General features: G+C 50.4%; 1 protein-coding gene across 1 annotated transcript; it reads left to right on the top strand.

The window, feature by feature from the left end:
- The first annotated feature begins 28,041 nt into the window (after window positions 1-28,041).
- XYLT1 (xylosyltransferase 1) lies at window positions 28,042-105,345 on the top strand. The gene is made up of 8 exons (XM_034670320.1): window positions 28,042-28,274; window positions 60,633-60,713; window positions 75,080-75,296; window positions 78,198-78,374; window positions 82,712-82,974; window positions 88,823-89,018; window positions 93,461-93,794; window positions 100,196-105,345. The coding sequence occupies exons 1-8, from the start codon at window positions 28,045-28,047 to the stop codon at window positions 100,516-100,518; spliced, it is 1,821 nt and encodes a 606-aa protein (XP_034526211.1). The 5' UTR covers window positions 28,042-28,044; the 3' UTR covers window positions 100,519-105,345.
- Window positions 105,346-123,572: the final 18,227 nt, after the last annotated feature.

Below are 123,572 nucleotides of genomic sequence, written 5' to 3'. Positions count from 1 at the left end.
AGAGAGCTTCAGATCACACAACTAACAGGTCCTGGCCCCAGACCTTTCCACCTTCGCAGTCCAAATGTACAGTCAGCGTATGAGGGGAACATCAGCTACTTGACCAAACAGACGGGGTCGTGGAGAATGCCCCACACAGGAAGGAGGCTTATTATTTCTCTGTCCTACACCAAATGGATGATCCTCATTGGCTCCCCCTCCAAGGAGTGAATCGGGGACCCAGGCCCCTTCCTTCTCCACCCTCTCCAGCACGCGGCAGCCAAGGTGGCCATGTTCTTCTGTACCCAGACAGCGGAAGAAGAAAAAGCATGGAGGAGTGAGAGCAGGAAATATCCGTGGGTCCACCCTAGAGCTTGTGCTCATGACGTACACTTCTGTTTTCATGGCCAAAGCCCAGCCATTTGGCAAGATGCCACTGCAGGGGATGCTGGGAAGCAGGTGCCAGGGAAAAACCAGGAGTGGGTGTGACAAAGAACCTCCACCCTCCACCCCTGCACCCAGAGCTCGCTGTGCTGCCCTGGTCTTGATTCCCTCACCTTCCAGTTATTTCTAGGCAAGCCCGAGTCCCGTGGCCCCTCTGAAGTGCACGTGACCACATGGCTCTTTTCCGATGGAAGGGTCACCTTCCCTGATGCTGGGAATGCATCTCCAAGAAGCATTCCTCTGTTAATGTGGCTGCGTGTCTGACAGGGATATGGGGCACGGGGGAAGGCAAGGTTAGTAATTTAGTTGTCATTGGCTGACAGGTTAGTCTTAGAATATGTTCCCTGCAATTCAAGGCTTGCAAGAGAGTCAGAGAGAGGCACTTAACAAACGTCAGCTTTTTTTTTTTTTTTCCTGGCACAGCTGCCTCACGCTGACCCTGACACACTTGGGGAGGGTCTCAGCACAATTCCATCAGCGCGTTTCCCACTCACCCCTGGCATTCTTGCCGCTCCATCCTGGCGAGGTTTCCCTGGGTGTGGCCACAAGTAGCGGCCATCACAATCACCAGAGGAGCCCGGGAATCTGCATTTTTAATTGGACTTTTTTGAGAATCGCCAGTTCCAAGTGGTTCCTCAACCTTGGCGCTTGACATCTTGAGTCCGAGAAGTCCCCTGTTGTGGGGTTCTCACTAGGTTTCTCCCCAGGACCCTCGACCCCCTAGAGGAGTAGCGCCCTCTCCCCCAGTGCTGGTAACCAAAACGTCTTTAGACATTGCTAAATGTTCTCTGAGGGGGACCGTAATTGCCCCTGGGTGGGGAACAGTGGTTAAGAGTGTTACTCACTGTGTTTCTGTGTCATAAACTGAATGCTTCCCCAGGGACCCATGTTCCCTTTTCTGTTACCCACTCCTACGCTTCGGGGTGAGGTCCTGTGTCTGGGTCTCCCTGTTAGTGGAAGTGATGGTTCGCTTCCCGGCTGAGACAGTGAAGAGTGGGTATGAATTCTTCACACGACCCCTTTTTCCTCTGTGTGCCCTAAGAGGCCTCTGAGTGAGATGGTGACATTGAAGTGGAAACGGCTTGGGTCCTCAAGTCACCCCCTTGGAGGAAAGCCATTCAGGAGAGCCGCCAGAGCAGCATGGGGGCGAGAAGTGAGCTTTTGTTGGGTCCAGCCGGCCGGCATGCTGAGGAGTACGTGTTACTGCCACAGAGCCTTGCCTAGCCCTGACTCACAGAGGTTCTGGTGCTCTGAGGCTCCCCCGTGAGATGCAGTCACCTCGCCTTCCCTTCCTTGTCTGCCATCTCATACGCGTTCATAATACATTTAAGGCACAATGGGGTAGCAGCTCTGAGGTCAGATTAGCCTGGGTTCAAATCCCAGCTCTGCCATCAGCTGTGTGATCTTGATGGTATTACTTGACCTCTGTCCGTCTCAGTCTCTTCCTCCTCTGTGAGATGAGGGTAGCGATGTACTATGGAGGGTGTGAGGGTGGAATGAAAAACAATACAACAGAACAAACAAAAACAGAGACACGCTTGACACAGCACCTGGCGTGTTGTTAAGTGCTCAACAAAATGTTAGCCTTTATCAGTGTTATATTTCTGGCAGGCTCAATGGACACATTGTTTCTCGGGTCAGCATCTTGAGCAGAGTCCTTTTTCTTTCCAGTCGATCAATCTTCTGTAGCTTCATTGACCAAGGGATGAGCTTCTGTTAATATTGAAAAGGAATGACGGCAAGCGGACAGGACAAGGACAGGGACCTCCAAACCAGTATGTCAGAGGCATCGTGTGGCTTGGAGGTGACTGTTGCTGAAACCATCACAGACCCATGATTGAGGCTCACGTGAGGCTGTGTTGTTGGAAGACAGGGCAGAGGGATGTCCGTATTATTCACATACTTCTGACGGCCTATTATGTATGTGCCAGGACACAAGGGTAAAAGGGAAAGCCGTCTTTGCCCATTTTCACATGCCTTAACTTTTGAGGCAACCTTTGCTTNTCACTGGCCCAAGTCCCCTAAATTCATCCATGCTGCCTCCATCCCCTGCAGCCCCTGCCCCTCCCAAGCACGGTGCATTCAGAAGGCTTTGGTGACCTAGCCCGGGTGACAGCTTGCTCAACGTTGAGTTGTGCTTGTTGTTGTTTGGTTTTTTGTTTTTTTTTAAAATGGCAGTTTCAACAAATTCTACCCACTGATGCATTATTTAACCAAATGTCATTTCTCTGCCTTTCTCATTTAAGTATCATCTGTTAGGTTTACACATTGGTACACCCATGAAATTAACATTACACATGTTTCCTTTTGGAGCTGACTGAACTTAATTTAATTTAAATTATTGTCACTGTCGGTGGCCTTCCGAAGCCGAGGCAGTGCCGGTCCTGTCTCCTCCAAGGCTTATCTGAACCCCGTCCTGTCACAGAAGTGGCGACTGCCTTTCCCCTGGAGCTCTCTGGTCCAATGTCTGCTTCATGTTTAAGAGGAGCTTCGTCTGCCAGTTCATCTGGAAGGGTTTTTATTGAGGAAACGGTATTCTCAGAAGCCCCATAACTTTGACGAAGCTTCCAAGCCATGGTCGAGAAATCGGGGTCCTTTTGGTCTTCCAGGCTAATCAAGGAGCAGTGGAAGGTTCACAGGGACGGGAGCTCTAAACCAGCAGGTTGGGGGACTTGATTGTACAGATTCCGTGACAGGGGGTGGTTATCCCCACCACGAAGCTGGATGGTGAGAGGCAAGACATAGCATTCATTCATTCCATGTTCAGAATTTACAGACTCTGTGGGAGAGGTACTGTGTCCATCTGGTCCAGCCCCGGACACCCCAGCAAGTCCCCTGCAGCAGATACTCGATAATTATTTCTCAGATAAGTGGCACATCTTTCCGGTTAAGTGCTGTTGGCCCCAGGGTGTAGTGCTATCAGAGACATTCACGATTATTTATTGAATGAATGAATGAATGAATTCATGCTGTCACATGCCCAAGAGGCTTAGTTTTTCTAATGCAGTGATTGTAGGGTGTGTTAGAGCCCTAATTAAGAGTGCTGTTCGCTGTGGACTGACAGCTCCTAGTCACTCTCAGGAAGGACCATGACAAGCGGAGCGGCCTTCCTCAGTGGAGTAGGAGCAAACTGAAATGAGCTGGGCGCGCGCACTTGGCCTGGATTTGGAGGGTGGTGTGGGGCGGAGTAATTGTAGAATAACCATTTTCATATGTTGGAGAGGTTGGTCCACAGCAAAAGCAGGGGTGCTGCCTTCAAAGGCAGCTTGAGGAGCTAAAGATCAAACCTCCTGGTGGGCATATTTTGGAAAAAACCAGCTCACGATCAGCGCTGTCCGCAAGCGTGGCTGGCTGCTTTATAAAGCACTGAGGCTCCCATCTTTGGAGGTATTCAAGAAAGAACTGAATGGCCCTTCATTATGTATTCCATTTCAAAAATACAGAAAAGGAACGTTAAAAACGCAGAGCTGCTTCTCCCTCTTTTTCATTCTTTAGAGTCAGGTTTTTACCTCTGGAGACCATGACCCACGGCCTGGAATGACACCCTCTTTGCCTGGCTCCCTCTTCCTCATGTTTCAGCTCTTGGCTTCACTGTTGCCTCTTCCAAAAAGCGTAAAGACCTAGTCTGCATTAGATCCCCTGGCCCCATCTTCCTCCTCCTAAGCATTAAACCTGTCCTTCATTACATTAAGCACCTTTTGTAAAAGATGTTTGTCTGTCCTTTCCACCCCTGCCCCCACTAGATGGTAAGCTCCTTGAAGGCAAATTCAACATCTGTTTGGTTCTTCCGCACATCCCTAGTGCCCAGCAGGGTAACTGATCATAGTATATGCTCCGAGAATATTTGTGAAGGAAAGAGGGAATATCTGTTCATTGACACAGAACAGATGTCAGGGGTGTATTATTAAAAATAGAATGCAGGGACGTCTGGGTGGCTCAGTCGGTTAAGTGTCCACCCTTGGCTCAGGTCATGATCCCAGGGTTCTGGGATCAAGTCCCACATCGGGCTCCCTGCTTAGTGAGGAGTCTGTTCCTCCCTCTGCCTGCCCCTCCCCCTGCTTGTGTGCACTCTCTCTCTCTCAAATAAATACATAAAATCTTTTAAAAAAGTAAAAAATAAAAATAGAATGCATATGACAAAACAGAATGTATATGATTATATATAGTGTGTGTGCAGATAAGAATATTTGGAAAATCTTTACCAAAATGTTAAAAGTGGTGATATCTGGATGCTTTAATGTATGAGGGCTCCCCCCCGCCCCGCCTTCTTCATATTGTTCTGCATGCTGGAATTTTCTACAATGAGTAGGTATTATCTACATAGAGAAATCCAAGAAGCACCCAGAGCAGGCAAAGAAGTGAAGCCAGACGGTTAAAAAATGAGCTCCTTCCCTGAATCCTAGCAGCCGCAACTCCCAAGTGCCTGACCCCAGTGTGGATGTGGCAGCCCCACACCCAGGTCTCACTCCCCCTTGCAAGGAAACAGGTCTGTCAAGATCCCAAGTGCACTTGAGAGGCTCCCTCTCCCCCTGTTGCTGTGAGCCTTCTGGTATGTGTGTTTCGATAGCTAGGTCTTCCTTCCGCAGGAATGTATCCAGTGTGTCTCGGATGCTCCTGGCACTGTCGCCAGGCATTCTTCTGTCCCTAGAGAGGCGGAAGTAAAGCAATCACAGTTCCTGCCCTCTAGGAGCAAAGCCTAATGTTGTGTTGGATTGACCGTTGCTGCTGTTAACTGTTGAAATGAACTGGAGAGCCCATTAGCGGTGGGGTTGGTTGGCCAAGAGGACTTCTGTGCTCCGAGATCTGTCCTGTTTCTCACGCAGGTGGCAGAGCATTCTGCAGTCAGGTTCCCTGGATTCAAATCCCAGTCCATTACTTCCTAGCTTTTGGCCCACGGGCAGTTTACCCACTCCCTCTGTGCCTCAGTTTCCCCATCTGTAAAATGGAGGTGGGAGAGGCACTTACCCAGTAAGTTCGCTGCGAGGACTGAACAAAGCGGTGCATGGACAAGCTTGACCGAGTGGCCAGTGCGGAGGGAACCCTGCACGAACGCGAGCCTGTGTAATTACTCCTGTCTGCGCCCTGTGACGTGACAGCATTAACATGACAAATGGGCAACAATTTGGGGGAAATGTCCCTTTTTAAAGAGAAGGCACCTGCAGAACATATTTATGGTTTATGATCAGGAGGCAGCATTAATGGCCCATAATGTGATTACTGTGAGGATTTTTATTAGGAAAATTCCAACCAATTCGGCATTAATTAATGTACTGCTAACTTCAGGGTGTTACTCTTCTAGTCCTTGGTGAGTTGGAGAAAATAAACCTGTTGTCAAAACCCTTACCCTGAGAAGTAAATAAGAGTTATCCTCTCTTCCAGTGGCTCCATTTGTAATAAAAATAGATGAGTCGCTGCGTTTTTCCACGGCAGTATTTATTGAGCCTGAGAATATCTTCAGGAGAGGAGAAGGAAGGACAGAGATGAAAATGTCAAGCGACAGGCAGGCTCTTAGGAGAACTTGCGAACGGCAACCCCGGGGTCCAAAAGGCAGGGAGCGTGGATGAAGCCGTGTTCTTGACACCCCGAACCGGAGACCGTAGCAGAGTGGGGTGCTCCTTGCCCCCACCTGCCCTCCGCTCTGCACCATGCAGTCCAGCCCCTTGCGCCATCCCGCCTACACCTTCCACTCCCTAATCATCCCTAACAAGCCTGCTGTGATGACTCATCCCTCTTTCCCATTACAGTCCTTCAGACGGTGCCCAGGACCCTGTGTGATGACCCTATTGTCTCTCCATCCCGACCTCACCGTGTGCTTCAGCTTGGCCTCTCTGGAGCAGCCACCCTGGCCCTCCCTCCCTCCCCTGTCATTGACTGCACTGTCTTTCCTTACGGGCCTTTGCATATGCTGTTCCCTCTATGCGGGTACACCCACCCCTCCCCTCCTGCCTCGTCAACTCCTTATTCAACCCGGAGGTCTTTGATCTAAGCCCAAGAAATGGATCCCTTGACCTCCTTGAGTAGTGTATTAGTCAGCTCTAGAGACCTTCAACACCAGAAATTTGTTTCCTCATTGTTCTGGAGGCTGGAAGTCCAAGATGAGGGTGCCGGCTGGCCGGGTGCTGGTGAGAGCCCTCTTTCTGACCTGGAGACAGCCATTTCTTGCTGCGCCCTTGCATGGCAGAGGGAAACCAGGCTCTCTGCTGTCTCTTCTTAAAAGAGCACCTATCCTATCTGACTGGGCCTCTGCCCCATGACCACATGTAACCTGCCTCACCCCCTTAAAGGCCCCTCTCCAAGATGATCACATGAGGGTTAGGGCTTCAGTCTGTGATTTCAGCTGGGGGACACAATTCAGTTCATAGCAAGCTGGTGTCTTAGGAAAAGGGAAGAGCACTGTTAGGAACAGAAGCAGGGGGTTGATGGCATTAAACTAGGCCGCAGCTTCGTGGAAATAGCCAGGCGAGGGTGGGGGGAGAAAAGGAGAAGAGAACTAGAATTTGGTCACTCACATGTCATTATTTAAAGTGATATGACTATGGCCGCCATTCAGTTTTCTTCCTATCCTATAAGTGGTCTGGGGAATATTTATGTGTTAGTTGTCTGCCTTGTCTTCAGGGGAGCCTGCCCCTCATGAGCCAAGGCTCTGTGTGGCACACATGTTCCTCTGTTACTCACTCCAGGACGATGCCTGCCTGGCGTGTCACAGGTGCTGAGTATCAAACCACCCCATGGAGAACGCTGCATTTTTTTATGCCAGTGGAGTCTGTGGATCGGGAATTTGAGAAGAGCACACAGAAGATAGGGGGCAAGGGCCCTGGGGGGCACAGTCGGCTAAGTGTCCAACTCTTGGTTTCGGCTCAGGTCATGATCTCAGGGTTGTAGGATCGAGCCCCATGTCAGTCTCCACAATGGGTACAGAGTCTGCTTGGGATTCTCTCCCTCTCCCTCTGCCCTTCCTACCTCCATGCACACTTGCTCGCTTGCTCTCTCCCTCCCCCACTCTAAAATAAATAAACAAAATCTTAAAAAAAAAAAAAAAAAGACGACAGGCGTCAGGAGGGACGAAATTGCCCCAGGTTCAGAATCCCTGCTCTGCGGTGGGCACTTTTCTGAGTGATTCCGTAGATTTTGCCCTTCAAGGTAGGAGTCAGTATTTGCCCTCATCTCACTGATGAGCCGCTAGCCTGTTTGAAAGGTGATAAAACTTGCCCGGATTCACAGAGTTGCAGTGAGTCAAGAGCTACGATTTGAACCCAGATCTCGGATTTCAGAGCCAAACTTCATTCCAGTTGCCATGCTGCCTTTCCAGAGTGACTGCCCTTGTCGCCAAGAAGGAAGGAGGCCATCATGGCTGAGAATCTCCTGCCTCCCAATGGGACAAGCGCTTCTCAAGCCACAATCATACTGATTCCTTAGGAGGCGCTGAGAAATGCTGAGGGGAAGGGGCAGTTGGTGGGACTGTGTTAAATGTCCGGTAATCCACGGGACAACCCTGCCCAACAGGGAATGGCCTCTCCTCAGATACCAGTAGTCCTTGTTGAGAAACACTGCTTAAGAAGGGGGAAAATACGTGAAACATTCATCCGTGCTGAAGCCATCTGAAAGATTGCTCAAGTACGATAGGCTGTCGTTTCTTAGCACTGTGTAGCTTAGGGGCTGCCCTCGTCCTTTGTGCCGTAACAAAGGTCCACAGACGAGGTGGCTTATAAAGAACAGAAATTTATTTTTTATACTCCTGGAGGTTGAGAAGTCTAAGATCGAGGTGCCCACAGACCCGGTGTCTGGTGAGGACCCACTTCCCAGTTCATACACAGCTGTCTCCCCTTCTTGGCAGAAGGGCGATGGAGCTCCCTGAGGGCTCTAGTTTTTCGGGCACTAATCCCATTTGGGAGGACTCTGCCCTAATGACTTCATCATCTCCCAAAGGCCCCCCCAATACTTAATCGCCTTGGGCATTAATGTTTCCATACAAATTTGGGGGCGGGGAACACAAACAGTCCTACCATAGTAGAGTTTAAAAGCCCTCATTTTAGTGGCCAACGAAGGGAGATTTGAATCTCAGTTTCGCAGTGTATTGGCTAACCAGGTCAGGAAAGCACTCGGAGCCTTCACTTCTTTATCTGTAAAATAGACATCATCGGGGCATCTCTCCCGAAGATCTGCTGTGAGAAGTAGATGGAATACTGTCTGCTCAGAAATACTCAGCCTGGTGCACAGTAGTAGCTGTTATCATCATGGCTTTTTCATCCTGACACATGGGAAAAGTAACATCAGTGGGATGGACAAGAGGTTGCGGGACAAAGCGTAGCATTTTCACAGACGATGTGTAACAGGCAAAGTGACTGGGACGCAGTGAATTGCGGCGAAATGTACCATACGCCATCAATATCTATCCCACCAGTTTCCATTTATTGAGCAGTACATCATTAGAATATCCCAGGGCTCTCGACAATAAAATCAATAAGACGGTTCAGCCATGGGCTGTGGTTTAATAACTCCAGACTTGAATGGAGGGGAAAAAGATCAGTGAGCAGGAACATTTCCTGAGTGCTTGGTCGGGGGTGGAGGGAGACATTTTCTCAGAGTGGGAGAAAAATAACAGTGAGCTTGCCTTCTGTCTCTAGCAGAGCACGAGGCCGTGGGGATTTCAGGTGGCGTCCGGAGATGGGGCTGGGTAGAACTACACCTGCAGAGACATGTAAAGGTGGTTGAAAAGGAAAGAGGTATCCAAAATGTGGTTCTCAACCCTCACTGCATATTGGATCCCCTGGGGAGCTTTAAAAAAAATTGCCAATACTGTGCACCCACCAGAGTCACTAAATGAGAATTTCTTAGGGTGGAGCCAAGGCATGGGTTTGGTTTGGTTTGGTTTGGTTTGAAGATGCTCGGGTGATTTTAATGTGTGGCCAGGGTTAAGAATCACTAGCCTGGGCTAGCAATCATCAAACATTAGCTTGCATCAGAATCATCCGGAGGGCTTGTTAAATGATACACAGATTGCTGGTCCCCTTGCCCAGAGTGCAGAGTCAGAAGGGGTGAGGGGACCAACACTGTCATGGCTAACAAGCTCTTCAGGTATTGCTCATGCTGCTGATCAAAGACCAGATTTCGAGAACTTCTGTTCTAGAGCAGTGCTGCTCAGTGGAGAGTGATTTTGTCCCCTTCTCCCAGGGGACATTTGTCAGTGAACAGAGATATTTGGGGAGGATGCTGCTGGCATCTAGTGGGTAGACACCAGGGATGTGACCAAGCATTGTACAGTGCACGGTATGGCCCTCACCTCCCACAACAAATGATCTGGCTCCAAATATCAATTACGCCAAAGTTGAGAAACCCCTTTGGGTCCAGTGGGAGCCCCATCGGAGTTTGGAAAGCCAGGGTTCTTGACAGGCAATGTCTGGACACGGAGCACGCACGGTATTTGAAATCAGATCCACATGAACCCTAATCTCCTCTCCACCTCCTGGCTCTGTGACCTTGGGCAACTTCCTTATCCTCTCTGATCCCAGGACAATTGTCCGTGAATGGGGATAATTTCCATGTGCAGCATTTCTGTGAGAAGTAAAAGCCTCTGGAAGAACCTCATGAATGTTAAGTGCTCAACAAATTGGAGTGAAAATCAGAAGGATAGTGTTTCTCAGCGGACCCATGGCTCCTTCTCCCCGGCGGGAAGATGGTCCCTCAGAGAGCCTACCCTAGAAACCTCCTCACAAAACCTCCTGGTTCCCTGAAGCCGGGAAAGCCTTGTAGGAAGGACCTGTGAGTCCTTCCGTGACGTACGGGGCTGCTTGGGCATCCGTCTGTACCTGGCCTTCACTTTCCCTCATTTGTTTAACAAACTCGGCACGTCCCAGGCGGGACGCAGGCTTGTGCAGTCTAATTAATATTCCTCAAGCTTCCTTCACACCTCTTCCATCTCCACGATTTTGCCATATCCACATTCCACCTGCCCTATTACTCCCATAACGTTTTCATTGCAAGAGACTCACTTTCATTGTAACTTAAGTCAGTTGTATTTTCAGAGCCATTTTGAATCACTGCCGTCCGTGGAAATCTCGCTATCATTCGCCAGAAAGAGGCACCAGCCACGTCAATGAGTCCAGCGGTATTCAACGCTAGCTGGTTCCTCCCTTTGCCTGCCAAAGATGCCAGGCCTGTGGGCCTCTCCCCCTTGTTGGAAAAGGAAGTTGAGAAAGTGAATGCTGCCCTGACCTGACACTTCTTTGGTGGGCTCATCAGAGGGCTAGGGAAAGAGAATAATTGGCCCACCCTGACACTCAGGGCCACTCAACATCCTGTCCCTTGGGGAACTCTGAGGTCATGTTGAGGGACCCCCAACTCTAAAGTCTTCCAAGTTCGGTCCCGAACACCACTCCTCAGATCTGTAAGTTATTACCAAGTTTCACTGCAGTGGGGGAGGGCTCCAGAATCACCCCCACCCATGGGCTTGACAGCTGGTCCTTGCTCTGTCAGACTCCATGACCTTACTTTGCCTGGGTTATAGCTTTTAGTCCTTACAGCATCCCTCAGAGGAGATCTCTCTTTGGCAGATGGGGAAACTGAGGCACAGAGTGGCCAATTGACCCTGTGAGAAAATGGTGGGTTCAGGATACAGCCCCAGGCTGAGTCCCTCCTTGGGATGGCTGAGTGAAGAAGTGTGGTATGGGTTCCTCAAAAATAAAGAAAGAGAGAGACAGAGGGAGGGAGAGGGAAGGAGAGAGTGTTACCATTTGATCCGGCAATTCCGCCTCTGTGGATACACCCGAGAGAATGGCAGGCATGTCTCAAAGTGTCCATAGTGGTGTTATTCGCAGGAGCCGAATGGTGGGAGCAACCCAGCTATCCCCCAGCGGACGAGTGGATAAAGGAGAACGTGGTCTGTCCTTACAGTGGAATCTTAATCAACTTCAGAATGAAACGAAATCCTGCCACTCGCTCCGACACATATGCACCCTAAAAACACGATGCTAAGTGGAAGAAACCAGTCACGAAAGAACAACTGTCCCCTGATTCCATGTATGTGAAATCTCTAGAGCGGTCATGTTCATAGAGGCAGAAGGAATGGTGGTTGCCTGGGGGTTGGGGGGAAGAAGGACGGGGAGTTGTGGCTTAATGAGAAGGATCCAGTTGTGCAAGATGGAAAGTTCTGGCAATGATCGTGGTGATGCACGACAGTGCAGATGTGCTTGCCACTCCTGAACTGTGCACTTAAGGATGGTTGAGATGTTAAATGTAATGTGTGTTCTGGCACAATTTTGTGAAAAAAGCAGTGCAGGATGCTTGGAGGGCCTGCGGGAGACTTGAAGAAGGGAGAGGGGAGGGTCAAAGATGGCTTTGCCGAGAAAGGGTCCTGAGCCAAGGTCTGGCCTGCTTTCTCCTTGCAGCTGTGTTCTCTCCCAACTCATGGTCCCTGCTGCGTGCCCTCTCCCCTCACTTCTCCTTCAGTCAGGCTCCTGGGAATTTGACAGCATTGAATCAGCAGCTCCCATGCTGGAGGGCAGCTGGGCAGGGGTCCCCACGCTGCCCTAAAGCCTCGAGGCAAGGTGGGGACCCAGCCCTCCGCTGGTTCCCTGGGTGAGTGGAGACAGTCAGGCACAACCGCTCAGGCCTGCACCTTCCACGTGGGCCTCCCGGGCCCCAAACCTGGGCCTGTCAGGCTTAATCCGTCAGTCAGGAATCATTCGTTCACCGAGGCCTCCCCGCTGAGCTCCACTCTGGGCCAGGCCAGGGTGGAGGGGTGGTGATGAAGGCCCAGAAAACATGAAACCTGCCCTTGGCCCATGGGGAACTGACAGCTATCAAACACCCAACTGACCTGGCGTCTATATGCAGCCGCGAGAGAGGAGGGAATCCTGCCGCACGTGACTGCATGGATGGACCTCGAGGGCGTAATGTAAAGTGGGATAAGCCAGACAGGGAAAGACAAATACTGCGTGCTCTCACTTGTATGTGGAATCGAAAGAAAGGGAGGGAGGGAAGAAGGAAAAGTGGCTGCCGGGATCTGGCGGACGGGAGAAATAGGGAGCAGTGGGTAGAAGGATGCAGATTACCAGTTATGAGTAAGTTCTGAGGGGCTGATGTACAACATGGCGGCTGTAGTTGGTAACACCATCTTGTGTCATTGAAATTTGCTGAGAGTAGACCTTAAATGTTCACACACACACACACACACACACACACACACACGATAAATATGTGTGGTGATGGATGTGTTAATTAACTAGATGGATGGGGGCTCCTTCCACAGTGTATATCAAATCTACAATGTACACTAATGTATCTTAAGAGTTTATATGTCAGTGGTACCTTAAGCTGAGGAGAAACAAGGGGAGGGAGAGGAAAGGAGAGGAGAGAAAGAAGAGGAAAAGAAAGGAAAAAAGAAAGAGGGAGGGAGATGGGGGGGTGGGAAGTTGGGGAAGCCAACCTGACTCTCAGAGGTGCTAACTCTGGAAGATTAGAATCCCAGACTATGGAAATTTTGTTCCCTCATCTGATAGAATAATACACCGGTTTTGGAGCCCGGCAGACCTGAGTGTTTGTCTTTGTTGTGGTCCTCTACAGAGAAGGTGACTTCTCATCACTCACTCAGTGTCCCCTTGGTCTCAGATGGGGATTATGGTCTTGGTACCTGCTTCCTTAGACCTTGGGAAAATTAAATAATGAAACCATGAATGGATAGTGCTTAGGACATAGTAAGTGTTCAGTTTACCTAGACATCATTATCATTCTAGATGGGTCAGAGGGATCAAGGAAGGGAAATGACTCGCCTGGGGTCACATGGCTGGTTCACAGCAGAAAAACCCAGACTTGTCTCCTTTTGGGCACTCGCCACCTCACGTGCCACCTTTCTAAGCCCATTGAGAGCAGGACTTCTTTCTGGGCAATGGGTACCTCCCAAGTTCTTTTCTTTTTTTAAGATTTTATTTACTTATTTGAGAAAGAGAATGAGCAGGGGGAGCAGTAGAGGGAAAGGGAGAAGCAGGCTCCTCATCGACTGGGAGCCCGACACGGGGCTTGATCCCAGGACCCTGAGATCATGACCTGAGCCACCAGGCAGACACTAACCAACGGAGCCACCCAGGTGCCCCCCTCCCAAGTTCTCATCACCAAACTTCTGCATTGAAATTTCCCAGTGGGAAAAAGGCACCTCCACCCAGATCTGACAAGGAACCTGGAATGTGTCAAGGTTTCTCCTCCCAGTGACCTGAATCTGCGTCCATGTGACGTGCCTGCTGTCTAGTGTGAAGCCACATCCCATCCACAATCCACGGTCGTGAATCATCGCACAACCCGGCGGGGTCAGGGATGGATTGCTCATCCCCCTTTATGGTTTTTTTGTACATTTTGTATCCTATTTTGGTAAGAACACTTGACACGAGATCTACCCTCTCAACACATCTTCAAGCACACAGTACCGTTGACTGAGGGTGCGGTGTTGTACGACGGGTCTCTAGAGCTTACTCGTCTTGCTTGCCTGAAACTTCACACCCGTTGTTAGTAATCCCCGCTCCGCTCCCCAGCCACAGCCTCTGGCGGCCCCCATCCCAGTCTTTGATGCACACAGGTGACTACTTAAGATATGAGGGGAATCGTGTCGTCTTTCTCTTTCCATGAAGGACTTATTTCACCTAGCATCGTGTCCTCAGCATCCATTCTGATGGGAAAGCAGGATGGTGTGGTCGTTCTGGAAATCAGAATGGAGGCTTCTCAAAATACTAAAAACAGAACAACGGTATGATCAGCCCCACTTGATAGAAGAACCAACGGTCAGAGAGGAACCAGTGTCCTCCCAAAGTCCCCGCCAGGAAGAGCCAGAGCTGGACGCTGGTGCTGACCTTAGCCCGCGGCTTCCTGGGCAGCAGGAAGCTGGTCGCGCTCCAGCTCGGAGCCTCCCAACCTAAGCCCTGTGTGCACACAACCCTGTCTCCACTTCTGTCCCTTCCCAACTCAACCAACCCTCTTATTTGGAAGCAAGTCAGAAAGCTGCTCCCCTTGCCACAGGCAGAAGAGGCCCTCTCCCAGTATAAATAGAATTGAGGGTTTTGTTAGTGGAGTAAGTATTCCAGCCAAGTGACTTCTTCAAATTTGGTTTTTGTTGGTTAGTTGGTTTAGGTTTTGGGCTATTTTTTGAGCAGTGTCATAGATTTTTTCTGTTTATTTTTACTATTTTTTAATCAAGATGTAATTGACGTGTAACATTAATTTCAGGTGTATGATGTAATTTGACAGTTGTATACACTGCGAAAGCCTCATTGCCGTAAGTAGTTACTGCCCGCCACGTTTGTTAATAATCGTGGTCGGAGGTGCACGCTCTGGAGGGGTCCTCCATTTGCGGATGTTCACTTGCAAGCAGCGTGTGCCCGGCCTCGGGAGCCTGAGCGGTGTGGGGGTTGAACCTGGAGCTCACCCATTAGCTAAACCAAGCTCGATGCTGATCATTGTGGAGGAACAGCCCCATCGAAATGATGACACGAACAGCAATGACGAGCACACTGTTGTTCATGGATCGTTCACTGCACGCCAGGCTCTGTGCTCGGGACTGGACACAAAAGTCCGTGTGACACAGAGGCTGTGATTATAACATACCCATTTTACAGACGGGAGAACTGAGGCTTGGAGTGCTTGCGTAACTTGTCCGAGGTGTGCCTGACCAGAGGCAACGCTCTTAAGCCCCTTCACCTTGTTTTCTCCTCCCAGATGGTCTTCCTGCGAGGTCACTACCAATATCATGACATCCGTACAACACAATGACCCTTGCAAGGTAGCGTCATCTTCACCCTCTCTTTGGAGCCCGAGGGTTACATAGTCCTTCCCTGACCCCAGACCACAAGACCATCATGAGAAACACAGAGTTTGGGCAGTGGGCCGAGCATGGCGCATGTAGTAACCGGTGGAGCTCTCCGTGATTCGCTCTGCTTGGCCTTCGCACCTGCATCGTAAAAATATGCTTGAAATTCTCCCCCACAAACCTGGCTTTTTACCATTGGTCTGAAGTCAGCTGCTCCTGCTGTCCCTAATCACTCTGATTCTGCCACTTATTTTCTGTTTTGTGCCACTGGAATCTGATTACATTGTGAAATTCATAGGTTTTTTTAGGAGCTGGGCAGTATTTGGGTTTCTGTCTGCGAAGGCACACGTAGCTCTGACCACATGTCATTGTTAGCCGAGCCACAGCTGAAAGTCAACTGACATGCTGCTTCTAGGAGCGGATTTTCCTCTTTTTGTCATGGCGATGACTTATCGAGCGTCGCGGCCATGATGGGGCTCTGGCATCACAGACGTGCTTCGTTTCCCGCACAGCCTCCTCGCAGGTGGTCCTATAACAAGAGGACAGTAACTCTCCTCTTAGGGGTTTGGATAGAAGTAAAAAAAAAATAAAAATAAAAAAAATCATATACAGAAGTTGCTTAATGCGTAGCAGCACTCGATAAGCAGTTGATATTAGAATTATCCATAAGTATCACCTCTGTTCTGTTTCATTATAAAAGTAATTCGTTTTACCAAATGCATATCATGCACAAAAGTATAAATAAAAAGGGAAAACTGTCTTGTCGCAATACGAACCTGTTAGTATTTGGAAGCAAGTCTTATAAATTGTTAGGGATTACATATTAGGACTTCCTTTTTGCTTAATATATTATAGGCAGACTTCTGTCATATTAATAAGACCTTTTAGGGCGATTCCTATTTTGGACCATTATAGACACTATCGAGGTTCAGGCCTCAGGACCTTTGCACTTGCTATGCCAGCTGCCCAGAATCCTCCTCATCCCTGATGACATGGTTCAGTCCCTCATTTTATTCAGTGCTTGTTCACATATCCCCACATCAGCATTCCCTGGCCACCAAGGTTATTTAAACCCCTTCCCTTAATATGCCTTTGTTTCCTTTTTCATAGCCTTTAACACTATCTGCAACTGTATTTTCTATTTGCTTACTTACTTTATTGGCTCTCTACCCACTAGACTAAGCAGCATTCAGGGAAGGACTCTGTTGCATCCACTGATATGACAAGAACTGTGTCTGGCACATTCAAGACACCAAATGAATGAATAAATGGGCAGAAAAGCATTCTGTACGTAGAGACTGACATACTTTCTTCTCCTTCCCCTAGGATAGATTCTTGGGGGTGGAGTTACTATGTCAAGGGCATATTTAAAATTATCATTCTTGCCACCACATCACTGCTGGCAACGTGGTAGCCATTTCCACCCCTGCCAGCAGCGTAGGAGAGAATGTTTGCCCAGTTCCTGCTCGTGCTGGCAATCTTGCCGCAGTCCACTGAAGACCCACGCCTGGTAGAGGAAACTTTTCCAGACCACAGCCTTAGCAATGGTGGCCAGGGTGTGGAGGGCCCCCTCCCCCCACAAGCAGTGTCTCCGCCCTGTCTGTAGTGTGGCTTCTTGTCCTCTCCAACTCCCCACCCCCGTGTCAGAGCAGCTTGCCGGAAAGGTCATTACAAGAGCCAGGGGTATGCAACTAAAATAGGAAGGTGGTTATTGGCAGCAGGCAAAGGGCATCTTGTGAACCTCAGCTCTTTTGAATGGCACCCCTACCCTGCTGCCATGTGGGGACAAAACTTGCTCATTCCCTCTCTTGTTGTTCAGTGAAATGCGTCGAGGTCCAACTGTGTTCCAGAATGGGTAGTGGTTACTGTTGTGTTTCTGGAGCCAGCCTGAGGGCATTCTGCCACTTTGGGGGTGGGGGCGGGGGCAGGGGCTCTGGGCCAGTTCCATCACTGGGCTCTTGAGAGGGCAGAGTTGCTAGGTGACGGGGCAGCAGGTGTGTGAAAGACCGAGGGCAACAGGAAAGACCTGGAGGCATTTATGCCTTCTGAGCTTCCAGGGGTTTTGTTTGCCTTTGTTTTTAAGGATGGTGGCCATGGTTTGAGGTTGAGTGGATCCAGCTTTTCCATGGTGGCTCCCCTCTTTCCCCTGTCTCTTCCTGCCTCTGTATATATATCTGATCACATGCATTTGTCTCTGTTCATACCTGTGTATGTCTTTGTCTTTCTTGGTGTTTCTTTGTAGGTTTCTCTACATGGTTCTCTCTCCGTAGGTGGGAGTAGGTAGGGAGGTCCTACTGCCTGCGGATCCCCCTCTGTTTTTCTCTCAATGTGAGTGTGGCCTGTCTGCATCCCCGTTCCCTCTCTATGTCTGTGTCTGTCTCTATTTCTGTCTCTCTCACCCTCACCCTCATCTCCCCCTCTGTGAGTCACCTTTCTTCAGATATTTTGGTTCTTTCCCACCCACCCCTATCCCCAAAATAGCTATACTCCAGAAGAACTCTGGGTTTTTGTTCTCTCTTCTCTTCGCTACTCCGCAGACCAGCTGTCTGACCCAGGGACGGCTTTCAGTCTGAAGGCTTAGTTGCTGGAATGATAGTGCCTGATTTCCCAGGGCTTGGCTCCTTTTCTTCAGAAGGGAAGCATCCACGTCTGTGTCTATGAATCTGCTTTTCTTTCTAAAACCCTAAAGAAAGTTACAAAAGGGGGCTCCTGGGTGGCTCAGTTGGTTAAGCATCTGCCTTTGGCTCAGATCATGATCTCAGGATCCTGGGATCGAGTCTTGCATCAGATTCCTGCTCAGCAGGGAACCTACTTCTCCCTCTCCCTTTGCCCTTCCTCACCCTGCTGCTCATGCTCTCTCTTGCAAATAAATAAAAAAAGATCTTTAAAAAAAAAAAAAAAAGAAAGAAAGAAAGTTACAAAAGGCTTTCTTCCACCTCAGTGCACAAGTCCCTCTGAAGACCAGCCTACAGTCTTCACGCCAACCTTCCCGTCTCCCTGCTCTCTGATTTCCCGGAGGGCAGGTGGAAGTAGCTGGACTGGATTGGGCCTTCTACTCCTTGCTTCTGTCCTCACTTACTATGTGACCCTGGGGAAACATGCAGACCTCACTGAGCCTCAGAGCCTGACAGTGCATTCCTCCCAAAGCCAAATAACATGTCCACACCCACCATCCAGCGCCGTGCTGGTGCGCAGCAGGCCCTCAAGTGACGTCAGCTTCTCTGGACCACAGCAGCCGCTCTTTTCCAGAATGCATTCCTTCCTTTCTTCATACATTCATTCATTCAACAACCTGGCAAGAGACTGGCTGATCCCAAAGGCCCCATTAGCCTCAGTCACTAAGAACACCAGATCATTGTTACCCAGAGGCCTTGGGCAGTGATGAGCAGTATTATCGGAGGGCCAGCAGGAACCCCTACAGAGTGAGCTTCCTATAAGATGCAGTGTTGTGGGCCACGTTTAAGCCTTTGAAAACCACCCAGTGAAGTCTAGGTGCAGAAAAGTGGCCCTAAGTACCCGTTGTTTTTAAACGTTCCTCCCTTTGTTTGATGGAGAGTCTCCAAGGGAGGCAAAGAGAGGCCACAGCCAGCATGGGGAGATCAGTACGCTGCCTTTGGGCTGCAGACTTGGGAAGGAAAATATAAGCTTTTCTTATGCCTTATTATCTTTTTACTTCAGATATTTGCATTCCGTAGTCCATTCATAATGCACTTGTGAAAACAGGCTCACATCCCACATATCTTTGTACTCCGGTATTTGTCCAGGGTTGGCATGTGGGAGGCTTTAAGGATGCTAGATGGGGTGAGTGGGTGGGCGGATGGATGGATGGATGGGTGGATGGATGGGTGGATGGAAGGATGAATAGACAGCTGCATGAGTGTTTAAAGGGACATGACTCCCCCAGGGGTGCCCCTCTCATAGAATCACCAAGAAAGCCCAGCATATTTGTGATTGGTTTGGAGAGAAGATGAGAGGGTGGTTAGGATAACCCTCTCTGGTTGCTGCCCAGTCTGTCTTCAGCCAGAGCCAAGATGATAAGTATCCCCAGGATTGCAGCTACTGATAGAACAGCCAAGGAGCCTAAGATACTGGGATCTGTGGCGAGCACTTGAAGAGATGGGCTCAGGAGCCTTAGGCTAAGCTTTCTGAGATCACCTCTGTCCCTGCAGGCAGATTGCTCACTCCCTCCCCACCCTCCAAGGACAACCTGAACACGCTTATGTCCTAAAACAGTTGACCATTGTCTTCCGTTTTCCCCAGTTGGCTGAGAGCTCCTCAAAGGCAAGGATTTTTCCCCCCAAATTTTATTTTTCTAAGTACCTAACACAGTACTTGGCATGTGGTAGAGCCTAAGTTAATATCGCATGGATTGATGAGTTGACAGATGGTTGGAAGAGTGGGGGCATGGATGGTTTGCTTTGAGGATGATGGGTAAGTGGATGGATGGATGGTTTTAAAGGTGGTGAGTGGATGGATGAATGGATGGTTGGTTTTCTGGATGAAAAGCTGTTGAATGCTGGCTGGATGGGTAGCTGAATGGTTTGCTGGATGGGTGGTTGGATTTGGATGGATGGGTGGTTGGATTCCAACAGATAGGTGGTTGGATTTGGATGGACGGATGAATGAAAAGGTGTGATCTCACCGGCCACCTAGAGTCAGCCTCCCACATGATACAGGAATCCTCCCTGCAGTGCCTATGATAGCCCTTGAATACATGCCTACCCACCTGCAGTGGCTAATTTACAGGATATTTCATTAACAAGCAGAATTATAATCAACTTTTCCGAAGTCTAGGTACAGTAATGTAGTATATATTAGTTTTTAAGGTCATTGGCTCTGGAAACAGACCTGGGTTTGAATCGGAGATGAAGCAATTAAAGCACTGTGACCTGGAACAAACACATCCTTTGGTCTCTCTCAGCTATGTTTTCCTCATTAGCAAAATGGGGGTAATAGCATTATCCTTCAGGGCTGTTAAGAGGATTGAGTGAAATGATGGATGGCGAGGGCTGGTCAGTGCTCAATAAAATGTATTGTTGTTGTTATGGTACCAAACCAAAGTATACCCCTCCTTTAACTTCTGTTTTTTAACCAAGAACCAGACATGTGCCAGATACTGTTACAACCTTGTATGTTTGATGACAAACAAGACTGAAATAGCCGCTCGTCCCTTGGAGTTAATGTTCTAATGGGGTGTTCAAACAATTGACAAGTAAACAGATACACAATTTCAGATGGTGTTAAATGCTGTGCAGAAAATCAAGCTAAGGTGAGGTAGAGGGCGGCTGGTGGGGGCAGGTGGCCTTTTGTTGAGCTGCAAACTGATGACAGGGAGATAGAGCCATGCAGAGACCTAGGGAAGAGGGTGTTCCAGGTAGTAGGAATAGCCAGCGAGAAGGTCCTGAGGCAGAAATGAACTTGCTCAAGGAAAAGAAAGAAGCCCAGGTGGCAGGTTAGATAGTAGGGCAGTCAGGTGCAGAGGTCTTCAGGAGGCAGACCACGCAGGCCACGGAGGCTGTGCCATGTGATTTGGACATTAGCCTTGTTAGTTTCATCCTGTCCTCTGGAACAGCCTAGAAGGAGCCTTGTTCATTTGGCAGACATTGAGGTTTCCAGTGACTGTGACAGGTTCCTGATCTCCTGGCCTCCAGACAAAGCACTCCCAGTTCTCTGTTTTCCAAGTTGACATCCTGGGACACCTGCAGCTATAACCCTAACAACATTCTGGGTCTCATAAACCGAGAATGCAGAAGGAATCAGGTTTGACCCAAAGGAAATCAGGCTGGAGAGGCAGGAGATCTCTGGTCAAAACTGTAGTGAACTAAACCAATAAGCTGTGTGTCCCCTTGAAACCCTGCCCTGGGAGGGTTTGCAAGGGGGGGAGGAGAAAAGGAGTCTTTAAGGCTACTTCCAGGGTAAAAGACATCTGGAACTAGGAGGATGCAAGTGGGTCTGATACAGGATCTGGGCTTTCGGGGAAAACTGTGAGATGATGGTGACTGATCTCCAGCTGGACTGATGGAGTAACTCAGCACGGCGCCGTTAGGATCCCATAGTTTGGCTTTGCATCCTCTGTGTTGGGTTTCCTCTCAGGCGATCTTTCTCTACGTGGGAATAAAAAGGCTCTTCGAATCTTCCAGTTTCATGTATACCAGAAAGGGAACCTCTCTAATCTAGTTGTTCCAACAAACATCTAGAATTCTGTCTTCTGGGCTAATTAGCTTGGTTGGGTCACACGTCTGCCTCTGAACCATACAGACTGTTGCCAGGGAGATGCAGTGCTCTGATTGGCCAGGCCTTAAGCTCTGTGACCTTCCCTGTCACTGATAATGGAGGGAGACCCTCCCTACCCATAGAGACCGAGAATGGAGGAAGGGGGTGATGCCCCCCAAAATACTGGATGGTAATGATTTCCTTATGCCGCATGAGCAAGCTGTAGACATCTGTACAACATGGTGCTTCTAAGCAACGGTACTTACTGCGAACTTAAAAATTTAAGAGGGTAGATGTCATCTTATCAGTCCTTTCCACAGTTTTTACAAAAGAGGATGCTGTTCGGAGGAGAAGGGGGGGTGGATTCCTGGCAGGCAAACCAGCTTGTATATCTTCTGTTACCCAGCTCAGAACTGCTCCTGCCCCTACGGTTACAGATACCTCAAATCTCCTCCCATCTTGTTGGATGGTTTAATATGTGTACTTAATGTCTCCGTCAGCTTTTTAAAGCTCCTTCAGGGTGGGAACCATGACTTTAAGCATCTCAGAGCCCCCCCCCATGTGTATCAGGACGGCGTAGGGGTCCAGGACAAGCTTGCTTAAGCTGGATTTGGTGCCAGGGCCCAGGATGACGACCATGTCCTTCAAATAGTCCCCAAGATGAGGCATCAGAGAAACTCCCTGTCCACCCCCCAAAGAACCTGGGATCCTCACCCCACCTCTGTGGTCTCTCGGGTTTTCCCCCAGGCAAAGCCAACAGGAACGTTCAGTGGGATGAGGATTCCGTGGAATATATGCTGGCCAACCCCGTCAGGATCGCCTTCGTCCTGGTGGTCCACGGCCGCGCCTCCCGGCAGCTACAGCGCATGTTCAAGGCCATCTACCACAAGGACCACTTCTACTATATCCACGTGGACAAGGTGAGGCCCCCCCCTCTGGTCGCCCCTTGCTGGCTTTCTCCACCAGCCTGTCTGCTCCTCTCCAGGCTGGCCTCCTTTTCAGGCAAGGCTTATAGGCAGATCAGCAGCCTCTCCTCGGAGCATTCTGTCTAGGAGTGTGTGCGTGTGTGCGCGCGCGTGTGTGCGCGCATTTGTGTGTTAGTTTCAAAGTTCCCAGCTGTGACTTTAGACTTTCTCTATAAATGTTTTTCTTACGTCTTTTCTTCACTGACCTGCTGGCCCGTGCACTTCCAGCCCCTTTGTGAGGACGGCTCTCCCAGGGGTGGGCACACGTTTCCCATAAAGGGCCAGACGATAACTATTTTAGGCTCTGCAGGGATATGCTCCTGCTCCAGCGACTCAGCTCTGCCTTTGTAGTGTGAGGGCAGCCCTGAGAAATACAGAAGTGCGTAGGTGTGGCTGTGTTCCAATAAAACTTTATTTACAAAACCCTGCAGCAGGCTTCCTGAGCCCTGAGCTGTCTTGGTCTGCTCACCTGACGCAACGAGGTCATTCATCGAGAAGGCAAAAGGGGATCCTTGATTGCAGCAGGCCTGTGAGAGAGAGGGCAGTGGAGAACCCCACCCCTCAAAATACTCACCAGGTTTAGACACAGTCATACTTCTTAGCTTGTCATCCTCAGACCACGTGCATCAATCTTTAAAAACGCAGAGTCCGGAGCACCAGCCCACGCCTAGTGAGCCATTAGCTCAGAGACAAGGCCTGGGAGTCTGCATTTCAAATAACTAAAGTAAATTTTTAAAAATCATGAGGTTTCAAATGGCGCTGTAGAAAGACACCCCAGGCCTGAGCCAGTCCCTTGGTGACGTCCGCTCTGTTCAGAAGCCATGCACCTAGACGGGAAGGGCTAGAGAGGGGGCGAGCGGCACATCCACCCATGTTCTAAGCTGCTGAATGTCACTTCTTCTTTCACGGGGAAAGCGCTCCAATTACCTGCATCGGCAAGTGCTCCAGTTCGCCAAACAGTACGGCAATGTTCGTGTCACCCCCTGGAGGATGGCCACCATCTGGGGGGGAGCCAGCCTCCTGTCCACGTACCTGCGGAGCATGCGGGACCTCCTGGAGATGACCGACTGGCCCTGGGACTTCTTCATCAACCTCAGCGCCGCCGACTACCCCATCAGGTAAGGCGGCCTTCCTCTCGCTTTCCTTAGTCCTCACTGTGAAGCCGGGGGCGCAGGCACTTTGCCGCCGGTCTGGAGAGGCATCATGCCTCAGCGAGGGGCCGCGGAGGCCTGGCACGTGAGGTCTTTCAGCCTGGGATCCACGCTGGACCTGTGCACATGGTTTTCCCACTATGTTCAGGGTATGGAAGAGATGGAAAGACCCCTACCCTCCCGGAGCTTCTGTTTAAGTAGGGGGAGGACGACAGACAAAATTGGTCAAAGGGCCCATGAGAAAAATAAAGCAGAACGAAGCAGGAGGGAGAGTTGTAATTTTAGCAAGAATGGCTGCGGAAGTCCTTCCCGAGAAGATCAGGAGGAACAAGTCCCTGGGACCAGGAAAGTCATCTAGGCAGAGGGAACAGCGGCTGCGGGGTCCTGAGGTGGGCATGTACCTGCTGCGCTGGGGGAACAAGGCGGCTCCGGGTGGCTGGAACAGAGGAGGTGAGGGATAGGGTAGTAAGAGGTCAGAGAGAATCTTGGGGTGAGATCATGTTGCTTCTAGAACGTAAGAGTCGCTGGCATGTTTGATTCGAGGCAGGACCAGGTCTGACTACTGTGTTGGAAAGGGGAGCAGAGGGGAGGAAGGGAGGTCTGTTATGATGGCTTCGGCCGAGTCACAGACACATTTTGGGGCTGTTTGAGGCCCACGGTCTGTGTGTGTGTGTGTGTATGTTGGTTGCTATGTACTTGTCCAAATGAACGGCTTACCTACCTGTGTTTTAAAATTGGGAGGTTTCACGTGAAACTATAAAATGGGGAACTACTCTCCAACACCTGCCCGGGGCACGCCTGTGGGTCCTTGGCCACAGTCATGTGGAGCTGGTCAAGCAGCCAGCAGCCCCGAGGCACCAAGAAACTCTGATGCCACCAGAAAGGTCTGTCCCTTGGCACAAACATTGATCTGCTCTTGAAAATAGGCCATAAGCAAAGGAAACCCCTCTAAAGATCTTGTAAGGTTTAAAAAAAAAAAAAGGCAAGAAAATGAACTTTATTTCCTGTCAGAAGGCTTCTCTTTGCTTGACTGTGTCTTCCATCCTGATTTATTGGTGCGGCTGAAAAGGGAGAAGAGGATGGGGAGCGAAGGGTGGGGCCTTCCTTCCTCTGATGGCACGAGGGCATCTTGTGGGGACAGCACTCCCACAAGAGCCAGACGAAGGCGTCTTTAAAAAATTTTCTTTTAATCAGGGTAGTTTTCAGGCAGAGTGCAGACCACAGTATAGCGAACCCCCATGTACACATCCCTAGTTTCAGCTCGAATCAGGCCACGGCCAGTGCTAGTGTATCTCACCGTCCCTCCCTTCCACGCTGAAGTGCTTCCCGGACATCATGTAGTTGTGTCTGTAAAAATTTCAGGACGCATCCCTTTTAAGCTAACATCCAGATGACTGTCACACCTCAGATACTACCCATCATTCTTCATGTCATCAAAAATTGAGGCCACACAGCCCCAGGAGTTTGGGTGTTGAATCAGGAACCAGGTAAGATCCAGGCAGAGAGGGACGTTCTCTGTTTAAAGCTAGAAATGGTCTCGGTCTCCTTCACAGCGCGATTCCTGGCGCCTCCTTCCGTCCTTAGCTTGGTGGCATCTTCTTCTCTGCTGGGAAGCCCTTGGGCCCTGGAGGGGACCAGGGGAAGGCACAGTCTTTGGTCATTTAAGCAGGGTCCATCTGGCACCCTTGAACCTGAGAAAGATTATTGGTCGTTAGAAAGATAGCTGTTTTTCTTTTGTTCATAGGAGAGCAAGCTTAAGCAGATTATGAAACACGCTGGTGGATTTTTACTTATTTACTTATTCACTTGTTCAGGTGCCCATTCCACAAACGTGTTAAGCAACTCCCATGCTAGGCCCTATCCGGGCATTTAGTGAGCAAACGCGCCCCAAGCCTTACCTAATGGAGCATGTCCCCTAGTTGAGAAAATGGAATTAAAGGCGCCATGCAAAGCGTGAAAGAGCTAGAACAAAAAGTGAGGGGGTGGGGGGTAAGGGGACAGGGTCAGGTGGTCAGAAAGGCCTCCGAACATGCCAAGTTTGGACTAGAGAACTGAAGGATAAGAACGGTTTGTCAGGCAAATGAGGAAGAGCTCGTTCTCGACTAGGAGTTCCCCACCTGGTCACTGCTGACATACTAGGTTGGATGACTATTGTGGGGACCGTCCTGTGTGTGGCAGGACATTTAGCAGCAGCCGCTGGCCTCGGTCCACTAGATTTGGTCATGCTGGCCCCCCACTCACTTGGGACAACTACAGATATTCCCAGACATTGCCCAGTGTCCCCAAGGGGTAAAATTGCTTCCAATTGAGAACGTTTCCTGAGACATAGAACAGTCTGGACGAGACATGGGTCAGAGATGACCTGGCTGCATCTGAGAAATGCAAAAACGGAGGGAGTATAATAAACTAAAGAATGAGGAGAAGCGAGTGGAGAGCACAGGGCAGGGGTGAGTTAAGACGTTCTCCATCTGTCTTCCAAGAAACGACTGAGTTCAAAAACATCCCCAAATGCTGATTGTAACAGCTAATGAGGCCAGACCCTTCCTTCAACCCTCGAAGCAAACCTGTTTTACAGAAGGGCAACCTGGGGACCCAAGGTCATGAACGAAATACATGGCAGAGTGGACATGAGAACTGATTCTGGCCCATTCCAAGGCTGGTGTTCTTTCCTCTTGAAGTTGGCCCTTGGGGAAACCAGCCGGACCCAGAGTGGCAAGATGGCCCCAGCCTCCATAGAGAGCGCAGCTGGAGACAGTCCCACCCCTCAAGCTGGGCAGGGTAGAGGTTGCACGACTTGGCAGCAGAGAATGACATGAGGGAAGGTCCTTGGAGGTAGGAAGGTCACCTGTGGTCCCAAGTCTGCTCATTCCTCCGCTAGACCTCCAGTGGAGACCCCAGAGATCACCTCAGCCTAGGTCCAGGGTGGCACTCTGCCAGAGACCTCTTGAGGTCAGGAGGCCCATGGCCCTCTCCAGGAGACTCCCGCCAGGTCACAAGGCTGCCCCCTAGCGGCCCTGTGTTGATTTGCCACGACCATGGACTCAACCAGGTTAGCTGGGCCAGGGTATCAGGACCTCTAGCACTTCTTTGTCCCAGAGGGTGGGTGCTGAGAGGCCAGCAGATGGCTTAGGGCTCGCGTCTGCGTTCTGCCACTTCACTAGCCATATGTCCATCTGCAAGGAAATTCAGTCTTTGTGAAACCGGGATCTGATCGGAGAACCTAGCAGAGCATCGGGCACTTACAAATGCTCGGTAAATGGCAACTGTTCCTTCCTGAGCTGCATCCCAGGCTGAAGCTCCTAGATGTCTGAGGGGCCCAGGAATCCTTTCCTAGACCACATGCCAAACCCATTTTAGCTTTCAGAGAAGAGAGTCCTGGAATTTTTCAAGATTTTTTTTAGCTTTAATGCTCCAGGTCTCTCTGTGCCTCGGTCCGTCTGTCTTTCCCTCCCCCTGCCCCCCCACTGTCATTTCCAGCCCCCCCGCCCCCCACTCTTCTGCCCACTTCAGTTTGCCAGCCTTGTGGCCAGGGGCACTTTATGCATCAAGCACTGCTGGTTCCTCTCTTGCTTTTGTTTCTGTGAAGTCGCCCCATGCAAAAACATATGAATTTTGCAGATGAATGGTTTTATCCTGGGCAACTCGGATAGGCTTTCACTTCCCATCTGCCGCTCCATCTGTAGCTTCCAAAACCGCTACTTCTCCCGTCCCAGGAAGGATGAGCAAACTTAGGAGCCTCCTCAAAGGGGCAAGAGGGCCCAAGTCAGAAGTTTCTAAGAGGCTCTGAAAATGGAGGGGATTTCTGAGGGCAGAGCCCACCCAACATGGCTGCTCTGAGCTGTTGTATGATTTCACACCACCTCTCTGTGTGCCCCTTCCCAGCTGTAACTGGGGAGCCAGACTCTTCCCCTCTTGAGCCATAAGGACTCACTGATACTTACTGGCCCCAAGCCTTGTGTAGGCCCTGGATGCACGTAGCCTTGTTGAACATTGGGAGCCCTCACCCTGGCCATGGGAGCAGGTGCCTGGTGCTTTTGGCTTTCTGCATCTCAGTTTGTCCACCTAAGGAAGGGACACAATGTTTAGTACCTATTTCATAGGAACATTGGGAAGCGTCAATGAAATATTGTGTATTAAGGCCTTAACACAGTGCCTGACACATAGAAGGTGCTGGATAAATACAGGCTGTTATCATTGTAGCAGTGGAATCGTGTGAGCCTCAACGTGTTGCTTTCTTTTCTCCCTGTACTCATGAAGAGACTAGCAAAATATTAGCTGAACTCACATCTCTCTTAAAAGTGGGAAAAGCAAAGTGGGGCGATGAAGACTGAATGTCTCAAGAAAAACAGGACAGAACCAACTTGTTTGTGAACGCAAAGCACAGTCCTGTATTTGGAATATGCAAGCTCCGTGTGTTTAAAGAATTCCAACCTCCCTGNGCACCTAGACGGGAAGGGCTAGAGAGGGGGCGAGCGGCACATCCACCCATGTTCTAAGCTGCTGAATGTCACTTCTTCTTTCACGGGGAAAGCGCTCCAATTACCTGCATCGGCAAGTGCTCCAGTTCGCCAAACAGTACGGCAATGTTCGTGTCACCCCCTGGAGGATGGCCACCATCTGGGGGGGAGCCAGCCTCCTGTCCACGTACCTGCGGAGCATGCGGGACCTCCTGGAGATGACCGACTGGCCCTGGGACTTCTTCATCAACCTCAGCGCCGCCGACTACCCCATCAGGTAAGGCGGCCTTCCTCTCGCTTTCCTTAGTCCTCACTGTGAAGCCGGGGGCGCAGGCACTTTGCCGCCGGTCTGGAGAGGCATCATGCCTCAGCGAGGGGCCGCGGAGGCCTGGCACGTGAGGTCTTTCAGCCTGGGATCCACGCTGGACCTGTGCACATGGTTTTCCCACTATGTTCAGGGTATGGAAGAGATGGAAAGACCCCTACCCTCCCGGAGCTTCTGTTTAAGTAGGGGGAGGACGACAGACAAAATTGGTCAAAGGGCCCATGAGAAAAATAAAGCAGAACGAAGCAGGAGGGAGAGTTGTAATTTTAGCAAGAATGGCTGCGGAAGTCCTTCCCGAGAAGATCAGGAGGAACAAGTCCCTGGGACCAGGAAAGTCATCTAGGCAGAGGGAACAGCGGCTGCGGGGTCCTGAGGTGGGCATGTACCTGCTGCGCTGGGGGAACAAGGCGGCTCCGGGTGGCTGGAACAGAGGAGGTGAGGGATAGGGTAGTAAGAGGTCAGAGAGAATCTTGGGGTGAGATCATGTTGCTTCTAGAACGTAAGAGTCGCTGGCATGTTTGATTCGAGGCAGGACCAGGTCTGACTACTGTGTTGGAAAGGGGAGCAGAGGGGAGGAAGGGAGGTCTGTTATGATGGCTTCGGCCGAGTCACAGACACATTTTGGGGCTGTTTGAGGCCCACGGTCTGTGTGTGTGTGTGTGTATGTTGGTTGCTATGTACTTGTCCAAATGAACGGCTTACCTACCTGTGTTTTAAAATTGGGAGGTTTCACGTGAAACTATAAAATGGGGAACTACTCTCCAACACCTGCCCGGGGCACGCCTGTGGGTCCTTGGCCACAGTCATGTGGAGCTGGTCAAGCAGCCAGCAGCCCCGAGGCACCAAGAAACTCTGATGCCACCAGAAAGGTCTGTCCCTTGGCACAAACATTGATCTGCTCTTGAAAATAGGCCATAAGCAAAGGAAACCCCTCTAAAGATCTTGTAAGGTTTAAAAAAAAAAAAAGGCAAGAAAATGAACTTTATTTCCTGTCAGAAGGCTTCTCTTTGCTTGACTGTGTCTTCCATCCTGATTTATTGGTGCGGCTGAAAAGGGAGAAGAGGATGGGGAGCGAAGGGTGGGGCCTTCCTTCCTCTGATGGCACGAGGGCATCTTGTGGGGACAGCACTCCCACAAGAGCCAGACGAAGGCGTCTTTAAAAAATTTTCTTTTAATCAGGGTAGTTTTCAGGCAGAGTGCAGACCACAGTATAGCGAACCCCCATGTACACATCCCTAGTTTCAGCTCGAATCAGGCCACGGCCAGTGCTAGTGTATCTCACCGTCCCTCCCTTCCACGCTGAAGTGCTTCCCGGACATCATGTAGTTGTGTCTGTAAAAATTTCAGGACGCATCCCTTTTAAGCTAACATCCAGATGACTGTCACACCTCAGATACTACCCATCATTCTTCATGTCATCAAAAATTGAGGCCACACAGCCCCAGGAGTTTGGGTGTTGAATCAGGAACCAGGTAAGATCCAGGCAGAGAGGGACGTTCTCTGTTTAAAGCTAGAAATGGTCTCGGTCTCCTTCACAGCGCGATTCCTGGCGCCTCCTTCCGTCCTTAGCTTGGTGGCATCTTCTTCTCTGCTGGGAAGCCCTTGGGCCCTGGAGGGGACCAGGGGAAGGCACAGTCTTTGGTCATTTAAGCAGGGTCCATCTGGCACCCTTGAACCTGAGAAAGATTATTGGTCGTTAGAAAGATAGCTGTTTTTCTTTTGTTCATAGGAGAGCAAGCTTAAGCAGATTATGAAACACGCTGGTGGATTTTTACTTATTTACTTATTCACTTGTTCAGGTGCCCATTCCACAAACGTGTTAAGCAACTCCCATGCTAGGCCCTATCCGGGCATTTAGTGAGCAAACGCGCCCCAAGCCTTACCTAATGGAGCATGTCCCCTAGTTGAGAAAATGGAATTAAAGGCGCCATGCAAAGCGTGAAAGAGCTAGAACAAAAAGTGAGGGGGTGGGGGGTAAGGGGACAGGTTCAGGTGGTCAGAAAGGCCTCCGAACATGCCAAGTTTGGACTAGAGAACTGAAGGATAAGAACGGTTTGTCAGGCAAATGAGGAAGAGCTCGTTCTCGACTAGGAGTTCCCCACCTGGTCACTGCTGACATACTAGGTTGGATGACTATTGTGGGGACCGTCCTGTGTGTGGCAGGACATTTAGCAGCAGCCGCTGGCCTCGGTCCACTAGATTTGGTCATGCTGGCCCCCCACTCACTTGGGACAACTACAGATATTCCCAGACATTGCCCAGTGTCCCCAAGGGGTAAAATTGCTTCCAATTGAGAACGTTTCCTGAGACATAGAACAGTCTGGACGAGACATGGGTCAGAGATGACCTGGCTGCATCTGAGAAATGCAAAAACGGAGGGAGTATAATAAACTAAAGAATGAGGAGAAGCGAGTGGAGAGCACAGGGCAGGGGTGAGTTAAGACGTTCTCCATCTGTCTTCCAAGAAACGACTGAGTTCAAAAACATCCCCAAATGCTGATTGTAACAGCTAATGAGGCAGACCCTTCCTTCAACCCTCGAAGCAAACCTGTTTTACAGAAGGGCAACCTGGGGACCCAAGGTCATGAACGAAATACATGGCAGAGTGGACATGAGAACCGATTCTGGCCCATTCCAAGGCTGGTGTTCTTTCCTCTTGAAGTTGGCCCTTGGGGAAACCAGCCGGACCCAGAGTGGCAAGATGGCCCCAGCCTCCATAGAGAGCGCAGCTGGAGACAGTCCCACCCCTCAAGCTGGGCAGGGTAGAGGTTGCACGACTTGGCAGCAGAGAATGACATGAGGGAAGGTCCTTGGAGGTAGGAAGGTCACCTGTGGTCCCAAGTCTGCTCATTCCTCCGCTAGACCTCCAGTGGAGACCCCAGAGATCACCTCAGCCTAGGTCCAGGGTGGCACTCTGCCAGAGACCTCTTGAGGTCAGGAGGCCCATGGCCCTCTCCAGGAGACTCCCGCCAGGTCACAAGGCTGCCCCCTAGCGGCCCTGTGTTGATTTGCCACGACCATGGACTCAACCAGGTTAGCTGGGCCAGGGTATCAGGACCTCTAGCACTTCTTTGTCCCAGAGGGTGGGTGCTGAGAGGCCAGCAGATGGCTTAGGGCTCGCGTCTGCGTTCTGCCACTTCACTAGCCATATGTCCATCTGCAAGGAAATTCAGTCTTTGTGAAACCGGGATCTGATCGGAGAACCTAGCAGAGCATCGGGCACTTACAAATGCTCGGTAAATGGCAACTGTTCCTTCCTGAGCTGCATCCCAGGCTGAAGCTCCTAGATGTCTGAGGGGCCCAGGAATCCTTTCCTAGACCACATGCCAAACCCATTTTAGCTTTCAGAGAAGAGAGTCCTGGAATTTTTCAAGATTTTTTTTAGCTTTAATGCTCCAGGTCTCTCTGTGCCTCGGTCCGTCTGTCTTTCCCTCCCCCTGCCCCCCCACTGTCATTTCCAGCCCCCCCGCCCCCCACTCTTCTGCCCACTTCAGTTTGCCAGCCTTGTGGCCAGGGGCACTTTATGCATCAAGCACTGCTGGTTCCTCTCTTGCTTTTGTTTCTGTGAAGTCGCCCCATGCAAAAACATATGAATTTTGCAGATGAATGGTTTTATCCTGGGCAACTCGGATAGGCTTTCACTTCCCATCTGCCGCTCCATCTGTAGCTTCCAAAACCGCTACTTCTCCCGTCCCAGGAAGGATGAGCAAACTTAGGAGCCTCCTCAAAGGGGCAAGAGGGCCCAAGTCAGAAGTTTCTAAGAGGCTCTGAAAATGGAGGGGATTTCTGAGGGCAGAGCCCACCCAACATGGCTGCTCTGAGCTGTTGTATGATTTCACACCACCTCTCTGTGTGCCCCTTCCCAGCTGTAACTGGGAAGCCAGACTCTTCCCCTCTTGAGCCATAAGGACTCACTGATACTTACTGGCCCCAAGCCTTGTGTAGGCCCTGGATGCACGTAGCCTTGTTGAACATTGGGAGCCCTCACCCTGGCCATGGGAGCAGGTGCCTGGTGCTTTTGGCTTTCTGCATCTCAGTTTGTCCACCTAAGGAAGGGACACAATGTTTAGTACCTATTTCATAGGAACATTGGGAAGCGTCAATGAAATATTGTGTATTAAGGCCTTAACACAGTGCCTGACACATAGAAGGTGCTGGATAAATACAGGCTGTTATCATTGTAGCAGTGGAATCGTGTGAGCCTCAACGTGTTGCTTTCTTTTCTCCCTGTACTCATGAAGAGACTAGCAAAATATTAGCTGAACTCACATCTCTCTTAAAAGTGGGAAAAGCAAAGTGGGGCGATGAAGACTGAATGTCTCAAGAAAAACAGGACAGAACCAACTTGTTTGTGAACGCAAAGCACAGTCCTGTATTTGGAATATGCAAGCTCCGTGTGTTTAAAGAATTCCAACCTCCCTGTTCTGCTGTGACATGACGCGCTGGCCCCTGTAGGCTCCGGCTGGAGTTGGTTATACATCCAGTGCATGGATGAAAACAGATGTTTTCAAACGCTGAGACCCTGCTCAGTCTTGAGTCATCGAAGGATATGATGGTTCTGTTGAGTGTATCCTACTTACTGAGGCAGGAAGCCACGCTGGCTGACTGTAGTTAGATGCACAAGAGGGGACCAAACCAAAGCGTTTCGCACTGTTGGTTGGTTTGGGCTCGTAGTAAGAGACCCCACACTGGCCATCCTTCACTAGGCCCTGGGTCAGCTCATACGCACACGGAAGGAGAGCGGAGAGTGTGCATGGCCCCTCCGGGCTCATATTCTGTCTGGTGTGCAGGTACGTGTGTGCACACGCACACACACGTGCATGTATGTGGCAGGGGGGACAGTGTTGACCTCTTTCAAGCTAAATCTGGGATCTACTCATCCTGCGTCTTAGGGATCCACTGCTGTAAGGTCTGTCCCAGCAGGGCCCACTCTGTGGACGTTTAAATAACACCTGTCCGTAGACCCAAACTGCTGTGTTAAGGCACTGGTGGAGCCCGATTCCAGGAGCCTCAGAGCAGCTCTGCGGTACCTCGGCAGGAAACGCCGGCGCATAAAGACAGGAAGCAGGTGCCGGGGCTTCTCTACTGTCCTAAAGACCGTTTCCGTAGCACTGATCGGGCGAAACTCACATCTGGATCCAGCAGACATTTACTGCGGACCTACCGTGTGTCACGCCCTCTGCTGGGGCCTTTCACATGTACGTTGCCTTAATCCTCTTCCTTCAAAACATAACTTGCACCATGTAAGAAAAGGAAGGAGGTTAGCATTAAAGCAGAGCCTTTGGTCAGTTCTGCAGGAGGTCGGACCGTTGGTGATGCTTAGCATACGTCCTAGTCAGCCTCGGATTTGAAGTTGAATTAACCAGTACAGATGCCCACCTATCTGTGTACAGTTGCTCCCTTTTCAGTCCTTGAGTCCACCCAGTGATTCTTTTTTTTTTTATTAAGATTTTATTTGTTATTTGAGAGAGAGAGCGAGAGAGAGAGCATGAGTGGGGTGCGGTAGGCAGGAGCAGAGGGAGAAGCAGGGTCCCCACTGAGCAGAGAGCCCCGTGCAGGGCTCGATCCCAAGACCCTGAGATCATGACCTGAGCCGAAGGCAGCCGTCCAGCCAACTGAAGGCTGAAAACAGTCTTCTCCTCCCACAGAGGAGTTCAGGAGATGGGGCTCCTTCTGACTTCATCAGTCCCTCAACAAATATGTATTGAGCTCCTGCCAGGGGCCCAGACACCGTGCTAGACAACAGGCAGTCAGCCATGAGGAGAAGCGTACGTAGATCCTGCCCTCATCAGAGGGGCCAAGGGCGCAGACTCGAGCCAGACATCTGGGTTCAAATCCCAGCTCTTCCCTTTACTAGCGGTGTGAATTTGGACTTGAGAAAATCACTTAATGTCTCTGTGCCTCGATCACCTCATCTGTAAAATGGGGAGAAAAACAGCACCACCACCCCATATGGTTGCTAAGAGGGTTAAATGAGTAACGGTACATAAAGTGCTTAGCACACAGCACTGTCTAGGTGACAGCCATTGTTACTAATAGAGGGGAGATGGACATTAAGCCGAATGATGATGTAGGTGAACGCATCATTACAAAGAAAGGCAGGTGTTCTGAAGGAAGGAAGGAGGGCTCTAGAAGCACCCAACAAGTGAAGCTCAGCTGGGCTGGGGGCCTGGGACAGCCTCCTGAAGAGGCAGTCTGTGAACTGAGATGGGCGTGATGGGTGGTAGTTCTCCATCAGACTCATGAGGGGTCCCAGGAAAGCGTTCTGGGAGAGGGGATGGCATGAGCAAAGGTCCGGTGGTAGGAGGGACCGTGGCATGTTTGAGGAGCTGGAGGAAGGCTAATGTGGCTGAAACACAAAGAGCAAACACAGTGACGTAGGTCCAGGCCGGTCCCTGCAGCGACTTCGGAACACCTGGTGGGTGGTTGAATCCTTAGCTGTGAACTGGGAGGTTTTAACAAGGAGAGATCCTATTTGCGATATGGAGAGATCACTTAGGCCGTCATGGGGGACAGTTGGGAGGGAGACACAGGTGGAAGTGGAGAGGTAAGCAGGGAAGGGGGTGGTTATTTCTGCTGACCCCAGAACCACACCTCGAAAGCCCTGGGTGGTCTCCAGTCCTCTCCGGAGGCAGGAGTCCCAGAAGTCATCATGAGCTCCCCGATTACAAGCAGCCATGTAGCCTTCCGCCGCGCAGAGCCCGGCAGCCGCCTTGTGTTTGGGGACCAGGGCCCCACCCTGCATGAAACCCCCTACCGGGGAGCCTCCAGGGGAGACGCTGGCGCGGAGAAGCCCGAATGGCCGGCAGTCAGGACAGCACAAGCATGAGGCAGAAGGGAGCAGCCTGGAGATCGGGGGGTGCACCGTGAAAGAATATGGCTGGAGACCCCTCTTCTTTTAGTTTTAATTAGGGTAAAGTACGCATCACACAAAATTTACCATCTTAACCTTTTCTTAAGTGTCCAGTTCGGGGGTGTTGAGTACATTCATTGGCAGCCAATTTGCAGGACGCTTTTCTTCTTGCAAAACTGAAACTCCATACCCATTAAGTGACAAGTCCACATTCTCCCCTGCCCGGTCCCCCCCGCAGCCAGCACTCTGTTTTCTGTTTCTGTGAATTTGACTACATATAGATGGGATTGCACTGTACTTGGGTTTCTCTGAGTGGCTTCTTTCATGTAGCATGATGTCCTCGAGGTTCACCCGTGTTGTGGCAGGTGTCCGAATTTCCTTCCTTTCTGCAGCCGAGTAATACTCCACCGTGTGCATATTTGTACCACATTTTGCTTATCCATTCATCCGTCACTGATGGACACTTGTGTTGTTTCCACCTCACTTCTGCTGTCAGTAATGCTGCTATGAACATGAGTGTAAAAATATCTCTTCACCTCCCTGCTTTCAATATTTGGGGGGATACCTCCAGAAGTAGGATTACTAGATCATGTGGTAGTTCTGTTTTTATTTTTATATTTTGAAGACTTTCCATATTATTTTCCACAGCAGCTGCGCAAAGGTTCCCACCAGCAACACACAAGGGTTCCAATTTCTGTACACCCTCGCCAACATGTCGTTTTTCTGGTTTTTGGATCGTAGCCATACTAATAGGTGTGAAGTGTTTCTTGTTCTTTTTAAGGAGCACAGACTCCTGAAGCAGAGAGCCAGTGACCCTTGAAAGCTTTGAAGAGCTGGCGTAGCTCTCAGTAGAACCAGGAGGTTGGCTGCAGGGAATTGTCTCCCCACAGGATCATGACTTCCCAATGATTTTTCTAGAACTTCTGCCCAACCTATATCAGTCCCCCATCTCATTTCCCACTCTGCTCAGCAGCACCTGCTCACCTCTTCACCAGAGGCTGGAAACCCATATGCTCTGCCTCACCACTCCATCTGGGTCTGCCATTGTTCTCATGGACAGCCCCACCTGTGATCCCCTCCATCTCAGCCCAAGTCACACCCTTATTGCTCGTGGGTCGTCAGAGTCCCCAAGGAGGACAGAGGACAGAGGTTGAGCCAGACCCTGAAAATGGGCTGGAGCTTCAAGCCCATCTGGCAAAGCAGCCACGAAAACCCCCTTCTGGAAGCACTGAAGCAAGTGTGTAGTTCACATATCCCATCCTTGCTGAGCCCAGGCTAAGCTCCAGGCATTGTGCTAGTGTTAGGAGATGGAGCAATGGAAGGGCCTCGCTCGTTCACTGAGAGAGTTTATAATCTGTGGAAGAAACGGAGATCCTGTAAGTTGAGTAATGACCTGCTGTCATGATGGAGAGTAAGAAGGGGTCCTACTTGAGTGGTCACGGTAGATGAAATGCCTCTGAAGAGTGTGTTCGTGACCTGAAATAGGGCCCACTATGCAAAAAAAACGGAGTGGAGGTTGTCAGGCAAAGGAAACAGCATATGCAAGGTCCCTGGGGTAGGGAAGAGCCAGCAATGGTGCAGGAACGAGAGGGAAGGGCAGTAAGGTAGAGCAGAGCCATGGGGTCCCGGAGGAAAGGAAACGGAGTTTGGAGAAGCCCACAAGGAGACTTGCCAGGCCTCTTCCTTTCCCTGCCCGCCTGTCTCTTCTGTCCATACCATTAGCTCTGTCCTAGTTCCCTGGTGCTGCTGAGAGAAATTCCCACTGACAGGGTGGCTTGCCACCTCCATGACCTTACGGTTCTGGAGGCGGGAAATGTGAAATCAGGGCATCGGCAGGGCCGTGCTCCTTCTGCAGACTCCAGGCGAGAGTCCTCCCTTGCGTCTTCTCGCTTCAGGTGGTTGCGGCCGCCTGTAGTGCTGCTTGCCTCGCAGACGGATCACGCGATTCTCTGCATCTGTCCTCATTGGGCTTCCTTCCTGTCTCTCTCTCTCTCTTTCCCTCCCACATGCCCTTCTTAGGGGCACACCAGTCACTGGGTTTAGGGCCCACCTGAACCCAGTATGACCTCATCTTAACTAATTGCATCTACAAAGCCCCTCTTTCCAAATAAGGTCATCTTCTGAGGTTCCAGGTGGATGGGAATTTTGGGGAGGGGGGCTGCCCGTCAGCCCAGGACAGCCTCCCATGACCCCTTGCTGGGCCGAGCACAGGATGCACCTGCCCTGTGGGAGAGGGCGGGGCTGTCTGGAGCCCCCTGGGAAGGCAGTCCTTGCAGACTGTCCTCTCGCCGTCCGTGTTGGGATGGCACTGGTCTCCTTCATTCAGCAGTCATTTCCTGAGCACCTACCTGTGGGTACAGAAGGCAACAAGACGGACAGGGTCCTGCCACAGCCAGGTCGGTTCTCCACAGGGGATAGTCAGGGGTCTGTGTGGTTCTTGGACGTTTTCCTCAAAATATCTTCAAAAAGTCAGAATCTTTAGGGGCATCTGGGTGGTTCAGTTGGTTAAGCATCTGACTCTTGATCTCACCTCAGGTCTTGATGTCAAGGTCGTGAGTTCAAGCCCGGTGTTGAGCTCCATGCTGGGCCTGAAGCCTACTTAAAATATATGTATGAATAGCAGGCTCTTTAAAATATTACAGCCCCGCCCAGACCAGATGAATATAAATTCCTTGTGGGAAACAAGAATCTGGGTATTTTTCAAGCTTGGCCGGTGGTTGGAGTTCACAGCAAGAGTTGCAAACCCCTGATCTAGGAGAGACACAGAGACGTAGTCGCTTAATTACAGTAATAAGTAGGAATGTAAATGCTATCCTGGAAAATACGTTTGCCTCAGTACTTGGCGGGAAGTCCTGTTGGGGGGGCCCAACGCCCAGGGCCTTGGGTGTGACCGACCCTCTTGGTGGCCACTTTCTTAGCATCCAGCTACTTCTGTTCTTCGGATGTTCAGAGATTCACATCCTCTAAGACCCTCAGACCCTGGGGTGACACCATCCAAGGAAAGCTCTGCCCAGATCCTATGTGAGTCAGGAAGGGTGTACCTTCTCAGGCTGTTGTTCACAAGGAAACTGGAAAAACATGCCAGTAATTATGCTGTTAACGGTTTTGTTTGCATCTAGTAGCAAAATAATCATTTCCTCAGCCCTGTTATTTTTCAGCCTGACAAAGCACACTCCTGCCTTTGCAGAAACGCCATTGGCTTTCCTCTTGCCAGCTGTTCTGGGTCTCCTGAGCCATATCTGAGGTTGGACAGCCCGTTGGTCTCTCTGGGGGGCCAGGACTGACCCAGAGCGTCCGCCGGACAAACGGAGTGAGGCCCGAGTGCTTGGAGTTCTCGTGGGACTTGGTGGAAAAGCACTGAGGCTCTTTAGGAAGCCATGAGTGGTCCTATCAGTTTAGAACACTGTCTTCACTGTCGCAGATAAGGAAGGACGTTCTTGGAAGGATAGGAAAGTGGCAGGGAAGAGGCAAGAATGATGTGACTGTTTCACCCAAAGGAAGCCGCTGTTTGGCTTAAATACATCCCAGCCACATTGTCTGTTTGCTCGGCTGTTTTGTTTGTTTTCCCATTCTGTCATTACTGGGGAAAAAAAAAATCAGAGTCCTGGGGAAAAGAGTCGGTTTTATTTTAAGTCCTGTGTTCTTTGGCCCACAGACCGTAGAGGACTTTGGGTGTTCGCTCATTCAGTCACCACGTGCTAAGATCCTTCTAGATGCCAGGCCACACCATGCACCGGAGCTTTGTCTGGTGATGGGAATGTTCTGTGACTGTTTCTCTGCTTCAGTAGCCACTAGCCACAAGTGGCTAGTAGGGTCTTGAAATGAAACTTAAAAAAAAAAAAAAGAGCTTGAGATGTGCCCTGTGGGCAGAGGAACCTAATTTTAAATGTGGTTTGGTTTTAATTTAAATGTAAAGAAATAGCGTTATCAAGCAGCCCCGTCCTAGATGCTCGCGGTACAGTAGTGAAGCCAAGGCAACCAAAACCCTGCCTCCACAGACCTTAGAGACGTTCGTGTCGCAGGCTAGAAGTACTTCCGCAGAGAGAACCGCCGTGTCCTTAACCAAGTGAGAGAGACTGGATGCTACCAGTTCAGAAACAAATGTCTGATGGTCTCGCCAGATCCCAGTCCGACCGTGCATGGAATTTTGCCGTGTATTTTCCTCCGAGTGCTTCCCTCCCCAAAGCCCAGATTTCTCCTCCTCTTGGGCAGCGGCTCCGTGTGTCTCGGGGATGGGACGTGTCCTACCTCGGCCGTCCTCCCGGCCAGTGCCTTGAGTGTGTTTGCTTGTCAGGAAAGCCAAGTCTTCACTGTTGTGGCTTGCCCACTAGTGGCCAAGAACAGGGCTGGTGTGCACCCAGGGAATTTGGCCGTGAGCCCAGGGTGGTCCACAGCGTGGGGGATCTGCACTGTAGAGTCTCTCATTCTTCGTTAGCTCCTTCCTCGCCGCCCCCCCACCCAATCTAACTGCAGGGGAAGATGAGTCTCCAGGGCAACCTGGAGGGACAGCATGTCTTCAAAGGTCAGGGGATGTTTCCACTCCCTTTTCACTGATGATCACTGAGGTTTGGATGAGACAGGCCCAAGGGACAGGGTTAAGATCCAGTCATTGGGGACGTAGATAGAAACTTGTGGATTTTATAACTGTATTTCCTCCCTCCCTCCCTCTTGCTGCCACTCGGAGTCATTGCCCAGCATGGAGAGCGGTCAGGAGTGGACGCTCTAAGTAGATGTCTGGGGGATCCCCTCAGGGTCTCCCAGACTCCTGTAGCTCATCGTGCCAGCTAGCATTTCATGAGTACTTGCCATCCAGGGGATCCCTGGCCAATGCGTTACCCGAAGTTGTGCCAACCCCGGAAGGCAGACGGTGTGGCCGCATCCCATCTTCCAGATGAAGAAACTGAGGCCGAGGGAAGTTGAAGAATTTGTCCCACGTCTCACAGCCGGAGCGGATCAGAGCCAGGGTTTGAACCCATGCTGCTTTGATCACCGCAGGGGAAAAAAAGACCTGTGTTCTCCACCAGCAGGTCCTAGTGCACCCACTGGGCAGCACAGGAACAAAGCTCTCCTCCTCGTTGCCCCGTCTAAATCCATGTCCTCTCCATCTGGAGGAGAGTCCGGGAGGCAGAAATGTCCAGGACCCAAGAGAGTAGCAGTGCACACCAGAGCCTGAATCCAGGGTCATCTGCGTGCAACAGCTGCTGAGAACCCCATCACTGTCTGCTTCAGTCCCGCTGTATGGGGCAGGGGGTGGGGGTTGCAGAGAAGGGCACGACACTCAGCAGGTTAGAGTGACCGGCCCAAGGTTACACAGATTGGCAGCGGCCAAGCCGGGATTTGAACGCAGGCTCAGTGACTCCCAAGTGCAGCATGCTTTCTGCTCAAGAGCACGGATCCCACCATGTGACCGCCATGGCTCGCGCAGTCCCAGGTGCAGATGGGCTCTCTCCCTCTCTGGCTCATAGAAGATAGGGGCTCTACCAGTCCTGTTGGCTCCAGGCAGGCACCGAGGATAGCTGTCCTGCATTAGCTGGGACAGCCCAGGCTTTCAAATTCCATCATAATCCTCTTCCCTCCTGATCTCGGTCTTTAGCCTCTTCCCAAACTGCTGGACTGCGGGGCCTGGGGAATTCTCACTCATTTAAATGTTAGCCTCAAGTAAGCATAATTCAGAAAGAACGGCTGCTGTCCCTCCAAATACACACAGTTGTTCCACAGTAAGACCTAACCGACGCAGGCATTTTCTGCACCGTTGCCCATGGCCCATGAGAGGCGCTGTGCCGTCAGCCTGACCTGGATTTGAATCCTGTCTCCATCCCCGACTAGCTCTGTCATCTTGGGACAGGTGATTCCAACCTTCCCACGTCTCGGTTTTCTCACCTATAAGAGGGAGATGTTCATGTTACTTGTCACGGAGCCACGTGAGGAACAGTAGCCAAGAGGGAATCCAAGCCCAGCCTTCTGCCCAGCTCTGCAAACTCTCTGATAAGCAGCCAGGTTCGAGCACAGCGGCTCAGGCCCGGCGCCTCTGTGGGGCCTGGTGTTTTTCCCTGCTGCCATCTGAAGGTCAGGATGAGGATGCTCAGCCCTGCCGAGGGCGCAGAAGAGAGAGAGAGATGGCCCAGCGTGCCAGGGAGACCTTAGCTTACTGCATCCACCCTGTTGCGTGAATGGAAGAGGCAGACCGCAAAATGTGCGTGACCGTGACCCCAAGGAGTCAGGTGCAGCTGTGGTGTGAGGGAAGAAACAGGAACAGTAGTGGAATGGAAGTGGGGGCTTCCTCCAGATGGTAACCCCAGCCCCTGATAAGCGGGCCAGGCAAGCTTTCTGGCACTGATGAATCAATCATACCATCAGTTCGTTCTCCCTTTGGGTGAACCTAGGAAGGAGATGGGCAGATGGGGGCCTGTTATATGGGAAGCCATCCAGAACCCCCCGCCCCACAGTGATTTCCTCAGATGGCTATTGTAAAGATGAGAGATACCGAAATGCAGGACCTCATCCAGAGCTGGGCATTCGTTAGCGGTGCTCAGGAAGTGGTCCTGTTACTGTTATTGTTAGGAAAGCTGAACATCCTGGGCAGTTCTTAATTCTAGACCAAAAAAAAAAAAAAATCTAGCCTTTTTTTGTGGTCACTTTCTTTATTCTCTCCTCTGTTGTCTCTCCCTGTGCCCTGATCCTATGAGATGCAGACCCAGAGGGCGCACGCACATGCCTTTGAGCAAGGGGGTCGTAGCAGGAGTCACAAAGGCTTTGGCCTGGAGCTGAGCCACGTTCCGATGCATCTGCTTTCGAGCCGCCCCGGCCTCCATCTGCCTTCCCTCCTGCAAGGCTGCTTCAAAAGACCCTTAGTGTTTATCAGCCTGGGTGACCTCAGTGGGCTGAAATACCCCTGTTCTTCTCCAGTCTGCTTACTCTCGAATCAGTGCGGCTGCAAAATCGCCCTCAAGTTTCAAGCTGGAACGTTCCTTCATAGTTTCACCCCTAAACCTCCTCACCATCCTCACACCCCAACCCTCTCCCCAGCCTCAAGTAGTCTACCTCTGGCCAACCTGTTGGCTGCTGCAAGGCCCCCTGGGCAGGGTCAGAAAGTGACTGGGACATCTGGGTGGGTCCACAGCCTGGGGTTAGCTTCACGAACAGAAGCCAGGGCGGAGAGCCCGGTCCCTAGACTCGTCCCCTGCCTCCTTTGCTCCTGACGGAGCACCGGGAGCCCCGGTTCTGACCTTGGTCCGTTGCCCATAACACCACCTCATCAGGAAGTGGAGGATGGGGAAAGGGGGTTCAATCGGTGGTGCCAGCCAGTTTTCGCAGGGTGAGGGCCCAAGTGGAATGCCGCATCAGTGTTGTGTTCACTTGTGGAGAAGGAATGGAAATCGTGCCCCCAAGAGCCGCGGCCTGTCTCCCGCGTCCTTTGCTCCCCCAGAGAAGGGTTCTCCCCGGTGCAGTTTGTGTTCATCAGTCAGCATTACTGGGCGAAGCCAGCCAGGGGCACAAACATTGCCACCCCTTTCTCATTGTAATTGTGCTCTTTGGGACGCTGGTTTAAGGCCACGCAGTTTTTGATTACAGAGTCAATCTTTGTTTAAAAGTTGGCCGCCCTGGGGAAGTTTCTAACAAGTTACTTTAAACCATGCACTCTCTGGATACCTACAGCTAAATAGTCCCATTAATCCAAATTGCTTTGCTGGGATGTGGTGGGGCGGCGTCCAAGCAGGGCTCCATTCACCAGGAGCGATGGTTGCAGGTGGGAGAAGTGAGAGCCCCATCATGGTCAGGAACTGACCTGTGGGACACACCCAGCCAGGTGTCCCCGCCTCTGTACACTCTGCACTGAGTGTGTACAGGGAACTGGGCCAAGCACTTCCCTGATCTCATTGAACCTCTTGGCCGCCAGGTGAGGTGGGACCTTCCACATCCCCATTAGAGAGAGAAGGAACGGGGGTTGTCCAACATTGTACAGTTACTGCATGACGGAGCTCAGGCTTAAACCTCCCCATGTCCTCAGCCACAAGCCAGGGCTTTCCACGTCTGATCCACAGACCCCTGGGGGTGGCCAAGATGATTTAAAGTGGTACGCAGACATTTCTGACAGTGTTAATATTTAGGAAGACATAATCCCCCCTAGATTTCTGAAGCTGAAATTTTAAAAATATCATTGATCTAGGGACACCTGGGGGGTGCGGTTGGTTGAGCATCCGGCTCTTGGTTTTGTCTCAGGTCATGATCTCGTGCGTTGTGGGATTGAGTCCCGCATTGGGCTCCCCACTCAGCAGGGAATCTGCCTGAAGATCCATTCCCTCTGCCCCTCCCCCTACTCTTGTGTGCGCACGCTGTCTCCCAAATCTTTAAAAAATACATGTCTGTGTGTATGTGTGTATATATATATATATATATATATATTTGCTCTAGGGGCACTGCGTGGCTCAGTCAGTTGAGTGTCTGACTCTTGATCTCAGTTCAGGTCTTGATCTCACAGTTGAGTTCAAGCCCCCTGTTGGGCCCTGCGCTGGGCGTGGAGCCTACTTAATTTAAAAAAAAAAAAAAGGAAAAAATATATATATACACATACTTGATCCAAATAAGAAAATGTTAAAGCAAATATACACAGGTAAGTGGCTCTTCAGTCATTCCACAAATATTTATTGAGTGCCTACTGTATGCTGGGTAGTTTTCTGGGTGCTGGGATACAGCAGTGAATAAAGCCCATTACTGTTGAGGCACCCCCATGCCAGTGAGGGGGCGAGACAGTAGATAAGCTGGTGGATAATAGTTCAGGTAGAAATGTGTCCCAGGGAAAACACAGCGTGGAAAGAGGAGGGCGGACCAGGAAGGCAGTTTACAAGGAGGGCATGGCTGACAGTTGTGAGGAAGATATATGAATGACCACAGAGAGACACGTAATGGCCGGGGTCAATAAACATTTTTATAAAGAGCCAGATAGTGAATATTTCAGTTTTGCAGACCAAACGGTCTCTGTCATGATGACACAGTTCTTCCACTAGAGCGACACGGCAGTCACAGACCACACATACACAAATAGGAACGACTACATTCCCATGAAATTTCACAGACAAAAGCAGGTGGCAGACCGTAGTTCACAGACCCATGCTCTACGCCATTCCACCGCATCGCCCACATTTCAGATAATGGCCCAGCCTAGAACACACGTTTCAGCCTTTGCAAACTCACTTCCCCGCCCACCACCCATCTTCCCACGCAGGGCCTTTCTGGATTCTGCCAACCCAGGCGCCAGCTTGCGATCCATTCCATGATTCAGACTTCATGACCTGGGTGGAGGGAGAGTGGTAGAGATTGCAAAGGGCTTCTGGGAACTTCTTCCAGACCCTTGCCTGGACTCCCACCCAGCCCTGGGTGGCTGAACTTGACATAAAACAGTCCCCTTTTGCTTTATTTTTGCACCTGCGTGGCTTACCAGTCTTAAACTTGAGCTGGAAAGCAAAGTACGAGATAGAGCTCACTCCTGAGCATCCCCTGACCAGGCCAGCCGGGAGGGGACAGGACACAGGGGTCCTCGATGACTACAGGCTTTTCCAGCCCCCCCCCATGCTATTTGTCAGCCAGAGAAGACTGTACCTTCTTACCGTCCAGCCTTCTTGGCATAAACCCATCAGAAATACCTTGTGCCCGCTAGCACATAGTTCACCCTGCGCCGCCTTCCTCAGTCTGAATCAAAACGGTAAATGACGTTGAATCCCAAGACTCATCGATTTCGGTGCTTACCCCGCTTCCTGCTCCCCCAGAAAGCGCAAGACTCGCTTATCTTTCCTTGGCAAGTTGCTGACGAATGCCCCAGTGCCAGCTAATTCTCAGAGATTTCCCAGAGCGACTAGGCACGTGGACTTGTGGTGCCTTCTGTAAATCCGGTTGATCTTGTGGGTCCGGTGCCCCACCTAGAGGTGTTTGAGCCCCCGTTCTGTAATGGGTCTCATGAGTCTGCCATGGGTTGTGATGTTGATTGAGGAAGAGAGAGATTTTTAACCAAGACGATGACCACGAAATGCCTTCTCATGAAATATCAGCTTCAGGACCTCACGATCAATTGACTCATTCATTCATACAGTCAGTCAGTCAGTACACGCTTGTGGAAATATACAGTGTGCCAGACATTTGGAAAGAGCTGGCGTTACAGCTACCAATAGGTAGTTAACATCGCTGCCATCACAGATTTGACCATTAAATCGTCGCATCTTTATGACACTGTTAGGAAGGAAGTTTACCTGCATAGATACAGGAGACCACCATGCGTACAACCATTTGCCTTCTAGGGAGTCAGAGAAAGCTTCCCTGGAGCTGTGAGTGGAGCGGGGAGAAGGAATTAACCGGATGGACAACGGGGCATAAGTGTTCTGGGCGGAGGGGGCTGTATGTGCAAAGGCCCTGAGGCGTGAGGGAACATGGACCATGCATCACACGAAGAGAGGCTTATGTAGACAGGGTGTGGAAAAGGGGATAAACACACAGAACAAGGCTGGAAGAGTTAGGTGGGCCCAGACGACTTGGGACCCTGAGAGCCCAAGTTTTGCCTAAAAGCAACAGGTTATCTTGGGAAAGTTCTATGTTGGAAAGTGTCCTGATGAGATTGCATTAGGTCCTAGTTAGTTTCTCAGCGGTGGGGAGAAAAGGAAGGAAAAGAAGTAAAGAACTCTACCAGGCCGCTGGAGGGGAGGAATATGATAGCTAATATTTTCCGTGAACAGATATGTGCATTTTAGCTAAGGTAATTACTTTTCCAGCAGGCTAGTCCCCCCTGTGGTCTCATTGCTATTTTTCTCTCTCTTCGGCCTCTCTGCAGCACACAGTGTTCTCAGTCTCTGTGCCCTGGGATTCCTGGGGCGCTGGACCCAGAAACCCCCTTTCCATCTCTGGTAGGAGTTTGGGGGCTCAGGCCATCGGGCAGTGTAGCAGAGGGATCAGAAGTGTGCACTTGGGGACTCAGCAGGGTTCAAATCCAGCTGTCCCATGTACTGGACCCAAAACCTTGAGCAAGTGGCTCATCCTTTGCATACCTCAGCCTTCTCATCTGGAACACGGACAGCATCACACTTACCTACCGCAGCCTTCGAGGTGTGGATTAAGCTGTGGAATTTGAAGAGCCTTGCCGGACACAGAGCTAGTGCTCAATAAATCAGGACAACAGGCTGACCTACCCTGGCCAGTTGACCAGGTTGCCAGTTGCACAAGTGCAGAAGTGACAGCTCTTTTGCTGAGGCTGGTCTCTAGTGCCTGGCACAGTGCCTGACACATAGCAGGGGCTCAGCAAGCCCTCCCTACCGGGAGGACCAAAGGAGCAAACGAATGGTCAGTGGCCGTCCCCTGCAATGCCCCCGGGCCGCCGTGCTCACAGTCATTTATTCCTGTGTGGCGGAATGCTCACTGATCGCATGTCCCACGTCCTCCACTTCCGCAATTATTCAAAGCGTCTCTGAGCTTGTTCCTCAATTGAGGACCAGTGGCAAGGTTTGTCTTTACTTATTTCTCTCAGCTAGAGGCATTTTCAGATTTCCCCACCATAAAAATGGAAAACATTCCAAAGCACGAGAGAGTCAATTTCAGAAGAACAATGAGCCGTGGTGGGTTCTCATAAATCCTCATGTTGGCTCCGCTGCTTCTCCACTTAACTGGAGATGCCAGCATGGACACAGAGGGGGTCCCCATGTGGGAGCCCAGGAGGCCAAGACACGCTGACACGTCACACTTGTCCAGCTGCCTGCTGGCTTCTCCATAGCCTGGGGGAGGGTCTGAATCCCAAGTGATCTCTTTTTTTTTTTTAAGATTTTATTAATTTATTTGAGAGAGCATGTGCACAAGCAGAGGGAGGGGCAGAAGCAGAGAGAGGCAGACTCCCCACCGAGCAAGGAGCCTGATTGGGGACCCAATCCTGGGACCCTGGGATGACCTTCAAGCAGTTAACCAACTGAGCCACCCAGGCACCTCCCCAGATGATCTCTTGATGGCATGTGGCCGGTAACTAAGCTGTCCCCGTCTTCCATGAACAGGGCCGGAGGTAGACTGTGCTCTCCACCTTCCCTCGATTTCCACGCTAAGCCTCTGTGCCACAGCCCTGGGGCTCTGAGGTCAGGTGGCCCGTGCAAGGCCCTGCCTCTGTCTCAGCCTGCACAGATCATGTAACTTCTCGATCCTTCCTCATCTGCAAAATAGGTGAGAACAATAGTAACAACCACGTGAGGTTGTTGGGAAGGCAGAATGCGAGTGCATACGCATCACGTTCCTGGAGCCTGTGATGTCTGTCGTCAGTAGTTAGCGGCAGCAGCAGTGTTCCTGGATAAGCTAGCCGAGCTTGGGGAAGCTCAGTCTGTCCATAGTAAAATGGAGCTCACGCTCCCCATTCTAGAGAAGTTGGAAGGATAAATGCATAGTGTGTATGAAATGTTTACGATATACCAAGCATGGTTGGTATTGTAGCTATGTTATGATGACCCCTTTTTCCGTTTGAGATATGGGGTTCAACTGATAGAAATCACCATGAGTGACAGATATTCCGTGCATTCGCAGTGTTGTGGAACCCACCATCACTCCAGCGCCAGACATTTTAGTCACCCCCAAAGGAAACTCTACAGCCAAAGTTGCTCTTTATTCCCTGCCCTGTCCCTAGGCCCTGGGAATCACCAATGTCCATGGACCGACCTATCCCAGATATTTCATATGAGTGGAATCACGTAATATGTGATCTTTTGTGCCCGGCTTGTCTCATTTAGCATAATGTTCGCAAAGTCCGTCCACACGCTGGCAGGTGTCCGTATCTCACTCTGTTTTATGGCGGAATAATATTCCATTGTATGGATATACCATATTTGGTTTATCCATTCATCCCTCAGTGGACATTTGGATTGTTTCCTCCTTTTGCCTTTTGTGAATAGTGTTGCTATGAATATTTATATAGAAGTTTTTGTTTGAACACCTGTTTTCAATTCTGGGTATTATGGTGACTTTTTAACATATGTGGTTCAACTGTCTAACAGAGGAAAGGAAGACATAGTAAAAAGGGTTTCCTTTTTTGGCTGATCTCAGCCCTTTGGGGACCAGCAAGAGAACCAACTGTAGAGACAGGTTGGTCTTGGCTTTGTTCTCAAGCTCTCGGGCCGTGTCAGCATCCCAAGGGCTTGGCTCCCCCCGGGGGAACACGTGCTGGCGGTATGCTGCAGCGTGGAGTGCCTAGGGAAGCCAGCCATCCTTGTCCATCCCTCGGAGGGAATCAGTAACAAGAGCTCTGGGATAGTCAAATACTTCCTATGTGCCAGATGCAGGGCTCAGCCTTCACGCACATGATCTCATTGATTCTCTGCCCAACTCAGATGTGGCCACTGAGGCTTGGGAGGAAGTAACGTGCAAGATCACACAGCAGGCTTCAAAACCAGGTGACCTGAGGCAGAGCAATGTCTCTGCATAACCACGGCACATCTGGCTGTCACTCACTTGGGTGTGATACATGGGTACCTACCTGGGTATCTGCCTTAGCATGAAAGGGATTCTATGTGCATTTGTGAATTCCATTTCAGGAACCTGGCACAGTCTTTGGGATTCCACTCAACATCTGTCTGTTTAGGTATTAAGCAACTATTAGGTGCCAGATACTGTGCTGGCCAAGCCTTTCTGAGCTGGGGGTCCTCATCAGAACCTCAGAACACAGAAAATAATCAGAATGACTATTTCCTGGATTCCTACAAGGATGCTACGTAACTAGTACCATTCGTGATGCACAGGAGAGAAGCTAATCCAAGACACAGTGAATGCCTTGAGACAGCAGGGATCAGTTCTCACAGAGACTTGGTTCTCAATCACCGCTGCTGCTCTAGCATCTAGAACAGTACCTGACATGTAGTAGGTCTAACATTAATATTTGCTGACTGAATGAATGAGGATACAGTGATGTGAACAAAACAGACCTGCTCCCATCTGGCATGTATCCTGTTTTACAATTTACAGCATAATCCTCTTTTACAATCCAAACCATGTAAATATCGAAGGACCAGCACTGGAAAATATTTTATCAGTGATCAGTGAACTCGTACCAGCACCTATGTGATCGGGTGTTCGGAATAGTCCCAGGTGACATTAAAATTTTTTTTTCTTAAGGAACACTCTATCAGTGACTATAGGAACACGAGGGGAGAAGGAGCAAGGTATTACCTCTGAACAAATACTTCAGGAACACCTGTAAACAAATTACCTTTACCCAAGGAGCCAGAAGCCTGAGCTCACATATAGTCAGATAAAACCAGGGCTTAAGTTACCCCTGTTGAAACAGGTCCATGCAACTCAAAGTGATTGCAGTGGTTTAAAAAGCTGAATTCAGGGGCACCTGGGTGGCACAACGGTTAAGCGTCTGCCTTCGGCTCAGGGCGTGATCCCGGCGTTATGGGATCGAGCCCCACATCAGGCTCCTCTGCTATGAGCCTGCTTCTTCCTCTCCCACTCCCCCTGCTTGTGTTCCCTCTCTCGCTGGCTGTCTCTCTATCTCTGTCAGATAAATAAATAAAAATCTTTAAAAAAAATAAAAATAAAAATAAATAAATAGCTGGATTCGTGTCTAATGTCAGAATCCAACACAATTGTGAGCACTTAGAAATGCTCAAAAGTGTACAGAAAGAAAAGGGAAGAAGGAAGCGAGAGAGAAAGGAAAGCAGGGAGGGGGAGGGAAGGAGAAAGGAAATATAATTCAGAGCCCCAACAGAAACATGGCTAATACCTGCCCTAACCCTAACCGAGCACCTGTGCTAAGTGGTTAGCCTGCATGCATCATTCTCTTTATCTTCAAGACAGCTCTGCAGAATGTGTCCTGTCGTGATGAAGCCCATTGCTCGGAGGGCAAGAGGGCTGTTCCACGAGAGTGTTCCTGCCCAAGGGCAGGCAGTCAAGTGAGGGCAGAGCTCAGCCAGTCCTGCTATAGAGCGTTGGCCATATGCTATCCTCTGCTCTCCCCGCCCCCGCCAAATTGGAATCTGAATTGGTCATCTTCTTTCATCATGTTTGAACTTTTATAGTTAAGCTACTAATCTTTTACAAACTTGACCCAGTGTGGAAAGTAGATGACAGTGCCATCTCTCTGGGGAAATCGCAAGTGAGCCGTCCTAAGGCCCTACTGCCCCAGCGGAACATAGGGCTGCCCCAGGCATAGTTTAAGAGCTGCTCATCTATAGGATGAAGTCTCTTTTAGGACATGTCACAAGTTTTCTGTGTCTAAGAACTGCCACATTAGTACCTCGGAAGCCTATGTCCTCTTTTGAAATAGCCTGATGTCTTGTATAATTTCTCAGCAACCCTCTGAAATAAACAAACAGGCTTAGAATCTGTGGGGAAAGAATATGCTAGATGCAGCATGTCCTCATCCTCTAGTCTCTTGAGCCAAGAATCTGCGTCCCCTTGAGGTTTGCAGAGGTGGCTGTGGTGTTTATTTTTCCATGGAGGAGTGTGTGTCTTCTCTTCTGTGTTGCAATGCATTTTGACCTTGTTCCAGCACAGACAGGCAAGTGAACCTGGCAGGCTGCCCACGGTGATAGGCGACAGTCAGCTGTCCTTTGAGCTCAGTCCTGCCCTGGGGAGGAAATCGGAACCAACCTGACCTCAAGTTCTAGGGGATGGAGATCTTTGTAACATCCTACCCCCAGCAGAATATAGAACCACCTCCTGGAGAAGTAAAAATAATTAGAGCAGCGGTGGGAACAGTAGCTAACATTGTAGCATTCTGTGGGCTAGGTTACCCAGTCTGTGTCTGTTGCTTTTCTCTGCCCACCATTCATCATCCCACTGCTAGCACCAGCGTCCGTCCGTGGCAGCCTGGATTTTTCAGTTGCAAACAATAGTGAACATCTTCTCACTTCATGTAATCCTCGCAGCAACCCAATGAAGTAGGCATTATCATCCTATTTTAAAGAGGAGGAAACTGAGCTTCAAATGGCAGAAATCACCTGTCCGAGGCCATACAGCTAGTAAGTGGTAGAACCAGGACTTTAACCTACAACTCTGTGGTCTCGAGTCTCATTATTTTAAGCACTCCACATACCGTTGTGTTTATTGTTGGTGCATTAGGGACACCCATCTGGTGAAACTGGAATAGATAAATTACTACTATAGGTCAAAGCCTTCATCTGCACAAACCCGAGGGGAAAGTGGAATGGGGGAGGGAAGCTGTTCTCAGCCCTACACACAGAGGGAAAGTTGAGCTTATCCACGGTTCAGTTCAGTTTAGTGCTCATTTATACTCCCACTTGTTCAGTTGAACTGACACTGGGCCAGTTCTTGCAAAGGCAAGCAGGAGCTGAACAGGCAAAGATGTAGGAAGGGGAGTCCCCATCAAAGGCCCTCCTGGAACGCAGCACATGTGGGCTGAGTGGTTTCAATGAGCCACTCAGGAATGAGCAAGGAGATTCAGAAAGAGAACGAGGCACTAGCTGTTAGCACTATGTTTCAGGCCTGTGTCGAACACCGGGGAAATAGAGATGAGTCAGACAAGGTTCCTGTCCTGGGGTAGCTTACGGACAAGGGACTTGAACCACTTAGAGTGGTGCTAGGCACACAGGCGTGTAGGATGAAAGGATGGGGGTGTGCGGGTGGTGGGCCTGCCTTTCCTATGGCATTTCTAAGCAGAGGGCGTGGGTACGTCCTGCGGGGTCCTTCCGTATACTGAGCACCAGCCATGGGCCAGGCCCTGTGGGTGTCATTCCCACAACACACGGCCAGCTCAGATGCCATTTTTATCCCCATTTTGCAGGTTAGAAAATGAAGGATCACCCAGCTCCAGGAACTTGCTCAACATCAAATAGAGACAAAGTAGCAAAGATAAGGGAGAAATCTCTGAATGCAGCTCTCAGTGCAGCAAAGATGTGGCTCTCTCGCTTAAATTACCTCTACTTTTTTTAGTCTTTCTCTGTCATCCAGAGCAGGCATCCTCTTGTCCCCCCCAAAAAGCAAATCAGATAACTAACTGTAATCAGTCATTGTAAGGGGATGTGGAATTTGGTTAACCAAATGTTCTGCTCATTTGAGATGTCTCGTGGCATCTGAGGACGACCAGATTTCAGAAAATTAAAATACAATCAGATAGACTGCACACATGTGCGCGCTCACACACACAGGGCTGAATGGCAATGCATCTCTCCATTCATGATTGCAGCAGGGTCCCAGGATCAGGCATGGCCTCTGGGTGCTGATTCTTGTCAGTTACCTTTCCATTACAGCCGTCTGCAGGAAGGGCTGACGTGTTAAGAGTTCCCACTGATGGAACGTCAGATAAACTGCCTCTTAGAATGGCTTATGTATGTTTAAAATGAAAAATGTGTGTCTTACAAGTGCTCTGCGAAAGTGTTGAGGCTTTGAGAAATGGTTTGCCAGTTCCCACAAATGCCATGAGCGTGTTTTAATTCTGCATCGTTTTCGCCAGTAACAAAAAGATAAATGCAATCAAAAGTGATCGAGTTTTATTAGCCAGGTGGTTCTCTAGTTTGCCTGCCTGCCTGTGTGGAGGGGAAGAGCTGTTCCCCAGTGTCTCCAGCAGGCTCTGCGCTTTATCTCACCTGGCACGTGACCCCATATCACAAGAATCTACCTATTTGTCCGCCTTCCCCGCTGTCTTGTGTGCCCCTGGAGGACTGGCACCATAACCGCCTTATCCAGTGCTGTTCCAGGTATCTGGCACCTGACCTATCAGAGAGGTAAGAAACCATGTTTCCAGGAAAGCAAAGTTTTAGAGTTTTCCAAGTCACAGTTATGAGGAAGCATAGAACATTTAGAAAACTTCACATAACCCCAAAGACTCAGTGGGCAGGCCAGCTCGCAAATCACTTTGTACACCCTTGCTCAGGAGTGCGGACATTGTCCTACGGTGATGAAGAACCATTGAAGGATATTAAATAGAGAGGAGGCCTGATCAGACTTACGTTCTAGAAAGATCCTACGACTGCTTTCCAGAAGATGGATTAGAGTGGAATGTGAAAGCTGGGGCAGCATTTTATCCAGTTCACTTCTCCTTGGGTGCTCAGCTGTGGCTATAGTTTTGACCATGGGGTCCAGGAAGAGCTGCACTATCTGGCTTTTTCCATACACTTTCTCCTGTATCTTAACAAAACTAGGTCTTGCTGTAAGTGTTGTCTTACACTTCTCTTGTCTCCAAAGCTTTTTTTTTTTTCTTGACTCTTCTTCAGAGAACCCTGAACTTGACCTTTCTTCTTCCTGTTCTAGAATTCTGGCCTTCCTTAGAGATTTGCTAGCAGACAAGAAGACTTTCATAAGGTCCAAGCATAACCTGCTTGGAGGGTGGCCGGCAGAGCGATGGCAGGGTCCCCCTGCCCCCCAACACACACACACACACACACACACACACACACACACACACACACACACACACGGAAAGAAGCCATGTGGAAAAATGGGTCCAAATCCATTTGTGAGCTGGAGTGGGGCGAGAGGAAATCTAGCAGCTAAGGGCTCAGATTTTAGACAAGCAGAGCAGAAAGGTCCCAGACCCAGGACAGGAGGCTTTGTCGCTGTCACTCCTGATGTGCAGCCCGTGTTCAAGCATGACGGTCCCCTCAAAAGGAAGTAGGAGGCCTTAGAAAGTGGCTGTCATTTCCGGCGCTTGTTTCTGGCTTTCGTTCTAAAGAAACGGAGCAGAGTCCTAGAGCTGATCCGCCACAAGGAAAGCAGGATTGCAGAGCCCCGGCTGTTGACCTGGAGTGCCCAGGTCCAAGTCAGCATTCCACCTACCCCACAAGACACTGGCCAGGCCCTTAAATCTCTTTGTGTCCTACTTTATTTATGTGTCACCTAGTTCCTGCTTGGTGGGGTGATTAGCCGATGAAAGGGGGAGGGGCACTTAACCCTTTGTAGGCAACACAGGCAAGGTTCCCGCAATTGTTACTAAGTGTTTTCTCCTGCCCTGGGCTTCATGGCCCCACTGCTCCCCCAGTTCAAAGATACAGGGAAGAGCATTTCTGGTAGAGGAAAGGAGGGGGGCAAAGGCACGGATAGACAAGGGAATGTTGGAGCCCCTCCCGCCGGGCGCTGCACCCACGTGCCCTACAGGCCAGTGCTCCGCTTGGGTATTTGTTAAGCACACCAGTGAGTATTTGTTGAATATCTCCCATGTATCAGATCCTGGAGGAACAGAACAGAATGAGACCCAATGTCTGCTCATCTCACAACTATAGCCAGGCCCTAAAAAGTATAGTCCAAGGTGCCCGTGTTGAAGATCCCTGTGCTGTTAACAGACAGATGGGCACCAGCTGCAGCAGCTGCCCCGGGCACTGGATAGTTCTAGACAATCTCTCCCACAAAACACACACACACCCGTTGCTGCTTGACAGAGGTTCATTTGCGTCCCACTGGTTGTTGCTACTGTAGGGAAGCTAGAAGGGCCCTGCCAGGCCTGGCCAGCCTGCCCAAGAAGCCCACCAGCTTCCCCAGGACAGCCCCCCTTCCATCAATTTGCAATTTCCTTCTCCCTCCCCGCACCCTTGGGAGCCAGCCTTTGCAGGGGTGTGAGCCCTGCCCTCAGCTCTGGGGTAGCCTCAGTCTGTGCAGTGTGTTTCTAAAAGCGAAAAGAGACTGAAGAGTGCCCTTTGCATAAACACTTGCACATCTGGGAATTTTAATCCTACAGAAATCTATGCTACCCAAATATGGAAAGATAAATGTGCAAGGATGCTCATAGGCGCAGTATCTGTAAGGGGAGGAGGGGGAAGCAAACACGCTAAATGTCCATCACTAGGGGATTGGCTAAGTCCATTCCACTGGATTCTGTGCAGAAGGATGGGGAATGAAGCATGAGACTATGGACTCTGAGAAACAAACTGAGGGCTTCAGAGGGGAGGGGGGTGGGGGAATGGGATAGGCCGGTGATGGGTAGTAAGGAGGGCACGTATTGCATGGTGCACTGGGTGTTATACACAACTAATGAATCATGGAACTTTACATCAGAAACCAGGGATGTACTGTATGGTGACTAACATAATAAAAAATTAAAATTAAAAAAATTTTTTAAAAAGAAGGATGAAGTCTGCTTGTATGTGCTGAGACAAATGAGCAGGATAGATCAGTGCATGAAAAAGCCATGGACGTACACGTTCCCGTTTACGTAATAAAAATGAACGCGAGTGTTACAGCATCTGCTTTGTCGGGGCGTCACGAGGACTGAGTGGGTTAACAGTTGCAGAGAGCTGAGGAGAGGCGCCCCTATCGTCGGCCCTAACAGTGTTAGATGCTGTTGTTACTGTTGTTCTTGCTCTTTTCTGTCTTGCTGTGGACGAAGCTGGGGAACGCCAATTTTAGAAACATAGGAAAGGGTTATATTTGGCCTTCCCCACCCCCCCATCATTGTTTTCTGTACTCTTGGGCTTCTCATAAAAGGATGGACTATGGGGCACCTGGGTGGCTCAGTGGGTTAAGCATCTTCCTTCAGCTCAGGTCATGATCCCAGGGTCCTGGTATCGAGCCCCGCAGGGCTCACTGCTCAGCAGGGAGTCTGCTATTCCCTCTCCTGCTCCCCTTGTGCTCTCAACAGACCCAGATGCCACCAGCTCATGTTGGTTTTTCTAGGACCATCTGATTTTAAAACTAACCCATCTGTGTCCTGGACACCCAACCAGGACAGTTGACCACTCTCCATACGCCCCTGGTGTACTTTTAGGAGGTACACAGACACAGAGTCATTATTGCTTCTCACGTGTCACAGGAAAAAAAAAATCATAAATGGTGTATCAGAATGACTCAGCCTCAAAAAGGGAAATTCTGACACTTGCTGTGACATGGATTATATCTCGAGAACATCACAAAAAGACAAATACTGTGTGGTCCCACTTGCGTGATGTTCCCAGAGTTTGACTCCTCTGTGAAATTGTTCACAGAGAGGGGATGGAGAATGCTGGTTCGCAGGGGCTGGGAGCAGTGGGGACACGGGGAGCTCTTGTTTCCAGGTTTCAGAGATTCAGTTTCACGAGATAAAAAGTGTTCCAGAGATAGATGAGGGTGATGCTTGCAGAACAGCATGAATGTACTTCATACGCCTGAATCGTACACTTAAAAATGGTTGGGATGGCAGATTTTATGTTCTGTGTGTTTTATCACAATTTCAGATTGAAAAAAAGTACATCAGATGCTACAAATATTGTTGCACAGGGTAGGGCTAGAGTACTATTTAAACTGAACATCCCTGTGAAACAAGTGTGCGGATGAGACGCTAGGGGGAAGAGGCCGGGGAAATTTGGTATATCCTGAGCTCAGATGGAAGGTGCCTCCACCCTCACTATCCCCAGCTTGCCCGGCGCCACAGTCTGCATCCACAAGGGCTCGATCGAAGCCCTCTGGGGTTTGCACATACCTGGCAGCATCGGGGGTCGGAAGTCCTGAATCCTGACCTTCACAAAAACTCATGCTTCACAAAGTAGTCATGAGCCCCTCTGCCAGATTCTTCCCAGCATCCTGTATCGACAAGCGGGTTCTGGACCACAGCCTGGGGGGTAGAGCACTTCACTTGGTTCTGCACGTGCTTTCTCCAAGTGGAGGCTGGGCTGGCCCCGTCCCCTCCTCGGCTGCCCCACGTGTCAGGATCAGCTGTGACGGGGCTCCTGGGCACTGGGGGACCTGGGAGCTGAGCTGTGCCACCTTGTCCTGTGTGTCCTCACGCCCAGAGCCAGGGCGCATCTTAGACACACACAATGTTGAGGTGGCCCTCTGGGAGCCACCCTAACGCTGACACCAGCTGGGAGACTGTGGACAAGTCCCTTCCAGGGCACATTTCCTCAACCACGCTCTGCAGGGACATCCCCTGGGTCTTACACACAGAAAGCTTTCCAAGTTCAAATCTGGTTGGGTCATTATACTCCTGTCTCCAGCTCAAAATGTCTTCAGCTTCTGATATGCAAGATGGTAATAATACCATGAAATAACAGCTGACATTTATCAAGGGCTTACCGTATGCCCAGTGATAGTGCCCAGGTCTTACGTGCGTGACTTTATTGAATAATCCCAACACCTGAGGTTTACCGAGATGAAAGTAACTTGCTGCAAGTCCGGGCTTTCAGGAACAGGCCTTGGGGAGAAGATGAAGAAGGAAAGAGGAAGAGAATTAACTACCATATTCATGCCTCACTAAAAGCAGAGCTTCTTAAACTTCTTAAAGGGCACGCGCATCCCCTGGGAATCTCGTTAGAAAGCCAGTTTTGACTCCGTGGGTCTTGGGTGGAGCCTGAGATGCTGCATTTCTAATAGCAGTGGGCTGTTGCTGCTCGTCCAAAGATCAGGCTCTGAATGGGGAGGCATCGGAGCTCTTCCTCCTGGGATGGCACTCCTTCATTCATTCGTTCCCTCACTCATTTGCTCATTTCCTCATTCAGTTGTGGAAGTGGTCTAGTAGCAAAGGGCATGATGGGCTTCGACATTTGGAACCAGGTTCTGATCCTGGTTCTGTACTTCATTAAGCAGTGGCTTCTCTGAGCCTCAGTTGCCCATCTGTAAAATGGGAATGAAACCCGCATCTCATAGTCTTTGTGAATATTCAGATGCAATGAAATGTGGCAAAAGTCTGCCCCAGGGTCTCAGGCACGGTGGGCATTTCATAAATGGTCAGGATTCCAGAGCTGTTTTTATCGGGTCTTTTGTTGTTTGAGTCCAACAGAGATTTTTAATTAATCATTTATTTTAACATTTACTATTTACATATTTCCTCAAAGACATCCCAGTGGCTCTGAAGGCTGCCAGTGATGGGCCCAGAGTCACCATCCTCAATCTGAGGAAGGGGCATGAACGAAGACACGTGTCTTCTAATGATTTCCACGAAAGGTGGAAGGAAATTGGTAGAGGCAGGCACAGGTGACGAGCTGTGGGAGCCACTTGGCAAATGACTCCACCAGAAAGGATGAGTGAGAAATGGACATGGTGGGGAGAGAAGGAGAGAGACAGAGCCTGGAACTGGGTAAAATGTCAGCAGATCGCAAACTGTTAATTATCCAAGGGGAACTAAATATTATGTAGGCAATTATAGACAGGCCATGGAAAGCAACAATAGGAAAACATGGGCCCCAGCTGAATTGCAAGTCCCCTTGAAGAAGGGCGGGAGAGACGGGTTTTAGCATGCCAATCAGGCTTTCTGCTCTGAGGGAGAGGGAGAGTGAGGGGGCTGGGGGGCCCCCAGGGAGAGGGGGACGCATCACCCCGCCAGTCCAGCCAAGCCAGGCACACAGCACTTTGCTTTGAAAGGCGGCCTTCCCCCCAGCTCCGGGCCTGGAATCCGTAGCCCCCTCCCTGGGCACCCTACCCCCCCCACCCCAAGATGTCATCTTTTGAGACGATTTCGTGTGGAAGCATCGCTAAGTAAATTCGCTAAATGCCTATTCATCCCCGTCAGATGGGGACTCGGTGAAGCAGTAAATGTGGAAATGGCCCCAGCTCAGGGCCCTGAAAGGCGCTTTCTGGGGTTGCCAAATGGAGCTGTGGCCGCTGACCCTGGGAGGCTTGAGGCTTTGCACAGGGCCCAGGAGCCCCAGCCCAGCCCCTCCAATCCTCCCCCTGAGGCCGCTGAGAGGCCCTATTTATTATTCCTGCTGCCAGGGACTCATTCAGAGGTTAACTTGTCCCCGTATTCATCAGGACGACAATAATGAACTGTTGCGCAGAGTGGCGAGGGGGTTGGTAAATAGGAACTGCTAAGAAGCAGAGAGGGAATGGGCCTCTTCACGGTTTGGAAAGAGACATTGCTTTCTCTTTTTTTTTTTTTTTTGGTATGGGCTGATCTCATTCCCACCTTTCCCGGCAACTTCAAGCGAGCCTCTACCCACAGCTGCCCGTAACTTGGTAGGAGGCGCGTGGGCTTTACCTTGCAGCGTGCGGGCAGGGTTGTCCACACAGGAGATGCACCATTTTGCAGACATGTGGGGTTAGCCTTTTGTCTGTGTCCCTGGGATGCACCCCTGCGCGCACCTGCGGGGCTTGGCTTGCTGCGTGCCTACCGGATGTACCCCCGTGCAGACGCGGGGTTTCTCTGCCGCCGCTCGAACAGGCTGGCTGTGAGTCGGGGTTTATTTCAGGGGTAGGGTGGGACATCGGCAGTGCTCATTTTCACTGCAGCGTCTCTTAACCGCGCGGTGCCCCCTCCACCGGAATTATGAGTTGGTCAACATGAGTCATTCAATCACAGAACAGGGGCTGGCGGTGGCGTGGCTGCAGGGAGTTGCAGGGAAATGAAGGAGGAGTGCCGGGTGGGGGCCGCTCATACCAGATGGTGGCAGGCGGAAGGAGCAGGACACTTTGCATTTATTGCACACCTACTATATGCCCTTTCAGTGCACCCCGTTGTCCGTTCGCTGTATACACACAGAGAGCCTACTATCTCCTGGGCAGCCAGGGAAGTTCAGAGAAGGCTGCCACCCGCCCCCCTCCCCTGGGTTAAATTACTCACCCTTGGACACACAGCTGAGTCAGGAGTGGAGCTGGGATCCGTCTCCAGACCGTTCTGCTTCGGGAGCCCAGGCATTGCTTTCTGAGGCACCCACCTGCGTCCCAAAGGTCTGGTGGCCTCCATTCTGTCAGAGACCTCCTTCCTTTCCACAACCTCCATCCTGTCTCCCACTTTAAGACAATGGTTAACCCTTTCCTTCTTAAGTCAAAATCCCTGAGCAGAGAGGCCTGATGATAAAGGAGCTGTCACTTCAGCCCCGTTTACCTGTTTGGGTTTATTCAGCAGAAGAGACAACTGCATTTCTGGCAGATGGAGACCCGTGTGACTGCCTTTTAAAATACTGTCACAGCTGTACGCACAAGCTGATTAGCTGTGACTACGCTGCCTGTGCCGAGATTGATGGCGATAAATTTGAGATAACAATGCTGGGAACGACGTCATCTGTTTGGATCACACTTCATATTTTTCAAAGCTTTCTCAGTCGGTAGCCCAGGGGTTATCGAGTACTTGGTATTCCATCATCCAGCAACCCTTGATGTAGCTCCTACTGTGTGCCAGGGAGGAGCAAGTCCCACTAGGCTCTGTCCTCGTGGGGCTTACATCATAATATAAGCAAACTTAATACTGAGTAATGGACATAGAAGGATGTGATAAAGGTGAAGGTGGGGGAGGCAGGTGCTAGTTTAGGTTGGGTGGCCAGAAAAGGCTTCTCCGTAGAGGTGACATTTGAAAGGAGACCCAGCTGACAACAGCAAGCCAGACCTGGAAAGAGACAAGACAGAATTTCCTAGGCACAGCAGGTGCAAAGACCCTGAGGTTGCTAAGTATCTGGCATTGAGCTGCACACCGATGACTTCATGTTTGCCAACCCCAGTGCACTAGAGATTCTAAAACAGTTGAGGCACCATGCTTACCCTCAAAGAGTTCACATGCAGGATACAAACACACTAATAGTCCTTTGTAATGTAGTTTGGTAAGTCCATGGTCTCTGGAGGACCCTGACCTTCCTCTTGGTTTGTTTCCACAGGACAAATGACCAGCTGGTGGCATTTCTCTCCCGATACCGAGATATGAATTTCCTGAAGTCACACGGCCGGGACAATGCAAGGTAGTACATCCCCTCCCCCCTAACCCTTGTGCAAAATGGAAATGAAAATCAGAGTGATCATTTGGGGCTTCCTTCCAGGCTGGCTTGATGCAGACAGAGGAAAGTAGCCAGTGGGAGAAAGGCATGGCTCAGGTGGGCCTCTTCCCCTTTCATGTAGGATCTGAAGTGGTCTCTCCTCTTGGCCAAGGACAGGGAGAATAATAAATGTGTCTCCTCACATGATATCCCTTTACACCTTTTTTCTGAGCACTTTCCCGAGTTCATTATCTCATTACGGCAACGCTTTGAGGTAAGTAGGGCAGCCATTGTTAATCCCCACTTTCTTGGTGGGAAGACTGAGGTCCATAGTTTAAGTGATAAGTGATGGCCTCAGATCATTGGGGTCAATGATGTGGGACCATCACTGGTCAGCCAGTCATTCAGCCAATATTTGCCCCATGCCAAGCACATGCCAGGCACCTTTCTAGAGGTGAACAAGACAAAAATCCTCGTTCTCATGGAATTTACTTGGTAAGGAGAAAGAGTCTCTCGCCGGCATGGAGTTGAGCTCAGATATCCTGACTCCCACCTTGTACCCACGCCAGTGCCTCACTCTTGCTGCCCAAGACAGGGGCAGGGGTTCGAGGCATCAGCAGCCCAATCTGAATCCAATGCACCTCACTCACCTAGAATGAGTGAAGCCGAATAGCTTTGAGTCGTGTCTAAGTCTCTGTAGCCAGACATCAGCTCGAAGGGATTCAGTCTCGAGCGCCCCCTATAGGGGAGATCACCGGGCCGGCCTCACCATCCCGAGGTTCAAACACCATCCCAAAAAAAAAAAAAAAAAAAAAAACCCAGACCAGGATCACTCTGTCGTGCTGAAGGTTTTTTCCTAGCATTGAACTCAGACCGTAACCTGCCAGCACATGGGATAATTTGAGCGCGTTCATGTGTTTTGTTTGGGCCTCGCGTTGGTTTTGTTTTGTTTTGCTTTAATTCAAGTGCTTCATTTGAAAATGAATAGCCCCCTGTAAAAATAGCAGTGTTTCCCACGCACATCCAGATTTCAGCTACTCTTAAAAGACCCTGGTGTCTGCTCACTCTGGGCCTGAGTTTTCTCATTGGAGACTCTCACCCAGGTCATAGACAAAGCCCACATCCTTGAGGTCACTGCGGTCCTCACCTGTCCCCCTTCCCTACCCGGCCCCGCTGACCTTTCAGTTTGCAATCTGTGCCTCGGGTGTTCTCTGCCAGGGCTGACAGAGGCATCGTTTTGGCTGGCCCTGGAACTCCGTTCACCCGGTTATCCACAACAGGGGAGGGACAAAAAGCAAGGAGTGAGCTCCATCTCCCGAGCTCTCCAGATGTAAACCCAGAATCCTTTCTTGTGTTGTTTCCGAAATTCTAACTTTGATTTCATCCAGCTGTTTATAGATTGTTCCTATCGTACTGACAGCTTGCATTTTTTTTCACATTTAAAAGGAGCCCCTTCCCCCCCGCCGCCCGCCCCGACTTGTGGATGCTCTGTAAGTCAGCCCAGAGGAGCATGTTCCAGCCACGAAGGGTAGAGAGGCCTGGGGTAGACACAGAATTACAGCCCCTGGGCGTCATGTTCCTAATAAGTGCCCCGCTCTGCTGACCCTTTTCCTACAGGATCTTCTTATAGCCATTCAGTGCAAAATGAGAGTTATTATCCCCATCTGTCAGGAGAAGAAAGGGGGATTTTGGGGAGTCTAAATGATTTTGCCAAGGTTACACAACTGGTAAGTGCTAGAATTTGAACCCAGTTCTCTGGCCCCAAAGCCCAGGTGGAGCCAAGCGGAGCTGAACGAGATTCCATGCAGGTGTTAGTCATCCAAAGTGGCCCACATGTTGGTGTCTAGGCCCTTAGAGAATAAAGACCCTTCTTCCCCTCCCGGTAACCTTGTAATACGCGTTTGGTGCAAAGTCGCATCATGAGAAAGGAGCTCATTTTAACTTGATAGACTTGGGTCTGAATTGCGTCCGCCCTGGTATTATTATGCCAGCCTAGTCAGTATTTATTCTCTCTCTGCTGTTTCTAGGCCCTGTGCTTGGGACGAGGGATAGCACAGAGGTTAAAATCACGGGCTTTGAGGTTGTACCTCCTGGATTGGAGTCCTGCTCTGTCGAGTGCTAGCTGTGTTGCATTAGACGGATGACTTAGCCTCTCTGAGCCTGTTCCCTTACCTGTATAATGGAGCTATTAATAGACCTACAGTCACAGGGTTGAGAGGATTCAGTGGCTGCTGCATATAAAGCAGCCAGCATACAGTAAATGCCTCTGTGACGATGGCGAGGATGATGACGGTGATGTCATGGCCCTGATACGCAGAGGACGAAAATATTGCTGGTGGAAGAAATAAATAGTTGGTGTTCGGGCCAGAGCTGAGCCTCTGGATGTGTGAGTACATCCTGTCTAGTTGATGTGCATCGGTAGTTGACGGGTGGTACCTAAATGGCACAGGACAAGATAAAGGTTCAGGCTAAGATGTGGATCACACCTCTTCCTAAAACCCAAGGCTCTCTGAACAGAAAAGCTCACAAATTCCACTACCCATGAATGAGCCCTTGGCTGGTTTTCTCTCAGTGAGATGAATGAAGGGCAGTAATTGAGTATTAATTTCGTAGTAAAATGAGCCATCATCTGCCCCCCTGTCCTCTCTGTCAGCTGGGGCCTCACCTGCTGCGTGAGCCAGCCTAGCCACTGCGCACCCTCTGTTGTCCCCTCCCCCAGGCGCAGAGCTGGCCATGGCTTAGCTCCAGTCCCAGCGCGGGTGGTGTGTTTCAAAGGACTCTTGGTGGCAGATGACAGAAACCCAGCTGAAACTAGGCTAAGCGAGTAAAGGAAGTTAATGGAAGGAGCGCATTGGTGTCTGACTTCAGATAGGGCCGCGTCGGGCAGTTCAAATGATACCATCAAGCCCAGACTCCCGTTCATCCTTTTGTTTTCCTTTTATAGTTTTGTTTGTTTTGGGGTTTTTTTTGGCTGTTTAATTATTTACCATTATTCCTGGAGAGGGTTAAAGAAAAATAAACACATCAAATAGCTCAGTAGTTCAACAGCAGGAATCTTTGTCTTTGTCTTTGTTAATTGGAATGTAATTGACATAACATTAGATTAGCTCCAGGTAGAAGACGTAACGATTCATTATTTGTATATATTGCAAAGTAATCACAAGTCTAGTTACCCTCGGTCACTGCTCATAGTTTGAATATCTACTCTCTTGGCCGCTTTCAAATATATGATACAATATTATTGACTGTGCGTCCTGTTCCCCAGGATGTATTTATTTTACAACTGGACATTTGTACTTTCTGACTACCACCTTACTTTCTGTTAGTTCTCATTTCCTTTGTGTTGGTTTGATTTTCTGGCTCCAGATGGTGACCCTTTGCAACTTACTAGCTTCGTTGTACAGATGAGGAAATGAAGAGGTTAAGTAACTTGCTTAAGCCCGTACAGGGCCGGGCTAGGACTCCAGCCTGGGGCGTGGTGTCCCCAGAGCCCAAGCTCATGACCCCTGCGTGTTGCAGCCTGTCTGTGCTCTGGGCCTGCCTTCCTCCTGTACGCTGGGTGGCTTCCAGACAGCCCCTCTGCTACTCTGGCCTTCCTTTTCTCCCTATGAAAAACAGAGGGGATGAACAAGATGGTCTCCAGAGGCCCTTCCCGTTCTGATGCTCTCTGCTCCTGGACCAGCCCTTGTAAAAGACATTGCAACAAAGGCAAAGAGTCTGAAAGACCAAACGATGTGGAGGGACCCGAGCAAGCAGTGAGACACAAAATAGGCCACAGGGTGCCTCGGTTTTTAATTCCACGTGGTTCCTAATAGCAGCGTTGACCTTCTGTCCCCATCTCCAGCCCTTGGCAGCCAATTTGGATTCCCAGCTCCAGCTGCGAAGAGATGGCATAAAGGCAAACTAATATTTTAATAGCTGCCAAATTGGTCCTGACTGTTCCTGTAATTAAATGAAGGGGAGTGTTGTGTTCACTGTTTCTCCTTGCTTTCCTCCAAAAAAATAAAGTAACCAGTTATAGGGAAAGGCAGGCAGCACGGTTACTGTTTCCCCAGCTAGCCTTGGCAGGGCGAGCAGAAGCAGGTGCCCTAAAATCCACTGTGAGCCTCAGTGGGCAGGTTCTAGCAGATGTCCCCCAGAACTCTGGCTTCTCAGGGGGCATGCAAGATGTTTCCCACATGTCTGCAGTCTGGGTGTGGGGTCCCTCCGACTGGGGACAGAACAGGAAAATCCTTTCCATCAGCCAGAATAAGATTTCCTCTGGGACTTTTCCTGCCTCAGTCCATCTGAGCTCACCACCTGATCTGAGGTCCCCAGGGCCCCCATGCTGAGCCGGGGACACAGTGTGGTGCGGAGCTAAGTGCCTGCCCGCTGGAGGCCCGGCACCTGTGTTGAAATGCCGCCTCTGTCATGTGTCAGCCGTAGGACTTCTGCAAATGGCTTTGACTCCCCTTGCCTCTGTTTCCTCATCTTTATAACAACTGAACAGGAAGGTCAGGATTGTGGAGGACTGAGTGTCCTCACTGACCCTGGGAAGGCCCCGAGCCAGGTACTGTCCACTGCGTTGTCTCATTCTAACCTCACTTGGCAGGTGCTGTCCCGTCTCAGAGATGAGTACAATGAAGCTTGGAGAGTTGCTTTCGCTGGCTCACGGTTCCACGGCCAGTGGGCAGCAGGGCTGGGATCAGAGCCTGGTTCACTCTGACTTTGAAGACCCAGGGGTGTGTGTGTGTTTGTTTTATCACACCATGATTCATGACCACATCTGAGAGGACCTGCGGTTTTAGGTTCTTGGGGGGGAGGGGGCAGAGTACAGGTGAAAGAACAAAAGTCTAACTTTAAGCAGAAGCACTGTCTCAGTGATTCGGGGAGGGAAGATCAGGTCCCTTCCCTACTTTGCAGGGTAGGCGTATCCCAACGTGTGTTCACGATCCCCCAGTGGTACGCAAGATGGTTTCAGGTAGTTCATTCACGGGCATACGGGGAAAGTTAGGTATTGATTGTAAGTGTATCAACAAACATTTATATAATTGATTTCATGATTTCACAGCTGTTATGCTTTGAATAAGACTAAGTTTTAAAAAAATAGTTGAAGCTATTTAAAGCTGATTTAGAGAAAAATATTAAGGGAGGTTTCCCATAGGTGTTACATCAAGCACCTGGCACAGCAGATAAAAATCCAGGCTTGGACTCTAGGCACGCAACCTTGACTGAGTTAAGTCAATCAGCTGTATGTCCATTTCCTCATCTGGAAAATGGGAATGATGCTAACAGGACCAGCCTCCCGGGAGTTGTTATAAGAATTAAATGGGTGACTATAGAGGTAAACTCTTGGAACAGTTAAGTTGCACGTATTAACTTGGTGAGGACCGTGGTGGTCGTGATGGTGATGGAGAAAGTCTTGAAAATGGAATACAAATGGTTAACATTTGGAAGCACTTTCTACAACTCTTCCAGGAACAATTAGCATTTGAAATGTAAGAAGGCTGGACCTAGGAAACTAGGAGGGCTCCCAGCCCCCAGGGCAGAAGTGACTCAACCAGAGTCTTTCTGGTCTCAGGTCCCTACCCCACCTGCTCTAAGCAGCACCCCCTCCCCAGTTGGGCTCCAGAATGGTAACTAAGCAACTTCCAGCTCCTTCTCTCTGACATTGAGCTAATCTTCAGACCCAAACGTCCCTTGATGTATAAACAGGCACCTATTTAGCCAGAAGTTGGCAGATCCATTGAGAGCCTGGCCAGGAACCTCCTCCAAGCAGATCTCCTCTCAGGAGGCCCTTTGGTGCCAACTCGCTTATCAAGAGATGGGCTCTCTCCCCAGCTGTCTCGTAACACTATGATTGATGCAGGGAGATAATTAATACCTCATTTCCAATGAGGTAAGCAGATTGCGTTTCCCTTTTGCTTTTCTTCAACCCAACCAGTGAGTTTATGACTGCGTGTTCACTTGATTTAATCCAACTGTGGCAGCCATGTCAAAATAAAGCTTAGCATCGCACCAGCACCCACACAGAGCTGTGGACACATCTCCTTTCTTGGCCTCCACATGGATTTTGAGGTCAGCTTGGGAACTTTTCTTTTTCCAAAACAATACACATCCAAGGTAGACAAAAGACTAGGAGAAAAGTGTGTTGATGGTGTCATCTCTGAGAGGTAGAGTTTGATTTTTATTTTTTTCTTTGCTTTTTCTGTTCCAAGTGTTCTATAAAGGAAACATGCAGCACACTTAGAGCCAAAGGCAGTAAACATTGTTTTTAAATATGTGTGTGAAACTGTTAGCCCTCAGTGGACCTTTAGGTTCTTGGAAGTGCAGCTGAGATTCTAGGTCCCAGGATTTGGGCCCCCGACTCTGCATCTCTTCTCAGGCTTCTTTTCTCCCCCACCCTTGGAGGTCAAACCCAAGTCTGCTTTCTTCACACAAGGCAGTAGTGAGAGTCACATGGGAAGGGTTTCCTGGGTGCCAGGGACTGAACTAAAGACCTTACAGAGATGACTTCTTTCAAGTCTCAAAATGAGCCCATGATGTAAATGCAGTCCTATCAGGCCCATTTTCCACATGGGGACACTGAGGCAAGATAGGTTAAACAAAACCCAGCTTGTAAGTGGGGAAGCAGACCAGAAGCCAGGAAGTCTAGCCCTGGTGTCTGCACTTCTAGTCACTGTACTACACTCATTCCCTCAGCATGTTCATTGCCAGACTTCCCACCATGTCCAGGTAGATGGTATGTTCCCTCCACCAGTGAGGTCAGAGTCAGCCTCTCCTGTGGTTAGCCTACTAGAGTGCATCGGCAAAGCTGACCATGTCCTTAGCTCTCACTCCAGCCACGTTGGCATCTTTCCATCCTTTGGGCTCTTGCACACGCTCTGTCTGTCCCTGAGAAAGCTCTTACCCACAGCTCCTCAGATGACCGATTCCTTCTCCTCCTGCACATGAAGCTTAAATGCCACCTCCTCAGTGAAGCCTTCCCCAGTAATCTTCAGTAATGACGCCCCCATCTCTTTATTTTCTGCCCCTACCCTCTGAGTTTTTCTGTAGAACACTTATCACAAACACCTAATTATGTGTTAATGTCTTTCGTGCCTTTTGGTGTCTACTTACTTACTTAGTTATTAGAGCAGGATGATAGCCGGTGGCTGCGTGTGTAGAATCCAGCGCCTGACGGCTAAGGTTAGAATCACACCCTTGTCCCTAACCAGCTGTATGGCCCTGGGGAAATTACTTAGCCTGTCTGTGTCTCTGTTCCTTCATTTGTAAAATGAACCCTCCTCGGGTTCTGGTGAAAACTAAATGAGAGAATATGTATTAAGCATGAGGAACAGAGTCTAGAAAGTAGTAAGTACTCAATAAATGGTAGGTGTTATTATTTCTGTATTTTATCTCTCTCCCTGGAAGAGGGAAGAGGGGCAGGGTGATGTCCATCTTACTCACCACATATTCTTGGCACGCAGACCGAGAGTCTCCAAGATGCTATCCGGAGCTGCCGAATGAGTGAATGCCCCAAGCCCCCTTGTCCTTCCGGATACTGCAGAGTAGAGGCATGACAGTTGACTACAGCTCAGGTCAGGAAGGGGCAACAACCCACCCTGGGCCTGAGAGAAAGTGGCCAGCAGGGCCCCTGTGGAGCTGCCAGACTAGGTCCCAGTGAGCTGGATCCTTGCTGACTCCTGGCATGGGAAGATGATGTATTAATACCGCTTGGATGGAATTAGAAAAATGGGTATGACACTTACCACTTCTCCCAGCACAACCATGGGCATTGGTTACTAAACTAATCTCAGGATGGGGTCCTGGGTGGCTCAGTCATTCAGGCATCCAATTCTTGGTTTCGGCTCAGGTCATGATCTCAGGGTCATGGGATCGAGCCCTGCATCACGCTCTGTGCTCAGCAGGGAGTCTGCTTGAGAGTCTCTCCCTCTCCCCCTTCCCCCCACTGAATAAAAACAAATAAATCTTCAAAATCTCCGGAGATGAAATTCACTTGTGAGGCTTTGGGCTTCTGTCCTTGGTGCTGAAGTATCGTGGCTTTTCAGGACCTAGAGGTGTCTTCTTAGCTCTGGGGGTGCCGTCTACTCATGCCTGTCTACCCTATCGCAGGAGAGAGAAAAGGAGAAATGGAAATTTTAAATTTGTAGCTTGATGAAGGAACAATTTTAAGTATCTTGGTGAACATTTATGTAGCACTTACCATGTGTTGAGCACTGTGCTAGGTCCTTTCCATATATAATCTCATTTAAACTTCCGGCACCAACCCTGCGAAGCAGGTGTTGTTATGATCACCATTTTCCATATGAGAAACAGCCATCACATGTTCAGCTTGTCCAAGGTCAGCGGCCCACCCAACACTTGAATCATGTGATCCAAAGCTTATCCCCCATGTTGTATAACTGTCACGTGTTGGCGCATTCACATAGCCAGCTGATTTCATACACTGTGGGTTTTCATGCTTTGTTCCATGACTTTATTTTTTAACTAAAATGTTTAGGTTGTACTTATGCTAAAGGAGTAATCTGGATTCAGTGACAGATCACTGGACAGGAAAGAGAAGAAAGGGAAATTTTATTCCTAGGCTATGTGACTTTGGATGACTTTGAATCATACATCCTCTCAGTGCGATGTGTTGTTTTTTTTCCAATCTATAGCATTAATTGTATTAGCTGATTGCTAAGATTCCTTCTTACTCAAACACGCTGTAAATTCTGAGGGGCAGAGTTCTTCCTTTTCGAACTCATTATAGGACAAGACCGTTCTGGAATAATTCCACACTCAATGAATATGCTGAGACTGTAGCCAGGGAATTGACTGAATTGAGAGACTTCTTCATTGTCTGCCTTTTCTGAGATCAGTTTCAAAGGCTACAGAAGCTTTCTTAAGTGACCCCTTCACACACAGATGAGAATCAGGACCCCTGTCCCCTTCCATCCAGTTTTCTTTGATGCTTAGCTGAGTAGACCTTGGTCCCTGTGACATCTCAGTAGAATCATATTTTGTTCCATGGTGTGCCAATAGAGAAAGTCTCTGGAAGGCAGACCACCCACGCCTGAAAGCCTGGGAGGTAAAACCGAAGGCAGGTGATCCCATGTTTGCCCTTAGGTAGTCTGTCCTGAAGACAGAAGTTCTTCTGAGGTCTGGCAGAAAGCCTCTTCCAAGACCAACAATGAGTCTTTTTCTCTCGGAGTTTGGATTTCTGCACAGTGTCTTTCTGAGGCAGAAGTTCTCAGATCCTCTGTTCGGATCCTTTTGCAAGGACCCTGAGAAAGCGGGACACAAGAAGAATGCAGAGTAGTTAAGAGCTTGCATTGGATTCATCAGACCTGGATTCGAGTCCAGGACTGCTAGCTATGTGACTCTGGAGAATGCACTTAACCTTCTGTGATTTAGTTCCTTTGTCTGTTGAGTATATATTAGAAGAATCCAGATACATCGTTAGGTAAGGGCTGCTGCTTCCTGACTGAGCAACTGGCATGGCTGTTATTCTTCCCTTTATTCATTGGCTCAGTAAATTTATTGAGCACCAGCTGTATACTGGGTACTATTCTAGGCACTAAGGATACAGCCATAAACAAAAACAGGCCAAAAAACCCCTCTTTGCCCTCGTGGGCTTACATCTAGTAAGGAGACAGTAAACTAAATAAATTTGTGTATGGTAATGCAAAGTTTTAAATGCTATGAAGAAAAAGAAGGAAAGGGTGGTCAGGGATGTGAAGGATTAGGGAGGGTGCTGTCACTTCGTATGAAGGAACTCATGACTGGGTCGGTTCCTGGCTGGAATGAGCAGTGCCTCCTGAACACTTAGCAAGAACCTTCGTATACCTCACCTGTCATGCTTTCATAGCTGATTCAGGGGGTTGTCAGCACAGCTGTCATGGAACTCATCCTATAGGTGAGCAAACTGGCATTCAGAGAGTCTGCCCAACCCCACGTCTCACGATCTGTGAAAGCAGAGACAGCCTTAGTACCCAGATCCTCTTTGTGTCTGTTCTGTAATTCCACCTGTTGACCCTGTTGCCCCCACATAACCAAGTCATCTGGAGATGAAACGACAGAGAGGAGAGTGTCATTGGTCACCCTCTGTGTATTGGGCCCAGGGCTGAAATAAATCTGAGCTCCATCCCTAGGGTGAGAGAACCACACCCCCTTGAGCCAGCATTATGAAAAGACACCCAGGTGTTTGCCAATTTGCCTTGATTTCCAGCCATTCCCTTTTCAAGTGATGGCAAATGCACGTGGCAGAAAACAAAATGCAGATCCCTGCCCAAGCAACTGATTCCTTTCCCCTGCTAGATACCCAGACTCTGGGCCTCGGCCACCTCCTCCTAGGCCAGACCCCCTCTCAACCCTGGAACTGAGACCTGGGGGATTGTTTGTCTCTATTTACTCATAATTAACCAAAGCATGTATTTGCAGCTTATCAGTTTTCAAATGCAGTAAATATAGCAACCAATCTCCCACCCCATGAATATTTCATTTTGGAGATTACTGCATAAATATTGTATTTGGATATTATGGTCTGGGACATCACATTAAAATTGCAAGACGATGCTATTCTCCCACATAATGGAACGTGAAATTAAAAGGCTGGTCTATGGAAAGAAAACTTTTGCATGTCCTCACACCTGTATTTCTTTCCTTTCTCTCTCTGGGTTAGTCTTGGTTACCATGTAAGTTCTGATGTAAGTTATTTAAATTTAAAATCTTAAGCTTGGTTACGTGTCTGCGATTGGACATTATTATATAATTAGCACCAGCCAGAGCTGAGGTAGGATTTTCTTTTCCTAAACTTAATGGACTGTTTTTAGAGCTGAGTTTTGTGTCAGTGGAATAGTACAGGAAGTATGTTGAAAAACCTTCAACAGGTCGCTCCCGGAGAGAACATGGCTTTGCTAACAGCTTGGATTTTACCCTTGGAAACATGTGTTAGGGAAAGAACAAGACCAGAGTCTTTGGATACCTGGGTCTTCTGTTTGGCTTGTGTCCTCAGAAGAGTCATCAGCCTTCTCTGGGATCCCGTGTATCTGGCTGGAATTCCTGCCCCACACCCTCTTCCCGGGTAGAACGGAGTGACTTAGTGTCAGAGCTAGAAAATGCCTGACAGTGGCCTAACCCATGGTTATTATGACTGGTGGCCTATGAGCTGGATTCCGGCTAGGGATATGTTTTATGTAGCCAGAAATACTCTTTTATTTTTTTTTTAAGGAATTTGAGTGCTTCTCAAAAAATGCTTTCTCTCCTTCTTTGCTGACTCCACCTAACCCGTTGTCTTATACCCAGCCTCCTTCAGACACTTCCATTATCAGTCTGATCGCCGTAGGCATTTAAGGTTACAATCCAGACTCAGCCCAACTTTGTCATTTTACCAAGGGGAAAGCCAAGACGCAAGGACATCACTTCCCAAAGTCCCTCAGCTGGTTACTGGTACAGCCGCACCACAGAGTAGATGAAAAGCACTTTTCACCAGAACTCAGTCTGTTCACCATCAACGTTTTTATGACACTGTCATCATTTCTGTTAAAAATTCAGTGTATTACATCATGATGCTCAATGAGTGACCAGCATCTAGGGGCGGGTCCCCCACTTATGCAGAGGGAAGTACTGGGGATATGGCTTTATGAGGTTTCACGTGGTTCCCTCCAGTGGATGTTAGTGGATTTGGGGAGGCCCAGCGGGAGGGATTCTCTGTAGAATTCAGCATGGCCAGCACAATGGAACCATCTCCAGGTTTTGTGCCCTGCAATGTGGCCATCACAGTAGACCTTTCCTGAGGGGTGCCTGGTTGGTTGGTTGGTTGGTTGGTTGGTTGGTTGGTTGGTTAAGTGTCCAACTCTTGATTTCAGCTCAGGTCATGATCTCAGGTTCATGAGATCAGGCCCCATGTTGGGCTATATGCTCAGCATGGAGTCCACTTGATTCTCTCTCTCAAATAAATAAATAAGACCTTAAAAAAAAAATAGACCTTGCCTGAATCACTGCTTTGCACTGTCCTAGGAACTGTGAGGAAAGCAGAAAGGTGGAATCCAAGGCCAGTTCTAATGAGAGCAGAGTCTACCTGGGGGGAAACCAGTAACTCTGATCCGTAGACAGTGATGATGTCTGCCGTGGAGGTGCAGAGACCTGTAGACACATGATGAGGGATGCAGGCTGGCTTAGTGCAAGAGGGGTATTTATGTGCCACAGCCATGGCTACCTGCTCTCTCTGGGGCCTGAGAACATTCACATCCATCCTGGTGGTGATAAAAGTTTAAACTATTCAGGAATGTATTAGGACTTTTTCAACTGCAAGTGACAGAATCTCATCTCGAAATGCCCTAAGTACATCACTGATGAGTCTGGTGGTGAGTCAGAGACAGAGAGATCCAGGGGCTCAAGCAAAGTCACAGAGACTTAATCCCTCTCTCTCTAGCTCTCCTTCTTCCCCTCCCCCCTCCCTTCCTCTCTGCCTTTCTTTCGCTCACTCTCTCCATCTCCTCCTCTCTCCTTCCCTCTTCCCCTCTCTTCCTCCCTCTCCCCCTCCTTCTGTGTTACCTCCATTATCAAACAGCTTCTATACTCATGGTGACAGGATGGCTGCCAGCAGCTCTAGGCTGACATCTTCCCAGCAAAAATGCCATCCTCCTTCTTGGTAGGTCCAGCAAAACTTCAGGGCCCAATCTCAGACTTACCTTGAGTTACTCAACCATCCCTGAACCAGTTATCCGGCCGGGCAGAGGAAATCCTCTCATTGACCAGCCTGGTCATGTCGCCACCCCCGGTGCTAGGCATAGGGCACAAATCCAAGTCAACTGAGAGTTGAGGATAGGTGACTGTCCAAGGAACAGTCAAGGTGTGGTTCTCAGAAAATTGAGGAGTGGATGCTGGGTAGACAGAAACACGGGATGAGGCCTTGAAAACATTATGCTGGGTAGAGGAAGCCAGATACAAACAGGCCTCATATTGACTGATTGAATCTATATGAAATGTCCAGATTAAGTAAATCCATAGGTGCAGAAAGCAGATTGGTGGTGGCCAGGAGCCAGGGGCAGAGGGATAGAGGGAGTGACTGCTTATGGGTGTAGGGTCTCCTTTGGGGGGGTGCTTAAATAGTTTGAAACTACATAGGCGGCAAGTGCCCAGTATTATGAACGTACAAACGCCATTGTAATCGTACACTTTAAAATGGTTGCTCTTACGTTGTATGAGCTGGAGAAGCAGCGAGATCCCTGGGTCAGGAGATCTCCAGACTGCGGGCTCCCAGAAAGATGCCTGGCTCCCGAGAAGCAGGAGCGTCCTTCCTTCCAATGCTTCCTGCCCCACACCAGGCCGGCACGGTGCCCGGCACACAGTAGGTGTGAAATTCATACTAACTGCAAAGGACCTGAGGGTTCGGGCCAGAAGGCTTGGTTCTAGGTCTGCCCACCCTCCCAACACATCCGTTTTTACCAGCCCTCTGATCTGTGGTCTCTGTGTCTACAAAATAGTAACTTCCAATTCTGCTCTGCCTGCCTCGTAAATCCCAAATACGCACACGCGTGCGTGCGCACACACACACACACTAGTGCAGGAGTTATTAATCTGGGGTTCATGGGTAGAATTCAAGGGTTCCATAACTTTGGGAAGAAAATTATCTTTGCTTTCGCTAAACTCTAATTAAAACCCAGCTAAACAGAAGTAACACACCACAACAGGATTAGCGGTAACTCTTAGGAATTACAAATTTTCATATCACGTTGTGGCTGCGTGTATGCCTCTAAGTATCATTTACGCTCACCTCTTCTGCAAAATTACAGTAGTTATTAGACCTGCCTCAAGATCATGTTATCTCATGTGTTAAAAAAAACACACACACACATGATCATAAATTCGGTGTTTTTTAAAAATCTTTTGTGATCCTGTATTTAATGTGTGAATCCGAAAGTACACAAAATACTCGATCGGAACTTTGGTGTTTTTAAAAGATACTTAGTAATCCTACATATTTTGAGGTGTGCTTTTAAGAGCATGATCCCGAGATGAGCAGCCAGCGGCTGCAGTCTCCCGACTGCCAAGGCATTCGTGGCATGGAAAGGGGATTTCCAGAAGTTCCACAAAGGAGGAACTAGATGATCATTGCATTGTTCTTGTGCCGGGCGCATTCCCTGAACATCCAAGCCTCAGGGTCCTCAGCGGTAAGATGGGCATAATGACAATGCCCACCTCGTAGGGATATAGTGACCTGCCTCACTTCTGAAGATCAAGTGACAGACTTCACACGGAGCCCCTCCCCGGCTCCATCCCTGGCATAACAGTAAGTGCCCAGTGCATGCTTTTATTGCCATGATTGTGCTGTTTCATTTGGATTCCGTGCACCTTGGGGCTGAAGGTCGACTTGTCTTTCCCAGGTTCATCCGAAAGCAGGGTCTGGACCGGCTCTTCCTGGAGTGTGACGCCCACATGTGGCGCCTGGGGGACCGGCGAATCCCCGAGGGCATTGCTGTGGACGGAGGCTCGGACTGGTTTCTGCTGAACCGGAAGTTTGTGGAGTATGTGACGTTCTCCACAGATGATCTGGTGACCAAGATGAAGCGGTTTTACTCCTACACCCTGCTTCCTGCCGAGGTGAGCGTGGGGGGCAAACGTCTCCGAGCAGGGTAGGAGCTGGCTCTAGCCTTCGGAGCAACGCGGAAGCTGAATTTTTGCGGAAGGTTTGGCAAAGCGATCCTGAGTCCAATACATAGTCCTCCAAACATCCAGATGAAGATGGAGGAGTACATCAGCCACCAGGGTCCTTGCTGTCATAGCAGGCCCCCAGGCCCCCTCCGGTCTGCGTGGAGGGTGTATGGCATAGACAGACACACGACACTGCTACCAGCAGTCCACACAGTATGTTTGTGCGAAGTAGAAAAGGCAGTCCTTCTTCAAGACATTTGGCTCCCATTGGTTGTAAAAATCATCATGATATACTGATTTTGTTAGAACAAGACACTTCACTGCCACTTTCCAGAAAACTTTTATAAAAAGAAACCTCTCCTACCTGCCGTGTTGATGGTGCCCCACTAGAGTTGTACAGTGCGTAGCCTGTGCAACTGTATATGCTGGCTTTTTCAGGACACACCCACATCTACTTTTGACAGATCCTCCACAGTCACCAATCCTGTAATAACCACTTTTTCAACATGAAGAAAACCTTTTTTTAATTTTGAATATTTGTCTATCATTCCCTGACAGATAGACAGTAGTGTTGGCCTCATCATTCACAAATGGAAATTCCAATGATCCCAAAGACAGAGAGCCAGGGTTTCTGCTGGACCTGCGCTAGCCTCCATACTGACAGCCATTCGTACTCAACATTTCCTGATGACTTTTAGAAGCATTTGAAAAGCTCCAGGGAGCCTGTCACCACTTTTCAGACTTCTGTGCAGGAAAGGTGTCTTAGTTCAGCCCGCTATAACAAAGTAAAACAGAGTAGGTGGCTTATAAACAACAAAAATTTACTTCTCATAGTTCTAACAGCTTCAAGTGTGAGGTCAGGGTGCCAGAAGGGTCGGGTTCTAGTGAGGGCCCTGTTCGGGGCGGCAGACTACGCACCAACCGTTCATATACCAGAAGGGATGAGGGAGCTCTCTGGGGCCCCTTTGTCAGGGCACAAATCACATTCATGAGGTTTCCACCCTCCTGGTCTAATCACCTCTCAGAGGCCCTCATGACCTAACACTGTCACATTGAGGGGCTAAGATTTCGACCTGTGTAGTTTGGATGAGACAGAAACGTCCCCTCCGTTGCAGAAGCCTAGTTGACATAAGGTTGCAGACCATTCTGCAGCTGTCCTCAGCTCCATCCGGAGGTGGGTGGGGACCCAGTTCTGAAATATTGCCACTGACAGGTCAGCAGCCTTCTTCTCAGACCTGCACTGACCTCCAGTTCACTTTCATCCCAGTTTCTGACTTCAGAAAACTCCAGAGCTGGCTCCACCTCTCTTGAGCCTGTGACATGTCCTGTGAGTGGTCTACGACCATTTCTTTCTGATGGTGCCCCAGGCTCAGGCTGTGTTTCTAGGCCAGACAAGACAACATACCCCATTTGATGGTTCCCGCATCCCTCACCAGCATCTGGGGCAGTGCCAAGCTGGTAAGGCTGACCACGCATGTCACTCCAGGGGGATGATGGGCTTGTCATCACGGGGTCCAGTTTTACTATTCTGCACACGTTTGGTAATCATCTTTTAATCCTATTTCAGCAAAAATCACCTTTTTTCTCAATGCCGATAACCTCATCCATTATCTTGTGGGGAATTTCTGTATCATTATGAAAGGACACAGGGCAATTGGTAATTGGAAACTTTTCCCCACCACTTGATGGAGAATATGTGCCTCTGTGGGCTTGTAGGCCATTCAAGCTTAAAATCCAGGTTCTCGGGCATATGTCATTTAGCAGCACAGGAAGAGAAGCTGGGGGTGGTGGGTGGAGCCTCGTTTTGCCCATCCACCCATTGAGAATAGACTATTTGGGGCTCTGTTTTAATCAAGATGCCCATCCTGATGCTGGCTCTGTCCCAACCCCACCCCAGCATACACAGGCACTTTACACTCCAGCATCCCTGCCTTGACCTCCCTTCTCGCAGACCACCACCAGGAAACCATCTGAGAATAAATCCAAAGGCTGAGCCATAAATTTGTTACAGGCAAACACGTATCCCCCAAAAGCTTCCCCTAGGGAGCAGAGAGCAGGGGAGAAGGTATCTGCCTCGTATCTGGGGTTGTCATAAAACAGTTTCCAAAAAGAAGTCTGTCCCTTTCTCTCTCTATCTCTCTCTCTATCTTTCAAACCATGTCTCTCCTCCCTGGTCTCTTTCTCCACTCTCAGCATTGCTTCTCAGGTTCTTAGGAGAGGTAGGCCAAGAGTTAGGATTAGCAGAGACCAATGGAGCCTGGTTCAGCACCACGGACAGCAGGCGGCCCTAGCCCGCCCCTCCCTGTGCTAGAGTCCAGCTCCAGGGGCTGAAGCGGGAGCAGTGCCTGGGACACCTTTCAGCCCTGGGACTGATTCACCCATGGATCTGGCTTCCCTTACCCAGGGGTGAAATTCCAGAGCATCAGTCTTTGTTCTCAAGATATCTCAGACTGGAATCCCTTTGGTTTCAGATCTGGCCATTTGCAAAGCATGAGCCCTTTTGGCCCAGGGTTTTCTGGAAAACTGTCACCATGTTTCCTCTGGTTCCCATGTGTGGACGTGACTGGAGGGACTTTTCCTCTCTGCCAGGCAGACAGAAGATGTCCTGAATGATAGGAAACATCTTGAAATCAGACCATAGACTGCCGGGGGGAAGATAGGCCCAGAGCGTTGGCTTTCCAAGCATAATTCAACCCCAATGGACAAAACATCCCTTGTGCCGTGAGTGGGACCAGACTGGCAGCTGACCCCCTTTGCAGAGAGAGAGAGATATCCCTGCACAGTCACGTGGTACTGGGGAGGGAGGCTGGAGGAAATCTCAGACCAGTCTCTTCCCTCTCTCCCCTGCAGTCCTTCTTTCACACGGTCCTGGAGAACAGCCCCCACTGCGACACCATGGTAGACAACAACCTGCGTATCACCAACTGGAACCGGAAGCTGGGCTGCAAGTGCCAATACAAGCACATCGTGGACTGGTGCGGTTGCTCGCCCAACGACTTCAAGCCACAGGACTTCCACCGCTTCCAGGTGAGCCTGCTGGCCCCGCCCCCTCGACTCCGGCCAAACAGCATGACCAGGGGGCCACTTCCTCCGACCAGAGCAGTTCTAACCATTCTGCCCATATTGACCATGAACCTCGCCCCCCCAACCTTAGACGGGTACAGAGAGATAGTGTTACTGTTACTCTATTTTAGAGATGGAGAAACTGAGGCACAGAAAGGTCAAAAAACTTGTTGGAGGTCACACAGGCCAATGTATGTTTCCACGTCCATTTCTCTGTGCTGCCTTTCAGTCAGTCCCCCGAAATGTGGGTTAAGAATGTGTTTCTGGGTCCACAGTTGAGTGTACCCAGGGCAAAGTTTCTCCACCTCAGCACTTAACACGGCGCCTGGGTCATCATCTGGCGGGGGGCACCGTCCGGCGCCTTGTCGAGTGGTCAGCAGCACCCCCAGGTTCTGGCCACTCGATCTAGGAGCACGCTCCAGTGGTGACGACCAGAAGTGTCTTCAGACATCACCAGATGTTCTCTAGGGGCACACTTACCCCCCAGTGAAGAATTGCTGGTCTCTGGTGAGGTAGGTCCAGGAGTTTTTATTTTAACATGTTAGATTCCAGAAAATTCTGGTGAGCAGCCAGGTTTGGCAAACAGCGTGCTCTGTGGACCTAACGGAGGAACAGGAGGTAAAAGCATTCACGGTCTCTCTGCGCGGCCTGGCCGTCTACGGTTCTGGGAAGAGCAGAGGGCAAGGCAGGGGTGGATCAGGGCTCCACCTGCTTCCGTGAGCCCCGAGGACGCCTTGGTCCCCAGACCTGTTCAGGATGGCAGCCTCTTTCCATCCCATGTGAGTGCCCCTCTTCCCTCTAGGCCAGCACCCTGAGGCTCTTCCTCCTCTTCCCCTCCACCATGCCCGGGCCCGTGCTGCCAAGAGCACAGACAGAATGCCCCAGAATGGTTAAACCATTGCTCTGAGGTCACGAGAGCCACCGCATGGAAAGGGTATGCTTCTTCCCCAAGCGCTCGCCCAGAGGGCGGGCGGGAGCCACAGGGCAGGTTGATAACCCAGGCAAAGTGCCCCTCGGACTCACTCTGGCACATCACAAAACCGTCCAGGGAGGGCACAGGCCACCCAAATGGAGCTTCCAGTCTCTGAGCCTGGCTCCTTGGCATGTGGTCCATGGACCATCCGCATCAGCCTGGCCAGGGAGCTTGTTACAGGTACAGAATCTCTGCTGCTCCACACGGCTCGGTTAGAATCTGCGTAGAAATAAGATTCTCCAGGGAGGCTCCTTATGTTTGAGAAGCACAGGGATAGGGTTCCGTTCTATCCCGGGCTCTGTGCCAGGCCCTCTGTGGGCGTTGACCTCCCTGGGGTAGGCCTCATCCCCGTTGTGCAGGTGGGGAAACTGAGGCACAGAGGGGCTAACTTTCTTGTCCGTGGACACACAGTGGAGTGGTAGGGCTGGGGGTCCCTCCCAGGTACGTCCAGCTGCAGACCTGGGCCTTTTCCGCCAGACCCCGCGGCCACCCTGGTTTAGTGCCTACACAGGTGCAGAGCACACAGCGGGCGTCCTTTCATTATTCGGGTTCCCTGCAGGTGCCCACCCGACATCTCGCACCCCTGTCAGCGGTTGCTGCAATAAGTATTTCTTTAGGCCTGTTTTTGGTGGCAGATTGAGAGCTACCCAGGGACCTCCTCAAACCCATGTTAATTTAGGTATGAACTTGGGTGACATTTGACACCTTTGTCCGTGCAGAAAGGATCCGCTGAGCAGAAAGAGGGTAGCAGGGGGAGTATGTGACCTATTCAGAAGGAAAAAAAAAAAAAGATTCCCACTTTTGTAGAGGACCAATTGTTGCCCTCCAGGCAAAGGACCCTCCTCATTTAGAGCAAGCAGCCGAGTGGCTCCTGGGAGCCCTGCTCCTGGGCGGGACACCGAGCCTCCCGGGGACATCGTGGTCTCTGGTAAAGACTGGCCAACACAGAGACCTCGCACGTGCTCGCAGCTATTTCTTTCACGGTAAACAAAGGTCCCGAATATCCCCCGACATCTCTACTCAAGAAACTTCTGCCTGTAAGGAACTTGGCGTTCTTGTTCGAAGAAGAGTGGTAAATATAGAAACGTGCCCTTTTAGAAGATCCAGCTGTGAATAAAGACTCACAGGCAGAGAGAGGAGGCTGCCCAGCCCCTGCGTCCACTTCTCTTGCCCCCAGAACATGAAGATCTAGAAGCTTCTTGTCGCAGGCTTCAAGGGGTAATGACAGTAGTCACATCATAATAGCAGATGACCTTGTCTGCCAGACTCTATCCTCAGTACCTATGTGATTACACCCATTTCAAGGATGAGGAAGCTGAGGCCGTGCGTGATTTCCCCAAAGACCTGTATGGCTAGAAAGTAGCAGAGTAAGGATTTGAACCCAAGTGGTCTCTTTTCAGCGCTAATGTAAGGAAACTGAACTGACCCTGCACCACAGAGAAGGCCAGAATATTATTAAATATTATCCGTAAACCACCCCAAGGTTCGTGAAGCAGGGAAGCGAGGGGTTGTTCGGAGGAACAGTGAGAATGTTTGCGCAGCAGCTCAGTCCTAGGACGAGGCAGCAGAGATTGGGTTTGAGTCGTCAGACCTGGGTTCAGATCCTGCGGACGTGAGAGTCTGTATGTATGACTTCCTCTTTCTGAGCTCAGCTTCCTTATGCGTAAAATGGGAGTCACCATGCCTGCCTTGCAGCGTGGGTGGAAGACTTCGAGGTGGCGACATGAACGCAGTGCTCTGCAGAGTGTGCGCTCAGTGGTTTTTATTGTCACTGTGTTGTTACTAATTCACTGCAGTGAAAACCGTGCCAGACCCGATTTAAGGTCAGTAGACACTAGACCCTAAGCTCCTCAAGGGAGGGGCTGTGCTTTCATTGTTTCCATAGCCCTCCCTCGATCGGGGGTCAGCAAACTACAGCGCCTGGGCCAAATCCAGCCCACTGCCTGCCTTTGTAAATAAGGGTTTTTGGAAAGCAGCCACACCCATTCATTTACCAGGGCTGCATTTACTACGTGGCTGCTTTCACAGGACCACAGCAGAGCTGAGTAGCTGCAAACTGGAAATAATTATTCTTGGCCCTTCGTGGGTCCCCACCCAGGCATGAGTATATGAGCTGGTAGATAACAGGGAGCCCCGTATTTTATTAGTTTATCCTCAACCCCGGATCTTAATCCTGGCTTTGCCATTACCTTGCTGTGTGACCTCAGATAAGTCCCTTTCCCTCTCTGGGCCTCTGTTTTCTTGAAAACTTGGGTTTACATAAGTGGTCTTCATGATCGCCTGGGAAACTTTTGGATACACATTCCTAAACCTCATCTCCAGAGGTGTTGACTCCGTAGGCCTGGGGAGACTCCACAACCTGAATTTCTTTTTCTTTTTTTTTTTTTTTTTCCAGATAGGGAGGGGAGGTGGGACAGAGGGAGGAGAGAGAGAACCTTAAGCAGGCTCTACAGGCAGCGCAGAGCCCAACGCAAGGCTCAATCGCACAACCCTGAGATCATGACCTGAGCCAAAATCAAGAGTCAGACGTTTAACTGAGCCACCCAGGCACCCCCAGAATCTGGATTTTTTAAAGCTATTCAGTGGGTGGTGGTGTGCAGCCCCAGTTCACGTGTCACATTTCTTCAAACCTCAGCAAGAGGATCCCCCAAAAACCTGTTAAGAATCTAGATTCCTAAGCCCCCCTCACAGGGCCTCTGACCAGTACATCTGGGATGTTCTTGTGAGTCACTAAATCGGCAGCAATGGCCAGGAGGCAACAGGGAGTGGTGGGGACTGAGGTGAGTGGAAGCATCCTTGACCATCTGCAGGGGCAGCTGCCCTTCAGCTTCAGCCAGTCATTCCCGGATGGGAACACGGGCCTGGGGCGGCCAGGTCTATTTCTGCTTAAAGGGAAGCCAGAAGTTGTTTCTGTGAACTCTGGTGCCTTTTAACTCTTGCCAGCTAATTCAATTTTAAAACACTCTGCTGGACAACTGAAATGTATCTGTAGGCTGTATTTGCCCTGGACCTCCAGCTAAATGATTTCTGAGATTCAGCTCCGCTATAAACATCTAGGATGTAATTTATTTAACGCACATTTAAATGATGCTGACTCTGTGCGCACCACGGCTTTAAATGCTCTAGACGTTAACTCACTCAGTCCCGATGCACTTCTCTTCAGCTCCACGTTGCAGATAAGGAAACTGAGGGCAGAGAGATGAGCAAGTGTCATTTGGATCCAGGCAGCCTGGCTGCAGAGCCCTGCTCCTAAGCAACCCTCCCCGCCACCTCCCCCCTCCCTGCTTGCTGACATTGCTCTTTTTATCCACCCGCCCCCGGAGCACAGCAGACAGCCAGGCCCACCTTCTTTGCCCGAAAATTCGAAGCTGTGGTCAATCAGGAGATCATCGGGCAGCTGGACTACTACCTGTACGGAAACTACCCTGCGGGCACCCCGGGCCTCCGCTCCTACTGGGAGAATGTGTACGATGAGCCGGACGGCACCCACAGCCTGAGCGATGTGGCGCTCACCCTGTATCACTCCTTCGCCCGCCTGGGCCTCCGACGGGCTGAGTCGTCGCTGCACGTGGAGGGGGAGAACAGCTGCCGGTGAGCCCGAGGGGCAGGGTGAGGGCGAGGAGGGAGGGCACCAGGGCGCGGGAGGAGGGCGCCACGTGGGGACCTCTGCCCGTTCAGGGCCCGCGTGCTTCTCCTGTCTCCCCGGACCTAAAAAGCACCCAAACCATCCCTGTGGCCCGAGCTCGTCCACTCGAAGCCATGGTCCCAGGACTATTTTTGCAGAACAGCGAGTCTCCTGTTCCCATAATCACGTCCTGGTGGTGCACCGTTCTTTATGTGAAGTCTGTGTGTCTTCGAAGGAAGCTTTCTGCCCCCACATTAAACAGTCGTGTTTGCCTTAGATGGAAGGGAACCATGAAAATACAGAACTTTTGTGTGTTTAATTTTTTTTACAGAAAATGTCAAGTGTAGACGAAATAGTCAAGTGCGACCCTGTACCCCCATCACCCAGTTCTAGCGATTTGTAGCTCCAGGACAAGGCGATTTCCTCTTTGCTTTTGCCCACTTACCTCTCCTCCCAGATCAGTTTGAATGAAGCATACCCCAGAGGACCTCTCATCTGAGCCATAGTATTTTAGTACTTATCTCTGAAAAATAAAGGCTCCTTTTAAAAACACAACCATACTATGTTGGCATACCTAAAAATACAACCGAAAACATCGTTAAAATGAGACCTGTTATTTAAGATGTTCACGTATCCCTTAGAATCATCTCACCCCCCACTAGCAGGTACCAGTAGACACTTCAAGAAAGAGTGTTCTAGAATATATGGAAAGAAGAGGGGAAAGTAGGGGAGCAGTTCACCATCGTCCCCTCCCCCTCCTTCCTTAAGCCAACCAGCCCTTGTCATTCTGTGTGCCTTTCCATCTCTACCAGCATATGCATTGCAGATATTTACATAATTGCAACAGGAATTTGTTTTTTCATCTGGCATTATAATATTAGCCCCCTTCTCCCCGTGCTACTGTGCAGTTTCCCTAATGATAATGATCCCCCTTCATGCCCGCAAGGATTCCACTGAGCAGAAATTCCAGAGTTTGCCTCATCCAGCCCTTTCCTGTTGCACTGTCAGTAATGGACCATTGTAAATAACGTTTTGATGACTATCTTTGTGCAAAAGCCTTTTTTTTTTCCCTTCCCTTTTCTGATTATTTCCCTAGGATGGATTCCCAGAAGTGCCACTAATCACTCTCCTTCTCTTTCTTGTTTCCCCTTCTCCTCTTCATCCCATCTCCCTCTTTTAACTACAAAGAGAAAACCTTTTTTTTTTTTTTTTTTTTTTTGAACAATCAATCTACACTGAGACCTCCCCTGGTGTCTCTCCTTGCCCTGCTCTTCCCTCTTCTGGGGAGTGGAAGGAGGAGGAAAGAGGAACCATTTCATTCCCTAAAAGCCAACAAACATGGCAAAGTGGCCAGTGGCCAGCGCATAGCCAGCTGCGCTGTGGGGCTGTGGCAAGCTGGCTTCCTTTCATTCTCTCCTCCTGGCCTCAGACCTCTCTCCTCTCCCGGCAAGTTCTAGTCTGGTTTAAAGGGAGACCAGTGTGGGTTAGGAACCCAGGACCGTACTTTACTACCTGTTCTCCTTGGGCAAGCCGTTAATCTCTCTTTGCCTCAGTTCCCTCATCTGTAAGATGGGTGCAGTAATAATAAGCCTCATGGCATACGGTGGTGAGAGTTTTAACGGAGACCATCTTCAAACACTGCCTTATGAGTTAGGTATTACTGTTATTATTATCCCTGTTTTAACAGTATTTTACCTGCGAAGTGCTCAGTAAGTGCACGTCACCGTGGATGTCTCAGTTGCTGTTAGCATGAAGCTGCCACGAGCAGTCCACAGTGAGCCGGGTGTGGGAGCTGCACGTCCCGCGCAGCCCACCCTTCCCCAGTCTTCAAAGGTCAGCTCCAGGGCCACATCCTCTGTGAAGCTCCTGGGGCTCCCCCTCCCAAGTTGAAAGTAGCTCAGACTTCCCTCCAGCACTCCCAGGGCGGGTAGCTGGGGTACCAGGGGTCAAGGTCATCCTTTCCCCTCATGCTAGTCTGGGGCAGAACCCTTGCCCGCAGAGCCACTGCGTGCGTGGCTTTAGGTAACGCAGTGCCTGACACTTGGGAGGTGAATGTTATTCAAGAACAGTTGTAGTCCCAGACTTCATGGAATTTATAAGGTAAATGACCGTATATACGAAATTCCAAAAGACACCCCCAATTTATTTAGGGTTGTTGAAATTTTCTCCTGGTATTTGTTTTGGGATTAAATGAGCCATCGAGTTGCCCGGGGCCTGGAATCCTTTGGCTTCTGCCTCATTTTTTACTATAATAGAACCGTTGTGCCTTGCTGTGGGCAAAGCGGATACATTTATGGATATGCGCCTGCAAATAAATCAGGACAAAGGACCCTTATCCCAAAAGGCAAAAGAGAGTGAATTCTTGCCCATGGGGGTCTCTGGGGAAATAGCAAGTGAAAACTTTATTTTGGGAGTCTCAATTCCTCTGGGCATTTCATGCAAATTGTCTTTCCAGTCTATAGTATAACCTTTCCTAAAAATAATGTTTATTGATTTTTTTTTCTCATTATAAAATAACACATGTTCAGTGCAGAAATTTTCGAAATGGCAGACTGAGACAACCAAAAAAAAAATCAAGTTTGCTTTTGAGCCACTGTCCAGAGATAAGGCTGTTGGTATTTTAATACAGGCACTCAAACTCAAATGCTGCCGGGGGACAGGTCGGTGGCAGGTGACACTGCTCACCCCTGCATGGTGGGCTGACCATGCCAGTCTGGAGCCCCCAGGGCCCTGGTTCTGAGCTCCAGCACATTCTTGCCCTAAGGGAATTGATAGACTTGAAGTTGCCAAGGCGTCTCCTGAGTTTTCAAGAGAAATTGGAAATCCAGATTTTTGTGTGAATCTGGTTTTTTCAATGCCCACATTATTTAAGTAAGAAAGACACCTTTGAGCCAAGTGGATGCGTCTGTGGCGGCCTTTAGGTTATATTGTTTCGCGGCTGATTAAAACTACCTCTTGTTTTCGTTTTAATGGTTTAAGTACCGTATTCAGTCAAGAGGAGGTATCGGAGGACTTTGTATTCAGTCCTGGGTGACCTGTGCCCTACAAGCACTTTAGAAGCAAAAGTTAAGAGAAATCCTTCTAGAATTTTCACCCAATCAACATGTACTGATTGAGCATCTGCCATGTGTCAGGCTCTGTTAGGCACTGGGCGCTCAGCTGTGACCAGACAGACCAGGCCTCTGAGTTCCAGGCTTTCCCATTCTAGTGTAAAGACAGTACCTAAGCACACATTAGGAAAAGCAAAAGATCAATAAGAATAAAGGCTCTGCCGAGGATAAAGGTAAAGCCACGTGGTAGCAATGAGTTGGCAACTTAAGATTCAGTGGTCAAGGAAGATCTCTCTGGGGTGGTAAGAGTTATGCAGAATGGTAATACAGAGCCAGACACGCAACGGAAAAGGAGAAGAGCATCCCCAGCAAAGAGAATATCCTGTGCAAAGGCCCTGGGGTAGAAATGAGCTTTTAGCACGTTCAGGAATCCAAAATAAAATCCATGTGGCTAGAAGGTGGGAGTTTGGGGCAAAGGGAGACAAAATGAGGCTAGAGAAAGAGGCAGGGCTTTGAAGACCAGATGGGGCGTTTAGATTTTATCATAAGCATTAAAAAAAAAACTACTCATATTTAAGCAGTGGACAGTGGATATGGCTACTAGGAACAGGTTACAGTAGACAAAGTAGGAGGGGATAAGTAAGGCAGCTCCTGGAAAGGTCCTGGTGAGGCACGATGGTGGCTTGGACCAGGATGCTGGCAGTTTTTCTTGTTTTGACTCCGATGACAAGCTCTTGGGCTTTTTGTCGGCCTTCACTGACCCCACCCACCTTACAGAACAAACAGTGACGGCGTATCTATCACAACGATGCCGTGTAACAAGCCACGAATCAGTGTTTTCATTGATAAGTGTTGACACAGCACTCAAGTTGGTGGGTGAGCTGGGCAGCGTCCTGGTCTCCGCTGGCGTCTCTCCTGCATCTGCAGCCAGCTGCAGGTCAGGCCAGGGGGCCTCTGTTGTTCTTGGCCGACAGTCGTTACCACATCTAGGATGGCTCCAGCTAGGACAGCTGGGGTGGCTGTGCCTTCAGCAGGCTAACTCAGGCACGCTGTCTTGGTGGTCACAAAAGAGCCAGAAGGGCAAGTAGAAACGTGCAAGGCTTCTGGAGGCCGTGGCTTAGAACCCGCATGACCCCTTCCACCACATTCTGCAGATCAAGAGGGAGAGCGAGGCTGCCGAGGTGCATGGAGACGTGTAGAGTGAGCTGGAAAAGAGCCTGGAGACAGGAGAGGGGAAGAACCAGGGACATGAATGTAGGCCACCACAAGACCCTTCCACAACTCTTGCCTGCACTGTCCACCATCGCCACCAGCCACAAGCGGGCATTCAGGCTTAAGTTAACTAAGATTACAACTTCAGTTGCTCAGTCAGCCTCATTTCAGGTGCTCAGGAGTCACAAGGAACCACCAGGGGCTGGTCGCTCCTGGATGGGACAGCACAGAAGGCAAGCATTTCCAGCAGAAAGTTCTGTGGCACAGTCTGGTGGCTGGAGTGGGGGCGGGGATTGTCGGCTCCCGAAGTCCAGACCCGAAGCAGGTTTGCCTGCGCCAGGAACGCCCGGCGAACAGTCCCGGGACAGTGCGGGCTTTTTCTTCTCGGAGCCCAGGACGCATTGGATAACAAGGCAGTGACACAGGCAGGCGGCTTCCCTCGCCAGTATCATTGGACATGAAGGCGCACGCTCCTGACTGGAACCACAGGGAAGGAAGGCCAAGGGGGACAGGGATTTGAGGGACTCTGTCCCCAAGGGGCCACAAGCACCTGTGAAGTGCTGTGCAATTTACACCCTGCCGAAGCTGGCAACTCTTATGTCACGTAGGAAGGACAAAGCGCTGGGGTGTCCGCAGCCTTCCCCAGTCGGCTCCCCGCCTGCTCAGGGGGGACCTCTGCTTAGCTTCCCTGCCCCTTCCAGCCAGCAAGACTTGGGGTATCAAAGGCGTGTATCTTCACGAACTGCCTATTTGTATGTGAGTGTGTGTCTCAGGTGGGCAGTAATTTTTAAGATCCAGTGCTGCTGGTAGGACAGTGAGAGCATAAGTCAGTACAACCTTTCTGATAAAGGTGGACAGCAGCCATGAGAGCCTGTTGGAGATGAGAGAGACGTCCCCCAAAATATTTTTGTTCAGAGATGTTTAATGCAGCATCGTTTAGGATGGCCAAAAAAAAAAAAAATAGTAATTGTGAAGCATCCAGTGATGAACTTGCACTATGGAACACGGCACTGCACACGGCAGAGTAGCGTGTGCACACACACAAAAGTCATGTTTTCAGAGACTTTTCAAAGACGTGATAATGCTCGGGAAATACTATGAAGCAAAAAACAGGATAGAACCATTATGCATATTATGATCCGAAGCATGTAAGATTTATGCAAATGTATGCATAGAAAATCAGGCTGAGAGGAAATCCATCACGATGGCATCGTTGTGCCGTTGGCCCTTCCTTGTACCTGGCACCGGAGGATCAATAAATATCTGTGAGCTGACATCCTCTATGGGAAGAAGCGTCAGAAGTAATAATTTTTATTTGCTTTATTGTGCTTTTGTACAGTCAGCAGGTTTGACTTTGATAATCAGCCAGGAAGTCGGTGGTGACTGGGATCCGGGATGCACGGGGAACAGCTTCTGCAGATGGTGCAAAGGCCCGTGGTCAGCACGGGATAAAACGGGGCCTGCCACAGGGACGGGGGCAGCATGCTGTGCTGTGAGCCTGTGCGCCTCGGGCCCCACCCCGAGCTCATGGGAGGCTGTGTGTGTGTTCCAGGTACTACCCGACGGGCCACCCGGCATCTGTCCACCTCTACTTCCTTGCGGACCGCTTCCAGGGCTTTCTGATCAAGCATCACGCCACCAATCTGGCCGTGAGCAAACTGGAGACCCTGGAGACATGGGTGATGCCAAAGAAGGTCTTCAAGATCGCAAGCCCGCCCAGTGACTTCGGGAGGCTCCAGTTTTCCGAGGTGGGAGGCCAGACGCTGACACACTTTCATGGTTTCTTCCAGCTGCCCTGCTGGGTTCCGTTGGCCAGTCTGATGCTTGGCAACGGAGATGGAGGGGCAGGAGACTTGGGGAGCACAGAAGGTCGCACCTCCTGTGCCCACAGAGGCTCCTCCAGCCCCCCGAGCATGGAACCAGCATCTTAAACAGGGCGGAGGGGACAGAGACAGAGGGCGGCCGCTATCAGCGGACCGAACCGACCTGTAGCCGTGGTCTGTTTTACAGTAGACTCTAGATTCCCCTTCACTCTTCACTCTAGCCAGCGAGGCCCCCTCAACCTGTTAATCATAGACCGTAACAGACCAATTTCCTGGTGAAGCGATGGCATGAGTCCCCTTTTACAGATTGGAGAACTGAGGACTGCGGAGGGCCAGAGATTTTCTGGATCATAGCTAGGAAATGGAAGAGCTCGAATTGAGCCCGGGTCTCTCTGGCCACAAATCTCTTGCTTCGTGGCGCTTCTGTCTGCCCAGTTCCCAGCACCGGCGTTTGTTCAGATCAGTCACTGAATGAATGAATGAGTGAGTGGGTGGGTGGATGGATGGATGGATGGATGGATGGATGGATGGATGGATGGATGGATGGGCGGGCGGGCAGGTGGGCCAGTGGACAGACAGATGGACTGGAGCACGGATCCACGGGATGCTATTTGAGTTATTTTTCTGCCCAGCACCACGCTCGTTACATCAGCCGTACCTGCAGACCTGGTCTGGCCTCTTGGCAGGTGCCGTCCCTGCTGCCTCAGATACTTTCCCTCATGTTTCCACATGGCTAGCTTCTTTTTTGTTTTTGTTTTTGTTTTTTCCTGGTCATTCTGATCTAAATCCAAATGGTGCTCCCTCCGAGAAGCCCTCCTTGCCCACCCACTCTCACCACTCCATTCTCCACTTGACATGTACCAATTTTATCATTTTCGTAGCCTTTACCATTCAAAATCATCTTGATCCCTTGTTGATTATCTCCAAGAAAGCTGGGACTGTGTCCCTTTTTGGTCACTACCTGTTCCCCGCACGTGGCATCTGGAGGTGCTGAGTACTATTTCTGGATGGAGTGCGTGCGCTGGGGGGGAGGGCACGCTGCAGGAAGGGAAGCACGGTCCAGTTCGGTTAGGGCTGGCCCGCACCAAACTCAGCACCTGTTTGCTGCCTTCCCCGTCTCAGCAAGTGGCTAAAGGAGGTGACTGATACTGGAGTTTAGCGTTCCCCGTGAGTGTGGCCCCTGGGTTAGGGACGAAGAGTCCAGTTTTAGAATACGGAGCATCTTAAAGGGCGGGGAGTGGGGGGCGGAGGCTGGTGGGGGGAGTTTCCCACCTGCTTATACGGTCCATTCCAGTCCCTTCCCAGCTGCCCATGGCCCCACCTGGCTGAGCTATGCCCTGCGGACTGGGGTTTCTTGTGAAGCCACCATTTTCAATTAAGAATCCGAATGGATTGGCTGGATCCAAGCTGCCAGGGGAGCCGCCTACATAAATTACTAGCGTCAGGGGGCAATTAGACGCTGCCCCACTTGGATTCTGTGCTGGGGGCCCAGGCGGCCAATTGAAGACATTAACGTCCCATTAACGAGATGGATGCCTGGTGGCTGGGCTGTCCCTGTTGATCAGCCAGCCGTTGGGTCACAGGGCCCTTCTGTCAGTGATAGATGAGGGTGGCCACTCTGTGGCTAGTGATTTGTGAGGGTTCCTACCGGAGGGCTGGTAACTTTGATGTGAGAACGCCCAGATCTCTGGCAGAGTAACAGTGTGTGGTGCAGGGAGCCTCAAATTTTGTAGTTTGCAGTTTTTTCCTGAAGTCCTAATAGTTTTTAAGGCAAACACTGTCACATGGGACAAGAGGAAAGGGAACCGCAAGGGATCCCCCTCATGGTGGCACAGCCCCAGGCCTCTGCTCAGGGCCTGGCTTTCAGCAGGTAGCAGTGTGGCTGAGCCGTCAGATGGATTTCTCCATCCCATGGGAGTCCCACTCTAGTGGCTTGCAGAAAAGATGCTTGTTCCTTCAACAGTCAATCACCAAGTGGCTACGATGCACTAGGTGCAGGGGAGGCCATTGCCAATGAGGCAGTCCAGGCTCTTGTTGCCGTGGAATTGTAGTAAGGTGGGGCAGTCAGCCAATGAGTGAGCAAATACATGAACAAAAACATTTCAGCTAATGGCATGTATGATAAAGAACATAAAACTTCATTCATATCATTGCTGAGGGCTGAAGCGGCCAATGGGACTGCTTTCAATGGGATGATTTATTTGGGAAGCTTTTCTAAGGAGGTAACTGTAGAGCTGAAAGCTGTAAAAGAGCCAGTGATGGGGAGATCTGGAGGAGTCCAAGCAGCGAGACGAGCATGTGCAAAGGCCCTGAGGCTCCAGGAAGGAGCTGGGCACACTCAAGGAGCAGCAAGGCCAGTGTGGCCAGAGCACCATGAGTGAGAGGAAAGGCAGTAGAGGGGAGGCCTGAGAGAGGATGGGGCAGATCGTGAGAGGGATTGAAGGCCCGGAAAAGCAGCTCACATCGTATTTTAAATGCAGTGAGAGACTTTTAGTGGGTTTGAAGTTGGGGAGCGACATGGTGAACTTGAATGTGGACTTCAATTTGAGTAGTGATTATTGTGTAGGAAGTGGCTGTGGACTTGCAGAGTGAGGCCGTGAGAAGATCTTGAAGCCCGAGAGGCTGTGACAGCAGCGGGGCCCCATCTCAGGCAGCCCCAGCCCAGCTCGCACTTGGGGGTGGCAGCGAGCCTTCCGCTCACTCTGCTAGGATTGGAAAGGAGATCCCGCTTCTCCACCGACACCTGCTCTACAGATCTTCCATCTGGGGTGTCTTGGTTTTAGAGCTCAGACTTCAGAGAACTGCTCACCCCATTTCTTTGGGGAATCCAAGGCTACTGTTCTGGAGTGTCCTCCCCTCACCGGTCACTAAATCCTGTCGGTTTCCTTCGTGCCGTGATGCAGCCACTGTGCTGGCATTGGGATGGGGGTGAGCCAGCCCTGCAGAAATGTTACCATGGTCACTGCCTCTGCTCGCCCCGGGACAGCTCCTCGGTCCCAGTCTGTAGGCTGTTGACTAAAGACGGATCCTTGGAGCGTGTCGTGGGGCCGCGCGTCCCCGGCTCACAGGTGTTGGATGAATGTGAGTGAAGGAGAGGTTAACACGGAAGAATGGATAAGAACATAGCCTCTGGGGGCCCCGTGCCAGCTCTGCCCCCACTGGCCACAGCAGGTGACCTAGTGCTCTGAGCCTCGGTGTTCTCGTCTGTGGATGACGGGCTCTCCCCTTCACGGAGCTGAGAGAGGCACACAAGCCGGTGCGTGGAAGCGCTCGGCTCCGTGCCGGCCCCACGGTAAGTGCTGGGTAAATACGAGCCATGGAGCTCTGTGTCTCGGAGAAAGAACGGACACAGGAACTTGTGGCAAGCAGGAGAAAGTCAACCAGCTCCCGTGGGCACCGCACAGCATCCCTCACCCCAACCTGCACACACATGTCGGAGATGCTGGTCACGGAAAGACCCCGGGAACAGGCAAGCCTTCACATGTGCTCATTATCCACGACCAGCGTGCCCACACGCTGGGTCTTCAGAAACACTAACTGAAGCCTCCTGGGCAAGCAGAAGACCTGTCGTGTAAACTGGTGTGAAGTAATAACAGAGCTCAGTGTCGGGGATCTAAGTGGTTCATTCCTTTCTTTGTCGAGTCCTTCACTTGCTGATTCCACAGATCCAAGCACCTGCCGTGTGCCAAGCACAGTGCTAGGCACCCAGAAAGCACAGTGATGCAAGCCACGGGGGCATCGAGCAGTGAGGGGACAATTCACGAGGTCCCCCTGGCTCCTGGCTGGACCATGCACTGCAGGTAACAGAAGTAGATGGAGGGAAGCCGAGAGCGACTCCCAATGAGTCACACAGACACCGGCTGGCTGGCAGGAAGTGTGGCTCATACAGCCAGCCCCTACCCGAGGTCCAGCTCTGAGTACCATAGGGAGGCCACGGCTGGGTCTTCCTAGGAAAGCCATGTGAACTCCTGCCCGTGACAGGCAAGGCTAAGGGACCGTCCTTGTTCAGAACGTCACACTAAATGGAAGTGTGCGATCTAGAAGATTGAGCGCAGAAGTGGAAACCAGCTGTACCTGTTGGCGGGGGTGGGGGGGTCTTTCCTGGGGAGGGATTGCCAGCAGGCACAGGAGGCCCAAGGGTTTAATGAATGGACCACAGACCTTGTAATCCCCCAGACCGGGTCCAAATCCCAAATATTCTGCTTACTACTACTCGCGCAGTCTTGAGCAGGTGACCTCCTTGGAGCCTCCGTTTCCTCATGTGTAATATGGGTATATGCAGTCCTATGAGCAGGATCTTAGGCCTCTCTGGGACCCTGTACCCTAGTTCAGACCCAGTGATTTCAGGAGTTGCTCTCTTGTTTCAGGTCGGCACTGACTGGGATGCCAAGGAGCGGATCTTCCGCAACTTTGGGGGTCTCCTGGGGCCCATGGACGAGCCAGTAGGCATGCAGAAATGGGGGAAGGGCCCCAACGTCACCGTGACCGTCATCTGGGTGGATCCCGTCAACATCATCGCAGCCACCTACGACATCCTGATTGAATCCACTGCTGAGTTCACCCACTACAAGCCCCCTTTGAACTTGCCCCTGAGGCCTGGGGTCTGGACAGTGAAAATTCTTCACCACTGGGTGCCAGTTGCAGAGACCAAATTCCTCGTTGCACCGCTGACCTTCTCAAACAGGCAGCCCATCAAACCAGGTGAGTCCTCCCAGCATCTCCGCTGGGGAAATATCCCATCCTGGGGGTCTCTGGAGTCCTGCGCCTCGGTGGGCAGTGCCGCTCACACATGGGGCATGTAGGCTGCCTCGGAGAGTAGTGCTCTCTGCTCTGTGTTTTTCCCTGCTTGTTTGCATAGAGAACCTTCTAATTTTCTACTTGTACGCTGAGGTGATGTCATCTGTGTATTAGATATCTAATTATTACCTGTTCTCCCACTGGACTTCCAGAAAGCCCTGATCATATTTAAGACAAGATGGGAAATAAGCCGAGGCAGACAGTGAGCTTCAGCAAATCTTACTCACTTTTTAAAAAATAATAATTAAAATAGGAAATTCTGTTCATCAAAAACATGCCACGCTAGGAGAAAAGACACTACATCTAGTAAAAAATATTTGCTATACATAAAAAAAAAAGTACCTTCAAAATATATAAAGAAATCCCATAAATCAGAGCCAACTGCAAGCCACAGGCCAAATCTGGCCCACTCACTGTTTTGTAATTAGTTTTACTGGGACAAAGCCACACCCATTCACTGATGTATCCTATACGGTTTCCTTGGGGGTACCGTGGCAGCACTGAGTGACTGTGACACAGACCGCATGGCCCACAAATCCAGAAATATTTACTATCTGGCCCTTTGTTAAAAAACAAAACAAAAACAGACTGCCAACTCCTGCTACAAAGGAGAAAGAAAAAAGCACAAATGGCCCCCATGCATATAAAAACATGTTCAGCCTCACGAAGGAGAGAAAGGCAAATGCAAAGCAAAAAGAGCCCCCACGTCACACCACCACGTTGAGAAATGTTCAAAGGTTAGTACTGATGAGGGTGTGGATATAGGGGAGGTTCGGTGGGCTGGAGTCCGGAGCCAACGACCAAGAAAGAATTCTTGAGGCGTCTTTGGTGCAAAATGGTGGTTTACTAAAGCACGGGGACAGGACCCGTGGGCAGACAGAGCTGCAATGCAGTTGTGAGGGGTGGCTGATTATATACTGTGGGGTTGGGGGAAGGTAAGGAAAAGGGAGGTTGAGAAAATACTTTCATATGTTAAAGAAGACTGTCAGGATACCTGAGGCCTTGCCATTGTCAAGTTAAGGTGGTTTCCCCCTCTAGTAAGGAATTAACATGAAGATAGTTGGGAACTTCCTGGAGGCTGCAGATTATAAGGACATTTAATTGTATCTACGTTCCCTTCTGGAAGCTAGGTTATTGGTAGAAATGCTTCGTTCTTGTAAACTGCCAAGACATTTGTAAACTGAGGGAGACTCAAGTCTTGCAGGATTGTGGTCTCTATAGGTTAACTATTTCTTTGTCCTTTAGGGCAGCCAGGAGTGCCTGAGGAATGTCACATACATGGGGGGGGGGTTGCGGGGTGTCAGTTTCTGCTTTGTCCTCAGCCAGCTTTCTGTTTCCTCATCAGTATCACATGGCAGAAGGTTCGAGAATAATGGCCATCTTCGGCTGCGGGTCGGGGAGAGTGAAGTCATAAGACAGGTTTGGAAAACGGCTTAGCTCTCCTAGTGAGACTGCACACACACACACACACACACACACACCCCCCAGTGCTGCACAGAAATCCCAGGCCTCGGGGGACGCTGTATAGACCTGTGCAGACCTGGGGCAGAACTGCTGCTACTGGCACCAAGCAGAAACAGCCCAGCCGCCCACGTTCAGGTGGATAAACACTGTGGGGTCTGTCCAGACTTGGGGGGAGGGGGGAGCTGCGCGGCCTGGCACAGCAGCGCCCCTCCGCTCCATGCGTTACTTTGGACAAGTCTCTACACCGTCACGTTGAGGGGAATATCTCAGGGGAAGTCGTACTGAGGTGCTTTTAGTTTAAGTTCGGAGGCAGGTCCAGCCGCCAGCACACGGTTCCAGGGTTCTCGCGCTGGTAGAAAGCTGAGGAAATGTGTCGTTGACATGAAATCAGGCTGGTGGTTCCCGCCGGGCAGGGAGGGGAGAGAGAGGCTTGTCGGATTTCTCATGTGCCCGCCGCCTTTTCTCTTCTTATTCGAAGAGTTTATGTACATTTTTCTGTGTCCTCCTCCTCCTCTGATCCCTGGGAACGTCCTCCTCCCCACTCAGTCCTACCTCCCGGAGGAACCGCTGCCAACACTTGGGTGTTCATCCTTCTAGAGGTTTCCCGAGGCTTCTAAAGCATAGGCATGAACACACAAGTCACACGTTGCTAGTGTGTGAAAATGGGAGTGATGATTTTGTCATGAAACTTGATCTTGGGACTTGCCAAGTCAGTCAGTATATCTAAAGCCACCTGCTGCTTCATATTCTGTTGGGTTAAGGACCCAGAATCCATCTGTCCCCCGAGTGGACACCTAGCTTCTTTTGTTGTTGGAGGTGGTGGTGTTACAGGTAACACTGCAAAGAAGATTCTTGAATCTAAAATTGTCTGTGCCCATAGAGATACAGCCATAAAACAGATTCCTAGAAAGAGGATTTCTGGGTCTCTTGGAATTTGAAATTGTCTGTCTATATATATCAGAAACCCAGAAGCCAAAAACGTGTTACAGCCTCTGTTAGGTAAAAAGAGTTCTGGGCTGGCTGCCATTTAGCCCGTAACACAAGGAGAAGGGGACAAAGACCTGGGGAGCGGGTGCCGTGAACTCTCTTGACTTCTGCGAAGTTTCTGTGCTAAGCAAGCAGAAAGATACAGACCTCATGTTTTCTCCAGAAGGAAGTCTGCTCCCCTCCCCCCGCCCCGTGAAAGAGGCAAAAGACAGCCCCTCCAAAACTAGCCGGACCAGAGCCCACCCACTTGGGGCCCTCAAGCGCCCTCCTGATAAGGTTCCTTCCCATCCTTAGCTTCCCTGAGAGCTCCCAAAGCCAGGCGCCAAGGAGAGGGACAGAAATAGCGTTCTCCTCTTTGCTCCGGATACACCTGTCAGATGAGCAAAGGAGGGATCCTCCACTCCAGGGCAGGAAATACCCAGGGGCCATTCGCGGGGTCCTGATTTTTCCAGTGTTTTTTTTCTCCTTGGAGTTTCTGAAGATGGCAAGGCTGTTCCTAACCCTGCCCAGGATGAGCCAGGGGGTCATCTCACCCCACCGGGAGCAGCCCCCCGCCATCAGTAATTGTGTCTGTTAACGATGTTCCAGTGACAGGGAACACGGAGGTGGGAGCAATGCAATTTGTAAAATGATTCATCAAGAGTAATTTGCTATTGATGCGTCCCTGGTAATCTCAAGAAATCTGATGAGGTGGAATTGAGGAAAATTTAATTATAGAGGCGAGCATCACGGGCTGGTGCTGTAATAGCATTTCCCCCACATTAACCTCATTTTTCATAAGGGTTTTCTGCATCAGCCACAATATTTGGTTCCCAGTGTTCAGATGCTTGTTAGCTGCTCTTTTCACTTTGCGTGTCCGGCCTTCTGTGGGTTCAGGTAGCTCCCCACTGCCAGCGCTGCAGATGTGAAGGGACTGAGAGGCTCGGGTGAACAAGGCAGGACCTGCTCCAGAAAGAACAGGTTCTGTTCTCGGACAGATGGTCCAGGAGCCGCCCGCCCCGCCTGCCAGCGTCAGGGAGCTGGGGCTAGGGCCAGGTCTACAAGGCATTTTGTTACTTCCACTAGTTGCTTTAAGAAGGGTAGGTGTATGGTCTTTCTTCCTCCTCCTTGAACCCCGTTCGGGACCGCACATATGTGAAAACAGCGTGCGGATTATCCGAGCTGTCCTGGTTGTCACTGAGCGGGGACAGCCACGGTCAGGTGAACGGGAAATTTTTCTGAATGCCTGGCTGTCCCATAAGGACACTTCTTGGAGCCCTAGCTATCTCAACCAGAGCACGAGCTGCCTGGCTAAAACACACAAAAATCAGTGGCCAGTAGGTTTTTAAAATCTGTTCTTGTGTTTGGCAATGAAATAAGCAATGGGAGGGGACTTCTCAAAATAGAAATGTCTAGCTTCTTTCCGTCGGCCCAAACGTGTGCACTTTCTGCTTCCCCATCTTTAAGCCCTAGGAAGCGGTCCCAGCCCCCTCTTGCTGTGTTCCTTTCCTGTGGCTAGCACGCAGGAACTTCCCGAGTGTCTTGCCGGCCCTGGGGGTCTCCCTGGGCGGGGAGGAGTAGCCAGTTTACAGATGGGGAAACCAAGGCTTTGAAAGACTGACTTCCAGATGAAAATCAAATTAAGAAAAAAAAGTTCTTTAGCTTCCAGATGGTGGATGAGCCTGCCAGGAGAGAATCCTGAGAACAACGGGCATTGGACTCAGCCAGTCCTACACTTAACCCCAGATCGGTCTCGAATGCTAGCCGTCCGTTTCCCCATCTGCAAAATGGAGATGATGACCCCAGCTCTGCGGCTTTGTGTGTGTACGAGGACTGTGTGCTAGTAACACCAACCGTAATAATCCGGGCTCAACTTCCCCAAGTGCTTCGTCCTTGCCAGGTGCCATCTATGTGCACGTTCGGTGTAATTCACCCGCAGCACTGCGCAGGTTCCGGTGTATACCGTGATTCCAGTTCTCCACGTCCCCCGGTGCTCCTCACAAGTGTGCTCTGAACCCCCGTCACCTCTTGTGCCCCTCCTGCCACCCACCCCCCCTCTGGCAACCACCAGTTTGTGGTCTCTGAGAGTCTGGCTTTTCTATTTTCCTTCGTTGTTGTTTCTTAAATTCCACGTGAATGAAATCCTATGGGATTTCTCTCTGATTTACTTCACTTAGCATTAGACCCTCTAGGGCCATTCATGTCGGTGTAAAGGGCAAGATCTTATTCTTTCATGTACTGAGTACTGTTCCACTGTATACACATCTTCTTTATCCATTCATCTATGGGTGGACACTGGGCTGCTTTGGCTGTTACAGATAACGTTGCAATGAAAATAGGGGCACACATATGTTTGCAAATTGGCACTTTCACGTCCTTTGGGTAAATACCCAGTAGTGCAATGGCTGGGTTGTAGGGTAGCTCTATTTTTAAGTGTCCGAGAAACCTCCATACTGTTGTCCAGAGTGGCAGCACCAGCTTGCACTCCCACCAGCAGCATGACAGGGCTCCCCTTTCTCCACATCGTCGCCAACATTTGTTGTTCCCTTTTTAGATTTTAGCCATTTTGACAGGTGTGAGGTGGTATCTCCTGTGGTTTTGGTTTGCGTTTTCCTGCTGATGGGAGATGTCGAGCATCCTTCCATGTGTCCGTTGGCCGCCTGGATGGCTTCTGCCCACTTCTCATGGGATCGTTTGGGTTTTGTGGTGTCCAGTGGTAGAAGTTATTTTGGAAACTAATGCCAGCTGCCACTGTAAGCACTCAGTGTTAAGTCAGCACATTTAATCACAGAGCTCTAAGGTCCTAGGTACTCTACTCATCTGATGGTCAAGGAAAGCAGGCACCCGGCGTGGACGTCCGAAGCCACTGACCAGGGAGGCGAGCCCTGGGGGTTCAGACCCAGGCGCCCTGTGTGCTCTTGGCGCACTCAGCGTGAGGCAATGCTGGGCTGCAGGCTGTTAAGGGAGCCAGGGCAGGTCAACAGACCCGGATTCAAACCTGGGCTCTGACTCTCATTAGCTCTATGATTTGCGGAAAGGCCTTTAATGAGGCTTTGCCTCTGCCCAGAATTCTCTTTGGTATCATCTGCACGTGGCTTCCTTGTTCTCATTAAGCAGCACTCCGCGCAGGTGACACCTCCGAGAGGCCTCCCTTGCCCCCGTCATCCAAAAATCAACCGCCCGTCACTCTCTAAGCGCGGGGGCAGCAAGCTTTTACTGTAAAGGCTAGATGGTAAACCTTTCCCACTCTGTGGGCCACATAAGGTCCCTGTCCCTGTGACTCCGCGGTGCGGAGGTGGCAGAAGCAGCCGCAGACGGCACGTCCGCAGAGAGACACAGCTGTGTCCTAGTGAGACTTTCTTTACACCCCGCGGGGTACAAGGGCCACGGTGCGCCCAGCCCATGCTCGGACTCCGCGCCTGGTTTAGTCCGTTCGCCTTACTGACCACCGGCTGAAACGACCTGTGGGTTGTCCTCAGTCTCCCTCCACAGGGCTGGAATCTTCTCTGGTTCACTCTACGACTTGGAGAGGAGCCTGGCCGTTAGTCCTTAACAAGTGAATGATGAATGCCTTGCAGATAGAGGCTTAGCAAGTATGTGTTGCACGAATGCCTTGCAAAGAGTAGGTGCTGAAGTGTACTGAATGAACGCTGGGGACTCCCGAGCTGCTCTGTAAGCCAGGGCTCAGGGGACAGACGAGTGGACCGTGCCCTGCACCAAGTGCGCTCGTGGCTGTGGAAGGAAGGTCCCTGCAGGCGATGTCCTCGTCTGTGCCACGGGGCTGCCAATGAACCGCAGGAGGCTGTCCCGAGGCAGGCGGTAGGTACCCACTGTGTGGCTCTCCTGACCATCTCCCTGTTCTCTGTGGTTTCCAGAGGAGGCGCTGAAGCTGCACAACGGGCCCCCCCGCAGCGCCTACATGGAGCAGAGCTTCCAGAGCCTGAACCCTGTCCTCAGCCTGCCCATCAGCCCGGCCCAGGTGGAGCAGGCGCGGAGGAATGCGGCGTCCACGGGCGCAGTGCTGGAGCGCTGGCTGGACTCCCTGGTAGGCGGGATGTGGACGGCCATGGACATCTGCACCACCGGCCCCAGTGCCTGCCCCGTCCTGCAGAGCTGCAGCCAGACGGCCTGGAGCTCCTTCAGCCCCGACCCCAAGTCTGAGCTGGGGGCTGTCAAACCCGACGGCCGGCTCAGGTAGCACCGGACACGCGTGGGCTCCAGCAGATCTCAAAGGGAGAGCAGCCAGAGGGCTGGTGGCGCCTGGACCCTGGCCCCCCACCCCCGGGGTGCCTTTTGTGACAGGTTCTCCCGGCCGCAGGATGATGGAGAAGGAAGGTTCGGAGGTCAGGCAGTTCCTGCCCCCGACCTGCATTGGGCACACTGGCTCCTGGGGGTGAGGACTGCTTGGTCCCAGCGCCAGGGTGGGCTTACCTCTTCCGGTTGGTCCTCGAAGCCTCCAGGTTCCTTGTCCTCCCCTTGGTGACCCAGTCAAGTGATTCTCCAACTTTTATTTTGAGCAGCAGCATTTTGTTTACGAAGCGCCGTTGGAGGTAGACGTTCCAGGTGTGGTTGAGATCCAGGCTGCTCTGGGGGAAGCTGGGGGTGTGAGGTTCGCGCTCTGCGCTCAGCCCACAGGGCAGTCCCTCTGCCCGGGGCACCTCCTGGGGGACCTCCCCAGAACCCAAGGGCTCTGCAAAACCCCGTATAAAAAGCACTGCCCAGAGTGCAGGCTTGCTCTCCGGCCCCACCCTGGGGCTCATCTCCCTGCTCCTGGGGGGGCAGGGGACTGGCCGAGCCTTCCACCAGCCCTCGTCGGGTGAGTCGTCCTCCTTCGTAACTAGAAGAGCAGGAGAGCTTTCTGATGGGACAGGGCCAAGGTTCCCCAAAGTCTGGGTTCCAGCCACCCTCCCTCCAGACAGCCCCGCAAGGCAGCAGAAAGGGGGTGAGGCTCAGGCGTGGGAGCATCAAGTCTCCCCGCCGTTCAGGGGCTGGGAGACCAAGACCCTGAGGTCGTGGGGCGGGGGCAACTGGAAACTCAGAGACGGTTTGGAGCACACTGCTTATCTGCACTGCACAGCAATACCCGCCCCTGCCCGAGCCCTTCCACTCTGAGGTTGGGCATTCCAGACCTTGGTGAATTGCCCTCCCCACCCTGGTGCTGTAGGGAAGTGCCCAGACTTTTTGCATCCAAGAAGTTCAGATTTGGTTTTTAAATTCATGCCCTTCCTCCTCTGAGGTGCCAGCAGGCCCCTCTCCCGTGCGGGGTGGAAGCTGGAAGCCTGAGCATCAGATGGGTTCAAACCTAAACAAACAACAGTGTTCTCCCAAGTGCTTGAGTTGCCATAAGTCTGAAACGTGTCCTTGCGGTGTGCCTCGGGGGGCAGGCCCTGCTCCACTGGAGAGCCCGGTCCGAGGCCCCTTCCTTCTTCAGTCCAGCTCCCCCCCAGGACAGGCTTTCCTTGGCCAAGACACCCCCCGCCCACCCCACCCTACCCCCGCCGGTTGCCAGCTGCCCTGCCCCGGAAAGCCCATCCCTGTGGGCGTGACGGTACTGCAGGCCCCACTCCGCAGGCCAGGCGCCAGGCGCGTGTCCTGGGGGCCGGGGAGGCCCTGGTATTTATTATTTATATGTTTTAGTCAATGACTAATGAGTAGGTGCTGCTTTTGCAGCTTGTCAGTTATGTCTCTTACTAACTGAAGCTGCCTTTATTCACGAAAGGCCCCCCGCCCCCCTCTCCATCCCCAGTGTCTGTCTTTCCTGTCTGCTCTGCACTCTCCACGTCCTCAGAGGAAAGGAGGGGTGTCAGACAGCACCAGGAGAATGCTTGCACCTGCAGCATCCGCTGGCTGAAAGCGGGGTACCCCTGGGGATACTGGAGCCTTACTTTTTCCTCAGGCAAGGTAGGAGCCTCGACGGGGCCTCCAGTCCTGGTGGGGCTAGAACTCCTGAGCCATCCCTGCTGCCCACGGCAGGCACAGGGCCGCGCCGGGTTGCCGACTCCGATGAAGGAAGAGGACCCTCAGCAGAGCCTGCTTCCCAGCCTGGGAGGGAGAGAGAGCCAAATTAGGAAGAGGGGGAGCAGTCACACTGAGCCAAGAGCCCTGCCACTGTCACAGGGGCTCCAGGGACCTCGGGGAGGGGAGGGGAGGTGCTTGCTGAGAAAGCCCAGATCATCTCTCCTTGAACTTGCAAACTCTAGGAGCCCAGAGGCCCGTGCCACCACGTCTTTCTGCCCCAGCCCACCCCGGCCGCCTTCCTGTTCCCCCACCTTGCCAGGCGTCCTGTGGTTTCCACAGTGTCCTGTGCAAGGTTTGGCCTGTGTCTGGTGTGTGCCTGCAGACCCCTCCCTGGGGCCCGCCTGCACCCACGACACAGCTGGCTCCCCCCCACTCCAGAACAAGCAGCGAAGGTCCGCTCTGGGCACGTTCCCCACCCCCTCCCTGCTCACGGCAAGGAAGTCAGGAAGCCAGGCAGTCACACCCAGTGTTTCTTTAAAGACCTTTGTTTTGGGACCAAGGAATAACTTTGCAATAGCAAACAAAGCCCAGGCAAATTTGAGAAAAGGTGATGTTTTCCCAGGGGACACAGTAACAGTCGAACTTTGCCTGAGAGTGATTGAAAGGCCACTAGGTCAAGCAGCCGTGAGCTATGGCTGTTGGGAGGCAACCACAGGCGATGAACCCCAGTTATGGCCTGAGGTCTAGCCCCTGGCTCACTGAGCAGGTGCCGGCGGCTAGGGAGAAGGAAGCATTTAAGAGGCTGTGGCACCTGAGTCCAGTGACACTGAGGCGCAGTCCGTCTTCCTGAGTCCCATGGCCTGGGCCGTGTGCAAGGCAGTTTGAGCATGCGAGTAATGCCTAGACCCCATGTTTAAAACACGAGGGAGCCCTTTCCGGACAATCAGGAATCATTCGGGCTTCATTTGCCCCGTGCTCATTTAACTTTTCGGATGCCAGTGCACTCAGAGAGGACGAGCAAGAGCACACGAGCCCCAGAAGGGGCGGACTGCAGCTCCTGTGGGCCCTGCTGCCTTCTGGCTCCCTGGTTTACAGGTCCGAGGAGGACACGGGCTAGAACCTCGATCGATCTCTTTGCCAGGAAGGTGCAGAATAGAGAGGAGCAGCTGTCGGCCAAACCCTGCCGGATGGAAGCCACACTCCGGCAGGGGTCACAAACACCAACATGGTTGGTGTAAGACAGTGGGGAATGGTGGGGACTGTGGTCTGCTGGCATGCGTGTGGCCCATCTCTAGGCAGCCTCGTGGCTGCAGCCTGTCTTTGCACATGAGCCTGCAGAATCTTCCAATTTGGTAAAGGAAGGCCAGGTTTTCAAAGAAAATTTTATTTTTAAGTGTCAGCAGTGATTTTTTTGTTTTGGGGGGTTTTTTTTGGTTTTGAGTGTGGGCAAAGAGAAATTCTACAGTTCATCCTGCACAAGGCATGAGCCACCAGTAGGAAGGGGCAAAAATTATAGCTCATCTCGCTGATCGCTCTGGAGGGAACACCGTCCTCTTACCAGTCATCCCATCCCGGAGAGACAGTCCCACGGAGAAGTGTCCCAGAAGAACTGGCTGCTGAGGCTGTCCGGGTCCCAAGATGGTGCTTAAAAAAAGAATTTGGAGACCTGACCTAAGGAGGCCCACACCTTCCAGAATTCCAGCCTGCCCAGGTGGAGGTGACGAGGGAGGGCAGGGTCTGGGGAGGGAGGGGTGTGTCCAACAGCCCCGCGCTCTCCAGGTCCCGTTGGAGCTGTGCTGGCTCACGGCCGCCCCTGCCCACGGGGCTACCAAGGCGCTACCTCACTGTGTCCCCCGAGTAGTTCACCTGGGGGGTAATTAGGGGTCCCAGATGTGCTGGAGCTGAATGTACAATCTATGCAAATTTCTCTCCCTCTCTCCATTTCCCTCTCTGTGTCTGTTTCTCAGAAGTTTGGTTTTTTGTTTTACCTTGCAAACAAGGTACTGTATAGACCCCTCTGAAGACCGGGGAGGGCTTCCATGCGCCACCTGTGTCCGCCCCTCACGTTGTCTTTGGTTCCGGCCCGGCCCCACGCAGGGAGAAAGCAGCCCTCCCTGCCCCTCCCCCCCTCCTCGGGCTGGGAACACTCCGACTGCCTCTGCCCACCCTCCCACCAGAGCCCCCAGGAAAGCAGGTTCTGCCTCCTGCACCCCCGTCCTACACACCATCTCTGCTCCACCCCTCATCTCCCACTTCTCCCCTGCTCCCCCCCATCACCACCCCCAAAAGCCTTAGGTTTCTCCTTTATGAAATGTGGCCTTAACATTATTTTTGGAAAGCTGACTGCCCTCTCCTTCCGACTTCCACCAACATCTGAGAAGAAAGAGCACCTCGAAGCTTCCGTGGCAACCCCTCAGCCAGGGGCTGCCACTCTGTAGTCTGCAGAGCGACAAAAAGGCTTCTGCGTGTCATCTTTATGAAAAATCTCCTCTCCTTATTCCTCTGGGTAAAATGAAGGCTCGGGTGCTGCACGCCGTCTGGGCGCATGGCCGAGGCACCGGGCCGGCTTCCGCCCTCCCTCTCCCCTCCCAGACTTAGTGACTTGATGTACTTCATCCAAGGGTAATCAGGAGAGTTTCTCAGTTTCTCTCTGTCCTTCCTGCCTGGAAAGGGAGAGCGTCCCGTATTCCCAGCGGACGGGTCGTGTTCTCAACAGGATCACACACCCGACTCCTGTCGCTCCAGGTCCCGTTGGAGGCCAAAGACAACCCCCCAGGGTTTTCATAGGAAATTCACTGGAATTGAGCGCAACCGTCCTTAGAGTCCTTTCTCCGTCTTCTTTTGGTTTTTAATATTATGTTGTCAATAGCGTTTGTTTTGGGTATTTTTTTTTTAGAGGCCTCACGATAAGTTATTACTGTCCCCCATTTTTTTTCAAAGACATGTGGTGATATAGTTTTTAAAAATAACTATTTTGTTATAGATCATGATATGCATAAAACTGTACAGAAATATTTTGTAATGTATTGATTTAAAAAATCTGTAAATAAAGTTTAAAAAAAAAGGATTCCAGTGGCACACACTGAAAGATGTAGATATTTTGCTATTTATTGAAAGGAGTATTTTAAGAGAGATTGAACTATCTGAAATTGACCAGTCATCCGAATTCCGACCATACAAATGCTTTTCCTCGAGGTAGACAGTGATTCTTGGAAACGATTGCACTACCCGCCCATTTTTGCACCTTTTCTGTATCTTCGTTTAGCAGAAAAACAACGAAATTGTGCCTTAGCTGTATTTTTTTGTCTAGGGTAGTTTGTTTCTGTCTGACAAAGCAAAATTTTTTGCAGAAAACAGTGGATGTATTAAATACTGTATCATACCAAAAACACTGCAGGTGTGCATAGATGCTTTCTGTCATACTGTGTTTTCAGATGCAGAATTTTAAAATTAAAAAAAAAAAACATACTGTCTTTCTGGAACAGTGGCTGTATGGCTTCCCTTCAGCAGCATCCTGCATCTTTACCCAATCCAGTACTCTCTGCCTTCCTCTGCTGGGTGATTACAGACTCTGTCATCCGAACAGGGATGGAATCCCCAGACCCCAGGATTGAGCTGGGCCGCTCTTGGGAAAGCCTGGATGTGTAGACGTACTCCCTGACCCAGCCTGCTGTCCTCTCCCAGTGACATTACTGCAACACCCTCCTGCACACGATTCCCCTGGCTGAGGTAGAATTGTATGGTTTCACGCCCTTTGGAAAGTCAAGGACAGCCAGGAAGCGCTGCCATTTGAAGTGGCAAACGGTTCTCTCTCCCCAGCTCGCTCGTTGTGTAGCCAACGAGTTTCCTCCTCTCCACACAGCCAGACCACGTTTCCCAGATTTCCTCGTGCCTAGATGTGGCTTTGTGGCCAATTTCTGGCCCACGAAACGTGGGAAGGGGTGCAGGGCACTACCAGACCTGGCCCAGAAAACTTCCAGCACAGATGTTTTGTGTCATCTTGGTTTGGGGCATTCCTGACTCGCTCTGCTCTATTCTTGGAAACCTCACGAAACTCCCAGTTTCAAGGTGGGCAGAGCCACAGTAGGTAAGGAGCCAGGCCCCTGGTTAGTCACATGGAAGGCCACCTGACCAGCCATTCCTGACTGGTGACTGCAACATGAAACGTTGCGTGTGACGCCACTGAGAATTTGCGTTCTGGCAGCCTTACCTTAACTCCTCGCTCATCCAGAAATGGCACCTCAGATGTTCCTCTGCAAAATCCGAATCTCAGCCTCTTCGTTCTACAAGTAAAAGAGACTCCGGTGGGTGAAGTGATTGGCTTGAAGCTACCAAAATAGGAGATACTAGCATCATAGTCAGAACCAGAGCCAAGGTTCCCTACGCCCCAGTGAGAGCTTCTCAAGTCTTTAGGAGGAATGCTTTCCATCCCTGGGTTGGCCTCGTTGCCATGTTCACATGTGGCTCATGCAGGCCACGGACAGACTGAAAGTGCCCGAGGGCCTGGATCGCAGAGATACTGTTAATTCACCCTTCAACATCCTTAAAGGCAGAGGGTGCCCCTGAGACCCAGATGGGACTGCACACCTAGAACAAAACAGGCTAGAGACGGTGACTTCAGGAAGGGGGGAGGGGTTGGGGCTGTCGTGGCTGGCCCTGAATTCCACATTGACTAATGCCCGTCAGGACTTCCTGGGAAGACGGCAGAGCAGGAGGGCCGTAGGCTCACCCTGTCCCACGGACAGACCTACGGGTAACACCCTGGTCAGTGCACGTGACCCACACACGCACACAACAGACCGTCCACCACTAAAGGTAGAGAAGAGGCCACATCCAAGGGGGCAGGAGGGCCAGAGACGTGGTCAGGAGCCAGACTGACCCACGGGGCTGTCTGCAAGACCGACGGATGCCACAGACTCAGAGAGGAGCAGACCCCACACCAGGCACCCAAGACCTGGGGGACCTCCAGTGGGAAGACAAGTGCCCCGCACATTTCGCTCTGAAAACCAGAGAGGCCTAACTTCCTGAGTTCTCAATCAGTGGGACTTTACACCTGCAACTTTCAGAATCTGCAGGTTCAGGTCTCGGCTCTGGGGAGCCGGGAGGGCAGCAGGAAAGTGTCCCAGCCCTTAAATAAACGGGCAGCTCAACCAACAGCCCAGGGAGATAAAGCATAGAAGCAGCAGTTTGAAAAATGCCTGGGGTATACGAAAGGGAGCGTTACTGAGTGACCTTAGCGCGTCCCTGCAGGACAGATCCCTGGGAGACTCCTTCAGGAACAAAGGCGCATTTCCCTCCCCCGCCTCCCAGCCTAAGTGCACCGTCACCTGTGGGAACCAGCGCGGTGCTGACATTCGCTACCCAGCTTGCTGCTGACATTCGCTACCCAGCTTGCGTGCACCCTTCCCCACCCCCAACTCTCCCCCCCGGTACGCTCCTGGCCAGAGCCCTCGCACTGGGGCTTCAAGCCTGGCAGTGTGCCAGCAGCCGCATCAAGGGCCACCACCACTCCAAAGGGACTCCTCCCCCACGGCGAGGGAGAGGTACCCATACAGACCCATCCCACCGACCGGAGGGATGGGCTGGGGGAAGAAACCTTGTCTGACTGTGGGCCCACCCTTCTCAGGGGATGACAGGAGAGCGGCCTACAGGTGGGGGCTCCTGCATCTCCAGCAAATGCCTCGTCTGACTCCCCTCAAGCCCACGGTGGCCCCAGACTGGCTGGCTGCCACCACAGGGACCAAACCCTGCCCCCAGTAGGTACACAGCCATTGGAGACACGACTGGATTGAAGGCAGATGTGGCTCAGCCACAACAGGGCACTTGCAACACACACAGGACACACCCCTGAAGAACCAGGTTGTGGTCAGCAGGGGGCACGGCCCTGCAGGGCACTGCAGGGCCTCTTCTTCCTGAGGCCACTACTTTTTTTTTTTTTTTTTTTGGNGCACTGCACAGCAATACCCGCCCCTGCCCGAGCCCTTCCACTCTGAGGTTGGGCATTCCAGACCTTGGTGAATTGCCCTCCCCACCCTGGTGCTGTAGGGAAGTGCCCAGACTTTTTGCATCCAAGAAGTTCAGATTTGGTTTTTAAATTCATGCCCTTCCTCCTCTGAGGTGCCAGCAGGCCCCTCTCCCGTGCGGGGTGGAAGCTGGAAGCCTGAGCATCAGATGGGTTCAAACCTAAACAAACAACAGTGTTCTCCCAAGTGCTTGAGTTGCCATAAGTCTGAAACGTGTCCTTGCGGTGTGCCTCGGGGGGCAGGCCCTGCTCCACTGGAGAGCCCGGTCCGAGGCCCCTTCCTTCTTCAGTCCAGCTCCCCCCCAGGACAGGCTTTCCTTGGCCAAGACACCCCCCGCCCACCCCACCCTACCCCCGCCGGTTGCCAGCTGCCCTGCCCCGGAAAGCCCATCCCTGTGGGCGTGACGGTACTGCAGGCCCCACTCCGCAGGCCAGGCGCCAGGCGCGTGTCCTGGGGGCCGGGGAGGCCCTGGTATTTATTATTTATATGTTTTAGTCAATGACTAATGAGTAGGTGCTGCTTTTGCAGCTTGTCAGTTATGTCTCTTACTAACTGAAGCTGCCTTTATTCACGAAAGGCCCCCCGCCCCCCTCTCCATCCCCAGTGTCTGTCTTTCCTGTCTGCTCTGCACTCTCCACGTCCTCAGAGGAAAGGAGGGGTGTCAGACAGCACCAGGAGAATGCTTGCACCTGCAGCATCCGCTGGCTGAAAGCGGGGTACCCCTGGGGATACTGGAGCCTTACTTTTTCCTCAGGCAAGGTAGGAGCCTCGACGGGGCCTCCAGTCCTGGTGGGGCTAGAACTCCTGAGCCATCCCTGCTGCCCACGGCAGGCACAGGGCCGCGCCGGGTTGCCGACTCCGATGAAGGAAGAGGACCCTCAGCAGAGCCTGCTTCCCAGCCTGGGAGGGAGAGAGAGCCAAATTAGGAAGAGGGGGAGCAGTCACACTGAGCCAAGAGCCCTGCCACTGTCACAGGGGCTCCAGGGACCTCGGGGAGGGGAGGGGAGGTGCTTGCTGAGAAAGCCCAGATCATCTCTCCTTGAACTTGCAAACTCTAGGAGCCCAGAGGCCCGTGCCACCACGTCTTTCTGCCCCAGCCCACCCCGGCCGCCTTCCTGTTCCCCCACCTTGCCAGGCGTCCTGTGGTTTCCACAGTGTCCTGTGCAAGGTTTGGCCTGTGTCTGGTGTGTGCCTGCAGACCCCTCCCTGGGGCCCGCCTGCACCCACGACACAGCTGGCTCCCCCCCACTCCAGAACAAGCAGCGAAGGTCCGCTCTGGGCACGTTCCCCACCCCCTCCCTGCTCACGGCAAGGAAGTCAGGAAGCCAGGCAGTCACACCCAGTGTTTCTTTAAAGACCTTTGTTTTGGGACCAAGGAATAACTTTGCAATAGCAAACAAAGCCCAGGCAAATTTGAGAAAAGGTGATGTTTTCCCAGGGGACACAGTAACAGTCGAACTTTGCCTGAGAGTGATTGAAAGGCCACTAGGTCAAGCAGCCGTGAGCTATGGCTGTTGGGAGGCAACCACAGGCGATGAACCCCAGTTATGGCCTGAGGTCTAGCCCCTGGCTCACTGAGCAGGTGCCGGCGGCTAGGGAGAAGGAAGCATTTAAGAGGCTGTGGCACCTGAGTCCAGTGACACTGAGGCGCAGTCCGTCTTCCTGAGTCCCATGGCCTGGGCCGTGTGCAAGGCAGTTTGAGCATGCGAGTAATGCCTAGACCCCATGTTTAAAACACGAGGGAGCCCTTTCCGGACAATCAGGAATCATTCGGGCTTCATTTGCCCCGTGCTCATTTAACTTTTCGGATGCCAGTGCACTCAGAGAGGACGAGCAAGAGCACACGAGCCCCAGAAGGGGCGGACTGCAGCTCCTGTGGGCCCTGCTGCCTTCTGGCTCCCTGGTTTACAGGTCCGAGGAGGACACGGGCTAGAACCTCGATCGATCTCTTTGCCAGGAAGGTGCAGAATAGAGAGGAGCAGCTGTCGGCCAAACCCTGCCGGATGGAAGCCACACTCCGGCAGGGGTCACAAACACCAACATGGTTGGTGTAAGACAGTGGGGAATGGTGGGGACTGTGGTCTGCTGGCATGCGTGTGGCCCATCTCTAGGCAGCCTCGTGGCTGCAGCCTGTCTTTGCACATGAGCCTGCAGAATCTTCCAATTTGGTAAAGGAAGGCCAGGTTTTCAAAGAAAATTTTATTTTTAAGTGTCAGCAGTGATTTTTTTGTTTTGGGGGGTTTTTTTTGGTTTTGAGTGTGGGCAAAGAGAAATTCTACAGTTCATCCTGCACAAGGCATGAGCCACCAGTAGGAAGGGGCAAAAATTATAGCTCATCTCGCTGATCGCTCTGGAGGGAACACCGTCCTCTTACCAGTCATCCCATCCCGGAGAGACAGTCCCACGGAGAAGTGTCCCAGAAGAACTGGCTGCTGAGGCTGTCCGGGTCCCAAGATGGTGCTTAAAAAAAGAATTTGGAGACCTGACCTAAGGAGGCCCACACCTTCCAGAATTCCAGCCTGCCCAGGTGGAGGTGACGAGGGAGGGCAGGGTCTGGGGAGGGAGGGGTGTGTCCAACAGCCCCGCGCTCTCCAGGTCCCGTTGGAGCTGTGCTGGCTCACGGCCGCCCCTGCCCACGGGGCTACCAAGGCGCTACCTCACTGTGTCCCCCGAGTAGTTCACCTGGGGGGTAATTAGGGGTCCCAGATGTGCTGGAGCTGAATGTACAATCTATGCAAATTTCTCTCCCTCTCTCCATTTCCCTCTCTGTGTCTGTTTCTCAGAAGTTTGGTTTTTTGTTTTACCTTGCAAACAAGGTACTGTATAGACCCCTCTGAAGACCGGGGAGGGCTTCCATGCGCCACCTGTGTCCGCCCCTCACGTTGTCTTTGGTTCCGGCCCGGCCCCACGCAGGGAGAAAGCAGCCCTCCCTGCCCCTCCCCCCCTCCTCGGGCTGGGAACACTCCGACTGCCTCTGCCCACCCTCCCACCAGAGCCCCCAGGAAAGCAGGTTCTGCCTCCTGCACCCCCGTCCTACACACCATCTCTGCTCCACCCCTCATCTCCCACTTCTCCCCTGCTCCCCCCCATCACCACCCCCAAAAGCCTTAGGTTTCTCCTTTATGAAATGTGGCCTTAACATTATTTTTGGAAAGCTGACTGCCCTCTCCTTCCGACTTCCACCAACATCTGAGAAGAAAGAGCACCTCGAAGCTTCCGTGGCAACCCCTCAGCCAGGGGCTGCCACTCTGTAGTCTGCAGAGCGACAAAAAGGCTTCTGCGTGTCATCTTTATGAAAAATCTCCTCTCCTTATTCCTCTGGGTAAAATGAAGGCTCGGGTGCTGCACGCCGTCTGGGCGCATGGCCGAGGCACCGGGCCGGCTTCCGCCCTCCCTCTCCCCTCCCAGACTTAGTGACTTGATGTACTTCATCCAAGGGTAATCAGGAGAGTTTCTCAGTTTCTCTCTGTCCTTCCTGCCTGGAAAGGGAGAGCGTCCCGTATTCCCAGCGGACGGGTCGTGTTCTCAACAGGATCACACACCCGACTCCTGTCGCTCCAGGTCCCGTTGGAGGCCAAAGACAACCCCCCAGGGTTTTCATAGGAAATTCACTGGAATTGAGCGCAACCGTCCTTAGAGTCCTTTCTCCGTCTTCTTTTGGTTTTTAATATTATGTTGTCAATAGCGTTTGTTTTGGGTATTTTTTTTTTAGAGGCCTCACGATAAGTTATTACTGTCCCCCATTTTTTTTCAAAGACATGTGGTGATATAGTTTTTAAAAATAACTATTTTGTTATAGATCATGATATGCATAAAACTGTACAGAAATATTTTGTAATGTATTGATTTAAAAAATCTGTAAATAAAGTTTAAAAAAAAAGGATTCCAGTGGCACACACTGAAAGATGTAGATATTTTGCTATTTATTGAAAGGAGTATTTTAAGAGAGATTGAACTATCTGAAATTGACCAGTCATCCGAATTCCGACCATACAAATGCTTTTCCTCGAGGTAGACAGTGATTCTTGGAAACGATTGCACTACCCGCCCATTTTTGCACCTTTTCTGTATCTTCGTTTAGCAGAAAAACAACGAAATTGTGCCTTAGCTGTATTTTTTTGTCTAGGGTAGTTTGTTTCTGTCTGACAAAGCAAAATTTTTTGCAGAAAACAGTGGATGTATTAAATACTGTATCATACCAAAAACACTGCAGGTGTGCATAGATGCTTTCTGTCATACTGTGTTTTCAGATGCAGAATTTTAAAATTAAAAAAAAAAAACATACTGTCTTTCTGGAACAGTGGCTGTATGGCTTCCCTTCAGCAGCATCCTGCATCTTTACCCAATCCAGTACTCTCTGCCTTCCTCTGCTGGGTGATTACAGACTCTGTCATCCGAACAGGGATGGAATCCCCAGACCCCAGGATTGAGCTGGGCCGCTCTTGGGAAAGCCTGGATGTGTAGACGTACTCCCTGACCCAGCCTGCTGTCCTCTCCCAGTGACATTACTGCAACACCCTCCTGCACACGATTCCCCTGGCTGAGGTAGAATTGTATGGTTTCACGCCCTTTGGAAAGTCAAGGACAGCCAGGAAGCGCTGCCATTTGAAGTGGCAAACGGTTCTCTCTCCCCAGCTCGCTCGTTGTGTAGCCAACGAGTTTCCTCCTCTCCACACAGCCAGACCACGTTTCCCAGATTTCCTCGTGCCTAGATGTGGCTTTGTGGCCAATTTCTGGCCCACGAAACGTGGGAAGGGGTGCAGGGCACTACCAGACCTGGCCCAGAAAACTTCCAGCACAGATGTTTTGTGTCATCTTGGTTTGGGGCATTCCTGACTCGCTCTGCTCTATTCTTGGAAACCTCACGAAACTCCCAGTTTCAAGGTGGGCAGAGCCACAGTAGGTAAGGAGCCAGGCCCCTGGTTAGTCACATGGAAGGCCACCTGACCAGCCATTCCTGACTGGTGACTGCAACATGAAACGTTGCGTGTGACGCCACTGAGAATTTGCGTTCTGGCAGCCTTACCTTAACTCCTCGCTCATCCAGAAATGGCACCTCAGATGTTCCTCTGCAAAATCCGAATCTCAGCCTCTTCGTTCTACAAGTAAAAGAGACTCCGGTGGGTGAAGTGATTGGCTTGAAGCTACCAAAATAGGAGATACTAGCATCATAGTCAGAACCAGAGCCAAGGTTCCCTACGCCCCAGTGAGAGCTTCTCAAGTCTTTAGGAGGAATGCTTTCCATCCCTGGGTTGGCCTCGTTGCCATGTTCACATGTGGCTCATGCAGGCCACGGACAGACTGAAAGTGCCCGAGGGCCTGGATCGCAGAGATACTGTTAATTCACCCTTCAACATCCTTAAAGGCAGAGGGTGCCCCTGAGACCCAGATGGGACTGCACACCTAGAACAAAACAGGCTAGAGACGGTGACTTCAGGAAGGGGGGAGGGGTTGGGGCTGTCGTGGCTGGCCCTGAATTCCACATTGACTAATGCCCGTCAGGACTTCCTGGGAAGACGGCAGAGCAGGAGGGCCGTAGGCTCACCCTGTCCCACGGACAGACCTACGGGTAACACCCTGGTCAGTGCACGTGACCCACACACGCACACAACAGACCGTCCACCACTAAAGGTAGAGAAGAGGCCACATCCAAGGGGGCAGGAGGGCCAGAGACGTGGTCAGGAGCCAGACTGACCCACGGGGCTGTCTGCAAGACCGACGGATGCCACAGACTCAGAGAGGAGCAGACCCCACACCAGGCACCCAAGACCTGGGGGACCTCCAGTGGGAAGACAAGTGCCCCGCACATTTCGCTCTGAAAACCAGAGAGGCCTAACTTCCTGAGTTCTCAATCAGTGGGACTTTACACCTGCAACTTTCAGAATCTGCAGGTTCAGGTCTCGGCTCTGGGGAGCCGGGAGGGCAGCAGGAAAGTGTCCCAGCCCTTAAATAAACGGGCAGCTCAACCAACAGCCCAGGGAGATAAAGCATAGAAGCAGCAGTTTGAAAAATGCCTGGGGTATACGAAAGGGAGCGTTACTGAGTGACCTTAGCGCGTCCCTGCAGGACAGATCCCTGGGAGACTCCTTCAGGAACAAAGGCGCATTTCCCTCCCCCGCCTCCCAGCCTAAGTGCACCGTCACCTGTGGGAACCAGCGCGGTGCTGACATTCGCTACCCAGCTTGCTGCTGACATTCGCTACCCAGCTTGCGTGCACCCTTCCCCACCCCCAACTCTGTGCTTCAGCAGACCCGCCCCCTCCACACAGGCCAGCCTCAAGTCCCTCCGGCTGAGGACCCACTGCCCATAAACCTTGCTAACACCCCCACCCGGCCGCCCCCCACCCCCCCGCNCGGTGGCCCCAGACTGGCTGGCTGCCACCACAGGGACCAAACCCTGCCCCCAGTAGGTACACAGCCATTGGAGACACGACTGGATTGAAGGCAGATGTGGCTCAGCCACAACAGGGCACTTGCAACACACACAGGACACACCCCTGAAGAACCAGGTTGTGGTCAGCAGGGGGCACGGCCCTGCAGGGCACTGCAGGGCCTCTTCTTCCTGAGGCCACTACTTTTTTTTTTTTTTTTTTGAGAGAGAGAGAACGAGTGAGCATGATGGGGGCAGGGAGGAGCAGAGGGAGAGGGAGCAGACACCCCACTGAGCAGGGAGCCCAACACGGGGCTTGATCCCAGAATCCTGGGATCATGACCTGAGCTGAAGGCAGACACTTACCGACTGAGCAACCCAAGAGCCCCAAGGCCACTACTTTCAAGAGCAAGAAACACAGCTCACTTTGCTAACATAGAGAGAAAAAGACACAGAAAGTTAGGCAAAATGAGGGGAAAGAGGAGTTGGTCCCAGATGAAAGAACAGGAGAAAATCATAGCAAGAGAGCTAAACGAAATGGAGAGAAGTAATGTGCCTGATAAAAAATTTAATGTTCATAAAGGTACTCACTGGACTGGGGAAACGAGTGGAGGGCATGCATGAGACCCTCAACAAAGAGATAAAAAAGAACCCATCAAAGATGAAAAAGACCATTAGGTGAAATTAAAAATACCCTTGATGGGAGACCTCATAGGAAGATGACCAAGTAAGAGGACTAAACTCATCTTGTCCCATGGATACAACTAGATAACACTCGCATCACAGCAAACACCCACAAAAGGACGCCAAAGACTTGCCAAACAAACTCCACCACTAACTGTAGAGAAAAGATCACATCGAAAAGGGTAGGAAAGTTGAGGGCTCAGTGGGACCTGCCAGAGGGAGGGAGCCATGGGCAGAGAGAGGGGAAGAGAATATCACACCAGGGAGCCTGCAAGGGGCAGAGAAATCCCCATAGCATTTGGCTTTGAAAATCAGAGGAGCCAAATTTTCTGAGTGCTTACAACCAGTGGGACATAAAGCCTCTAAACCTGAAAAATCAGCAGGCTCTGCTCTGAGAGAGGCCAGAGGGCAATCGGGCTGAGTCCATAAGGAGCCAGGACAACAAACAGCCTGCTGTCTCTGCAGAGAAGCAGCAGTGTGCAAGGCCCCCAGGGCCTTACTTGAGGCAGTATTGGGTAGTCATCCAGAGCTCCCTGATGGACCTCTCCAGGAGCGAAGGAGCTGGCAGGTGCCATTTCCCTCCCCCAACCCTCATCATAAACACACAGCCACCCTCGGAAAGCCACCTGACACCAGTCTCCGGGGGGCTGCACTTGACCTGCAGAGGAGGACAAGCCCCACCTCATTAAAAGTGCACTTCCACCCACTGGTTTCAAGAGCAAGAGACAACACTGACACAGAAACAGATACAGAGTCAGGCAAAATGAGGCGAAAGAGGAATCTATCACAAATGAAAGAACGGGACCAAACCACAGCAAGAGACTGAAGGGAAATGGATGTAAGTGATGTGCCTGATAGGGAATTTAAAGTAATGATGATAAAGATACTCACTGGACTTGAGAAAGGAGTGGAGGACATAAGTGAGACTCTTGAAGAGAGAGAAAACATAAAAAGGAACCAATCAGAGATGAAGAACTCAATAAATGAAATTTAAGATATATTTGATGGATAAATAGCAGGCTGGAAGGAGCAGAGGAATGAATTAATGAACTAGAAGACAGTAATAGAAAGTAATCAAGCTGAACAAATGAGGGAAAAAAAGAATTATGCAAAATAAGAAAAGACTTAGGAAAATCAGTGACTCCATCAAACATAAAACATTCACATTATAGGGATCCCAGAAGGAGGAGAGAGAGGAAAGGGGGCAGAACATTTATTTGAAGAAATAATAGCTGAAAACTTCCCACATCTGAGGACAGAAACAGATCCAGGTCCAGGAGGCACAGAGAGCCCACCACCCCCCAAAAAAAATCAACCAAAGGAGGTCCACATAGTTATCAAAATGAAATAACTAAATAAATAAATAGTGATTAGGGAACATTTTAAAAGGAGCAAGAGAAAAGAACAGTTATATGCAAGGGAAACTCCATATGGCTATCAGTGGATTTTTCAGCAGAAACCTTTTAGGCCAGAAGAGAGTGACATGATCTATAAAAGCGCTAAAAGGGAAAACTCTACAGCCAAGAATACTCTATCCAGCAAGGCTATCGATCAAAATAGGAGAGAGAAAAAGTTTCTCTAACAAGCAAAAACTGAAGAAATTCATGACCACTAAACCAGCCCTGAAGAAATGTTATGTTTTAAAAAGCTGTATTTATTTGAGCAGGGAGGGGCAGAGGGGAGAGAGGGAGAGAAAATCTTAAGCAGACTCCCCAACTGAGCACAGAGCCTGATGTGGGGATCGATCTCACCACCCTGAGATCATGACCTGAGCCAAAATCAAGAGTTGGATGCTTAGCCAACTTAGCCACCCAGGCGCCCCAGCCCTGCAAAAAATATTAAAGGAGACCCTTTGAGTGAAAAGAAAAGACCATAAGTCAAAGTATGAAAAGTAGATCACACAAAAGCATTAAGAATCAGTATTTCTGTAAAAAAAATCAGTCCAAGGATTCACAAAATAAAAGGATGCAAAATATGACACCATATACTTTAAACATGGTGGGGAGAGGAGTAAAGAATGGGTTCAAACCTAAGTGACCAGCAACTTACTTTAGACTGCTCTATGCAGAAAATATTATATACAAATCTAATGGCAATCACAAATCAAAACCCAATAATATATTCAGAAATAATAAAGAAAAAGGAATCCAAGTAGATCACTAAAGAAAACCAGCAAACCATGAGAGACCACACAAGAAAGGACCAGAGAAAAACAACAACCATAAAACAAGTAACAAAATGGCAATACATATCAATAATTACTTTGAAGTAAATGGACTGAACCCTCCAATCAAAAGACATAGTGACAGAGTAGATTAAAAAAACCAGACCCATCTGTATGCTGCCTACAAGAGATTCATTTCAGACCTAAAGATACCTGCAGATTGACAAGGAGGGGATACGGAAACATTTATCATGCAAATGGCTGTCAACAGAAAGCTAGAGTAGCAACACTTACATGGGACAAAATAGGCTTTAAAACAAAGACAGTAGGAAGAGACAAAGGATGGGACCCCTGGGTGGCTCAGCCAGTTAAACGTCTGCCTCTGGCTCAGGTCATGATCCCAGGGTCCTGGGATCAAGTCTCACATTAGGCTCCTTGCTCTGTGGGAAGCCTGCTTCTCCCTCTGCCTGCCACTTCCCTACTTGTGTGAGCAGTGACAAATCTTAAAAAAAAAAAAAGAAAGAAAGAAAGAGAGAAAGAAAGAAGAAAGAAAGACAAGGAAGGAAACTATATAATCTTGAAGGGGATAATCCAACAAAAAGATATAACAATTTTAAATATTTATGCCCACAACATAGGAGCACCCAAATACATAAAACAGTTAATAACAAACATAAAGGAACTAATTGATAATAACACTATAGTAGTAGGGGACATTAACACCCCACTTACATTGATGGACAGATCATCCAAACAAACAAACAAACAAAAAATCAACAAGGAAACAATGCTTTGAATAACAAATAAGACCAGACAGATTTAACAGATAAATCAAAACATTCTGTTCTAAAACAGCAGAATACAAATTCTTTTCAAATGCACAAAGAACATTCTCCAGATTAGGTCACACATGAGGCCACAAAACAAAACTCACCAAATTCAAGAAGATCGAAGTCACACCATGCCTATTCTCTGACCACACCGCTATGCAACTAGAAATCAAGCACCAATAAATAATAACAACATGCTACTGAACAATGAATGGGTGAAAATAAACGAAGAAATCCAAAAGTACGTGGAAACCAATGCAAATGAACACACAATGGTCCAAAACCTCGGGGATGCGGCAAAAGCAATTCTTCTTTTTTTTTTTTTAAGATTTTATTTGTTTATTTGACAGAGACAGAGACAGCCAGCAAGAGAGGGCACAAGCAGGGGGAGTGGGAGAGGAAGAAGCAGGCTCCCAGCAGAGGAGCCTGATGTGGGGCTTGATCCCACAACACCGGGATCACACCCTGAGCCGAAGGCAGACGCTTAACCGCTGTGCCACCCAGGCGCTCCAGCAAAAGCAGTTCTAAGAGGGAAGATTATAGCAATCCAAGCCGACCTCAAGAAAAAAAATCTCAAACAACCTGACCTTAGATGTAAAGGAGCTAGAAAGAGAACAACAAAGAAAACCCTAACCAGCAGAAGAAAGGAAATAAAGATCAGAGCAGAAGTATATAATACAGAAAATTTTAAAAACAACAGAACAGATCAATGAAACCAGGAGCTGCTTCTTTGAAAAGATCAATGTAACTTAGAAAACTCTAGCCAGACTCATCAAAGAACAAAGGGAGGGGCGCCTGGGTGGCTCAGTCGTTAAGCGTCTGCCTTTGGCTCAGGGCGTGATGCCGGCGTTCTGGGATCGAATCCCACATCAGGCTTCTCTGCTGGGAGCCTGCTTCTTCCTCTCCCACTCCCCCTGCTTGTGTTCCCTCTCTCACTGGCTGTCTTTCTCTCTGTCAAATACATAAAATCTTTCAGAAAAAAAAAAGAAAAGGGATAAACGCTATATCTCATTTAAAAAAAAAAACAAAGGGAGATAGAAAGAACTCAAAGTCACAAATGCAAGAGGAGAAATAACCAACACAACAGAAATATAATAAACAATTTTAAGAAAATATTATGAAAAACTATGGCAACAAAGTGGACAACCTAGAGGAAAGAAATTCCTAGGAACAAGTAAACTATCAAAACTGAAACAGGAAGAGAGAGAAAATTTGAACAGACCAATTACCAGCAAGGAGACTGAAGCAGTAATCAAAAACTCCCGACAAGCAAAAAGTCCAGGACCAGATGGACTGGTCTTAGGTGAATTCTACCAAACATTTAAAGAATTAATACCCGTTGTTCTCAAGCTATTCCAAAAAATAGAACATGAAGGAAAATGAACCATGAAGGAAATGAGGGCAGCATTAACCTGATACCAAAAGCAGATAAAGACATCACTAAAAATGAGAACTACAGACAATTTCTCTGATGAACATAGATGCAAAAATCCTCAGCAAAATACTAGCAAACTGAATCCAATGGTACATTACAATCAAGTGGGACTTATTCCTGGGCTGCAAGGGTGGTTCCATATTCTCAAATCAATCAAAGTGATACATCACATCAGTAAGAGAAAGCAGAAAGGTCACATGACCACCTCAATAGAGGCAGAAAAAGCATGTGAAAAAGTACAACATCCATTCATGATAAAAACCCTCAACAAAGCAGGTTTAGGCCATATATGAAAAACCCACAGCTAACATAATCCTTAATAAGGAAAACGGAAGCTTTACCCTTAAGGCCGGAACAAAACAATGATGTCCTCTCTCCCTACTTTTATTCAATATAGCCCTGGAAGTCCTAGCCACAGCAATCAGACAACAAAAAGAAATAAAAGGTATCCAAATTGGAAAGGAAGAAGTAAAATTTTCACTATATGCAGACGACAGGATACTAGATATAGAAAACCCTAAAGACCACCAAAAAGCTACTACAGCTGATAGATGAATTCAGAAAGGTCATGGGATACAAAAATCAATGTGCAGAAATCCACTGCATTTCTTTTTTTTTGTTAAGATTTTATTTATTTATTGGACAGAGATAGAGACAGCCAGCGAGAGAGGGAACACAAGCAGGGGGAGTGGGAGAGGAAGAAGCAGGCTCCTAGCGGAGGAGCCTGATGTGGGGCTCGATCCCATAATGCTGGGATCACGCCCTGAGCCGAAGGCAGACGCTTAACCGCTGTGCCACCCAGGCGCCCCCACTGCATTTCTATACACTAATAATGAAGCAGCAGTAAGAGAAATTAAGAAAACGATACCATTTACAATTGCACAAAAAGAGTAAAATACCTAGGAATAAACATAACCAAAAAAGTGAAAGATCTGTACTCTGAAAACTATAAAACACTGATGATGAGAGACATTAAGGACAACACAAAGAAATGGAAAGACATTCCATAGCTGTGGGTTGGAAGAACAAATACTGTTATAATGCCTACACTACCCAAAGCAAGCTACTCATTTAATGCAATCCCTACCAAAATACCAACAGCATCCTTTTACAGATCTAGCGCAAACAATCCTAAAATGCGTATGGAACCACAAATACCAAAGCAATCTTGAAGAACAAAACTGGAGGTATCATAATCCCCCATTTCAAGATATATTACAAATTGTAGTAATCAAAACAGTATGGTACTGGCACAAACACAGACACATAGGTCAACGCAACAGAGTAGAAATCCCAGAAATCAGCCCAGGATGCTACAGTCAATTAGTCTTCGACAACAGACGCAAGACTATGGGAAAAAGTCTTTTCAACAAATGCTGTTGGGGAAACTGGACAGCCACATGCAAAATAATGAAACTGGACGCCCTTCTTATGCCAGACGCAAACTCAAAATGGATTAAGAATTTAAATGTGAGACCTGAAACCATAAAAATTCTAGAAAAGGGCATAGGCATTAATTTCTCTGACAACAGCCATAACAACATTTTTCTAGAGGTCTCCTGAGGCAAGAGCAACAAAAATAAACCATTGGGACTACATCAAAATTAAAACCTCTGCACAGCAAAGGAAACAGTCAACAAAACTAAGAGACAACCTATGGGAGAAGATATTTGCAAAGGACATACCTGATAAAGGGCTAGTATCCAAAATATATGAAGAACTTCTACAACTCAACACCAAAAAAGCCAAATAATACAAACAAAAATGGTAGAGCACATGAACAGACATTTCTCTGAAAAAGACAGACAGATGGCCAACAGACACATGAAAAGATGCTCAACATCACTCATCATCAGGGAAATGCAAATCAAAACCACAATGAGCACCCCTGAGAATGGATAAAATCAAAAACAAAAGGGAGCAACAGATGTGTTGGCCCAGCATGTAGAGAAAAAGGAACCCTCGTGCCCTGTTGGTGGAGATGCAAACTGGTGCAGCCACTGTGGAAAACAGTATGGAGGTTCCTCAAAAAATTAAAACTAGAGCTATCCCACGATTCAGTAACCACACACTGGGTGTTTACCCAAAGAATACAAAGACGCTAATTCCAAAGGATATATGCAGCCCTCTGTCTATTACAGCATTTTTTACAATAGCCAAGATCTGGAAGGAGCCCATGTGCCCATCAACAGATGAATGGATAAAGAAGACGTGGTATATATACACAATGGAATATTAGTCATAAAAAATAATCAATCTTGAGAGGGGAGAAAAGATGGCAGAGGAGTAGAGGACCCCTTTTTCAGCTGATCCCCTGAATCGAGCTGGATATCTACCACACCATCTTGAACACACACAAAATCAGCCGTGAATCCGCGCACAGATATCGGAAGATAAACGGAAAGGGGAGGGAGCCTCCGCGCTCGGGCACCGGGAAGTAGTAGCTACCTGCACTGGGGAGCAGGCCGGACTCGCGGACCGGCACCCGCAAGAGAGCAGACTGAGACCGTGAGCTCGGGAGCACGCACGCAACCAGACTGAAAACCGGAGCTCTGGAGCGTGCATGAACCACACTGAAACAGGGAGCTTGGGAGCACGCGCAGGAACTGGGGGCAGCTGGCGGCATTAGAAGAACAAAGGACAGAGACGTGCCAGCCCTGGAAGCGAGGGCTGGGAGAGTGGCTGTGGGGCGCACAACCTGGGACACTGCAGGGTTTTTAGCAGCACTGACAGAAACAGAGTTAAAGTGGCCAAGAGAGCTCAGTGGAGAGCGGACTGCGATCTCTCTGTTCTGAGACAGAGGCTAGGATACAGCCACTGCTGCTCTGACTCTCAGAAGAGCCACAGAAAACTGCCAGAGAAAGCCGCCAGAGAACAAAAGCCCAGAAATACCAGCTCACATTGTGCCCATCCCCATCCCCCCTTCCAGGGGACCAGGCAACTCTACCCAAACAGGGTTGCCTGAGTATCAACGCGGCAGGCCCCGCCCCCAGAAGGCAGGATGAAAAATCAAGAAGGCCACATCCCAAAGGTCCCTATAAAACAAGACCACGCTGCCTGGGTCCCAGTCAATCATTTGGGTTCTGGACAACCCCGCAACCTCTCCTCATGAGAATGACGAGGAGAAATCACTCCGAGCAAAGAAAAGATACAAAGTCTGTGGTCTCTGCCACAGAACTGATGGATATGGATATAACCAAACTGTCAGAAATGGGGTTCAGAGTAACAATGGTCAAGATGATGTGTAGGCCTGAAAAAAAAAAATTAACGAAAATATTAACCAGAATATAGAATCTCTAAGTGCGTAAATGAGAGCGAATCTGGCAGAAATTTAAAATTCTATGAATCAATTGCGGTCTAAAGTAGACGCTCTGACGGTCAGGGTAAATGAGGCAGAAGAACGAATCAGTGAACTGGAGGATGGGATGGTGGAAGAGAAAGTTAAAACAGAAACTTGGATCACAAAAATCCAATCTCAAGAATGCATTACGGGAGATTACTGACTCAATGAAAAGTTCCAATGTCAGAATCATCAGCATTCCCGAGGGGGTGGAGAACAAGAGAGGTCTAGAGGAGACATTTGAACAAATTGTAGCTGAGAATTTCCCTAATCTGTCAAAGGAAATAAGCATTCGTGTCCAAGAGGCAGAGAGGACCCCTCCCAAGGTCAATGACAACAGACCTACACTACATCACATCATAATACAATTCACAAATATTATATCCAAGGATACAGTACTGAAAGCAGCCAGGGGGAAGAAAATCCTTACGTACAGAGAGAAAAATATT

The sequence above is a fragment of the Ailuropoda melanoleuca genome, chromosome 10, assembly GCF_002007445.2.
Source record: "Ailuropoda melanoleuca isolate Jingjing chromosome 10, ASM200744v2, whole genome shotgun sequence".
In the NCBI taxonomy this organism is placed as follows: domain Eukaryota; kingdom Metazoa; phylum Chordata; class Mammalia; order Carnivora; family Ursidae; genus Ailuropoda; species Ailuropoda melanoleuca.
This window is presented reverse-complemented; position numbering and strand designations above follow the sequence as displayed.

What these genes read in the sequence shown, in the direction of transcription:
- XYLT1 (XM_034670320.1), top strand. Translation starts at nt 28,045, where the DNA reads ATGTCACTTCTTCTTTCACGGGGAAAGCGCTCCAATTACCTGCATCGG. An exon ending in CACGGCCGGGACAATGCAAG is followed by an intron (nt 60,714 to 75,079) that starts GTAGTACATCCC and finishes TGTCTTTCCCAG; the next exon opens with GTTCATCCGAAAGCAGGGTC. An exon ending in ACACCCTGCTTCCTGCCGAG is followed by an intron (nt 75,297 to 78,197) that starts GTGAGCGTGGGG and finishes TCTCCCCTGCAG; the next exon opens with TCCTTCTTTCACACGGTCCT.